Consider the following 106,126-nt stretch of genomic DNA (forward strand, 5'->3'; position numbering starts at 1 on the left):
TCCATACATTGTATGGCCTGGAGCATCCAGAAGGGAAGCTTTCCTCTGCCTGTGGCAGCCCCGTGCGTCAGCAAGGCACAAGACCAACCAATTCCCCCATGAGAAGAAGAGCGCCTAACAGCTTTGGCCTGCGCAATAAACTTCACTCCATAAGCCCTGGCAACATGGATAGTGCTGCGTAGGCGGTGGGAATCAGCTTTTAGTGGAAGAGCCACTAAAAGACTCCTCTCCTTTCCGCACTGTGAGTTCACAGAAGCACTTCCTGGCATCTCATCACTGGAGCTTAGGCTGAGACAAACCCTCATTCAGCTGTGAGCAAATGCAGTATTTGAAGGATGATTTCTGCAGGAAGTAAATGAAACAGTGACATTATTTCATAAAAATAAAATTCTTCTGACAACTGAATCTGATTCTTCAGAAAAGCCATCAAGCATATTAAAGGGATGTACCAAACCGACAAATACAGTGAGCAGGGCTCCTTTGAGATGTGGAGATGTTTATGGTATAAACACTGAGAGCTGAACCTGCAAGGTGCAAAGTAAGCTGGAAGTGACGATACATCATCACCATGGTGAAACGTCATCAGATGTTCCCGTGTGTGACTTCTAGGTGCCTGTTCCCCAGGCCTTAACTAGAGACCTGCTCATATTTGTGCAATTCTAGAGGCAGAATCAGGCAAAAAGGATCCTTGCCAGCAAACTGTGTTCTTCAAGATGTAAAATTCATACTACCTTCAACATGAGTGTGGCTGTTTGTTAAAGCACTTCAGAGGGTGACTTTTAGCAGTGTCAAAGATGAGTTTCGGCCATCGGGTGAGATATCGGTGAAAGCCCCAACCTGCAATTCACGTGGGTTGTGCCACGTTTATGCTGAACTCAGAGCTGCCGATGTAGGTTGGTGTTGTTTGAGGTGCCTCCTCCTCAGGCAGGGCAGAGGGCAGCTGGGGGCCCACAAATGGGCCCTGACGTGGAAGCTGTTTTCCGAGCCCGGCCTGAGCTCCCGAGGACGAGGTGGGATTTTACACTCACACAGCCTGCAAGCAGGCAGATGGCGATGCTGGGCCAAAAAGGTCGTAATAGCTATAAATGGCCACATGACAAAGCCACAGCATTTATCATTGCATTTCATGCTCTTAAAAGGGAGCACTAGCACATTAATAACATATAGCAACAATACTCTTTCGATTAGAAGAATTCTGGGTGATTTTTTTTTATGTACATACTGAGATCCAGCACATTTCCACCTTGAAATATATTATCTTTATGCTCTAAAACTACAAATCAATTATGCCTGTTCTGAAATATGTACAATGCCAGTAAATTATTGGTTTTCATCTACGCTACATCCAGGCAATTTCCCTCCTGCCATTACATTGCCCCATACTGTTCTAATGAGTCCAGACACTAATGAATAGGTAATAAGCATTTCTAACTTCCACTGATTTTAGTGGGAGCTCCCCTTGATTATGCCTGGACTACATCAATCCTGACAAAATAACAACTTGGTATATGCTTAGCACATTGTGAATCAGTTAAATACCAAATATATGTCAGGTGAGCTATTTTGCCAATTATTCTTGCTTTCTAACCAGTCTATTATAAACTCGTCATTTACTCCTGTGCTTTGAACACCGCTACGCACAGTTCACCTGGAGGGCTGGCAGGAAGCTGGTGCTGGACCAACAAAGTTTGTCTTCAGGAGACTGAATGATCGAAGGGAAAAGCAAACTGTGAAGAAACAGCAGCCCTGGGATCCTCTGCGACTTACTATACGTGTCACCTGCACGCCTAGCAATACCGCGTGTGGCAGCGCTCCCAGTTTCAGACACGTTCCCAGTCAGTCAGCTCTGCAGAATCTGAGGAATTCAGTTAATTCGTATCGCTGTCTTCATGGGGGAAGGGTGGCCAAGGCTCTGACAGAGAGGGGAGAAGAGAGGAAGCAAGAGCTAGGGGCAGGCGTGCACATGCATCAAGTTCCTCCATCAGGTGAAAGGCCCTGGTGCATCTTTTGCAGCCCTATGAGCAGCTGAGGTATTTCACCACTCCTCTGTCAGTTTACTAAAAGATAATGAGTGGTTTAAAGTATGTATGAGAGAGGAAGCTGAAATGCAATCATCAGGAGCCAGATTCCTGCCTAAGATCTCCCAGCCAGACACATGTCTTTATGAAATTCAGAGAGCCCCAGAAGGAGTTTGCATCTCTGTCAGAGCACGTGGGTACAACAACAACATTTCAAACCAAGTAAAGTGATCCTCACCCTGCAGGGTTCTGAGGCAATTTGGAGAGGAATGGAACTGTCCCATTTGAAAGGAGAGCCAAGGTGATTGAAGTTAAAAAACACTTGTAGATTTTTTAAATTTTGTAAGTTGTGGAGAGTCCAACCAGACATCACCTGCCTCAGATGGCTGCACGGAGGACCACTGTGCCATCACTGGCCAAAGGCAAGAGTCTCATGTACTGAACTGTGAAGGTTGCAGCAATTCTCAAAAACATCTAAAACACTGCAGGCACTGTCCCTAGCATGCAAAAACCTCACCTTTCCACAGGACGTAAGGAGTGCAGATTCCAAACTTCCCTGCATGTTGGGAGGGTAAGGGCCAGGCCAAGCGCAGGGCGCGCGCAGGCCCGGCTCCGCACGACGCCCTCCGCGTGTGGCTGCTCCTCCCCATGGCCCTGCTGTCGCTTCCAGGGCTTGTGACCGCAGGGAAAATCTGAGATGAATTAAGCATAATCTAGGTTTTCAGAAAACAAGGCAGATGACAGCTTTTAAAACATGTTTATATAGCTTCTGGTTAGATATAAAGCTACTCCATGATTCTGGGAAGTTCTATTTGTGTTTTTGAATACCTAAGGTTGCTAATATGGCCTGTAATCATTGTAGCTGTTCTCTGCATACATATAATATGGAAGGAAGGAGGAAAGGGAGGGAAGGGGTTTTGGCATCTGACATGGAGTAAAGGATAAAATAACCCAGTTCTGCTAACACGAGATTCACTGGAGTAGTTAACAATTCACCACCTAACTGTTTATCTCGGGATTTCAGAGTTACATCCTGTGAGCAGAGGGTTCAACCTTCTTGAGATGTGATGTCAAGCTGTTTGCCAGTTTGGTAAACTGTAATGTTTGCTTTTTGAAGTCTTTCTTGCTAAGTTATGTATTTTTAACAAGTGAAACCAGCAAATGGATCAAAGGTGGAGTATTTTTCGTGTTTCCAACTAAAGCACACTGACAACATGAGGGAACAGGAGTGAAAAGGATGGCAAGAAGAACAGATGAAACTGAGGAGAGGTGCAGAGATAAATGGGAGGATTAAAGGAGCTGGTGAGCACTCTGCTTGTGGGCCGCAGACACTGAGGAAGAGAAGGGACACAGAAGGCAAGTCAAAGGGAGAGGAAAGACTCGCCTTTGTCATTTTACTCTTTAAGGGAATCAAAGGTGTGTTGGAAGACTTGTATGTGTACATAGTGGGGATAAAATGCCTGAGAATATGTTTTTTCTTTTGCATATGCAGGCTGACTTGTAACTTCACTACCAGGTAACTCATTTAACATTAATGATAACAGACGCTGTAGCACCACAATCCCTCTTCATATTCAATCACTGTGCCTGAGAGAGGCTATCCCCCAAATGCACTAGATGGAATGTCTGCTTCTGTAACTCTCACGTTAACCCCTCCAAATATGTTCAAGAATTGCATCCACTGTCATGAATCATCTTCAAAAAAAAAAAAAAAAGAAAGAAAGAAAACATCAAAACATTAATCACAGGTGTAAATCTTCTATGCTATATTTAGCTTGGAGAGTTCCAAGCTTATAACAATGGCAAATGATCTCAGGCAAATATCAGCAAGCACTTAGACTACTCATCACTTACAACTGCTGGTGCAGGGTTGACAAGATGGGCTATGATTATTTTAGGATTAAGCATTACAGAGAATAATCTAATTCCAGCTGAGTGCTCCTAAATACTCTCAGCAAACCCATTCCTCCCTTTAACTGAGTGTGATCCCATCTCTGCAGAAAGAAATAACACCATAAAATTGGGTCAAGCAAACAGTTTATTCTTTCCTACAGTAACCGTGTGCAAGACTGCACTCTGCAAAGTACAATTTCACATTGATCAGCTCCAGGGAAAGATATTCTGTGAAAAAGGAGCAGCAGATTTTGTTTTAAAAAAGACTACAGAGACTGTCCCTTTTGAAAAACTTAGTATATACTTATTCCATTGCTCTCCATTTCTTTATAAGCATATTTATTTCCAATTTGTTCCTGTGAGGATGTTAAGAAATATAATACTTGGACCGTATCATTTTCTTTATCCTGTGAACCAGTCATTTTAATTGACTTTCACAGTACAGAATTACAATGCATGCCTACAAATCCTATTTGAGGCTTTTTGTTTTAAAAGCATTAAAGTGCTACAAACAAAATACACATTTTAACTATTAAGGTTGTCAAAGGGAGAATGGAAAGGACTCGTTGCAAACCAGCACAATTTCTCCATGAGGTAGAACTGGGGAAATGACACCTACATGCTAAGAAAGCTAGAAAGAAAACAAAAGTCCGGAATAATGATGAAGGTTCAGTGCAGTTACAAACCTCCTTCCTTTGGTGATACTCCTGCCTGCAATCAGACTGAAGCAATAACCAGTGTGAGGAAAGGGACCAAATGAAACCCAAGCAGCAAACACATTGAAAAGAGCAGATCTTAATGGGCATCTTCTAGCGAATAAAACTTGTTAGTAGAGAAAACTGAACACTTTCAAGTCACAAGTTTTCTTTTTTTCCCCAAAAATGCCCTTCAGTAATTAAATTTTTGTCCTGTAGCCCAAAAACACATATATGTTCATGTGAATACTAGCAACTGCCCTATGTTCCTGCCCATTATCCATGGAATGTGATCCAAAACACAATTTTATGAAAAAATGGAGCGATCTGTATTTACAAGCAACCTAAGATGCTGATACAAAGAGAAATAACTATTCTCATGTTCACATGGTTTGCTGTTACAGCTGGAAGACTGGTTATTATCATCATTTCTAGCCCCAGAACCATGCACTCCTTGTGGCTGCTGTGCACAAAGCTGCTGTTGGGGATATCTCACCTTGGTGCTTGCAGCAGCCGCAGCCGCCCCAGTGCTCTGAAGGGGCGCTGAGCTCCCAAGCACTGGCTGCTGAACCAGCAGATTCCTGAAAAAAAAAAATGTCTAGAGCAGACGTAGCCTCCTGCTGTTACAAAGATGTCACAGTGACAAAGCCGAGTGCCAGCTCCTCATATTCTCACCAGTTTTTCCTGCAGTCTATCAGGCCCCATGCATATTTCAAGCCTGACAAGATAACGTTATGTATCTGCTAGCACGCACACACACACACACTCAACAGTTAAATACAATTATGATGACTACAAGCAGTTCTGGTATGATTATTTTAGCTCTATTCTGGATAATGCTATGAGAAGTAATTATTTTATTCCTTCTGGTAATCATAGAAGAATGAAATTCACAGCTAACTGGGTGGCTATGTTAACATTGTGTGTTCATTCTAGTCTGAATAAAAAAGGAGGTGAAATGCTTTAGACATTGATACTGTAGAAAATTCAGTATGTCCCTGGGTAGGAAATTTATCCAGCTGTGTCAAAAAGCAAAACAAACTGCTCTGATGTGAATGCTCAGACACTTTCTCAACCCTGTCGCCAAGATCTGGTAGATATTTAGTTAGGCAGTCAGTGGACTTGACTTGCTGGACTCACTCGACCTTCAGAGAGGCATCCTCCTTGCAAAACTGAGATCAGGCTACAGGATTGTAATTGTTCTAAATGATTTCTAATTCTGACAAAGGAGTGCACAATAATCTTGTTTTCGCTGTGTTCTGAGCATGATATCGGCAACACTGAGCTCCAAGAGGTTAAAGTTGTAATGGAACTGAACGAGACCAAAGCAAGTACCAGAATTATTGAAAGGCTCTAGATCTAAATATAGCTTGTCCTGAAGATACTTCCGACCATTTAACCTGTCCAAGCAGATCTATAAAGCTGGACAGAATCAAAGCCAGGTGCTTTTATCAGAATAACTAGAAGAGAAATGTTTATCACTGTGACCCTGAGAGCTGTCTCACCTTACCAGTGAGCAAAGCATTTAGCACTTTGTAAAGTCTTTATCTTAGAAAAATTAGGATCTTCCATGTGATTTCCACACATTTCCAGAGATGGGCTGTTCCATCCTGACCTGAAAGAAGTGACATTCACATCAGAATAAACAGCAATTAGAAATGACGTAGATGACATGACATTTCACAGGCAGCAGCAAACACTTTTGGTGGCCACGCAGACTAATCCCATGCACTTGCTTCCTACGGATGCTCCACGAGCTGCCTCGCTGCTTTAGTCACTAGGAATAAATATCTTTTAGGAACTCTGGTTATTTGGAAGGACAGTTCTGGGAACTGATGCTACAGCATGCACTGGAGGAATAATGCAGCATTAAAAAAGAGAACTTGCAAATGCAAAAGGACAAAATCCTTCAGACAACAGATACTGCAGGAGCATAACCAACAAAGACCTAAAATGAGGCTACTGCTTCCTTTAAGCAGGAAAAGAAACCTATGGATAGGCAACTGCTGCATATTTAAATCATACTTAAATACTCAAATAACATAGCAAACAACTCTAAAGCAGGACCATAAATTATATTTGTCATTTGCAGTCTTCTGAAGATGATACCAGTTCCTCCTAACTCCCAGTGTAGCAAGCTAATTGTTATGTTTGATTTAATCAAAAAATAAACTTTTTAAATGAGTGCTTAAATGCAGCCTAAGTGCACCACCTCTATGATATCCTAAACCAAAAGCCTCATCGTAGTATGGCTTCATATTTGTAAAACAGGTTTCAGTTTGATGCAGACATATATATATCCATATTTCATTGTCTAGGAGCACTAAGTTGAGACACTTACGACTGTGGAAACATTAGGTATGGGCAAAGCAAAAAATAATTATATACATGTATAGCCTAGATTCGGACTTTACGGTTGAAAACTCATGCTGAAATCACAAGAGAAATAAAATCCTCTGCTGTAATCCCCTTTTTTCCCCTTAGATGTAGAGATCTCTGGTTCTGGACCGTCCTCTGCGTCTCGGCATCGTGTGGGCTCCAGGCACGTGCGATTTGCTGTGGGGAGAGCGGGACCGGAGAACGGCTGCCGGGAGGGCGGCCCGCGGGACCGGAGGGGCCGCGCAGAGGCCCGAGGGCTGCGGACGCTGCCCGGCTCCAGCGGACACGGACACGGACACGGGAGGAGAGGGGAAAGCGCATCCTGCGGGGGACCCGCGGGACCGTCCGTCCGTGCAGCCCTGCAGGGCCGGGGCAGATGGCAGGGATTTGCAGCCGTTTTTAAAAATAAGAGGTGGAAGAGGAGCGACGTGATTTCAGCTGCACACACATTCCTAAGCCTGCTCGCACAAGGAGAAAGAAAGGAAAAAAGTAATTCAAATGTAGAAACCAAAATTGGAATATTTTTTTCCTCGTCATATAAACTTTCAGAAGCTTCCTATCACAAATAGCAGCACTAAGTTTCTTCTCCAGTCTTTTGTTTTCTGTTTAAGTGCCTGTGAAATAAAACTGACAACAGAAAAATAACCTACGCTGAGACAGTAAAAAAGCAATGCCAAAATTACTGTTAGTACCGCTGTGTAGCACACACATTTTTAATGTAAACCTTACAATATAAAAGCACAATCACATTCCAATGCCAAGTAAACTCCGTAAATAACGTTATCCTTTTGGATTTTCTAACTTTCAAAGGCTTTTTCTGCTTTTTATTCAGATGTTACTTAGCAGATGACTAGAATAAGCAGTATAACAGTATCACAGCATTAAATAGGGGGTCTACTCTAGATTTCACAGCCAGGGGAAGGCACGGAAAGGCCCAGACTTGCCCCAAGGGGATATGAAGCACTTACTATGTAAATATAGTAAAACCTGAAAATTTTTGAAATAAGCAATAACTATTTTTTTTTTGAAAAAAATTCATAAAGAAACCTCTCCCTCATTTAAGAGACTATTCTTACACCCATCCCTTACACAACCATTTAGCTGATGTTAGCTAAATACGCTATAGATGAGCAGCTTTTCCAGCAAGGGCACGTGGAGAACCCCGTGAAGGTGTTTCTTGGCTAGTTTGGCTACCTTAGCTTTCAGTATTAACCCTTTCCCCCTTAACCTCCTTGCAGATGTACACGAACAGAAGTACTGCCCGCACCAAAAGCAGCACCTTTTGGCCACATCTCCTGCGCTTCCCGGAGTAACCCTTTCCACGTTTCATCTGCTCGCTTTCGCCAGAGCACCAAAGGCAACTCTTCCGGCTGGGCTTCCTTTTCACCGCTTTCTTAACAACCATCTCATTTTCCGAAGACACGAGCCGAGACGCAGAGCAGGAAGAACGTTACCCAGCAGCTGCCCCCGAGCTCTTGGTCACTGCCGTCTCCCAAGGAGCTGGCGCGGCTCTGGCCCAGCGGGGTTGGGAACGAAGGGGCGGCAGCGCCGCGCGCGTCTCCTCACGCGCTGCCCTCCCGCGCCGCTGCGCTGCGCCCGCTCCAATAACAGCGAGCGGGGAAGTGCGGGAGCTGCCTGGCACACACAGAAACTCAACATCTGAAGACGTTTAAATTAATTTTATTTATATTAGGTTTTCAAAACCAGAAATATTTTAAAAGAAATTCAGTACTTGAAGACAGGTGCTACACTGATGATTCATCCATCATTAGTGCCATGTGTTCGCTCTACAGTCATTAACTCTTCACCACAAACTCAAGGGATCTTTCAGAATTACAAGAAAAAATGTAGACATGCAAATTTGGTTTCTGCAGGAATTGGTGTAAGGGAGTATAGCTCATGACCAAAGCGTGGCAACTCCATCCCTGTGTTATTCCCTCGCTCGTGCAGAGCGAGTTTTACAGCAGGGAAAGACTCTTCCACTTAAAGAAACCGAATCTTTGGGTTTTAACCGAACCTACTCAAAATCTGTTTAATGATCCAACTAAGAATGACTCTTTACGCTGCTATCCTTGTATTAAGCTTTGCATTTCCAAAATTGCCACAAGCCTAAACCTCCCTAACTCCCCCTAATCTTGGGCTAAGATCCCTTTTCAGAGAAATCCTGCCCGAATGGCTGCGCCTCTTTCAGAATTCACTGAATCAAGGAAACTGCTGGCTTCGCAATATCTGTAGAAGAAAAATGCCATTTCTGCACAAGCTACTCTCGTGAAAAAATTTATTTAACATTTCTTTTCAATAAAGTTAACTGAAGCCAAAATACCCAAATGTCACATCTACACGAAGATACACAGAAGATACTCAACTTGAGAGGATTTTCCTCCACTTGTAGATCACAATGAGGCCCTCACCACTTTGCATAATGACAGAAAACAACAGCTGACAAACCATTTTGGAACAGATGCCGGCTGTCTCGCATTTCTTTTATAATTCAAACAGTAACAGTTCTGTAGCACTTTATTTTCTTTTTTTAAAAGCAACCCATGTGAATTGGACCTCACATCAGTCATTTCAAGAACAAACTAAAGGCAGGATGTTCCTTTTTGATCCAAAATTTGTTTTAGTAGACACTCAGACTCTTACATAAATATAATTTGTGCTTTGATTTCAGAACTACTCGGACTGAGTGAATATACATCTAAGCTAGCCTAAAAGAGAAAAGTAACCTTCTAATACTCAACTTAGAAGTCACAGATATTTTCCCAGACTGCTTGCAGCAGAGACAAACATTAAGTTTAAACACAGTTAAGCAGCTAAATACTGCTTAAAAAAAGTTGACTGTCTAAAATGAGATTTAAACTGTTTATTAGAATTTAACACTTTCAGTTTTGGCTTTTTCTAAGGAAACCATGTATATCTTGTGAAAATTAGTTAAAAGATTAACATTATACTGTATTGAACTCAAGTCAAACATTAAGCACATAGGAGGTCTTTACATTAAACTGGGCTTCGCACACAATGTGAATAGTCAGAAATAAAAGAGACTATTTTGAGGAAGAACTATCGTTATTATTATTATAGACAACATGCATACCATCAGTTACTTCTCAACCTTAATGAAAGATACCTGAAAGGAGAGTTTTGTAGAACAAAACCAAGACTCATTAACACATTTAGTAAGTCAGTGGTCGTCATGCCTTTTTAGTTAAATTCTAGCAAAGTTTAGTCTACAGAGAACAGCTAACATAATAAGGTGTGTAAGTCCTACGGATAGCCAGAAGCCTGAAAAAGTCTTAAAGTTCTACAGGACAAGAGAGCCTAAACACAGCATTACTAGGTTAATGAAGGAGAAAGCAAGGAAAAAAAAATTCTGATGCTTTTCTCCTTCCTTGTTGGAATTTAAAAAAAAAAAAAGGGTTATGGGCTGAAAATGAAGGGTCAATATTTAAAAGCTCCGCAGTTTGACTCTCCCAGCTCTTTAAAATAAGGCAATGATGAAAGGCGCTGCTGGCGGCTGCGCTGGCCGCCGCGCAGGGCTCCGCGGCGCATACCAGCAGAATCATGTCCAGTTTTGCCATTTGTGGATAACGATGACAAGATACAAAAGCATGTGTTTGCCATAAATAGCTCTGGCTAACGGAGGATTGCTCACACAGAGCAGATCAAATTCTCTATAAGGAGAGCATTGCTTGGCTCCCGGCCAAAACATGTCCCCAATGCAAGCCTCAGTAGTGGCAAACGCTTTCCAGTTCTATTTACACAGAAGTTAACAAGTAGAACAATTCGTTTAGGACAGTTCTTGCACCGAGTCGCTCTTAACTGTAACATTTAAGAAACAAAAAGCATTTGCTGATTCGTACTCTGCCCATCATGTGACTTACCAAAAGACAGACAGCTGTAAGATTGCATTAAGGGTTTGACTCTGGCATGTAGAACTTTAAGAACATTCAGGTACGAAACACACTGCACGGTTCATTACTCGGTATTTTTAAGCTTCTGACACAAGTGTTTCATGGTTCATGGAACTAATGGTCTCTAGGAGTGGTAGCTTCTTTAGTCAAATGGTAAACTAGGAATAGGTCCTTCATCCAGTGATCAGAATAGAGCCACACAGAGTATTGTAAAGCAGTACCTAAACCATGACGAGGAATGAAAAACTTGCATTATTTAAGATGAGATTAATGACTGTTTATCTTTACAATACTTTCCACAGAAGTTAACTTATTTGAAATATGCTTAAATTAAACATACTTAAAAACTATTATTTTCCAATGAAAACAAGGCAACGTTCTGTAATAAGCCACAAGTTTTATTGCAACGTGGCCAGTTTTTGATCTCAAAAAACAACGTTCCATTTAAGGCTCTTTTTAATACAGAAATTGCCATAATGACTGATGTTTTACAGAACTTTAGTGTTTCAAGACTCACATGGTAAACAGATAACCTTTACTCCTGTTCAGTAGTGTACATTCAATGGAAAACAAAAGGCATCGTAACAGCTACTTCATTTATAAAGATATGCATGTAACAGGAATGAGGTACTACAATAATTTGATGACACAGTTACAGCAACTTAATTGGCATTCCTCTGGGGGGCGGGGAGGGGAGTCAAACATATTACAAAAAAAGTGCTTTAAATGCATAGTGTTGTGTGCTGCCATGTCACAAAAATAGGCTTGTCAAGGCAGGTGAGGTGTATGAATGCACAAGAGCCTCATGGAACTGCAATCAAGTGCAACTGTAAGTAATACTGTAGAGAGTCTACCATCCGACCAGTGGCCAACACTTCCAAGGCATTCGCTTAGCTTACCCTCTGCTGTCTGCTAGACTATTCACATTAACTATCACATTCATTGTACATGTTGCAAGGAATGCATGCAACGTCAGTTTTGGCTAAGAGTATGACGTGAAAGCATTCCTTGGATCCTACATAAAACTACCAGGATTAAACAGTCTAATGGCAATCACTGGTAGGCTGCTTAACAATGACATCTCCTTCAGGGGTGCAGGGAAAGGACTTATTTGTTCAAGGAGGGAAGGGGAAAGGGAGGCTAATACTATTCCAATTGAACGAGCTGCAGAAATGGAAGCTCCTTAGATCCAGATGGCACTTGTCTGTCTTTTTATAAGGGTTTTCCTTCAAGTGAAACTACCACGTTGCCTCCCAATTTTTCTCCAAGTGTTGAACGGTCCTTAATATCATCCAACCCATTTACTTGCCACTCGTGTTTAATACCTGAAAGACAGATGGACAAGGACACATCTGTGAGAACCTCCCCGTCTGGAGGGCATGACATCTAACGAGGAAAACTTCTTATGCCCATACCTGTAAATTTCTTTTTAATGGCATCTTTAGAGCTTGCGTAGATCATCTTGCTTTTTAAAGGTGCACTTTCAGGAGCCCTTTAAAGTACGAAAGAAAAAAGAAAAGTTATTCAATCATTCAATGTTAAGGGAAGAGTCAAGAAATTTCATCTTTAACGGCAAGCTTTGATTTTACACACCAGAATATAAATACCAGGTCTTCTTTCTTAGACTCCTTTGTCTCATACGTGGCATCGTACAAAGCGTATCGGCAATCATTCAGAGGTAATAACTTCACGAAGGCTGTATAGGGGTCCTCCACCGTATCTCCAATGTCACCAACCAATATCTGCTTCGCCTCCTCTACAATTATTTGTTTTTTGTCATCGCTTAAGCAGAAGAGAACTGCTTTCTTTCTTTTTTTAATCTCTTCTGGGGTTGAGGATTTCCTTACTTTCATGTCATTAAAAACCTTTATGACTTCATCATGCACTGTTACTCCAGAAGCCTGTAAAATGAGATCAAAGGAGTAATTTGAGCAGCAAAAATTAACGCTCGCTAGACAAGAAGGCAGCCCGCCGTGCTGGATGGAGCAGCCTCCTGCCCCAGCAGGAACACCACCACGGTGCTCAACGTGGGCGCACAGTGAATTGCGCGGGGCTGCGCAAAGTTCATCCCTCCCTCCCTCGTTTCAGGCCTCGGCACCGTGGCTGCGATTCCGGATGGCGGTTGGTACCCCCGGGCACGCGACGGCACCGCTCGAGCGCCTCTCCGTTACCCGGCCGCGGACGGGGCTTATCCGGGGAGAGCCCCGGAGCGAGGGCTGGGCGCCGCGGGGGCGGCGCGGCTCGCGGCTGCGGTCGCGGCGGCACAAGCGGCTCTCGGGGCTCCGCTTCTGCCGGGCGGTGCTGGCCGCGGCGGCGGAGATGCCCTCCGCGCTGTGTCAGCCCCGCCGCCGCCCGCCCGGCCCGCGCCGCCGCCACCCGGCTGCACCGCCGCCGCCACCCGGGGGGACGCGGGGACAAAACGCGGCGCGGGCAGGCGCCAGAGCAGCGGCAGCAGAAAGCGAGCGGAGCCCCGCGCTGCGGGCGGCGCCGCCCTGCTCGGGGGCAGGTGCGCGGGGAGCGGCCGCTTTGTCCCGCCGCGGCCGCTCGCCCGGCCCGGCCGCTCGCCCGGCCCGGCCCGGCCCGGCCCGGCCCCGCGCTTTGTTCGCGGCGAGGGTCGGCCCGGCCCCGCCGCACGGGGGCTCGATGCGGCGCCGCCGCGGCCTCGCCGCCGCCCGGCCCCGGGGCGCTGCGCAGGGAGCGCGGCGCCCGCCCTGCCCGGCACCGCCCGGCCCGGCGCCCCGGGCCGCGCCCGCCCGGGGCCGCTCCCCGCCGCCCCTTCCCCCGGAGCCGGCTAAAATTAGACTAAAATGGCCGCCGGAGGCCGCGGGGCCTGAGCGCACCGGGCCGCGCCGCGCCGGGCCCGCTCCGCGCTCCCCGCCCGCGCCGCGCCTCGCCGCCCCCCGCGCCGCGCCGCCCTTACCATGGTGCCGGTCCGGGTGCGGCGGCGGCGGCCGGCGGTGCGGGCGGCTGCGCGCGGGAGAGCGGAGCGCTGCGCTGCGCTGCGCTGGGCGAGGCGGGCGGGGACTCGGCCGGGCGGGGGCTGCGCCGCGGCGCCGGGGGAGGGACGGTCACATGCGCGCGCCGCCACCGCGTGCGCCGCGCAGCCACCGGCACCGGCACCGCCACCGGCACCGCCACCGGCACCGCCACCGGCACCGCACGGGCAGCGCCGCGGCGGGACCGCCCTCGGCGGGGCAGGGCCGCGGGAGCCGGCGGTGGCCGCGCCGCTCCGCGAGGCGCCGGCGCGGCCGGGCCGGGCCCGAGCCCCCCGCCACGCTGGCCTCGGCAGCGGGGCGGCCCCAGCGGCGCGGCCCGGTACCGAGCCCGGTTCAGCCGCCCGGCCGGAGCTCGCGGCCGTGGTCGCGCTGGGTCTGCCCGTGGGCGCTCCCGGGCCAGCGCTGCGGTGTCATCTCCCTGCCCTGAGCCGCTGCCAGGGCTCCTGGTCCTCTGCAAACCAGAGCAGCATGTCCTGCTCCGCTGCCTGCCCTTGTGCCTGCGAGTAGAGGCCTGGAGAGCGGCAGCGGCGGTGGCTCCCCCTGCCCCGCGGGTGTTTCTGAGAACAGCGATGCTCTGGGGCGCACAGCACAGCCTGAGGAGCGGCCTTGAGGCGTGCCCTCCAACAGGGAGGAAGAGCAGCCCTCTCGAGGGGGCTTCACACGTCTGTATGAATCCAATTTGGCTCATCAGCCTTGACAGAGCCAACTTGTTACGCCCGTGTCCTGTATTGCTACCTCAGCACCTTCCCACATCCACACACTCAGGAATGGGCACTGCCACTTTGCTCAAAATGGCTAAGTCTGTATGAACTGGCCTTTTCCAGCTGCGGATCACTGCTTGCTCCCGTTTCCTGTGCCATGCAGACAATGCCAGGGCCAAGCAAGAGTGCATGTAGTGCTTAGTCATATTTTAAAAGAGTCATCTGTTATGTAATTCAATTTTCAAGTGCAACGCGTGCTGTTTATTGATAAGTAGTCATTGGTAAAAATTCATTATAGTCTGTTCATCAGCACAAATTCTTTTCTTTGCTCAGTGAGAAAATGTACTAAAACAGTGCAGGTGAAAATAGATATTGCACTAACAGACAAATTCAGGATAGGAAATGTCACAAGTACCAGCTGTCAAAGCTAACTCTCCAGGCAGTTTCATGATTGGCTTAAGCCAATGTAGGTGCCCCGGGAATGTCTTGACAGCACATCATGGACATATTTCTCTTCTGCCACTTGGCACACTTAAGTAAATTTAAGTTATTTTAGACCCTTCTTTTCGCTAGGTTTGAATGTATTTCAAAATGGCATTCGTGACACTGCCAGCTTTGGGCATGCTTATGGAAAACAGGAGAAACAAGTTATGGAAACTTTTGTGATAGAGTTATTATATTATGTGGGAGACGTGCCTCCTCCTGGTGTCCCAGGTGGAGGCCCATGTCCTTGCAAGTGCCCACAACGTGAGGAGGCACTCATGGCAGGCAGGAGCAGTGTGGATCTGGGTCTTGGGTTTTTACCTTTGTAAACAGGGTTGGCCATGCATGGGGGCAGTGCAGCCCCTGTTCTGGCCTCCACAGGCTCCTGGCACTCACGCAATCCGTGGAAATGCCATGTGGCCGGCCCTGATCTCCTGTCCTTGCAGTGTCCTCACAGGCACCTGTGCAGCTCCTCCACCCTGTAGTTCCAGGGCACGTAACACGAGAAGTGGAAAAGGAGGTAGCATCTCCAGAGGTGTACGGCTGGGTAGGTACTCCGGGGATGGCAACTCAAAATTGTGCATGATTCACCTGATTTTACTGCCATGGAAACTCAGTAATGAATCATAAGGGTTTTTATTCTATTCACCTCACAAGGTGTATTCCAGAGGCAGCCTGACACTCAGGGATGCTCATGCAAATCACTGCCCAGGGTCTGGCAGCCATCACAGTACAGAAGGAATGATGGTTAAAGATTTTTTATCATTATTTTCTAGACCTCTTTGAGAAGAATGTGAGCGTTTATGAGAAGTGGAAACCATTCCTAAGAGATGAAAACCATAAGGTTGGAGGTAAAACAGGGTGGACTTCGCATGGCTGCAGCTGCCAGGGAAGGAACTTGTGATAGACCCTTGTGGTGACCTTGGAGGCCACAGAAATGGCCAATATCTAGCTCAGAACAATAATGATGAGGCAAAGGCGATTGCTGTAGCACGCAGACAAAGCTGGTTCTCCATCTCAGCATCTCGCTGCATTCAGGAAGCATCGAGTTTCACTGCCCTAGTGCCACAAGCCCTGCATCCCACCAGGCGCCCTGAAATAGCCCTATGATTCAGAGAGCCCAGCAGCCGCACGAAAAAGCTTTGTGAATGATATCCTGTGCTGAGCACATGTCTTGAAGGAATCCCTCCAAGTCCCCCCTCGCCCTCCGGGGATGGAAGCAATGACTCACTGGAAAGCAAAAGGCTCTTGGATTCAACCCCTGGGTGCTCGTTAGCGTGAAGGCAATTGCCTCACGCACACAACAAGCTCTCCTAAGTCACAGCCCTTGGCTTTCTCCTCCCGTGCATCCCCTTTGCTTCTCCGGCCACTAGGCTAACCTCGGCATTACTGTTCGGCCTAAATGCCTGTGGAAGCAAGGCCTGTGCTTGGCATCCTGTGTCTTACTTGGGCAAGTCCTTGTCCCAGTAACTGTTTAGCTTGCTACCTTGTTTCAGTCATATCTGGCAGAAGGATAGAGGTCTCAGAAGTAATTAAGATAGCTAATTAAGTAATTAAGTTTCATAAAATAGTTCATTCGAGACACAAGAAAGTGGGGGGTTGCATCCACAAGTACCTTCTGATCTTTTTGAGTTCTGCTATGAGATAGCAGCCCCTTATGGAGTAGCCAAACTCTTCAGGAAGAGGACTATAAAGGGAGAGCAGAGGAACATGCATAAATGTGTGCTGAAGTAACTACAAGTCCTGACACCATTCAGCTACGAAGTCAATCAGTCAAGAGGGAGAAATCCGTAGGAAACTGCGTTTCACTGGTTTGCTCATGGCTTTTCGCATTTTCCCTTTGCTGTGTCGAGTACCCTTGGAAAATGTCCAGTTTCCCTCCAACAACTCTGTTTTTGCAGTGGGAGTATAAGGAATGCAGAAAAAAATCTGAATTCATGTTATATGAAAGAGTATTGTAGAAAATCCCAGTAAAAGGCAAACACTAGAGATTTTTTATATCTTTCCTTACATTGCAGATACATTTGTCCTTAAAAGCTGTGTTGTCCCGTAAATCTCTGGCTCCCGTGGGCCGGCGCGAGGCTGCGGGATGTGCAGAGCCCGCTGTGTGCGCCGGTCCTTGTGTGCTGCAGCGGGGGGCAGGTCCGTGGGCCGATCCGTCCTGCCAGGCTGAGGAGCCGGGGAGGAGAGTGAATTTCCCTCTAAGGGAAGCTCGGGCTCCGCATTCCTTGGCAGGGCTCTTGCGCTGGGCTAAGCCGCCTCTTCCACCTCCCGCGGCCGCTTGCTCTGCCTGCGCCGTGCCAGCACGCGCCTTCGCGGGAACCCGCTCGGCAACCATCCCGCTGGAGGAGCGGACAAAACCCCCCAAATCACTCCGCTTTGGGGCGGAGGATCCAGGCTATTCCCACACCCCGATGAGCTCCCAGACGCAGCTCCACACGCGCCTGGGCTTGGCCTTGGGAGGAGAGCAGGGACAGGGGCTGCCGAAGGAATCGGCGTGGCCAGGACCCCGACAGCCTGAGAGAGCAGCGCGCTCCCGGCAGGCGTGCGCCGGGGCCCGGGCGGCCGCGGCGGAGCCAGGCGCTGCCTCGCGGCGGGCAGAGCGTGAGGCGAGCGCGGCCCTCGCGCCGCCCGCCTGGGCCGCGCACCTGGGCTGTGCCACGACGCAGCCGCCATCCTCAGTGCGACGGCTGCCACTGAGGCAGGGACGGCCTGAGGGATGCGGCCACGAGAGAGAGGAGGGACAAGATGCCCATGTGAGTCATGCCAAAGGCTCTCCTTGTGTCCCACAGGGCTTTACTCCAGCTGGGGTTTCGGTTTGACGGCCGTGGCATGCGGCTGAGAGTGTTCCTCACCCGGCTCAGCTCCCTGCTCAAGTTCATCTCACAGCCCCGCAAGCAGCCGTGCCAGGAGAGCACAGGGAAGTGTTGGGAAGACGCAGGAGAGGCAGCGTAAGCCGGCACTGCAGCGGGAACAACGCTGCCAGCACCAATGGCTCCCTAGTCAGCGCTGCCTGGAATTCCCCGCTTCCCTCTCTGCGACTGCTGCGAATAAACAGTGCGAGCCAATGAATCATAACGCTGCTCACCCACGTGCCTGTCCCCGGTCAGTGGAAAACGAAAGATGCATTGAATTGGAGAGGTATGGTTTTCTAAGGGCATCATTTTAGAGACAGCTTTTAAATATAATAAAAATCCTTAGCTTAGAAATGATTGTCGGAAAAATAGGCAAAAAAAAAAAATCCCTCAAAAGTCTAAAATACAAGGGAACTTTGGCCAGCTGTGTCAATGAAAACAAGTTCTAAAAAAAATGACTTTTAAGTAATTAGCACGAATTCTGTATTCACAAAGCTCTGCATATTTGCTGCACTAGAGAAAGCAACTGTCTACCCTCATAGCCTTCATAAGTTTCTGTATCCCCTGCAAAATATTTTTTCCCCCAGGAGCAATTTCTTTCCAAGGCTCTCTTTTTTTTCTTGCTGCCTCTTGTTGTCAGCTGAGATAAATTTGCAGTATAACCTCAGCTGAGGAAACAAAGATTTACAAGATCAGACACTGTCTGTACCAGTTATTCAATCCGGTCTCTACCAGCTTTTCTCTTCTTACAACCTTCATTTACCTGGTAAATTTTAAAAAAACTTCTATTTTTTTTCAGTTCTATTTGTATCATGTTCCAAGGTCTCACAGCTCTTTATTAAAATTGCATAATCGAGTATCCCTGCATCCCTGTCCGGTGGGTGTTACCTGTCCTGCTCAACGACTTGCGCGAGGCCACGCAGGAAGCCTTGGCTCAGGGCAGAGAAGGCCTCAAGTCTCTCCCACGCCTTAGGCCCCACACCATCCTTCCTCCAAAGAACGGAAATACAGGCTGTTTTGAATGACTGTTTTCTGGAAACCTCACTTTCAGGCAAATGATGTAGCCAAACGCTCTTCAGTGAGTGTCCTCTAAGGGCACCAGGTCAGAGGAGCTCGATGCTGGCTCTTACTCCCAACGATGGATGTGTTGGGGCGATACACACATCTCCATATACAGTGAAGCAGAACTCTAGCAATGTAGCAGGCCTGGATGCAATGTGCTAAATCCTGGCTAAAGAAAGGAAATGTAAAAAGCAGGACGGTTTCTGGGAGGTAGAGGAGCTGCTGTGCTTCATGGAATAATGCTTATTGCAGTGCAGTGGCAAGGAGGGAGCCAAAGCGACCTTTAGAAAACCGGCATATAGATCTGACCCGTCTGCCTCATAAGTGAATCTGGGAAAAAGTTGCCAGACGGCTTCGGAAGAATAGGCTGTAATGCTAAACAAAATATTGTTTTTTATTATAATAAAAGTCCAGATTTTTTTTCAACTAGTCAAAAAGCAACAGTATAATTTGTTAAATGTGTTGGTCACTTGGAAAACTTCTTCTGGATAATCCATTCATTTTGTGTTCTTGCTTCATACACGTATTTTTTTCCTATAAAGTGAGCTAATGGCATAGTCACCTAAAAAGTGCAAACCTCTCAGACTGAAAGCCTGAGAGCCACATGCCAACTGTGAAAAACAGTAGGAGGAAAAACTGAAACGGCTTCTGTTACTGCCAGTGTGTTTTAGCTAGAGGACACTGCTTTTAGTTTGAAATACTTTATGTCTCCACCAAAGATGTTGCTGCACAAAGAAATATGAAGGATGGGACGTTATGCCTGGGATCCCTTATTTGATCTCATCCCCTCAGCCCGCAGAGCCCACTTACAGTTGTAGAGGAATCCAGCAGCCTCATGCGCCTTCCTGTCACTACTCAAGGACACACATACGAATAACACAGAGGAGATGCCATTAATACTTTTGCTGGTTTCTATCAGGAATTTCTAGTGCAGCAATAAAACTGTGATGCTAAAGTTAACAGGGACGTTAATCAATGTGATGTTCTCAGGAGGTCGTTCTTCGATAGCAATTTCACCCTTCACTAACCTGAAAGTTTATGGCAAAAACCGCTCACCTTTGCCGCTGGAAGGAGGGTGTCTCTTCCACGGTGAGTGTTCCGCAGACCTGCCATGCGCCGTGCTCCCGCCGTGCTGCTCTGATGTCCTTTTGCCAGGCACATTCCTCATGGGCATTCAGAAGGTTTTTTTGCCTTTTCTTCTATCTTACACAAACACAGTGATTTGGGCTGGCAGTCTCAAAGCACTGTTTCTCTCTCCAAGTTTAGAAGGTCAAATTCAGTAGATTTGCCACAGCATAGGAGCAGGTTTTTTTCTACTTCTTTTAAATAAAAAGGTTGAATATAAAAAGAGACATGTGCTTTATTTTCTTACTGTCCTCATTGTTATGGCTCAACAGTTGGTTCTTTGCTCACCTGTATTATATGAAATTAAGTTTAAGGGAACTTAGACAAAAGAAAGGACAAGGACAAATGCCACCAAAATAAAAAACATTTCTATTGCTTTCCTAGCCATAATTTCATCTTTTCAGATGAACTTTTGGAGTGGAAACAGTAACTCTCGAGGGAGGAGTACGGTACTTGGAAGTGGTCATTTCCTGAACTCTGGTTCCTCCATCCTTCTGGGGTTATGTCATCCAGCTGGAATAAGAGCCTTGAAAAATGGACTGTTTCTAGTCATGAGCAATAGCATTTCTATCAATCACCTGTATGAGACATCTTTGCAAATACAAAAAATAATCACCAAGAAAAGACCAAATCCTGTGCAGGAGATAAGGAAACCATCACAAAAGTGTCAAGAAAGGGGAAATTAGTTGTTTGAATTGGAAGTCTCAAATATCAGAAAAATAAAAAAAAGAAAAAAGAGGATAGATACTTTTGGTTCTGAAGTTTAAATACTGTTAGAATTGTTCCCAAAAGACGTTGTGTGAAGTATTGCATCTAAACGTGAGGTAATTCTGCTGTTTGATGAAGGTCGAACGCAAGACCTAGGTCCATTGCGATGCTCTGCTCGGCCGTCTCAGCCACCGAGACACGGAGCTACCAAACGACATACGGGGGTCCCTGCTCCAACTCTTGCTACGCAGGGCAAAAGTGCCAGGGCACTGCACTGCTCAGCCGTCCCCCTCACCAAGCAGCTGCGTGCCAGCATCCCAGATATGCAGGGAAGGGGCGAAGACGCAGATCACCTTTGCTGGATGGACATTTGAGGGGGTTTTGAGAACAGTTCTACAAAGTGTTTAAATTGGAGAGACTAGGGAGCGCCACTGAGGCATCACCTTCCTTGCCAAGGGGTTATAGGGCTTAAGGTATCTATGGGAAACAGTTCCAAAGGATCTGGATCAGGCAATGCCAAGATCTTGTACTTGAAAGACGTAATTGAAATGTCCTTGTCAGGCCACCCTGCGGTGCCTCCGCTACTTCCCCTCATGCCACAGAAAGAAGGGACACCCAGACCAAACCTATCCATACGTCTGACCCAAGCGTTGCCAATGCCTTCCTTACACTGCAGCTCTGTGCAGGGGAGGAAAGGCCCTCATGAGGCCTGTAGCTTAAAAATCCTTGGTCTTGTATTTTAAAGCCACTAAGCTTTTATTTTGCAGATAGCGATCTAAAAATGAAACATTAACTAAGCTTAACATGCTAAATACACAAGTTGAGATCATTTGCAGGTCTGTGAGAATGGGCTTTAGGATGTTTCGGACACAGGAACATTTCTAACCATTGCTGCCTCGCTAGGCCCATGGGCCACTGCGAATGTGTCTCTGGTGACAGAGGTCCTCTCGAGAGGTGCCAGCATGTGGCTCTGAGCGGGGCTCTGCACAGGGAATGCTCCCCAAAGGCAGCTGGGACCTCCTGGTCCACAGGCACATTCACAGGCTGCCAAGAATCCAAATCACCGCTTTGATCCAAAGCTCACGTGTTTCAGGGTCCTGCATCACATGCTGACACTCCAAATGCGGGCACCGAGCCACAGAACTGCTGGCCTCTCTGAAGCCCTGTCCTGTCCAAACCAAGTTGGTTTTTAAGATACCTGGAGGGGGGGAAAAAAAAAAAAGAATGAAAGAAAAAAGTTCATGGATTACTACATATATTCTTACAGAACTGTTAATCTAGGGAATAGCTATATAAAGCATAAATAAAAAAGTAAATCAAGACTAGCAAATCAACAAAACTCCTCTTCGACTGCATGTGGCCCTACCAGAGCACAAATCTATTCTACAGAGATAACTTTGCCACATGGGAAATTCTACAGCAAACATGATTTTCAGTTCCTCCATATGGTATCACTAAAACCAGCGCACCAAAATTACATGCTGTGACCACCATGCAACCAACACGAGGCGAGAGCAGAGCCACCGAGATGCCAGAATAAAGGCTCTGTCTTTCATGGACCTTTGAAGGAAGTCTAAGAAAGGAAACTGGAATCGCTCTGGAGGCGACCAAAGGAGAGCGGCGCCTTTGCGGTTACGGGGACGCGGCCCGATGCAGCACTTCCCTCCTCAGCAGCGGGTGACCCGCGCGGCCGGGAACGTCCCGCGCCGCAGCGAGGCGGGAAGCAGCGGCTCCCGCCGATACCCTCCTGCGCCTGCAGCCTCGGGAAAGGCTTTTGCCTTCCTGCTTTCGTACCTAAGCATTTTAAAGAAGAACTTGCAGCTAAGAAAAAAAAGAGAGAATTAGCTGCAGGGATCATAAAGATGGCAATTTTCCACAAAAGTAGCACTGTAAACCCAGGAAAATCATACAATAACGAATGGAAGTAAATGTAAAGTTGGCCTCTGCATTTTTTTGAAAAAAAGCATGGACTGTGGGTTTCCACCACTGAAAACCTTTCAGGGGTGGGTGCTTCATATTGATGTTTAGTATTTGAACACGCTCCAAATTAGAAAGCAGTGGCCAGCAGGAGTATCTCGCCAGCAGAATACAGCTCCGAGAACCAGTCAGGAGGTGCCTGGCTAAGCCTGAAGTGTTTCACAAATAGCAGAAGAGCTTTGTCCGATTACTTAAAAAAATGAAAAAAAATTCAAACACAATCCCATACATTGCCACTGACGGTCAGAACACTGGAAGCAGCTGAGAGTAGGGGGAAGGCAGGAGGAAGCTGGGTTTTGTTCACAGCACAACTTGACTAAATCAGTTTTTCCATAGTTTTCCAGGTACTGGAGATGTAACTTTCAAAGGCCTAAAAGCAGGATGCTTATTTTAAAAACAGTCAAAAATACAAAATTCTTCATCTATGCAATCTAAAAATAAGTATTGCCTCCAGATTCTGCAGCCATGTTTTTAAGCTGATGCTACTTCAGCACCCACATTTTGGAACAGATGTGACACATCTATGATGGCTTAACTCATCTGAATAATTTCTCCCTAATTTGCAGCACAAGCCATTTCATCTCTGCCTTTGACTTAGCCCAAACATATTCAAACCTGCCTGCCCCAAAATGGGAAAATCCCTTATCAGAAACCGGAGCTTGTGCAGGGGCAGCTGCTGCACACATGCACCCCCACTGGCTCCATACGATCGAGCACTTAAAAGCAAAGACTTTTGGCTTTAATAGAGGGCTGCTTAAGGAAGCACCAAATTAAAAGAAGATGGTTAGCTCAGTGACCACCTCAGTAACTCGCATCCCATAAAACAAGCACAGGCTCCTAGCTGACTGCTCCAGCAGCAGTGTCACTGGAGCTGAGGGTCTGGCGGCTTGTGGTGTCCCAAAGGATCTCCTCACTACCCACGTCCATAGAAGAATCCCCCCTTTGGGGCTATTGTAGCTCCATCGGTCTGTGGTTGCTGGCACACTGCAGTTGGTCACTACATCAAGCTGGGCTTTGCAAGGTCTGGAGAGCTCTTCCTGCCCGTAGCTTGTGCACCAGACTGGTTTCTGGTGCCTGGTTATAAAAGACTTATTACATGCAAAAAGAGTCGAAAGAAAATCCTTAAACGGTTCTTACCCGGTCCTTCCTAGCTGTCACGAAGGAAAGAGGCAGAAAGCGAAAGAGGCCGAATCTGCACAGCAGGAAAAGCAGCTGGCTCAACAGTCTCTGGGCAACTGCTGGGGCTCAGGGAGCCCAAGACACAGTGCAGATACTTGCAAGAAAAACAGACTTTCACAATTTCATCTTAGCTTCCTACTTGAAAAACAGATGCTGCACTTTGAACTCGAGGAGGACTGGATGCTAAAGCAGCCACATGGCACCTGCTTAGCGCAGACCCAGGTCTGCAACTGCACCATTTAACCCATCCACTGCTGCACCCCCTCCCAAAACTCAGGCTCGGGGCTCCCACAGACACAGCCCTTCTCCTCGCCCTCGTGGTGACACGTTTTGGAGGAGGCCCAGGAGAGCACGTGCTCACAGCAAGGCAGACGCAGGCTCGTCCCAGCGCAACTGCTGACGAGCAGCACGAGTACGGCAGGCCCTAGGAGGAGGAGGGAGATACGGTGCAATTCCTCCTTCGGCAGAGGTGGGCGTGGGGGAAACAGGAGACTTCTGGAAATAACTCAAAACCAGTAGAGCTGAAGTTTGGAAAAGCAGCAAGAAAAGCACCCAGTCTCCCCATTCAGTGGGAGGGAGGGTTTGGGCCATGCCCTGTGCCCAAGCGCACAGCAAGAGGCACTCGGGCAGCCAGAGCTGAACGTGCCTTGCACTGAACATGTCAGTATTTCAGCACGGTTGCTCGAAGGCAGAGCACACACGCTTCTCCCTGTTTCACCCCAGCACACTGAACCTCAGATTTGCACATTTCATGGCAAATCGACGGCATAAGCCACGTAAACAGAGCCACAAGGAGATATTTAGGCTCAGTTGTTCCCACCTGCTCTATCTGAATTATAGCTGTGTTACTGAGAGGAAGTAACCGAAGGAAATAAACTTGCAGAAAAAGCGCCAGGAATGACAGCTGGGAGCAGGCTGGGGACAGCAACCGCTTACCCTGCACCTGCCGCAGAGGGGCTTGCTCCGCTCACTGCGGCCCCCGGTAAACGCTCAGGGAAGCCAACGGCAGCTGTTCATGCGGGTAGGAACTCGCACAACTGCTCACGCAACCTGCTGCTCACGGTGCTCACACCCTCTAGGGACTGGACAGATGCAGGCAGGGGTATCGAGCACAACCTGCACCCTGGCAAAGACATCTTGTGCCCTTTGCTTTGCATTTTAGAGTGTTTTAACATTCTCTGTGGTGGAAAGGCCAAACACCTCTATGTCCTTCATCCAGGCATAAGACAGATGTGAACTATGAACAAGGTAAAACGCAGAGACACTGAAGTGTCAACAGACCCTTCTAGACAACAGCCCCCTCGTCACTCCGCTCATTTTCAAGCGTGGAGCTGACCCGTCCCCCCGTCCTGGGCTCGCCAGGGCCTCCACTCTCACCCTTCCTCAGACTGCGCCGCAGCAGCAGAAGAAACTCGCAGGGAAAGAGCAAACAGCCACCCAGGTCTGCAGCGCTCAGAGGCCTCCGCTGCAGCAGAACCTGGCACAGAACAGGAAATATCTGCAGCAAAACCCTCGCCTTGCAGGTTCTTCCTACCCTCCAAACAAAGCTATAAGGTATTGCAATGTTAGAATATCCTAACTAAAATAAAAGGCATAAAACTCACAGAGACATGGATGAACTTACGCATCAGTTAGTTGCTCATGGCTGCAACTGCTGAAAATGCTGGTTGAACCCAAACCTCGTACGGTTTTTAGCAGCTTCTCCACTAGGATAACAGGAGAGGTAGCAGAATGGCAGTTTGTAAGTAAATTTCAGAAGCTCAACATACTTTGAAAAATGTGTCATTTTATTTGTACACTTAGAAAGTTGTACATAGAAACTTATAATACAGTCCTGTAAATTACTCATTGCTAGAAGAACTGCCAGGGAGAGGGGAAGGTATTTATTGATTGATCATCAAGAAGTTAGAGAGGAATAAACAAAAACACAGGAAAAAATTAAAAAAGTTATGGAACTCTCTTTTTTTTTTGTTTTTGTTTTTAATCCCCAAGTACAAATTTTATAAATACAAAACAAATTCACAAATTACTTTGAATGCTAAATAAATATCTACTTAATAAACTCAGACTGAATGCTTCCAGCCAGCACTGGTACAGTACTTAAAGGATATGCAATTGTACTCATTCATGTGTAGTGTTGTAAAGACAGGCTGCAAAGAGTTTTAAACACACACACAGTTTCTTCAACTGTGCTACAGCAGAAGATTTTATCTGAGTTGATAAAGCCCTCAATACCACAGCTCCTAGAAAATCTAGAGAACGAAACAAGGTCATTTGGTGCAGGAAACAGCATATCACCGGAAGATATCTGGACACATGAATGTATTAAAAATGTACAAAACCTCTGTAAACCAGTACTGTATCCAGTACATCTATCAAAATAATTAGACACTGAATAAAACTGTAGCAAAGGTAATCTTTCCTACATTCTCCTGAGTGCTTAATATTACATTGAGAATATAGTGCAGGCCACACTTCAAGGTGGTTAAACAGCTGTTATTGCTTTATACAGGTATGATGACTGCATGATTTAACATTTCATTTTAATGAACATACAAGATTCCCTCAGAAAATCCTTTGGAAGGCAGAGGTCAGATCCGCGACTTCTTGGCAGGGGGAGCGCCGTGGTCCACGGTGCCGGACGCGACGGGCAGGCCCAGCTTCTGAGCCTGGATGTGGAAGAAAGCCTGGAGCCGGGTTCCAGCTTTGGCTTCGCTCGTGTTACGAGGGTTGTACTCAAAGCAGTTGGAAAACATCAGCTCAACGTCTTCGATGAATTCCGCTAGCAAGGGAAAAACAAATAGGTGAGTGCGTGGAAATAACAGATCACACAAATGCAACTGATCCCGTCTCAAATATTTGGTCAAGGCGATCCACTGACAGAAAAGGCTGCAGGAATTACCTGCAGTTTCTCAGCTGCTTGTTTCTTCTCTGTACATCACTTGTTTTGGTAGTACAAGAATTATATTCAACAAAACCTACTTAAGAAAAACCTAAGCATTCTTTCAAAAACACAATTACAGCCTCCTAATCCTCTGACACAACTCTATTTCCAGATAAGAAAATATTTTAAAGTGATAAGACAACAGTGTTCATTACCTTCTTCAGTAATTAATACTTACATGCTAGTTTGTATTCACATTTATTCACTTTTTCACGGATGATATTTAAGGCAATAGGTTTTTTGATGATATCATAGTAGTCTGGTACCTTTAAAAAGTTCAAAGACAAACAAATGGAAGATTAAATTTCAACTTACATAAAGTAAATCAGACGTTAGCAAAAAGTATTTTGTTTTTTAAATAAATAGAAAGATCCCAAGCAGCTGCCTCCATAGACTGAATAGACTACTAGCTTCCAGGTATGGCTTTCCACTTTTTAAAAACACTGAAGCAGCCGACCACAAGTATTACTCAGTGATTCAGTTAAGTACATCTAATTCTAAACATCCTTTGGACAACTGTAGAAGGGAAAACCGCACAAACAGGCAAACATTATGGAATTCCAGCTGTCCACATCTGTCAAGAGCACAACTGGTTTCCAAGATTTTAAACCTCCTTTTTCTGTGGCATATGACAATACGAGAGGCTCCTTCACCATGAATAACAGTCTCTCTTACTCTGTGACTCTTCACCCCGTCACGCTCCTGTTTCTTGGGCTTCCATTTAGTCCTGCTGAAGAGAATGTCCTGAGAGCACAAGTACCAGAGACAAGAGCCACTCAGATGGGACAGGGTTTGTGTGACAGAAGTGCAGAGAGGAACAGGGTTACTTAACCCTTACAGGCACTCATCATCTGCATGACAAATCTGGAATTCCAGGTAGGCAATTTCAAGCTTAAGGTACCTTCCTTTCACTCACAGAACAGGAGGGAAAAAAAAGTATCTTTTTCAAAGCACAAACTGATCCACATGTGGTCTTCCTGCAAAAACGAAGTATTCACCCGCACCATCATTGATATTTTAAAACCCCAAATCTTGGTTATGGCCTGTGACTTAACTATATCAAGAGCAACTTGCCAGTGAACCTAGAGGAAGAATTAGTAGAGATCTGGAATTAGGTCAAATATTTTTTTCACCCCTTTCACTTTTGGAGTACCATTTACACAAACACCAGAAAGAAAAGTGCTTTCTCTTTCTAGCTTGCTAGACACTCTCACCACGTAGTGCATTCTTTATGTGGGCTTAAAGGCGGGGAGAAGTTTAAATCAAAACTTCTAGACCGATGAAGAAAGTTTGGGGCAATCAGATACCCATTTTTCTTTTTCAACCAAGTAGAAGTTATCCTTTAGGGCTTAATTCAAACAAATGTGAATGCACTGAAATATCTCTAGTTTATTTTCCAGATGAAAAGGAAATTTTGCCTCTCCATCCTGCAGAAGTTGCCTCATAATTCAACCATATTCTTACACTTCTTAAAGTAAATCTAGTATTCTAGTAACTGCACATTATTCTCAATTTCATTCAAAATTCTCCTTCTCTTCTGTGCTTATATCTTTCATTCACAATCATGTATCATTCTTTTTGCCCAGATACACTGATACTTCCAATCCACTCATATCTGTGGCTCAAGAGTTTCAGGTCTTCATTTACCATCTATTACTGTTAATTTTAATAGAGCACTTCAAAATAAAGGCCAGTGCTGCCAGACTATGTCTGCTGCCTGTGCACAGAGTTGATGTCAGGCAGCATTATAATTTTCACAATAACCTGTCAGGAAGGTTAAAAAAAAAAAAAAAAAAACCACACCACCACCAACAAAAAACCTCTTTGTAGCACCACCAAGTGTTTGAGCAGAGAACCAAGAGCTTACCTGAATCCCACTGCCTAGGCAATACTATAAGTTAAAAGTTTTACTGGCAGCAAATGTTATCGTTCCCCATGCAGTAATGTATCTGTTACCTGGATTTTGGAAACCAGTTTCATGAAAGGCCAGCTGTCATCGTGTCGTACCAGCTCTACCACCAGCTGCTCAAAAGCCGAGAGCTCATGAACTCCACCCTGACGTCCTGAACTTCTCCTGTTCAACGAGGTTTGAGGAGATGACTCTGAAATAAACAGGTAAAAACAAAGGAACAAACAAGGCACACTGAGTAAAATCAGAAGAAAGTGAAACACTATTATTCTGCACTCAAAGAACAATCCAAGTTGTTCTTGGGAAAAGTGAGAAACTGTATCATCAATTTGATATCTCAGTTCCTGATCTGGAAATGGCTCCTTTCCTTTACCACGTCACCTGGTATGGTGGTAAGACACCCGGCTCTTATTCTTGTGTTTGGCTGCCTCATCCTGCTCACAGCAATCAGAGATAGATTCCAAAAATGGCTACGTTACAGTAAGAGAAATTTTAGCCTTAACATTATGAAAAAGAAAGTTAAAAGATGAAATAGGTTTTTTAATCTTTGGACCTCTGTGTAGCAGGACACCATGTGCTATTTTTCATTCTCTATTACTACTTTACTGCATCCGTTAAAGTGACTTACAGGGCAGTTGGTTAGTCTAATGTTCATAATAAATTTAACAGCTCCCACTTAAGGAAAACTTGGATACTGAAATCATTAATACCAGAGTATCTCCAAAAACAAAAAAAGAATGGGGAGAAAACAGCTCTGCCTTGTTTGTCTTGCTGAAAATGGTAAAAATTCCTTCCAGCAGCATTTCTCACTAATTCTGGTCTTTTCTCCTCTACCATGAGACTATTTTAGCAAGGAACTGAGCTCTCTTCATTCTAGACAAACATGTCTCTAACCTGTGGATTGTCGTTTCCTGCCTCTTCTCTTGGGTTCGCTAACAGGAAGAGAAAGTTTTGAAGCAGAAACTGGGTACTTTCTAAGCCGTTCGTTCAAGTCTGGAGCATCAACAACTCTAAACCCAAGAGAACTGGAGGGGCTGCTCTCGGACGCGTTATCAGCGTTCTTCCTTCCCCGCCGCCGCCTTCGAGGACTGAGCAATTCCACAAACACATCTGCTTGCAGCGAGCCCTGGCTCTGGCGCGTGGTCCGGCTGTGCAGTCTTAACGTGGGCTTGGTCACCGACGGAGGGGCCGACTTCACTTTCCTCAGGCCCCTCCTGGTGCCCCTGGCCGCGGAGCCCGGCTGCTTGGGCGTGTTTGGCTGGCTCCGCGCCGCGTATCTCGCCGGGCGCTGGCAGTTCCGGCTGGAGAAAGGATTGTTGAGTTTGGCTGCTCTCATCTTCAATGGAAACTTGACTTGGGGTCTTCCTTGCTTTGACGGGCTACAAAAAAAGGATAATTATGATGGTATTTATCCCAAAATTATACTCCCCGCTTATCTTTCAATTTTCTGATTCAGCATGTAAAAATAAAGCAACTATTCAAGGTTGGATCAGTCAGGCTTTAACTATGATCCAGCTATCCCTTCTTGAATACTGCGCTCAAGTTTCTTAATTAATTATTATGAGCAGCAGATTCATTAAAGAGAAATTCTCAGGATTCTAACTCAGGCAATGCAAGTTCATTACCTGGGGTATCATCTATCAATTCCTTTACATTGCCTCATTATTTTTCGCAGCAACTGTCATTACTAGGATTTGTGAAGAATATTACCAGTTACATAAGTAAACTCAAGTTTTAAAAACTTAGACATAAAAGTTAGGCTTTAGCCTGGTTTTGTAACTGGCACTTAGGATTTTCATGCCATTACAATAGATAAGAAAGATCCCAGATACAAATTTTACTTCCCAAGGAGTTGCAAAGCTCTCTCCAGCTACTGAATCCCAACTATCGGAGCAGATGATCTTGTTTCAGTCAATTCAAATGACTGCACAGAAAACAAGAAAAGGTCTCATAGATCAGAATAGTTTCCTTCAACATTTATGAATCTTACATTTATGTCAAATTCATTACTTCACTGAAATTGTCAAATGGGATTCTTTAGTTTGTTTTTAAAGCAGCTACTGTGCTGTACAGCAATGCGATGTAGTCCTGTGCGGATTGTCTTTTCCCCTTTCTGCTACTCAGAATCTTATGCATCTAGTGACCCAAAGTTCAACATAAGACAAAAGAAAAAAAAATCTCTAGATTTTCTTCAGAAAATCTTCTCTGTGAGACTCCTTCCACTTTCCACTCCGGAATTTAAATTCAGAACAGTAGCTGCACAGAACCCAAACCCGATGGCTGTCTCTCACCCACACACCCAACGCTGCAACTCTCACCTTGGAAAATGAATCCACATCCAGTGGTCCTTGCTCTGACCAGAACTAAACGCAGCAGAAGAGCCAATTTCATAACAAGCCCCTCTGCTTGCATCTCTTTCAAACTGAATTTTCTGAGACATATGTTGATGTGAAATTTTCCTAACACGTACTAGCCAAAGTATTCCTACACAAAACTATTTTAATGGATCTCTATTTACCTTATTTCCTCTTCCTCTTGAGATTCATCCTCCTCATCTTGTTCATCTTCATAATCCTCCTCCTCACTTTGTCCCATTTCATCATAGTTTGCACCGTCTTCCCCTTCTTCTATTCGCTCAGCAGCCTCTTCATCACTTTCCAGGGAAGGTCTCTGTCTGGAGGAGAGGCGCCTGGAGCGCTGCTTCGGTCGGCACTCTGGACAGAACCAGTCTCCTTCAGGAATAACCTAGTAACAGGAGGAAAAAGAAAGCATTAGGAAGATGCCATTAGCTGTGAACACTACTCCCATTTTTTGTATGAAAAGGAAACATCTTTCTTCCCTCAGATACCTTGAGTTTGGGCCTGATGCAGTAGGTGTGATAGCCTCGGTCGCAGCCGTCACACAGCACCATGCTCTCCGCGTCGCCCTTCTTCCGGCACACTTTGCAGCGCGCATTGAGAATGGACTTGGACCAGATGACGCTTCGATCCAGCGTGGAGAGGTGAAGGAAGACTTGGGACAAACTGGTAGAAGAAAGAAGCGACTCTCTCCAGCGATCCAGAACTGTTTTATAGGATCGTCCACCATCACTGGCATCTTCCGTTAGAGAAAGAAAAAGCAGGATCAAACTTGTTGTTCAAACACCCAGATTATTCTAGACTATGAGGTAATGCTTTGTGTTTCAAATAGATATGCAGCAGTAAATTGGGATAATATTATAACCTTTATCTTAAGTTTTCAATATTTAGTTCCTCCACCATTTCCAGACCTGTAAGCTGTTGCTTTCCGATACCAATTCGGCTTAGCACTTGCACACATACAGGACATGCGAGTAAGAAACAAGTCTCCCTCAGACATCAACCTGCATGGAAATCTAACAGCTTGATTCAGTTAAGAATGTATAAAAAAAGAACAAGCCCGTTCTCCTGATTTACTTTGCCTTGTCTATAGACATCAAATCCCCCAAAAAATTATAGTTAAAGAAACTACTGGGCATTAAATAGAGTTTGTTGGCAACAAAGAGCTTACAGGGCTGTCTCCACCTCCACTTACTCCTATCAGATAGCACATCTGATGCCGTGGTACACACCTGGTGGCAAAACAAGTAAGATATCAGATCCAGTTTAGTTTAGAAATATTCTAAAGTGGCCAGGAGGAAAAACTGTCTTATTTTTCAAACAGGTCTGGTTTTCTATATAGGCCACTGAAGTGGTCATTCAAATACATGTATAGAACAGTGAAAGGGGCAGTAAGAACAGGAAGGAGCAGCTGGGACCTACAGAGGTAAATGGGCCATCTGAGCATGTATAGAAATGGGAAGGTATAAACTACATCCTGTGTCACTGCTGCTAAGCAGAAAGCAAACTCCTGTGTAAATGGTGAAACTGACTTCTTGCATTTTAAGGCAAGAAAGTTTAAGCAGAGGGAAAAACACACAGCGGTATTTTTGGTTACAGAAACATTCACAGATTTGCCTTTCAGAACCAACATCCTGGTTGTTGGTGCTGATTAACCACACGCTCAAGTGCCCAGCGCCTCCCTGCCCGCCCTCCTTGTCACAGCGGGCACAGGAAAGACCCACAACGCAGCTGTCTGTTTTTTCCCCAGAAATAGGAAAATGTCTAATAACAAATAAAATGAAAGAACAAAAATGAGAATAATTGCTCTCCTAGCAAGGCTTTTCTGCCTTCTCATCTCCTCTCTGCCAGGATTTGCCTAATCTTGCATACATTTGCATTAGCAGCAAGCAGCACAGGAGCAATGATGAGGGAAGAGAGGATAAATAGGCAGCACAGCTTGGCAAATAAAACATAGCTGCAGATACAAACCTGGATTTCCACTACTTTATGCCTAGATTTCCTGTCTCAAATTCAGTTTTTTCAAGGATAATGAACAAGTTCCTTTGTACATCTCTACAGTATAGCTTTCAATGTAATATTTAAAATTCAGTAAGAAGTTAAAGTAGCTGCTTACCCCACTATCACTGTACTAGTAGTTTAGTACATAACTGCTGCACTAGCTACAACTGGAGAAACAGATCAGCTCTCAGATTTTCCACAGATTTCTATAACCCAGTTTATCTTAAGCGCATATATTAGATAGTGCTTCTTTTGCTGAAAATGGCAGCTTGAGTGTTACCAACTAATTTTTTCAGCAGTTATTTTTAACCTGGATCAGTTCACCAATATAGATCCTCACACAACATGACAAGTATTTGCAGGGGCACAATTGCAGTTGCTATAAAGATGCAGAGATTACTGACCAGGGCCTGCTCCAGCATATCCTGCTGCTGGGAGGAACACTTGCCAAACAACACGCAGTCTCAGTTCCCAATTTGTAAAACCAAAATAACACTTCTTTTCTTCCATTCATCATCTTTTCCATTTATACTGTTAACTCTGAGGGAGAAATGGCCTCTTCCTTTGTGCCTGAGCAGCTCTACATTGCTCAGTGGGATGCCCCTCTCTCAGCTCAGCCCTCCGCAGCCTTGCTAAATGCAAATTAAGACTTTCTGACACATCTACACACTCATTTATCAAAAGCTACTTGAGTTCAGGGAATGGTTTTTTGCTTTAGTATTTCTAGAAAATAATATGCAGCTGCTAAATGCTGAGAAGTTTCAAAAACCAAGGGCATTAAAAAATAGTTTATGAATATGCAGATTTCTGCTCCCCCCCCAATAAAATAAATAAATAATAAAACTACACACAGAGAAAACAGAAAAAAAACATCTCCTCATATCAGGTTGAAAAAAGCTTTTTCTTTTACCTTTAAGCTCTATTTTTTATTATTTCAAATAAAGTTTAAACTGTTGGTTTCAGAGCTACAATTCTTTCAATGTAAGCAAGAGAATTACTCGCTAGAAAATTACTAAGGTGAAGAAAAATAATAAAAGAAAAGAGATACGAAATATTCAATGCTTTCTAAGTCTTATCAATATAAGCAAACATTTAAAAATTACCATCTCTCTGACTAGTCTGGTCTTCCTCTCTCTTCCTCTTTTTATCCCCCCTTTGCTTCCTTTTATTATCTTCTGCATTACCTGACATTAAATTAACAAAGTTATTTCAAAAACCTTTTTGAAACATGGTGGATTTTTACGTTAAAATGCCAGTTTGAATAACCCCTACTTGTTTAGCCTACAAACACGGCCAGAGCGGTGGTTCCCAGCCAGGGAAGGGCAGAGCAGCGCTGCAGAGCAGAGTAACCGTGTGGCTCCGGATTCGCCCCGGCTCCCTCCGGGGCTCCCTCCCTCCCCTTCCCGTGCGGCTCCAGAAGCAGCTTCCTGGCAGCAGACCCACTCCCGGCAGGCAGCTTCCCTGCTCACTAACGTCACGGCTCTCCCAACACCTCGGGGTGCAGCGTCCTCAAGAGCGCAGTCCACGGGGACCAAGAAAACTGGCTTGTCTGTCCTTACTGAGATGCTTTTGTGCAGGGACGTTCTGGATGAAATTATCCTTCCAAGAGCCACGCTGAACCTTAGATGCTCCACATACAAGGCACCGAGGCACTTTTTAAACAAGGTATTAGGGTACCGTTCCCTGGTCCCTGCCCTTCTCTGCACAGCAAACACGCACAGGGAAGGTTCATCAGGAGACACCCCCGTTCCCCCCCGCCTCTGCAGCCTCACGCAGCCGTCGGGGATGATGAGGAAGGGGAGCACAGCGATGGCACGCGCGCTACCCGTGTCTAACGCACGGCTGCAAGGGGCCTCATGGCATTTTTAGGAGGACAAGCATAAACTGGACCACCACCAACCTTGGAAGTAGAAAAACACAAACAATAAAAATGTAGAAAGAGAAGAACAGAACAAAGACAAACAAGTAGTGGGAAACCTGTATTTTTCTTCTCCTGCAAGGAGTGCATGGCACAAGTTAAAAGGGAAGTCAATGTTCCAAATTATCAGTCACAAAGGTGTCTCTGAGTGGGAATCCAGCCTTTTGTATGGAAGTACATGCAGAGTAAATACGATTACATATGATTAAACTTAAAGAGGTGCTTATGCACAGGTGCAAAAAGAGATTTTTTTTGTCTGCCTCATAGGACACCTACGTGAGCAAGGTACTACTTCATCTTACACCTCAATTTCCACATTTATGTAACAGGAACGATGGGACATACCCTTTCACTGTAAAAGCTTCTCTGCTTACATTTGGAATGTAAGAAAAAACAATGTTAAGAGAAGCAAAATACACAACTAAAGCTGCCTGTGTTTTCCCCTTCAAACATACTTGTATTTAAGAAGCAAAAACACTTCAGAGCTTCCACAGCTACTTTAATAAACAAAACAACACAACCCCACAAGCCTTGACAGTCAATGTGTAATGAAAGGATTTCGAATCGGTAATTCATAATTAAGAAATGCTCCCAATCCAAGCCACGTGCTGTTCAATTCAAGGCACCCAACACCAGCAGACCAGCAGGCACCCACCGCCGCTGCGGGCAGGCAGCGCCGCACCGCGCCGCGCCGCTCCGGGGGCATCTCCCTCTCCTCCTGCGTCGCCCCTTCCCGGGCTTTCCCGGCGCTCCGCACGGAGGCCCAGGAGGCTCAGGCGGCCCCGGGCCTCGAGCAGGAGCGAGCAGAGCAGCAGCCGGGCGCTTTACTCCCGCACGGTCCCTCGGTCTGCTCCGCACCCTGGAGGCCACGGGGCGGAATTTGCCAGTGACTGCAGTGACTCTCTCTGTGCTGTTCCTTAGGACTTGGGGTGCAAATAGAGTGAACACTGCCAAGTGCTTCCCCTGCGGCTCCGCTATGGGATGGGAAGAGAGCATAGAGTGAAAGCACAAAAAAGAGAAAGAAAAGAACAACACAAAACAACAGAAAAACCATAGCAAAGGCAATGACAGATATAACGAGGAAAAGGAAAGATTTAGTTTGGTTTAAAGCTTAAAAAAAAAAAAAAAAAAACCCACAAGGGACTAATCTACTAATCTTACGAAAAATAACCTCCTGTACTACAGCCAAAGCAGGACTCACAGCACTTTTTGATAGTCAATGCTTTTACTTCAGGGATAATTAAATCAGCTTTAAAAGTTGGGTTTGGAAGGTTTAATTAGTATTAAAGATAGGCATTTTGTCTAGTGGAAAGTTCTCCTAAGCAGTGAAGACAGATATAAAGAGAAATACCTGTTATGTACTTCTTTTTTTCAATATATTAAATGAAATAAAGAAAAAAAACAAACAAACAAACAAACAAAAAGAAAACAAAGCCAAACACCAAAACAAAACACCCCATCCCAAAGTACCACCAAAGGATTGCACATTACACACTAAAAGCCAGTTTCTACCCTCACAGCATTTTTGGTCACTTCCTAGATATATTGATAAAAGAAGGTATCTCTGAACAAGTAGCCCCTCATAATGCCCCCCTTTGAAGATGTTAAGTAATAGTATTAACACCTTTCTAAGTGAAGTGGGAACATCTTTGGCTATCATACACATGCAAGTTGCAAACAAGCAAGCAGGGCTTGCTTTAGCAACACACAAAGACAGTGTTTCCCTGGCGCTTAAGGTTGAGGCTCAAAATTTACAAATTCTGTACTGTTTTTTGAACACATTTGAAAGAGCAAAGGGTGATATCCAGAAAGGGCTGCATCCGAAACTGCTGCTTGACCTCTAAAGTGCCTGAATTCGCTGGGTGCCTCTCTAATACCCAGGTTTCCTGGACACCTTGTAGTTAGGTCTTTTGGTCATGGCCAGAAGTCCTCAAGTGAGAACACCTCACTTGAGCGCTTTTGCATTTAACTCAGGATAGACTATCCACAGCCAAGAGTCTACTCACAGCCAGTGGTTTTTCTTCTTCTTCCTCCCCTTCAGGAGGGACGGTGGCAGCCTGGTGGCCACGAGCAAGACGCTGTTGGTGCTGCTGCCAGGGACGTGCAGAACGCACTGGCAGGCGGCACATGCAGGGCAGGCAGAGAAGCACTAGGTGCCCTGCCCGTTTGCTGTCCTGTGCACGTGCTGTACATTCAGTCACGTGCAGGAAAGCAGGCTACCGAGGTAAGCTGTAACACGCCTGGCTTGGAAAGGGAGGACACTCTCGAGCTGACCTAACATTTAACCAAAATTCTCAAGCAGCTGCCATTTAAATTAGCTCTTTGCTCTCCCCTTCCATGTCAGGGATTTGCTACTTACTCCCCTGCTAGACATACCCACGTTGATGGAAGAAGCTTGGGCAAGGGAACCCACGTCCATGCGTGCCAGATTTTCCAGTAGAGACACATGTGAAGCTCACCATCATGGACAACTAACAGTAGGACACCAGAATGCACGCAGGAGATGCACAAACATGGTCCTATGTCAGCTGTGCCACAGCGCAGCAGTCTCTTGTGAAAACGCACAGATGAGCAGTATTAACATCAGCAGCACTGAAACCTGCCAAAGGTGGAGGATTTTGTAGACAGCCCCTGCCCCGGGGAGGGCTGGTTTAGCAGCAGGCAGTGCTGGATGTTGGCCGGCGTGTGCAGCATCCGAACGGCACCCGCTGCTCACGGAGGGGGTGACAGGGGCACAGAGAGAGCTCATCCCAAGCAGCACACCCGGAGGGCAAGGCCGGACAGGGGCGCCTGCCTTCGCAGGGATGCATCACCCGGGCACCGAACTCCAACACGAAACCCAAGGAACCCGTCATATGACAAACCCAAACACGAATCCCAAAAGGATGCAGACCTGAGGGACCACCACAAACCAGCTCTGGCAGATTCTGTAACACTTGCTACAGTCAAACTGTGATTGCGCTTTTTATCCCCCTGCAATCCTTCATTTCCATCTTTTACTGTGTAATACCTGAGAATCTTAAAATATGCGATATAAACCTTTACTGACTTCCACTATAAACAATCTGTTATTGCTGAACAATATAATCCAGACAAGCCAGGCCTGTACTAGTTTCACAGAAACAATGTAAAAAGAAGTTTACATTTTTACAACCTAAAGACATGTAAAAGGATTTCATGGGGTGGTTGCCCGTTGTATTTGTAATCTAACATTTTTTATCTTTCACAATTTCATACAGAAATAGGTTTTTCTTTTTCCCCAAATGCAACACTCTAAAACATCCAGTCTTCAAGAAAGAAGCAAAAAGAAAAAAAAAAAGTCAAAAAGAAATCTTAAAGAAAACTAGAAACACTGTTTCAATCCTGTAAGCTTACCAAGAGGTGCTTTGAGAAACCTGCGCTCGATTCCTTGCTCTATCTGAAGCAGTGCAGACGCCAAGTAGTGGACCACATTATTAACTGCCTGAGGAGTACTTGTACTTGTTGATGCAGCACTGGGAGCTTCAGTTTTTATTCCAACAAGTCTAAAATAAAAAAGTAGTAAATATGATTTTTGATATTATGAATTCAACATAAAGGTATTGACATAGATCCACACATGTATACAGGGGGTTTATACAAGTAGGAATACAAAAGACTCTGCTCAAGTGGGATGATTTATTCAACTACAGAATTGGCATGACTAACCTAGTTCACCCAAATTAGTCATTAAATCATTCTTAGGTAACAGAGTTAAAGAGATCTTAAGAAATGCAGCTGATAAAGCTCACTATAACCTATTAAGAATTCCAGATTGTGACATGACATCCACCAGCCACTTCATGAGAAACTTCAAAGGGTAGAGTTTCATTATTTAAGTAAAAGCTCTGCCAGAGGTAAGGTGAAGCATTTTAGACTATCTCCATCTACAGAAGTTTGACCATGTATATTCTTTAAACCATCAAGATTCAGAACTTATGATACATTGGAGGAGGGTACAATGACACATTGAAAGAGTTAAGTTATGGTCATCCCCACAGAGAGTTTCTCTAAAATACTTAATGAAACAAAAACAAGGAAAAAATCTATAGCAATAAAAAAGAGATTTCAAAAGATTTAATGAGTACAGAAACAGCCTGTTAAAACTATTTCTAATTGTTTCATTACACAAAATCTCCTTTTAAAACTATCGGATGAAAAAAGGAGCAAGCTATACAATTTTGGATGACACAGATGAAATCAGAAAATAAGTCAGGATTTCATTTCAAGTATATGGTTTCTCCTAAGAATTAAACCTAAGGTACATCAGCCCCAGCACGTACATTACTGAAGTTCCTGGCTTCAACAACTGAACACAGCAAAACACACTGCCTTGGGAGGGATGTGCTATGGGATTTTTTTTTTAATCCTCGAACAACAATAAAATGTAGTTTTCCAATAAGGCAGCCTTCTTTGACCAAGGTCTAAGCAATCATTTCAAAGGGTAGTTAATCTTCCTTAACCACACACATTAGTAGAATTTACAAGAGCAACTCTCACTAATGAAAAATATTCAATTTCTGCTTGGGGTTTATCAGAAACATAGCTAATTATGACTGTCTGAATTCTGCTTTATTCTAGTGAATGAGCAATGCTGTTAGTTGCTCCTGTTCTTTTTCCACACTTAAAAGCTGTTCATTATATTTTATAGCCACCCACACTTAAGAGAGCCTGAAATCCAACACAAAAAAGCTGTACACTTTATTTACATCACACTAGTCAGACTCCAAGGTCTTAATGAGATGTCACTTGCTCTGAGGTGGATAAAAAGCTCAGCATCAAAAGGAACCCATCATATGACTGCAGAATCCCACAGTCTCTATTCTAATAGGCCTGACTTTAATACTAGAGCTGCAACAATTCAGAAACTTTGATGAAGTCAGTGTCACGGAGACAAAGATGAAGCAACCAGCTTGTGCAGCGGGACTGGCTGCCTGAGGTAACAGACAAATTTCAGTTTCTTAGTACATGAAAACAACAGAACATTTCTATGCTCGGGCTTTCAGGACACAAATTTCCATAAATACTGCCACTGATATTAAAAGAAATGTACCTATCCATTTTGCATACAACTGGAGAACTCATATCTGAAAGAAAGTCCCACATGAAAAGTACTAATTCAGCCAACTGAAATAGAAATGGAAAAACCCTGAAGTTTAAATTCCCACAAAATCCAAGATTCAAGAGTCTGTCAAAAAAGGCTCTCGCTTTCTTAGGATAAAAATTCAACTCGCTTACCCGTAAGATAAAAACAGGACTAGCAGGAAACCTCACAGAACACACAAACACACACAATACCTGAGTACAATGATCCTTCTAAATTGATTTTTTTCTACAGCGTTTCATAATTTACATCATTCAAGATTTTTTTTTTAAACAACATATTAATACTTTTACTTCTGAAAAGCACGCAGAAGCATGCTTCTGAAAAGCATACTGAGAATGAAATATTTAGAAAATTTCCTAGTAAATACATAACGTCTACCTTTGGAATAAATGCCGATTTAGTGCAAGCCCTGGATCTCTCTCAAAAGTTAGGTTAAAAACAAACACACTCACGCCCCACTTAGATAGCACTGTCCTCCTATAAGGGTAAAGGGTCTAGTCCAGGCCACAGTCTTGCACTGATGGTTCTTATCAGGATTCATGTAATAGCACACTGTTCAGTTCACCACATAATTCAGAGACTTTACTTAAATCATAGATAGTTCTTACCTGTCTTTCACAATAAACTTATCTTGATCATCAGTTTCCATTTCATCCGATTCTTCATTCACAGTTTTAATTACACCATTTTCCTTGTTTTCATCATTTAGAAACTCATACCGCCCATGTTCTAAGGCTGCTCTCCAAGACTGTCTGTCTGTAACCTGAAGCAAACACACAAATTGGAAGTTTCTAAAGAATGAAAGACCACAACCTTTTTTAGTGCCAGTTACTGTACATACTTAATTCAAATTAAGTCTTTTGGCAAAACCCATAGCAGGAAAGAGTTCTTATTTAGGCTGCAGACATGGAGGCACCACTTTGTTCCCAGGTACTCTACAGTTCACAGATACCTTAATAGCCCCCAATGTTCCTTGGTAGATCCTGTCTTCAATGTCCAAAAGAAAGTCTCTAAGTCTCAATTCAAGCTGCTTTTCTGCAGATTTCTGAGATGCATCAAGGGCGTTTGGCATTCTTCCCCGTCCTGAAGGAGGTCTAATGTCACTTTGAGGTTTGTCTGCAACAATTCCAAATAACTTTTTGTTACTGGATTTTGCTCCTTAAAGCAGCTGGAGTGCAGGGAGGGAAAGTGATAGAGGGCAGGACAAACCAGCCTGTTTTAACATTTGGAAATCTCTTTCAGTAATGAGAGCACTCAATACCAGCATCTCCACGTCAACTAAGGCTCCTAAGCCAAGCAAGCAGGCTATACTTTTAACAGAAGACCTACAAATTAGCATTTGTGCCTCCCAAAACGCAAGATGAGAGATTCTTGCTAATTTAAAAGTAATTATGTTTCTATAATTTCTAAAGTAGATAGACAACAACTTCTCTCTGCTATAAATACAGGTGATAAGAGAAAAAAAAAAAAGACAATGTCACATTTCTAGTAGGCTGCATATTTGATGGGACTGCTCTTACTCTATAGAGGAAACAACTCAGTTTTCTCTTGTATCACGGCAACGTTTAAAACACACATGTGCAGATGTAAAGTCAGAAAAACTAACTGAACAATTTAAGGACAAATAAAATCCCTTTAAAATATCCAGCTGGGGAGAGAAAAAAAAAAAAAAAAAGAAGATGGCACAGGTATGAATTAGACTGTGTACCTGCCAATTAAAAAAAAAATATATGAAAAAGAAGGGGGATGGAGGAGTTGATGATGAGGTATCACACAAAAGGCCTCTTCACAAGGCAACTGAAAATACATGCAAGAGCTCAGAAGCCACAGGGAAGAGCTGGAAGCAGGCACAGACACTAAATTATGCTTGGTAAAACCCGCATATGTCTTTGTTCACAGGATTAAGGTAATGACATACAGTGGTGGCTGGAAGTATGCAAAAACTTGGAGATATCAAAAAAAAAATCTTAAAGCTGCTGTCAAAGCAGCACAGGGTGAATTTATATCACACTCTTAGCTGCAGAAACAATTCCCTGTGACTGACAGTAATTATGTAAATATTCTCAAAATGGGTATTAGCAAGCAATGATGTCTGGGTCAGGGAAATGCCCTTTCTAGTTTAAAAGCAGCTGCGGAAATGAAATGGCAGCAATTGGCTTACAAACAAATGACACTGAAAAGAATTTAAAAAAATACTAGAGTAAATATTTAAAATTACGTAATAGCGCATTTTTGCTTTATTTCCATTTTCTTGCGAGTGAGAAGAGGAAGAAGAATGGCAGTCTGCAGCGCAGGGAAAAAAAAAAAAAATCACAGATTAGTTCCCAACTGTCCTGCCTGTCATCTGAATAAAGGAGACGAGGCGGTCCCGTTCTGCTAGAGCAAAGCCCTCTCCTAAGCAGAACTGCACAAGGGCACGCTTCATTACTGATCATGCAGGGGAGGCACTGGCATTAAACAGCTGCATTTTAATTTTCTTGCTATTAAAATGAAATATCTCAAGTCCAAAAATAACCCTGTGTCAACATTATTTTATAATTTTAGCACAGAAAAGCAAATGTGTGTAGGAACATGATGGCTTCAGGGAGGAAAGCAACACACAAAATATAGAGCAGCTAGCAAAACAAGGGAACACCACCGCTATGCCACAAGGTAAGGAGTAGAAAAGGACATAGAAATTCTCACCAGAAGACAAGAACATACCCACAAGACCCCCAGTTAAAGCTCAACTACTGGCCCCTGTGCTAGGTTAGTCTCCATCAAGAGAAAAGGGACCTAGAGATCTAAAATGGAATCATCAAAGGGGAACTAAATATCTAAACCTAGAAGGATTTAAAATATATTTTACATTTTGAATCCACGAAAACATTCTGCATATGCCTTGTCCTCCTGTAATGAGCATCTGCCCAAAGTCACAAAATTCACTGCCCTGATACTATGCCATGTAAACACCACCACAACCACACATTTTTTCCTTTTTCCTCCCAAAGATTTTAGTGTAACTTTGCCACATGCCACCTATCCCTTGTTCAAAATACGCAGGTCTGCATATGAACGTAACAGCCACTGCTTCTCTTCATAATGTTTATGTCTCCAAAGGCATAATACTTTTCAGTATGGTGAGGGAAATGAGGTGTGAAATGATCAATACTAAGATTCATCTTTAGCACATTTACCTTTAATCTTTATTCCCAAATTGCGTGTAATTAATCTTTGGCCAAATCTTAAATTATTTCCTACTTTTTTTTTTTTAAGCAAATTTGATTTTACTAAGCAGTGAGAAAAGACAGTAGCTATTGCACTTTTTAATGTAACACCAAAAAATTCAGATACAACAGCAAAAAATATTCCCCAAACTCTCAAAACATATCTCAGAGCAAAATACATATAATTCTTATCTCTTAATTATTGAAATTAAATGAGAATTACAGGTTACTAGCATCTTGTATTAAAGTTACAACTGCAGAAGCAAAGAGAAATCAGGAACTTTTCCTTTACCTGGAATATGGAATTTTTCCACAGGAAAACTGCTTAGTTGTTCATATATTCTACTTTTCTCTTGTAAAAGAGTTTCTTTTAAGGCACTCTCCCTATGTCCTCGGGAATTGAGAGCCTCAAGGAGTTGGTCCAGTTGTTCCCGAGAACTGTAAAAGCACCAACGGTTTGGTTTATATACTGGCCTTGGCACCTCTACAACAACACTGCTGTGTGAATCTTGGTCAAGAGTGGAGGTAGATTCAGAGGATTTCAAAGACTCTCCAGTTTTACTGAATACCTGAGGTTCACTTGTGCAAGACTGTACACTACTCTGAAAGGAAGAGGTTCGAGGCAACAACATGTCTTCTGTGAGACCGGAAAAATCCTCTTCTATAAACAATCCAGGAACAGAGGGGAAAATCCAGTAGCGTCGGTACATGCGGTCGCGACCTAAAGGGGTGATATTTGTGCAGGCTGTCGCGTTCTGAATCTTTTCTAGCAGATCCTTCTCTTTCTTCTGTTGCTCCTGTTTTAAAGCTTCTTCCTCTTCAGCAGTAAGAGGTTCACTCTTTTCAGAAATGGTCTCTTCTTGCCTTGTAAATTCTTTATATCCATTTTGCCCTCTCCTTCCTAAAAGTAAAAGGAAGGAGAGTGATAGCAACATGCCTGTATTTTTTTTTATTTAATTAAAATAAGACAAGTAAAGGGCAACTTTTTGTTTCTCTCCCCTGCTAAACTTATAGTGTCAAGGAACATGAACCCACTCAAGGAATAAATACTAGCTATACTAGAGAAACATTCAGAAGGTATTACCCTCTTCCCTTAATAAAAAAGAAGCCATCTTTATCGTACTTTAGTATACCAGACTAAGCCTCACTTACTGACATCATTTTAACATTGTAAAAAGAAGAATATTTTAAGAACTTAAAAGTATGTTATAAAATAATCTTCTATCATGACAGTAAAATTCTAACAATTTCATTATTAAATATAAAATACCTTTTGGACCTAGTTTTCCATACATGAAACACTCAAATCTCACAAGACTTCAAGTAAAATCAGAATCCATATATAAAACTTATATTGCAAACTTGGCTACATTAGCCAATTTCTTTTTTCATATACTATTATTTCCTTTTCACCCCACTAAAGACACTCCAGTTCACATTTGAGTTTGTCAGTCTGGTTCCAACAGTTACACAGAAAAAGAGGTCTTTAATTGAAAAGTGAAACTGCGAAAGATGCTGACAGCATCCACAGCTTTCAGTTTTCTAGCACGACTCTCGGTTTCTCTGTTTGCAGCCAAGAGGGAGAAACACTTGTCTACCCTAGAGGCATAATGTCTCAGACTTTCTTGAGAATCTGAGAAACTTGAAATTATTTCCAAGCTTTCTTTAGGTCTTCATCATAAAACTGTAACGAAATCCAAACTGTGTAACTAAAAAGTCTAAACTGTGCAACTAAAAGATTCAGAGTTTCTATTGCAGGTACAACTGCAGTATAAAAGTCAAAAACCATCCACAGGCTTTCATTTGGCACAGACACTACCCCAAAGCTGTCAAGAGAGAAAGGAACAGATAAGCTAGCAATGTAAGCAATCGGCTATTCATCCCTCAGTAGCACACAGTAGGTATGGGAGACCAGAGGAACAAAAGTGTGAAAGCACGTACAGCTGGCAGCTCCAACGAGATCAGGCCAGCTCTATGTCCTTAATAACTCATCATGATCCTTGCTTCCTTGTTAATTTACAAGGAAGACTAATATTTCATAAAAGCTTGCTACAGAAGGCAGCAGTTTCCCAGGTATATGCATATAAATAAACCAGTGCACTACAGCATTACATTAAAGGATTACCTCTTCTCCCTTTTTTGTTTGGTCCCAACTCCTCTTCATCCTCTGTTACTGTGTCCATGTCTTGCTCTTTACGTTCAACTTCTTTGCTCTCTGTGCTGGTATCAAGCTCTTCCCGTTCCTCCTCCCTGGTAGGACAAAATAAACTGAGGTGATCAGTCACATTTTAAAAACTGAATGTCATGGGGAAAAAAAATATACAATACAATATGGGATATTTAATTTAATTAGTCTTTTCCTCTTCAAAGTGCTTAAAAGATCTGTAATGCTTCATAGCTTTTTTTTTCTTTTTAAAATTAACCTTAAATAATTGAAAATATTTTGTAAGCAACAAGGCAAAGATACTGAAATATAGCTGAAAAGCTCCATGCTAAGCACTCAACCTATCACTTTGGTCTTCACTATATTTATTCACATATTTAAAGAACATTCTTATTATAAGACCCCTACAACAGGTATTTTAGGGTTATTCTATTAAGTTGAATTATTTTTCATTACTAAAACCAAAAATGTTTCCTTATGAAAACACACACTATTTTACAAAAGATTACAATACATTTATTGATCAACTAAGTATAATTAACAGCCTTAAGAAGTACATGTGCCCCTTATAGGAAAATATTTTACTTTTTTTTTTTTTTTCTCTCAATTACACTTTCAGAAACATAGCAAAAATCTGTCTCTGGCCCGTGCTCACCTCTTGCAAGCAGATTTATTTAACTAACTCCCTTCCTCAAGCTGGTAAAGATATAGTGTTGTATATACACTTTGATTTTTTTTTTCTGGAATCATGTACAGCTGCATGTGCATGAATCTTACAACCTGAAACCATACAGTTTTATTAATAGAACAAAAAAGAAATCTTGGGTTTACGGAAATCACCTGGGCTAGCACAGCATATTTTAAGAAATGCTGTGTTACTAATTCGACTCATAATACGGACCTCACATAATAGTTTATCTAGCTCAGACCAGTTTTTCAAATTAGAAAAACTGGAATGGACTACTATGAAGATATTCATAGATATGAAATCAATACAAACAAAAAGTAATGCAAAAATACAAATTAAATTTTGGAAACTTCTCTGGCCACTAAGTAAAGCTGTCATGTTAGCATTAGCATTACACTAAAACTGATTTAAAAAATAAAATTGCTTTCACAAAACGATTCTAGAAACAAGAAGAATAATCAACATTAAGAGCTATATATTTGACTATATAACAAAGTATATTTGTATTTAAGTTAATGAAACTAAATAGGGAAGCTCTGACACATACACTAAAAGTGCCAATTAAAAAGCAGGCCCACAATCATATGTATGGCAGTAATACAATTCATCATACCCAACAGGTACTTCTGCAGCAAGATTTCTTTGCTCCTCTTCCTTCAGCTTTTCTTGTTTCTCTTTCATTTTTAGCTCTTGTTCTTTTAACCTTTCTTCTTTCCTCTTACGTATCCTAATGGTAGGAAGGAAACAGAAAATCAGTTGCAAATCACCTAGTATCTACTCTAACTGCATTTTTTCCACTTGGACTCTACAGCAGCATCTAAAAGTAACAGTAATTTGGGAAAGTATAATGCTTAGCACAAAGTTCTGCTCCTTTTTCCTCAAGGAACCAACAGAGGATGCAAAAAAGGTCACCTTGCTGCCGCCGCTTCTCGCTCTTTGCGATGCTGTTCTGCCTTCAGTTCTCTGAACTCTTGCTTCGCCTGCCGTAACACGTCAACAGAGTCCTCGATGAAATCTCGAGTGGAGACGAGAGTCAGAAGTTTCCCACAGAGGGCATGCAGGATCTTCATCTTTTCTCCTAATAAAATTCACACTCATGTTTATATTCCATTATAGAATTGATAAATGATCCTTGCTGTTACACACTGCAGACTGAAGGCTTCTCATTAAACAAAGAGAAGTCAAATACATGTACAGTATTAGCTTGCATGTGCAAAAAGACATTTCTTGAAATGGTTGAAATATCTGCTTTGCTTAGAGACATGTGCCTTTATTTTTATTTTCTAAACTCTTAGCACTCCAGGATGAAATTGGTCAGTGCAAACAAGAGGCATTTAAGAACTCAAAGGCAATACTGCCTTCAAATCTGCGATACAAGAACAGTGGATATCCATCTTTTCTCCACTTTCAAATAATTTAAGCAAACCAAATTTAAGCATAGAACAAAAACCATGGTCTGAGTCAAACATTCAAAATACGGCTCCCACATAGAGCCACTCTGCAAGTCAGACTTTGCCCTTGATTTTAAAAAGCTATGCAGAGGTAGCGAGAGTCCATCTCTCTGTAGTCTCCGGTTTGGTTGGACCTGCTGAGGATTGACCTTCAGTGGTCCCTTCCAAACTAACTTATTCTGTGATATAACACTGATCACTAATCAGAAGCGATTCATTAATCTGAAACAACTGCAAAACCGATCACTTGAAGAGCAGTCTCATCATCACTAACAATTATTTTATTACCTGGCAACAAATCATACACTGAGGTACTTGAAAGCTTCTTCAAGAGGCCAGGATTACTTAATCTCAGCTCCATGCAAGCATCGTCAGTAGCATCGAACCCGCCGCGTTTCTGGTAACGGTATTTGGCGTTAGCTGATGTTACATCAGCGCCTGATGCTAGAATGTGAAGTCTGAGAATCTCAGAAAGAGTGCAGCTATCAAGATCCAAGTTTTTCAAATTGCAGCCTACAGTTAAGAAGGATGAACAGTTATTTCACAGACATCAAAAATATTTATATAAATGTGCTTTAAAACACAGAGCAAAATAAGAACGGTAACAAAACAAGAAGTGAAACCCACACATACCCTGATGTAACTGGGGCCATGCAGCTGCCAAAGTTGCAACTGCAGACAGTGCAGATTTTGTGGGGTCTGCATCTTCATCCAAAGCCTCTGTTAAATCTTTAAGGAAATAAACACTTTATTCTAGTGCAAGTTAAAACTTGTACTGTGGAAGGGAGGAAAGCAAGCCAGTTTATAAAAATGGCAGAGAAAGCAAAAAAGGGCCCAACAGTCACAAAAGCATCAATGTATTTAAAACTCAATTCAATACCCAAATTAAAGTTTATGCATCCTTAAATCCAACTAAATACCCAGCTAAAAACTAAGGGCATGCAACACATGCTACAAGCTCTTCTCCCTACATACAGCTGCTAAAGCAACCAACAAGGCACAAAACATGCACAAAGGCAACAGAAAAGACAGTGGAAACAAATCAGGAAGCACTTGAAAGCAGAAGCAAAAAACAGTGCAAAAACATCTATACTTTGTACCCCTACATGTTTTGTTATTGCCTATTATCTTTCTGGGTTTAGGAAAGATTATTCAAATTGATCAGACATTTTGACAATGGTTATCATCACTCACTGTATGTTTTTATTATCTAACTGGGATATAAACTTGCTCATCCTGCACACACACGATTAGTACATCATTAAACAGAAACAAAATTTCAACAAAACGAGCTGGACGACAGAAGCATCAGCACTCAGTAAGGAGCAACACACTTTAGCAGACTGACCAGTGAAGCAGTGGGAATGAAAGGGAGAAACAGCAGAACTGTTTCTTGGACAGAAGGTTTCCTTAGCACTGGGCAGGTATTTCTCCAGAGGGTTGGCAGAATGTCATCACTCTTACAAACCGTTTCAACAATGTTACTTTACTCCAGTCCAAATCATAAAGCAGTTACACAGCCACAAATCCAAACTAAGACTAAATAAAAGCAAAATTCACAGGTTCTCGCGTTGTAACTGATGTTGTTCCAAAATTTTTACTCAGACCTGGCAAATTAACCCCCCCCGCCCTTCCTCTCTCCATATCTATATAACACAGCATGAGAAAGCAGGACACACCAAACCCCTATATGATATTTTCTGCCTGAAAAAGAAACCGAAAAATGGCCTGCACATAATTTAAGTGTCCAAGCATTCATGCTGTCTACTACTGGTTTGGTTAGATAGTATTACAAAGCCAAGGACATTAATTCTTTCAAGGGAAAAAAAAATGTCTGAACAAGACTAACAAAAAATAAAAGTTCAAAGGCTTTAAATGAAAGCAGAAGGAAACAGACAAACTGCCTTGCCCCCAACTCTGCAAAATTAAGAGGTGAGAGAGTACGTTTCTGCATTTGCCAACCCCAGACATTCAAATTAAAATGAGAGTTACATGGCATTTTTTCTGGTCAGTGCTATGAACAATAAAGAATCTAATTAGAATCTATTCTCTGATAATTAAAATCAGTATTAATTAGAACTCTACATTGGTTAACACTTTATCAAGTCTATAATACTATTCACTTACCACAAGCAGCACCTATTGCTAAAGCCAGTACCATGCTTTACATACAGACACGTCACAGATTGGATGCAAATCTTAAGCATGAAAGCACACAGGATGCAAGGGAGAAATTAAAGGAATGTGAAGAAAAACTGCTTTCCTGCGAGGGTGACAGAGCAGAGGAACAGGCTGCCCAGAGAGGCTGGGGAGTCTCCTTTTCTGGAGATCTTAAACCCGCCTGGATGCCACCCTGTGCCACTTGCTCTACGTGCCCCCGCTGAAGAGAGGTTGGACTAGATGATCTCTAGAGGTCCCTTGCAACCTCAACCATTCTGCGATTCTGTGTGTGTGTGAATCTTCCTGTTTCTCCTGCATCTGCCTCGCAGGGAACCACAGGGTTCCCTGGAGCTCAAACAGAAAATATTCTTATATTCTTGCCTACCTCTGATGAAGTAAGAGTAGCAGGACAGGGGGACAAATTTTCTCCTCCAACCAGTGGGGGATTTGGCAGTCCTCAAGCACAGGACATGCTGCACACAAGCAGGGCAAGCAGTGGCCTCCCCCTTCACCAAGCGCTGCCCCAGGCAAGGGCTCTGCAGAGCTCTTGAGCCACAGATCCAACCCGCAGAAGGCTGATGCAACGGTAACATCTCAAAGCATTCTCCAGGCTCCCTGTCTGATGCCTCCGTTGCATGCGGAGTGTTAGAGTGACCAGCCCTAATGCAGGATGTTCATAACAGGCCAAACGAGTCTCCTGGTTCACAGCAGGGTTTCAGGTGCAGCTGAGCTGAGCCGGAATGAGGGAGCAGCACCTTCTGAGGGCTGGATACCCAGAAGCATGCAAAGGGCGACACAGAATACTTGGACTTGGCAGAACCAGTAAACATTTCGCATCATGAAACCATTGCCTCAGTCAAAAATTAGACCTCTGAAGCATTTTCTGTAGAATCAGTAAGATATTACAGGTGCAGTGCTGCAGAAAGAGGCATAGAGCATTCACGGACTAAAAACTTGAATCATTGAGCTGGCTCAACGCGAAGAGAAACAGCCTATTAAGAATGGAGACACACATATAATGTTGCTGACCACAAAAACTTAGAATAAAGCATTAGCTTCTTTCTGAGAGATTCATGTATAGTGAGTGCCCCTGAAACATGTGCAGCTTCAGTCTTAAGAGCAGAGTCCAGAGGCAGCGAGTGCAAGATGTTTACTGGGAAGCACAGCAGCACAACAGTACCTGGAGCCCACATGCACATTGATGTGTCTTGAAGGACAATGAACATGGAATTTTCCATTATAGCTATACTCAAGCATTTGGTCTTTTAACTAGTATCAGGTTTAGGCCCTGTTTTTTATTTTTATTTTTTAATTTTTTAATAGTTGTGGATAAAAACCTGTAAGAAGATTTAGTAAAATGCCTCTTTTCCTGGCCCTCAGGAGAAACATCTAACAGTGCTGAAGGAGGAAGAAGGAGGTGAAGATGCTTTCCTGCACCTCCAGAACATAAGCAGCGCTGTTAAGTGCTTATTATGCTTTGCTGGATGCAACCATAGCAGCAACAAGCTTGCTTTTTCTGTTCCCTCCCCAGCCCTCCATACCCAGTTTAAAACTTTTACTCCAGAGGAAATAGAAAAAATAAGTCCATTTATATGCATTATCCATGCACAGTAAGACAAGGTTAAACATAGAAATGCCATAACACATGCACTTTAAAGTTAATTCCAGTGGAATTCCAGTTTTTAAGTAGCAAAATTAAGATCTGACCTTTGGTCTCAGCGTCAGCTATTTGATCTTTGGCCACTTCCTCTTCCTCTTCGGCCATTGCCTGAAAGATGGCAGTCAGGAAGAAAAACAGCAATTCACATAGTGGGCCTTCAGTGTCATTTCCTACAAGAGCTTCCTCTAAAACTTCTGTGAATAGAGTTTAAGAAGGGTCACTTTTGCCATAATGTTGCAAAGTAATTATGTACTGAAGAATGAAAACATGTTCCCGTCCCGACCCCCCCCGCCCTTCAGATAATCAGATAAAATCCCTTCAGGTGATAACCAAGTTATTTTTCCATAATTTACTGTGAATATTCTTAAAGTGATGCTGTCAGAAAGAAAACCATGAAAAAACAATGCCCTTCCTTAATATTTAACTGCAAGAGAAATATACAAGTAGACTAAGTAAATTAACAGTTTCTACATTGAAATTAATCTTAATTGTACCAATACTGCAGAGGTTGACAAGAGAAAAATTGATTGATATGTTTATGTAAGCACTGCCACACTAAGACTGCACAGAAACTTGATAAATGCATACATATTTAAGATGTTTGGGAGCAGAAGAGACACCACAAATTAGGGCATTTTGCCCTGTAAATGACAACCCACCTAAAGTTACTCCTTCAGGAAACTCATCTTGAAGATCAAAGAGTTCCCCAAAAGCATACAGAAACTCCAAAACCATCAGAGCATCACCAAAGATCTCAGGAGGAAGCCTGGTCTTCACTGGCATGGGCACTGGAAGCTCCTGCAATTCAAAGAGAACAACTTAACACAATGTATGGCTTCAGTGAGTACACAGGGCACTAACAACAGAAACAGTTTATCATTCTAAGAAATATATCCACTGGGCTTCATTATATTTTACTGAAAATATTTCTAAAGACACGCAATCAATTAGTATGGTAATATTTATGGCCATATTAACTGAAGACACTGAATAGCATGCAACTCATAAAATCTTTGGAGATACAGAAATATTCAACTTTATAAACACAAATAAGCTTCAATCTTTGCCTTCAGGAACTCAAAACTGCTAACAGTTTAACAACATAAGCTGTGAAGTGTTTTAAACCTGTGTTAGTCCAAAAGAGTTTTAAAATTTGCTGGAATTGTCCAGACAAGTGATAAACATTCTTTAAAAGATTATGCAGCATTTCTGGCAGAAAGCAAACAAACAAAAATCCCCAGCACATATAAAATGTGTCTAATACTACCATGTGCAAGGTCATGTCTGATATATATGTAGCTGACTGGCATGTGTGTTTTTTCATTGGTAGGCCAGCTACGACAGCCAACTTAAATGCTCAAAACCATGTAAAAAAGATATAAACGAGAATCCACAGCTGACAATACAGAACACAAAATTTGTTTTCTGCACTAATATCTTCATGAAAGTCAAAGATTTGCTTTCACCTAATATTTCTGAACAGTCGGTCAAACTATCCTGTCAGAAAAGGATGTGTCTTCTCCACAGAGAAATGCAGTTTATAAACATGAATGAAAAGATTGTTCAATACTTTGCTTTCAGAAAAACGTAATTGATATTTCATGTATTTCCTGAGATTTTCTTTGAAAAATTGCGGTCTACAGATTTTTTTTCTGCCTTCTTTACCTGCATCGCCAATCACGTTTATTCATACGTGTGTCAATTCTCACTGTAATTATGCTATTTCTCCACACTTTGCCTTTTTTCCATTCAAAGGACGTAGCAGTACTGTTTCCCACAGCTTCCTCCCATTCTCACCATCTATTCCCTTCCTCAGTTTTTTCTCCTTTCCTTTACACAGCTAGAAGTTTTCACCCTTTCTGTCAAAGCTTATACAGCTCTCCCTGCAGGGAGGTTCAGTTTTCGTATGTTCCTCTCACCAGTGTTAACAGTTCAACCAACACTCTTAAATTTTCATCTGTCTTCTTGCTTCTGTCATGTTTCCCTGCATACCTCTCACAAGCTCCTATCCACATATTCCTGACTATTTCTCATTCTTTTGCATTCACTAACAAAATTAATCCTAACAAAGTGTGTGCAAGTGTAACTAATCGTACTTTGCAGTGGACAGATTCTGTGGAATCACACTATGTTATCATTTAGAGCATGAGCCTCTTTGGGAGGTACATTCTTGTTATTTTCTACAGAGATCATCCAGAAAGGGATCGTTAAGCAAGGATATTGCTGGAGTTTAAATCAAAGGAGCATCATAGGGAATTAAACAAACAAACAAACATACTCAGCCCCTTTCTACCTTTTCCATCTAAAATTGATTTCTTCATTAATTAAATCTGCTAAGTAACTCAGGTTTACGCTAGGTAAATTCTTACTGTATTTGAGAAGTCAGGTCTATTCAATACCCTCTGCCCAGCAAGTTCAACAGTTTGGAGCTGGGAGGGGAGAAGGAGAGAGAGAAAAGACTGTTCCATATTGAGACTGAGAAACTGAGAAAACAGTCAAGATTTTGGGAGAATGAAAATGCAGATGTTGTCTACCCTAACAGCATCATCCCCGGGACTACTCTGCATACCACTGCATGATTGCTGCTCACACACAACCCCTGCCCTCCAGATCCCATGAAATCTGCCTCTGCACGAGGGGAACTGCCTTGAGGATGTTGTAAGCAGAAGTCAAGCCCGCACTACTCCACACAAATATTCAGTCATACCTTAAGATCATCACACTCCATGTCTTCCCTAGGTTTACTCCACTGCTTTAGGTATTCCACGTATCTTCTTTTTTCTTCTCGCAGTTTCTCTCTTTCCTGGTGGAATAGGGAAGGAAGAAGGGATAGAGAAGTCAGAACTGTAAAAAAAAATGTACGATCAGTTCTTCCTATTACAATTTCTAGAACCATGCCTCTACCTCTACCACTTCAGTAACGCAGAAAAATAAAACATTTTATTAGAACAAAATAATCATTTTTGTATAAAATATAGACAAAGATTCAAGTTAAAAAATAACTGCAGTGTTTCTTTCTTGTGTTAGTGATTAACTTTTAGTCTAGATTTTTTTCTCAACCTGCCTCTTTCATTAAAGTTGTCACAAAAAATCCCAATCAAAATAGACAGTGGATGTGGTTGTGGTTAAAGAAATAGTGGGATAAATAATTTATTCATATTATGCCTAAATAACAAGATTTTGAACAATTCTCATCCCAAGGGAAATCACAAGAAACTCCACAGTAATTTAACATACTGTGGTGGTTGGCCTCTACAGCATCTCTAATCCTGAAGCAGAAGACAACTCTCACATCAAATACTATTGTGCATGATTAGCAAAAAAAAAAAAGGTTTTAGTACTTCAGAACCAAATTCAAAGTGAGTCTATAAAGCAGTAAGTGTTATCTATGAATATAAACACACAACCACGTTTTATAAATACATAGTTTTTTAAAAGTACAAGTCTTACTAACTTGGAAACAGTTGATGGAAAATAACTTGGGGTAGATAATAACTAAGAAACAAATGAACTAGAAAAACATTATGATATTCCCATATGAAGCACATAATACAAACACATTACTTTTTCCTTTTCTATTTTGAGCCTCTCTTTCTCCTCTTTCTTCTTCATCCTTTCTTCTTCCACAATCTTCTTTAATTGTTCTCTCTTTTTTTCCTTATCTTCTTTCTCCTTTCTCCTGGCTTCTATAGCATTTGCCTTCTCTCGTTTTAATTTAGCTTTTTCAAAAGCTACACAGAAATACAAACAAACCTAAGTTATTTCTCTTTTATAAAATGCTAATTCTATGTAAACATGCTAAATAGGTAGACTGATCACTTTATAATTACCATATGAAAAAGATATTGTTATGAAGACTGAATTGTTTCTATGCCAACCCAAAGTTCAATTCTGCTCTACCCATTAAGCACACAGAAGTTCTTTAGACAACCAGAATTTCAGTGCTAACACATTATATGTGCTTTACAAGGCTGTCATCACTGTAATAAAGTTAAATATTTTTGGTTTTATGGGTACACACACAGAAGTTTGTTTATTGTTTATTATAATTCTCTGACTGAAGAATTAAAGATGACAACTGATAACACACACTTACAGCAGAGCACTTAGTAATGACTGCTTAATAACAGCATGTTGCAGTAAGCGTCCTACAGCCATGAGATTCATGTTAATAAATCCTTTAAATGAGCATCTTTTTAAAGTAATTATTAGTGAATTAATGAAAATGAGGCTAGTTTGTCGAGCTTTACTTCTTTTACACAGTTTAAGCTGAACTTTAATAGGTAATAATGTTACTGCCTGAGGAGATCTAGAGTTACTTGCAGAACCATCTCCGCTGCCCCCAGCTAACAAATAAACAGAGGTCAGTGGACTTACCATTTTAATTAAATAAAGAAGGCTAAAATCACAAGTGAAAGTTAAGAAAAAAAATGAGGAGGAGAACCTTAATTCTAATAAAAAATGAATGACACTGGAAAAACAAATAAAGATTGTATTAGATCATTTAAGTTTCCCTATAAAATTCTGAAAGTGGCCAAGAAAGTTTCTACGCCACCCATATAAACACCACCACTGGCTCTCACCTGGAAAACAAAAGCAGTGAAGCTGATCCTCCACAGTCCTCCAAGAAAGGTACTTTGCTGCCATTGCACACCATTAGTAAACTACTATAGCAGCTCTTTTGTAGAGATTTTATGAGTGTCAGTAATCACCATTCCAATTATTATTTACAGGTAAAAATGTTTAATTGCATATTCAATGATATTCACAGAGTTTCAAGTTTATTTTATGGATGGAATCACACTCTGTTTTCACAACATCATGAGAAGATGTCATTTTTAAAGTAGTACTTTGGTTCGGGGGCCAACATTGAGCCAAAAATGAACACACAGAACAAGTGTGACAACGCAACATTTTTTAATGTCACACATTCATCATTATTTTGCATCTCCCATCAAGAAACATAAAGCTATTACCAAGTCTGAATATTAACATACTATGGCAGTTTTCTAGCCAGGTGGCAAAAAGAATCTAAAAAATATGTTTGGATGTCAATATCACGCAACTAAAGTGAGACTGATCGCTCTTTTGATGTTTGAAATGAGATGTTTTAACAGCATTGCCTTATGGGATGCAACAGGATAACACAAAGAAAACACGTCTTAACTAAACTCCTAAAAGCTGCAGATAGCAGCACACATGATCTTTGATACTGTTGCATCTGAGCACTGTCTGATAGTGATGAATCACTGGTACTGCTCCATTGCTAACTTATCCTGACTTGTCATTTCCAGGCTTTTTTCATACAAGTAGTAGATGCTCTCTGTACAAAGTAGTTTAGTGAAGCTAGTTATACCCTAATGTCCCTACCTCCCATGAAGACAAGGTCCTGAGCAGTCACAGCCAAATTTAGTTATTCCTGCTATATGTATGGGGTTGGCATAAGGACCCTTACATCCTAAAAACAACCTATGCTTATATGTTAATAGAAATAAAAAGGTAGAAATTGAAAATTCAGAGTATTTTCATAAATACAAGCAATGATGTTCTTCCTCAGGAAAGGCTTTCAATTAAGCAAAACATCTTGTCTGAGGAAGGAGGAGTTTCACTGTTTTGTCTCCACAAGAAGAAACATCAATTTATTTAGTTAAATCCATACAGAAGGTACATGAGTCCTTTTATCTTACGTGAAACTAAGTTTAAATAGACCAGAAATTGAACAGAGCTAAGACAAAATAATTCAGTCTGAAATTAAAACCTCCAAAGTGACTTGTACTCTTTTACCTACAAAACTCTGCAAACATACTGGAAGTAATTTTGCAGAACACACATGCACACCACCAGCATGTCTACACAAAGACATCTTCAGAATGACTCAAGTGGACGTAAGGATTTTCTTATGGGTTATTATAGGTTTCGGAAAGCACTGCAGTTCTTTTTAATTTTAAGGTAGCTTTTCTATTTATAGCTTTTCCTCATACCACAGATTGTTTCTGTGTTAAAAACACATGCTATACAGACAGCCAGGAAATATTATGCATGATCTTGAAGCCCAAAATTCTCCAAAAATTTTTGGTTTGCTCATATTTATTTGCGATATACACGCACTCATTACTTACCTGAGATAGAGACCAAACATAGTTTGACTGAAAGCTTCCTACATTTCCACAGGAGAGTAAAAGAAGTCGGGAAGCAACAATTCTAGCCACTGAAAGGAGCACTTAGCCACAGTGCTGTGGCAGTGCCCTCTTATTATGCTTTTCCCTTTGAAAGACATGACCCCGACATACACTAATTATGGTCACCTCTCCTACCTGCAGAAACTGGTTCTGCCAGGCATAGGACTGAACCTCAACTTACCCATGGCCTGCATTTCTTCTTTCTGCCTCTGGAATCTTGTCTTTTCCTTTGCTCCCTTACTTCTGCTTCCTGGGATATTTTGTTTAGCAGTAACCTTGTCCTCCTAATAGGCAGTTTGGTGGAAAGGGTGGGGAGAGCAAAGAGAAAAAGCACAGTATGTACAGTGATATGACCGGCAACAGATACTCCCCATCTTTCAACAGTTCTCTAAAAGGAGAAAGAGAGGCTAAAACCTTTTCTCACAAACATGCTAACTATGCAAAGATTCTAATAGCTATATATATTTTTTTCCACAGCTGCCTTTGTGAATAAGGCCATTTAGAGCATTATGCTGTTCAAAAAAAGCCAAGTTAACTAACTGTATCTGAAAGTATGAATTAAAGATTTTTAGATAATTTATGAACCATCCTGGAAGGGACAAATACTATATACACTTTCAAAACACACTGAAAAGCTCATTTATTGGTGGGATCCCAGCAATCAGAAGCTAAATACTAAGTTTGATTTCTTTTCACCTTAAATATAAGCCAATATATTATATGCACTATATCCTGATTCACACTCTAGATAGGGAGGAAGGAAAAGCTCAGTTTCAGCTTTGCATTCCAGTTCTTCTGAAAGTCATATAGCAGATAGAATAGTGCAGAAGACTCTACTGCTGTGTCTTCATCAGAAATTAAAACTTTGTTCATTACTTACCTGACTAAGAGAGGCCCTCTTTGGAGGCCTCCCTCGCCTTCTGCTTGCAGGACTGAAGATAAATGTGGGTGGGTCATCGGGAAAGAAGTACGAGAAATTTTGTTCTGCTAGACTGTATTTTGCAATTGATGTAGCCTTAATAAGAAAGATGAAAACAGGTATTGATTGTGAAATGATTACCTCTTCATAGGTACCAACTTTTACGTATCAGGAATTCAGACAGACAATGCAATTGGTTGGCTGAGAGAAAAGAGAAAAGATTCCAAAATGGTATAAAAGTAGAGTTAATCCAGCAAGAGGATAATAATGTAAGCAGCACATGTTTGAACAAAGATTTTGGCCTCATTTAGTAAAAATCATGTTTATTTAGATACCTTTGAACAAACACAGCTGGATGCAGACTTTTCAGCAAATTACTGGAATGTGATAGGGGTGACTTTTGACAGAGAAAGCAGGGAAAGCAATTTACTGAAGAAACTCACAATTAAACCATTTTGAAGAAGAGGAAAAAGTATCATTTTTTTCTCTGAGTTGTCAGGGTTTCGCTTCAAGCTAGCTTCCTCAAACTGTGACTTTGGGAAGCCTGCCCTTATCATGATATTGATAAGGACACAAATGACACTCCAATAAGGACATGTTCATGTATTTGCTGAAACATGAGGTAACTGACAACAGAACAAACAGATGCTCCGAAAAGTCCTCAAACACACACGAGAAACACAAACATATACAAAATATCACAATTCTCATCTGGCAGCAGAAAGTGACAAAAAATTGACAGGTCAGACCCAGCATACTATGTCCAGATTTTCTGCATCAAGAATATCCTCTTCTGAAAGCAGCCCAAGCAAGGGACAGCCTAAACTTGCCATCCAACTCCCTTTAAACTGTTTTCTTCTATTTCTCTAAAAGAGACGGACTCTAAAGCTACAAATACATCTGAAGAGTTTGTTGCATTTGACATTTTCAACATATTTCAGCGGCAAGACTCTCCCTGATGCTCTCATCTCTTAGTGCTTTCCTGTACAGAATGAAGCTATGCAAGAGTTTGAGCATTCCTCTTAACACACACAGAAAATGCCAAATGTAGTAAACCTGCTTTTTAAAAACAAGAATCTACGAAGAATTTCAGGGTCAAGGCTGCAGCATGCAGTAGAGAGGCTGCAGGATCTCCTGCGGCACAGACAGTTTGGCAGAGGAAACTGCTTTTTATTTTGGAAGCATGAGGAGAGCTGCACCCTTCCTTGAACTGCACAAGGCAAGAGAAATTACCAGAGTTGCCCTCACGGACTAGGGTGTGAGCTCTAATCTGAATCTTGTAGAATGTATCACACTAACCTCACACAAGGCGCACAGAAAGGTGCGCCCTAACAGCTTTGCTACCTAAAGCCTCACCCAAAACTCACTCCAGGTACCCTGGCTCCTCTATGTTTCTGTCCCACTTGAAGAATTGGAGACCTTAATCTACAATAACATGTATTTCCAACTAAAAACTATTACAACAGAATAATATTAGTCTAGTACAGCAAGGCTGAAACAGTTAATTTTATTAACCTAGAAATACTAGGTGTATAGCTTGGAGAAAGGAGTCAGCTTATATACTAGACTCCTTAAAAATATATTATACTTTAATAAACAATTATTTTTGTACATGAGGACTCCCATTTTCAATTCAGGAACTTTTCTTAATGTGTAGCTAACGGAAGACTTACAGACTTCAGTTTTGCTTAAATTCTAGAGTGCAGAAAAAGGACCATCTTGTTCAAAACAAAACAAAAACTCATTTTGCAGAAAAAAATGCAATATTCACTTCTATTTTGTAAAGGTCAAATACTAATTCCTATAAGATACTTAAAAAAGATGATGTACTTCAGAAAGATAAGTTAAGTAACTACTTAAAGTACAAGAAAGACAAGTAATATCAATATGCTATTCAGCATACTATCCCATCTTATTTACCTTCATTTTAATGACTCCATCATGTGCTTCACAGTGCTGTTTCAGAAAAAGTTTAAGTCTATCACGAGAAAAGAGATGCTTCCTCCTGCTGCATGAGGAAAGAAAAGGAAGATTATCAACTAAGTTACTTTTATGGTTGTTTAAATACAGCAGACAATATGTGCAAGAACACATATAACAGATCGTATGATTTCAAGCTTTTTGCTATTTTATTAATTCTAAATTACACCCTTACTACTCTAACTAATAGCTGTTCTCAGCAAACCCAATTAAATATCCTTTTCATACCCAATTAAATATAAAATATAAATATATTAAATGTTTGTTGTGAACATCATGGTATGGACAGTCTTTTATGCACATACACATGTGCACACTATACACACACACCCCTCCACAGCCTATTCAGTCTTTCTAGATATTCAAAATAGTTGTTTCTAATCCAGTAACATAAAGAGAAAATAAAAATAGATAATAGATTTAAAAAAAAAAAAAAGTGTTGGGAAATAGCATCTGCATTTCACAGATGGGGAAGTGAGGCACACAGGGCTCAAGCTGACAAGCTAAGAGGCACTCCACATTTTCTGGCCAGACTGTAGAATCCCTTGCCACAGGACACTGGGCATCTAAACATCTCCTGGCATTCCAGGGAATCCTGCCCTACTTCATATGAAAAAACAAAACCAAAAACAAACGAACAAAAAACCACCTCAGAATAACTGTTTACAGAAACCACATACGCCTTGAAGTGTTTGAGTACCTTAAAGTTAAACATGAACTTAAATGCACTGGAAAATTGGGATGATTTATTGCATGAGGACCAAATACATCAAGTGACTTGCTGATGACAAGAAAGTAATTTATAAAAAAACTAACTCTATCTCAAACACTCGCACTGGAACTGAAGTGATTTGAAATCAGAGAAGATTTTTGAAAATATCCAAATTACAGAAGTTTGATGAACCATCTACTCTTTAAAAAAAAAAAAAAAAAAGTGTGTCCTCTTTTATGTACGTATACATGCACACAAACACACAGCCCTCCACAATTTAGTTTTCCACTAAATTCATCAGGATAAATTGGGCTATTTAAGACAGAAGAATCTTCACAGCTATTTTAAAGGAATAAAACGCTGTGATTGCCAGTGTCTGCTCCAGCATTTCAAGCCAGATTCACTGTTGCACAGAAAGAGAGCTCACAATGCTAAGACTCCTGAAACTTTATAGGGTTCTCATTTTTTTTCCATTCTTCTCCATCAGTCACAGCAGTAGTGACAACAGCTGGTCCCATACGCGTTTGGCAGTGAAAGCACACAGATTTTAAAGGAGCTGCTATATGCACTACTATTTGCAAAGCTTAGAATCTCTGCTACAGAAAGCTTGGGAAACGCAAAGGCTATATCTTGTTCCAGTGTTTCTAATTAATAGTTCTAAAATACTACTTAAAAATTCCATTTTATATCAAAAATGTCTTTACAACTTATATCTCTCACATAGTTGTCCATAAGATAAAATTTTAACTTTCATATACTGTTTTTACCTTAGCTGAGATGCTTTAACAATAACAGATTCATAAAGTTCTTTTTTAATAGGTTGGACTTTATATTTGAACAAAGAGGGATCAATTATGGCTTTCTTCTTCCTAAAATGAAAACAAAAAGAAGTTAATTACACAGTCGCAGAATATCAACTTTAATGTAAACATTTGAGAAGTAGTAAATATACTATACAAGATATATGTATTTTATGTAGAACATACACACACACACAGAGTAGACCTCTTGAAAATACTCAATCATCTTTAACATAATATGTAACTTCCGCCAGTACAAAACCGGATTTATTAATTTCTTACAGCTCACTAACTTTAAATCTGCATCAAAGGCAACAGCATCTGCAAAGCACAGGAAAAGGGATGTGGGAATAGTTTTTTGTTTGGTTTTGCTTAGGGTGGAGGGAGGAGAAGTAGGGCCAAATGGGAGAGCAATTCCTCAAAATTAAAAATCAAAAAAAAATCAAAACTTTAAAAAAGTGTCAATGAGGAAATGATTAACATAAACAAAGAAAACAGACTTGGAAACAGTCAAACATTTATCAGACCTAAGAATATAAATAACCTGCTTGACTTGTGTCTTATTGTCAGAGTTAAAGTTTTGAGTCACTCAGATCAACTTAAGAAAAATAAATAAAAAGCTAATCACAATAGCAAAACAACCCAGAAACAGCCTGTAAAGAATAAGTAATTCAGTACATCAAAATTAGCAAAATTTGAATGTTTCTGCCGTTGTACTAGCCTTAAACTTAAAATCTGTTAATATTATCTGGCCACTATTTCATTACTTACATGTTTGCTATATTAAATTAATTAACTAAAAAAATATGAAGACTTAACCAAAAGTCTTACTAAAAATATCATAAGTTGAAAACCTTTGTATTTTAGTCTTGCAGCAACACGGTCTTCCATGATCTTCTACGGTCTCAAAAAGGAAAGATAAAGAACACTGTTGCAAGAGGATTTCCTAAACAGTGGCAAACCCATACTTGTTTCCTTATCATATACTCCTGTATTTCCAGGCCTTCAGTTTAATAGTCTAAAGGACTGAACATTGAAGTTCTTCTCTCATCTTTTGCAGGTTATCTGTAACAGCCCAACCTAGTTCCCAAATACACTATCTTTTCCTGCTTAGTTTCTAAGGTTTTTATGACTATCTTTAGTAGTGAGCACATTCCTCAACCTTCCTCTGTGAATCTTTAAGGTCTAAATCTTGTTTAAATCACAAGAGTAAGAAAAATGTATTTGATACACAAATTTTTAACTTTTTACATATAGATAATTTAAATGCTTTGGCATGCAAGTCAGAGTGGAAACATCTGCATCTGTATTTATAAAGCATGATACAAGACACGCAAGAGTCAGAGGTGTTATTAGACTCATTTCACAGCAGAGAATCACTACAAAAAATCTTCACAGAACAGCTCAGAGCACAGAAAAAGCAAGTTAGATAGAGACAAAATTAGGTGAATGACAATAGTGGCCATTTTTCCAGCCTAAAGCCTGGCAGACTCTGTTGCAGTTTTGTGGACTACATAAAGGTCTGCTGGGAGGCTGAGTTTTGTTCCTCAGACTTTCAAACTCATGTCCATACTTCTCAGTAAGGTCACCTGCAATATTAATGGAATGAGACAAATTGCACAGAAAACAAAAACAAAACAAAACCCTAAAGTTTACAGGAACAGAAATGTATCTAAAAGGAATTCTGTCCTCCCCTCGAAAAGGCACAGCAGCTTTTCCATTTCCCTTTGACAAGAGCTGTGCTGGGAACGGGAAGGCACCTGAAAATTGTTAGCTGAATAATACAATCATTTAAGTTCTACATATGCTCCTCAACAAGCTTTATGCAGAGCTAATTTGTCAATACATTGATCTGACAGAGAAACTGGCCCCTAGACAGCTTTGAAGGTTGCTGTTGACAAGCCAAGTCATGCCAATCTATGCTGAATAATTGCAACTGCCTTTTTGGAGCTTTTGATGTTGCAAGTCTAGTCAGGTTATATAAAAAAAATTTACAGGTTATGTAAAAAAAAATCCAGCAACTTGAAGCATCAGTAACAACTTATTAGTTATACTGCTCTAGAGACAAGACAACAGCAACTCTCAATGAAATCCTGACTTTGGACCTTATGAGGAAGATTTAAGCAGCTCTAGATTCAGGGCACTGACCCTTTCTTATAATACAAAGTAAACTAAGATTATAACCATTATTATTCGATTCAGAGGATGAGGGATGCAGAGAGAAAAAGGAATTCAAGACAAAAAATAAAGTGCTGCTGGAGATCCTGTCCTGCTCTAAAGACTAGTTATGACTACCTCTTTTGACACGCCTTTACTAAAAAGATTCCTATATAAGGGCAGAAAACTAGGATGAAGATGGTAAAAACTCTGGATAGTAAGAATCTGCTGGTTTTTTTGTTTGTTTTTTCCAAAATCCTTCTTGACTGAAAACCTAAGCCGAGGTTTCTTTTCCAGTATTTCTGATGTGGTTGTGGTTCACATCACTCGAGCTCTGGGCAGCAGGAACGCCACGAAGTGACGGCAGCAAACGCTGTATACATGTGGCAGCACAAGCTTCACAGAGCCCCCGTCTGCTGCCGAGTGGCAAAGCAAGTGCCAAGTGCGACCCCACCAGCCACGCGCTGCTGGTGAGGAGACTGGAGCCCTTTAACGCTCGAGCAGCGCGGAGGCCTGCGCTGAGCACCGCTCGTGGCGAGGGCTTCTGCTCTGAGGATCAGAGCACCTCACCAGAGGGTCACAGAGCACAATATCAACCACTGCAGACCCTAGACTACTTTTTGCCTTGTAATTTAGGGCGCTCTCTTTTTCTGAGAGTGCTGGAGAGTGCGAGTGTTGCTGCCCCTTTCTCCACGTGTAACTAAAGGTTTTATTGCAGAGCACCATGCGAAAGGTCAGTACTTTCACAGAATACTTGGCTACTTCTGCCCCGAGCAAACAAGAGCAGGGTCACAGAAAGGTTGGGATCTCTAATGACATCTATTTTCAGTTAAGATTCTCTGGCCTCACAGATTCTTTAGGAAAAATATTTGCAGATGGCTCATCAATCTGTGCTAGGAGCTCCCCGCCCCCACGGAGCATCTGCTGCCCCATTGTGCAAAGGCACCTCCTCGACGCTGCCGGTCTGCGCGCGCCGAGGTAGAACTCATCCTCCGAGCGCAGCAACTCGGCTCCCAGGCCCACGAGCTCTCCGCTCGCTACATCCCAGATTCTCGAAATACAGCAAAATTCAGACCCTAAGGATTAGGATTGCAAAATCCTATCATTCAGTCGAGTGGAGTTGCTCATTCCCTGAGTAGGGGTATTAAGGGTGTTCGATGTCTGTATGCAAAAACTGACTGCAACGCTCCATGTTCAGATACACTTTATGGCTACACCTTTAAATCTGAACATACCCCAAAATTACTGCACTCTTGCATTTCTTAGAGAAATACTAGCTCAGGACTTTTACTTGACATATTAAAATTGTCCAAGGTTTGCAACTTATTTTTAACATCATAGATGTTTATTAGATACGCCTCAGAAAAGTGCTTCAAAAATGTACTCATACATTTTCACTAGCCGCCTTTAAGAAAACTAGTTTTCCACTGCCAGAATAAGCAATCATCTGGGAGAACTACAGACTGACTGATATCAGCCCCAGTCTAACTACCAGCTGTGCAAATGTGGAAGCCATGGCTATATAGAGAGATCAGTGCTGCTGTGAGCTCTGTGCACGCTTGCATTCAGTCCAAGAACAACATCCTTCAGAAGCCAGGCCTTGCAGAACACAGAAAATGCATCTATTTTCTCAAAGGTGTAGCATTGCTTCATGAACAACTTGGGCACTACCTTAAAATGACATAATGCAGGATAAAAGTTTCAAAATTATTTCTTTAGCCATATAAGGAGCTCCTCCTTATTTATTCAAGGCATGTCAGGACATGGAAGTCCTCATGCAGCAATCAATGACAGACTGACTGCCATGGTCACGTGACAATTCAAAGTCAATGACAGTTCATATAAAGCCTGTTGTCAGCATCTATGTTGCCAGCTACAAGACGGGGGCCCATTTCAAGCATTTTCTTTTATAGACACTGCCTATGAAGCACAGGGATCTGTCTTCACATTATGCTCCTGGAACAAGCTGCTTATTCAAACTCAATTACTGGCCAGCAAAGGGATCTTCCAAATTAAACACCAGAATTATAGTCAAGCTCTCTTATTCAGTATCATTAAGCTACAGCATACATACAGGCAAGACACAAACAGTGCACCTAAAAACATAATCAAATCCACAAGCTACTGTACAAACACACAATAATGACACCTTTGTATATTTTTCTATATTGGAAAAACACACTAAGTCCCTGAAGAGACTATTCTCTTAAACAGAACATTAAAAAAAAAAAAAAAAACAGAAAAAAAAACACCACTCAACTCCCTCCAGTGTGTCCAGTAAGGCCATGTTCTGTTATTACACAGCCATCTCAATTCTGACGTTGACAGTGGAAGTGCATATAGGAGAGGTAGTGCATATGCATATAGGGGAAGCAGTGCATCATGCTAAGTAGTAGCAGAGTGTGGAAATGCAGAAAGTAACTGTGTTTTCCAAGATACAGTAGCATTAGGTTCTGCAGCACAGAGAGGCCTAGTGACAGGCACACAGGGCCTTCCCACCCTCCTTCACCAGAGACACTGTCGCTCCAAAGAGATTAATCACCATTATGTTGCAGGTACTCCATCTTTCACAGTTCTTTGGTTCATACACACAGCACTGACAACCACAAGAGCATAAGACACCTGTGAATGTTCAGTTTGTCACTCTGGGTTGGATGAGCGCTCAATGGCTACAGCCCCTAAAAGCCAGGTCACTGGTCTCAGTTGGACCCTGGTGCATCTGCAGTAGTCTCATTTTCCCCTAACTGTAAAAGTATAATTTACCCATTTTGTGCAGAACTATTGTGAGTTTCTGAATCATCACTATCACTGATGACAATCGTGTCTCCATCAGCACTGCTGAGGTGGCCGTTAGCCATTCCGTTGTGATGCACTGGAGCAATGACTTCCAAAACCTTACACGGCAACCTGAAATCAAACACAGACATTTATCATCACTAAAGTCTTTCACTAGTGCAAAAAAAGTCTAATGTTGTAGCAGATGTTATTTTAAGAATACATGAATAACTAAACATTGGCTAGTGAATAAAAGAGATTTTCACTGAAACACTAGGAAAAATATTCATTTCATGAGTTCATTATCCTGTATCTAAGAAATTATTAATCTGCTTAAACACAACACAATCAGCTTCAGTGGTCCAGATCACAAATTTGAAGCCACCATTAGAATAATTTTGGGTGTCAAGTTTACTTAGAACTGAAAAATATTTCAAAAGTTAACTTTATTAAAAAGTTAACTTCAAAACTAGAAGCCAAGCAAATCCTTTACACTTACTTTGCAAGCAAACTAGGAAGAACAAAAGATCTTCTGATTCCTGCATATTTTTTACTTATAAGAGATCATCATCTACTGTTGTTGATGACCTAAATAAAGAAGGCCAAAATGATCATTATGCATCTAATCTTAATAATGGCCCATTTATCTCCTGACACATATTAAGGCTCCATCTGGCATGCACACAACTGACAAAACAAGTCTACCCCTCTGCCATGCTGAATGATGGTTGTAAGAACCAAAATTAAACACACATTACAAAGTATAATTAATCGACACTTCAATGTTAGATAACTTATCAGAGCTGGTTCTTAACCACTACCTTTCACCCTTTCCTGGAACGCAATGGTGCACAGTTTTTAGCTTAAGCTCCTAAAACCTTATTTACTTCATAAAAACTAATTATTGAAGACACAGGATATCAAGCACTACTACTATAACCTCAAAGGGTGCAGGACGGGAGTGAAATGAGGGAAAAAAAAAAAACAAAAGCAAAACCCACAGACAGTAATTCGCCTCTGGGCACCAAGTACTATCATTTAAAATGAACAAGGCAGAAAAGATGAACTAGAGGGTTTGAATTAGCCTGGCATCATGCCTAAACCTAAGACAGTCAATTTTAAGTGTTTTTCTATTTAAACTGAACTAAACACTGGCAAAGGAATACGAGATGTTGAAATACTTCTTATAACAAACACTTCTTTATGAAAGCAAGCATCACTATCCAAAAATTTGAGCATAAGGCAAAAGGAGAGGAAAGGCAGAAGAAGGGAAAAAAAAAAAGTTGAAAACATTAAAATGTCCCAGGTCATATTCACTGAACGCAGTGAATTTAGCTGAGACTAAAGAAAGCAGTGAAGCAGTTAGTGCCCGTAGCTGCCCACCCCAAGGGTCTTTCAAGGATGCTAAACAGGGTCTGTTATTAGAAATAAATCGGAGCCTCTCTATACACCCTGAGCAAAGCTGACCATGTGAGCAATGCCCAGTCGCCCGCGGGGAGCCGGCGGCACGCGGAGGCAGAGCCGGCAGGAGCGGCCGCTCTCCCCGCCGCCCACACGCGGCCCGGCCAGCCCCCCACGCAGGGCTGGCGGCTCCGACCCCTCCGGAGGGCAGCCCACCTCTAAATACACCCGGAAAAACACCACCACCCCCCACGGGAACAACTAAGCACCGAGCACCTAACGGAGACTGCGCACGAAGCCAGCCCAAGGTGAAAGGGGCCTATTAAAGACGGGGTGGGCTCAGATTGACTGCGAGAGCATCCGGCAGGGCAGATGCACTGTCAATACTGGCTTCCTATTTCCACGATGCCATGGGCTCCCCTTCGTTACAAATACAAGAGATCTAACTGTAAGGTAGAAGCTATATTATCAGGCTTTAAAAAAAGCCAAGGAAAGATTACCTATTATTTTTTTTTCCTTAGTAGAACTAGGTTTTACAGATTGAAAGACATCTTTCTAGACTTCAATTCAAACAAAGTATCTTTAAATGAATTCTTACGGAAAAGAACTAAAAGCAGCAATGTTTAGAGCAATTAATACTTGTGCATTTTCTCAATTGTTTAAAGGACACTAGAGGGAGCACATGCACACTAAATCTGCCATGGAGTAAAACGGCCACATGAAAGCTAAATCACACAACTTGACCCTGCTCAATACCATCAAATGGACAAAGAGACTTAAACACACAGATCTTCTTCAATAACACTTGAATACTTAGTCATTGAGTATTCCAGCAATTTACCTGTATTTAATTTACCTGTTTATCCATTTGACTGAGCTGTAATTTACAGGGCTATCACATGTCCTTCTTTAAGGGTTGAAATCTTATATTTAATATATACTTCACTCAGTAAGTAGCAAAATACCCCAGTGTTTTTTTTATTATTATTATTAAACAGAGAAAATCATGAATGGAATAAATTCTAAAGGAAAGCAAGTGATTCTATATTTTTCATGCCCTTATTCAAATCATTACCAGAAATCTTTGGGGAAGAAATCTTTATGTGAAATATACAATGCCTGGCTCAATAAGAGAATAACACAAAGAAATTTAAAGGCTACTGATAGAGTATAGATTAAGGAAAGTGATGCAATCATTCCTTATGGCTTTAAAGAAAAAAAACAATCTATGAATGAAGACCTAGGGCTCAGAGCAACAGATCCCCTAGGTCAAGAGAAGGCAGAAATACCCTGCTTCTAGTGAGAATGAAAGTCTATTTCTTCTCAGCATCTTAAACATTCCTTGAGCTCAACTATTGTAACTCTTATTTTATATCATAAGGCAATTAAGATAGCTGAAAAGCAAAGAAAGTCCACTACCTAAAAAGACTGATAGCCTAGAGACCTTTACAGAGGTTGTATCAAAAGTCAAACAAATAATATTGCATGTATTTTACATAACTTTGGTATTTAAAAAAAAAAATCTCACATTATAGTAGTTTTCTTACATTCCCTAGCCCAGTCTCCACACATTACATCACAATTACTTCTAAATCCAGCTACACAGAACCATATCAGGCTAGACTCAAATCCTGCTCCCTGCTATCACAGACAAGGACTTCATATATAATCTGCTTCACAACTCAGTGAAGCTCCATTTTAAGAGCTGATTATATGCTCCTGAGGTAAAATTTTCCCAGGACTTCACATCCTTAATAGTAAAACCCTTTTCTAACTGCCAGCCTACCTTTTATATCACAATTTTAAATTCGCTTGTTGTTTCTCAGCACCCTTTAGGTCCTGTAAATGTACCTGAAGAGAGTCTGAAGTGTTATGGGAAAAATAACTTGGGAAGGCTCACCCAGTATTCCCTTGAAAATCAGAACTGGAAACACCTTAATGTAAAAAGACTGTTACCTTAAAAACAAATACACATATATTTGTGCATATATATATATATATATATACACACATACACACATATACACACACACATATATATACACACACACACAAGCATATATCTCAGTTAGGGAGTGCTTTCTTCATATAAAGTAAACATTGAAAAAATATCCTGCCTCATTATTCAAATCTAAAGTGCATTCAAAACATGATCAGATAAATTGAGAACAGATCCAGCACGAAATTTCACAGAAGAGCACCAGCTACCTCTGCCTCAGGAGCTGCTGGCTAAACCACAAGGACAAACGTGGGAAGGGAGGACCCTGCACTCACCCAGCCTCGCACACCTCTTCCTGAGCCAGTTGGCAAGCACACGTCCTCCAGCCCCTGCCAGTGACAGCCTCTGGGCCCACAGCCTTATTTTTTTGACAAGGTCAGAAACCAAGGTGCCTGAGGTCTCTTTAGATGGCTAAACACCATGGTGGAAAGGCTACAAGAGATGCTTGGTGTACATGATGAAAATCTTTTAAAGAAAGAAAAAGAAAACTACATAGGAACCCTGAAAGAGTAAACACAAAACCAATTCATGTAAACATTTATTTTTATTTAAATACCAGCACACATCTCTCCATATCTCAGTAAAAAATAATTAATTAGTTAATAAAATAAAAACCACTTAAATCCTCTGTTGATTTTCATGAATTTGTGATAGAGCTGGTCAGTTGCTCAGGTCAAACAGCACAACCAACTCTGGCAATCTAGAAGTTTTAGATGCCTCTGAGAATAGTGTTCAGCATTCCCACGCTGTTAAAAGTGGGTATAAGTAAAATGTATTTAAAAAAAAAATCTTTTATTGCAAAACAATATAGGTCTAACAATACACTGAAAAGTATGTATATGCAGGGTTACACAGCTTCCTAGGAATACAACACAAACTCCTCTGAAGCGTTTTGCTTCAGGTTTCTCTGCCTCCAAGAAGCTCTTCAGTGCCAGGGGACACAACTACCCCCAAGCTCAGCTCCACCAGCTCTCTCCAAAGGAACAAAACCAGCCTGCAGTCAGGCAGCAGACTGACACATCTATCAAAGCCTCACAGCAGGACTCGTCATTCCCAAAGGAGACAGCCAGGAATGGGCTGGCTGAAGGCAGCCAGAAACTAATGGCGCCTGCAACCTCAGGATGTTGTTCCACAACACCTCTTAATAGCCCAACACTGCTCAAAAGAGGAAACCTTCCTTGGCAATTCCTCCTTCCAGCCACCAGCCAAGCAGCCCCAGTGCTTACACCTTGGAGCTCTGACATTCAGTATCCTTTAATGATGGCCATTAAATTAAATCAACTGACCTGACACCACCACCACCACCACACATTAATGCAGCAAAAATGGTTCTTTGTATCAACTACTTAAAGCAGTTCACAGAGGGCTCTGATGAGACCTACGCTCCTGCTCCGTGCAAGAGGCCTATGCTGCCCACTGCCAGAAGCAGCAGAAGAACAAGGAGCTCCAAGACCTCCTTCTTTTAGGGACCCTGAGACACTGAAACTCCCTGGGTAGCTCAGTGATTTCAGCGGTCTCTCCTTCCGCTGCAAATCGAAAGGAGGGCACATTAGCACTGGGATACTAGGAGGACCCATACGTCTCACCCCTGACAAGATAGCTGGGCAAAACCTGACCAACGCTTCAAACTCACCAGTAGTTCGAGATGAGTATGATACAGGGGAACCCAAAGCAAAGGGTCTCCAGGCATAAATTCTTTCTCAAACTTTTTTCACTTAGCAAAGCAACTCAAGGGTATATGCAGAATCTTCGCTAGTTGAAATCAAGTTCGCCTTTCCAAAATAGAGTAGAAAACTTCCCTTGGATGTAGGAACTTATCTTTAAACCTTATGACCACATAAAGCCCCACCAACTTTCTGATTTTGTAGGTGTTAGCTCCAGAGCCTCTGTTTCCAGTTTTGTCTTTGCAAAACAAATTAAAGTCACTCTAAATTGTTACAGTGTAAGCAAGGAGACACTTTACCTTCTTCTATCTGGTGGTCTATGTTGCCTTTTCCTAGTTCTTAAAAGACAACTGCATATACAGACATGCAAACACCTTGCTGCTACTCTGAGTGAAAAACTTGGAAAACTAGCTACTCTTCTATGTTATGATGGTTGTTTTCTTCCCTCCCTAGTCTCTATTAGCCAGGCATCATATCTGCAAGCAAAATGCTGCCTATGCCCCAGCTAAGACTTACAGAGATGAAAACAGTATGCAAATCTTTTAATTGGCCTAACGTAGAGTTTAATCCACTATCAACTGTCTTAAAGCACTGGGACGCAAGCCAAACAAGTGATGAATTTTTTTTAAAAAAAAAGCTTACTTAGAGGGAAGATAGTTCCATAACTATCTACATTTTCTACAGCGTGGCAATGGTGGATACCAGGTTGCTCAGAACAGAGATCCTAAAAACACTACATCCTCGTAAAGCATCCTCATATGGCTTGCTTACTGACATCAGGCCAGTATTCTTCTGTGGCAGAATCTAGTGGACAAATTAAATGCAAAATATAGTCCCTTTTTGATATTTGCCATTTTCTATATGATCTTTTTCTTCTTATACATTACTTGTACATAACCTATAGCTGTTTTAATTTGCAGGTGGTTGATTTTTTAATCTAGTTCCTTATTCATTACTGCATAGCATAATACAAACTTCAGTGGGGAAGCAAAGGCCTCATATAACCCTTTTTTAACATGGAGGAAGGGGGTTCTGAAGAGCTAATGAAGTTGTTGTCCAACCTACGTCTTCGCTGCTAAAATTCGACTGCAATCTTGCAAAGTGATTGATGATGGTACGACAGCCGTTTGCACCAACGAGGAAAGCCACCATTTCTTGTAAGAGCATCCTTTCTCTGAACACTAGTGCTACATCACAAGCAGTCATTTATACATGAATTAAACATTTTTCTTCTGAAAAAAATTTTTAAAACCCACTTTTTTGACTGCTGACTTCCAAGCAGAAGAGAACATACTACAGCTGTATGAATTATGTAATGGTAGGTTTAAATAGTTGCTGTTTAGTCTGAGGCATCCACTGCTTTTTCAGTGAGGTCTTCCACTCTATACCCTTCCAAGTTTCAAATAACTGACTTCAGATTCTAGTATCTTGCAAAGCACTTTAACGAGTTACAATCCTGCCGGTACTGCACAGCACTAAGGCAGCACCAAATGGACAGATTGCAAGAGATGTCCTTCAGGGGGAGGGGATGGCAAACACTGACTAGTGTGCTACTGGCTCTTAAATTTCCAGTTCTGACACACAAATACAGTAAGAAATTCCAGTCAGTGTGGTCTACACTTCTTTCCTCCCATTTCAGTAAAACATGAACTAGAACATTAGCTGCTGAGTTGGTCATGGTTGAAATGAAATGTTATGCTAACGTTTTTCAACAAAAACTAGAATAATTCTGTTTAAATAAATAGTTTTCCAAGAAAAAGAGCGAGAGGAAGAAAGAAAGAGCGAGAGGAAGAAAGAAAGAGCGAGAGGAAGAAAGAAAGAGCGAGAGGAAGAAAGAAAGAGCGAGAGGAAGAAAGGCACATAACTGCCAGTTTGGAGGAAAGTCAGCCCAAGCTTGGCCAGAAAAATCAAATATTTATACACCAATAAAAGCTGGCCACTTTTGATCAGTGCATCATCTGACGGCTTAAAAGCAAACAGAACTGGCTCCTTCTTTCTCCTACTAGACTACCAAATTCCCAGCATCATTTTCAGAGACTGCCTGGACAAGTCACAACATGGGACTATGCGGGGTTCTCTGCAATTTCTTTCCTGGGTGATAAGGACTGCAAAGGCACCAGATGTGACTTAGCAGGAGGGACAAAATACCTTCCACACTCTCAAAGTTCCTCCTACCAACCCTCAGCAACAAGGCAGAGGCAGCCAAATACAAAGCTGAGGGGGACAACGAAAGGCTAGAAATCAGAGGAACCCATAAGGGACATAAACCCAGAAAAAGGAATGAGGCAACAACCAAAACATCCAAACTGGTTACGAGAATCACCGTTCTCAGACTTCTGCCTGTGCCTAACCTCTACACAAAGCAGTTGTGTTCTTACCCCTCTCCAGATGCACTGTTCATTATACGTGGTACTGCAGGCTGCTTCATAAACACATACACATTATTAACCCAAAATCCTAATCCTTCTAAAGTCTAGGTTTCTTTCCATTTACTCTATTCAAAGTCTACAAGGCTGTATTAAAACCATTCCTCTTACAAAAGTACTACCTTTGAAAAGCTCAGAGTAATAAAAAGTCAATACTTGATTTGCTTCAACAACCTCAATTCACCCCTTGTTACACAGGCATTTCTTGTAGGCTTCACATTAAGTGAAGCCTAGAGCTCAGAGCGCCAACAATCCTGCAAACATTATATGCACAAAAAGCTTTACATGCAAATGCAGTAGAACTGTTTACACCTAGACAAATGGCTTTTCAGGAGATGCCAAGTTCTGTGGGGTCTCATAAGATGCTACTTCATTTTAGATGGACTATGACCACTTAAGTTTGAAAAGATGAAGACAATGTAGCTAATCACAGCCAAACAGAACAACTACACTTCTATATTGTCTGCAGAAACCATATACTGAGTAAGAGTTCAGCCTAAGAGACAAGCTACCCAAAGCACACAGACACATATCACTTTACTAGTAGCACAAGCTGTATGTTATATCCTCAACGCAGGCCTGCGAAATAGAAGTCAAAGTCAACTGTGAATTGGGCAAAAGAGTAACTGTCTCATCTCTTCTCACTTTATACTCTTTAATTGTGTATCTCTAAGCATAAAGATAAACATTATTTGTACTGTTTCCTGGACTTAATATTAAAGGACTAAAATAGCTCTCTGCTATACACTTATCTAGAATATCAGCGTAGCACAACCAGCTACAAAAAACTATGCTTCATTCTACAAGACACAGTTTATATTTATGTAGTTTAAAACATACAATCCATAGCAGCTTAATTTTTGAAGGAAATAGATTTTATCTGAATTTGCAGCATTTTGAATTATATCTAGCTCACCCCAAAGGCTTAAGAAGTTTTGATCTGACTAATGTACTGCTCTAAAACTAGAACATGAACACAAAATTGTTAAGATATGTATCTCTATACAATTTTAAATAACTGAGAAGATTGAATTAAGGGCTAATAAAAATAAATACAAATAAGTTAGAGCTATCTTCGTTAGACAGAATAATATCACAACTTTATCAGAACGAAATTTAGCTTGGGCAGGTTTAAGAAAATGACTTGTAACAGTCAAAAAATATGAAAAAGATTCTGCATTTCATCAGATTAAGAAGCAAGAAAAAGTGTTTATTTACTGCATATATGCTTACTTTTCATTTAAACTTTGAAAAGCTAAGATGTACAAGCATAAATATTTTAGCTGGTAATTTAAAATAAAGTAGGAGAAAGATAGAGAGGCTGTTTTTGAAAAAAAAAAAAAGTATGTTCTTCTAAAGCATGCTTTGTGTTTATAGTTTGGGTAGTGACAGTCTCTTCAAAGATTGAAGACAAATGAAAGGTGTTTCATTCAGCAGTGAAAATCTACAACTGCACTTCATGACATGCAGGCTTCTGATAAAAAGAGACCTTATTACCTAAACAAAACTATTTTAGCATTAATGATAACATGGGTCTACTTACTTTATTAAGCATAAAGATGAAAAAGAGTCAGACTTTGGATATCGGTATAGCTGTAAAGGCAGCAGCAGCTCTACAGAAGTTCTCCTGTCCCAGATTTGCAATCTGGGACTTCAGTTTTTGGAAGGAATAAGCCTGGGGATATATGGAAAGCTACTCTCTTCAGCCCCAACCTTGCTTACCCATCTATACAGGTTCCTTTACAAATTATGTCCTACATCAGCACATCCTTCTAGGATTTTTCTCATTACATAGTACAAAATTGTCTTTTAAAAGATCTGGATTAGCCACTGAACCAAGTGCACAGAATGACATCATGTACTAAGACACGAGGTTGAATGTTGAAGGTTCAGCTGCATGAATGCATGAAGGTTCAGCTGGAGCTGAGCCCCTGATGACCCTTTTGGGCCACCCACTCCCATCACCCAGGACACACAAGGTCACAGCCAGGGACCCGAGGCTGCCCTCAAGCCGACAGCCTGAGCCCCATCTGCTCAGCAGGGCAAGCTGGCACTTTGCCCCAGAACACAAGCAGCCGACTCCACGAAAGCTCTAACACTCATTCTGTAGGTATTCCCCAACTGAGCAGGCTGACTCTCTCCTCAAACCTCAGTTACACGAGTCAACAAACTCTACAAAGACCTGCTGAAGTCCTCTCGCTGAAGCTGCTTGAAGGCCCATACTAGATACATGCTGCAAAGCAGAACGTATTTACCAGTGACATGAGAAAGCCTCCAAAGTTCAACATTTTTCCAAATCATCACTGAGAAATCTTATTGTTCAACCCTCTAACTGAATGCTTTTATTGGTTTAAGGAAAAAACAATATAAATGGTTATAGTATATAAAATAAGTTGATGTAAGAGAAAGCACAAACCCAGAAGAGGGGAAAAAAGGGTAAAAATACTAAACCCCAGCTAGTCATCTATTGCAAACATTTTATAAACCCTCAATTCTCTGAGAACTTATGTCTGTATGAAAAAATATATACATTCTTCATCATATTACTTACTACCTGAAAGACAAAAAAAAAATCCTAACCTTATTCTAGCTGACCTCATCAAAACTTTTAAAATATTTTAAAATCCTAACTTCCCCTAGTTTCTAATTAAATCTCATTCCTGATCTTCACACTGAAATGTCCAGTATACCTCTCTTCCCGTCCACACTATATTTAGTTACCTCTTGGTCACACAACACCTCATTTGACCTTAAAGAATGTCTAACCACTGAAAGTGCAATATGTTCTTTACATTGTGATGAGGTTAAAAAATAAATAAATAAATAAAATCACCACAACACACACTTTCCTCACATGAACACACCAGGGACCTGACTTTCTTCTGCAAGTCCATCCCTCAGACAGAAAAGCTACTGTGTCAAGAGCTGAGAGAACTGCTGTCTCCACTACTGCTTTTAACCAAAGTAAAGATAGACGAAGCCCAGCAATGGAAACCTACTCTTAACTAAAGCAGCAAGGAGCAGGAACAGCACTACTAGCCAAAACATGACACGTGATTTCTGGTGCATCTGATCGAGTTTATTTTCCTGATTTTTGGTTCAAAAAAAAAATGCACAAGAAGTATCCATATGAAACAAAACAAACAAACAAAACCCACTGTTTTTTAAATATCCTTACCTTGCACCATTACTCCTAATGACTTCCACTGTTTCACCAACAAAATATCGATCCTTGACATAAGCAAAGATTTCATCACAGATCTCATGAAGTCGTGGGCGATGGGTAAGGGTGGCCAAGTAGAGAACTGGAATGATGAGTGCCTCTGGAAAACTCTGGAGATTATGCCTGGCTTTCTTTTCCGATTCCAGTGCTTCCTGATATGTGAGTCCTGGTTTACCTGTGACAGCACAACTCCATACAAGGCTGTTGCACAGAATGGTGCGTTCAAAAAAATCACTGAAAAGAAAGGAGGGGAAAAAAAAAAAAAAAAAGAAGGAGTAAGTTCTGGTTGACGTGTACATTTGGTCACAATACAGCAGCAAATACCTTCCACAAGCCTGCAGATCAAGGACAGCTCTACCATGCAGGTTGTAGAGCACATGGAGTTAAACACTATCACTGACGTATGTTTAAGACATATCTGTCATGGCAAAACAACCCAGGGTTGTTTACCATTGCTATTAGGCATGGCTTGGTAAATCTGTTATTGTACAACCAACATTTCTTTTCACTATAGACTACTGCAGCAGTCCTATTCACTTTAATCATCAAGAACAAACTGCAAACAAATATGCCTCGGAAAAATCACACTGGGTTTAATGTGTCATTATCTTCCCCATATGCCCCATATTTCCACACATATTTGCAAGAGGAGAGTCTAAAATTGTTCAAATATGAAATGCCTTAAGATCACAAAAACATGTCGAGACTTGATTTCAGATTTGGAGTGCCTTACTTTGCTCACAGAACGAAAAGATGGGAGAGCTAAAAAATTAGTGTCAAGCACTTCTCTAAATAGTTTTTATTCTTTTACTGTTTGTACTGCTCTTACAGAAAGCATTAAACTATTTTTTTCCTACAGATTCTTCTCCTCCCTTGTTTTCCATTAGCAAATATTGGTTCCTTTCCTTTCCAGCATTTTCAATTAATGCTAAAATTACCACGTTGTTATTGCTTACTTATAGTTATTACTTCGGGCTCAAGAAGGAAGACTGCTCATTAGTCAACTACTGTCATTTTTTGACAGGTATCAGAAAAAAAACAGGGGTTTGTTAAAATAGTTTCTAGATGAAGCAGATAATGTAGCTATTCACCAAACTATGTTAAAACCTACCATACACTGTGGATCAGTGACCGGACAGCACAGTACTTTTGGAGTATGCCCCTGTTCAGACTAATTGTATTTGCCTTCCTTTAGGACTCTTAACTCCTCAGAGCTCTTACTATTTACATGCATGTACTATGCTACATGACAAACATTCTGCCCTGTATCAGTCTAACATAGCTATTTCAAGGTGAATACACAATACTAGCAGAACAGTGCATGCTATTTTTATTTTGTAGATATATATGCACACATATATATATACACCCGTGTGTATGTTCCCAGAACTGTACAGCATAGGTATCTTAAAATCATTTCTAGCAATAGGGCTACTGACCCAGACCATTCACATTATTCTTGCCAGCTCCCTGTAAATCCAAGCTGACAAATGTGCCTCAGTTACACTGATGTAAAGGCCAATGCTCATCACAGACAGATAGATGCAACCATAGCATTTTGTAAATGAAAATGGAAATTCTGGATTAAGGACAATCGAGGGTCCTGGCTCAGATAATCCTTTCTATGTCAGCACAGCATTCCTCAGAATGAGGAGAAAATGAGTTAGCAAGAATATTAGCAAGAGAAGAAAGGGAAAAGGGCAGAAGAAGAAAAGACATCTAATATCTATAGTACCTACCAACTATAAAGTAACAGAATTTTTTTTAATCACTTTCGTCTACACTAGGTCACACCTGCAAGTAGTGATGAATAATATGGTCTTGCTTAAATACAGAAAGAGAGGCACAAAGACAGAGAGAAAAGGAGAGAAATTATTCTTTAAACTTAAAAACTGATACAAAAAAGATGGTCGTCAGTCATTCTTTGTGTCTACTAGGGATAGGGCCGAGCATCTTCTTTTGCTGTCAATCATGTTGAATCAGATTAGGTATCAGAAAAAAAAAATAAACTGGGCATCTTTAAAGGTGTAGAATAGTTAGCCACATGTTTAAAAAAAAAAAAAAGTTTTTTTTTGTTTTTTTTTGTTTTTTTTAAGGTGAAGACAATGTAACCCCTTCAGGTCCCTTTCTGCCCTACATTTCATTATTTCTATTTCTGTGTCTCACCAAAGAGGATCTAGATAGTTATCCTTAGTCAGGAAACAGAAAACAGCATAAGGATTTTTTCAAAAATCTATCAGGACACACTTTTCAAAAAAAAAAAAAAAGCCACACACACAAAGTAAAAGAGAAAAAAATAGAGATTATGGAAGGAACAGAAGGAGGAGATTAAAATTGACAAGTCGACAGTGTCCCTTTAAGAGCTGCTGTTATTCTTTGTGAGGGGACACTAGGCAGTCATGCTATTTAAAGAACAGCAATGAACTTAAAAAAAAAAAAAAAAAAAAGGAAAAAGGAAACAACATAAAAACAAACATCAAAAAAACTTCTCTAAGTTTTTCTTACCCATGATCATTGCAAACGCAAAATTCCAAGATTACTGTAACTGAAACATATTTCAGGAAAACATTTTGTCATTTGCATATGACAATCCTTTGTGTATCTAGTTTCACTGTAGCTCATTTCCTCTTTTGTTTTCTGTGTATTTTTCCCCTCAAATTTAACAAGAAGAAAAAAAAAAAGTTTTTATATGTATTTTTTTCAGTTTTGACAGCATTATTTGTTTTTACCTACTCATTACATATAGCATGTCAAAACCATCTATGGCTAGGTCTATTAAAAGTATTACAAGTATTTCCTTTTGACTTGGTTTAAGGCAAACACAACAGAACAAAAACACAACAGTGCAGCAGCAGATCGTATTTCTCTTGTTCCTGTCTCTCTGTGGCATATTCAAATTCTCATAAAACAATTTGCAAGAAGCATATATAATAGCTACCAAAACAAGAGAACAGCAGCAGGTATAATGCAATTAATCTTTCCACAAACAGAAAGAGGAGACTTGATCATAATCCACATTCAATTTACATGCACAGAAGCAAGTGCCTCTGCTGTTCACATCATGTTTACAGCTTTACCTTCATTTCTGTCTAGGTTTTCATTGTCTTTTGGGCCTTCTTGCTGTTTCGAGACCTGGGTAAGCCTTGCCAAGATGAAGGAGGAAGTTCACACAGAGCACGACACGAAGCTCTCTATGCCAGGCCTGCCTGGCTACAAGAGGCCACACGGGACTGCAGTGCTCTGCCCAGGTGAAGGGGTCCACATCAGCTCAACTATTTAAAAACACTAGGAATTAAAATCCAAGCTACACTGTTGAAGGTATTAATGGTGACACCTCAGCTGGATGTCTCTTAGCATGTGCGTTATACAGTTAGCTCTCCAGACAGAGGTAAGCTAAACAGCAAAATCCACGGCAAATCACTGAAAAGGAGTTTAATCCTGCTAGTTAATACATCTGATATGAGGCAAACCAAAAACAGAATTTGGAAGCAAATGACTTTTTTCTGTGTTGACTGCACTTGCAGATCGATATAAAAACTCAACCTAGAAATGAGATGGCTTTTGTTTGATCTTAGCAAGCATTCACATTGAACCTAAAATGTTTTTAGTGTTTTTAGTTTGTTTCAAGAACATTTGCTTCAAATCGTGGAGTTTCATTCTTTTTTTAAAAAACGTACTAAAAAAAAATGAGGTGAGGTTCTTTTAGCAGAAGAATTATGCACTAGAAAATGCAAAATATGAGGAAAGGATGTTAAGCAAGAGTTCAGGGACAGGATAAAAAGCAGAAAATAAAAAAAAAATCAGTGGAATGGCTAATTTACAGTCACTGCTATAGCCCTTATGAGTCTCCAATATATGATCTATATAGGTTATGGTTATCAGGATATTTACAAAAGACCAACTTTTCCATTCTGGAACGCAACAGTGTTCTTGCACTCTGCCTGTATTCTGAAGCGGGCAACAAGACATATTGCAAAACAATGCATATAACACTTTTAAACCCCCTTTTTTATTTAACATATAGAGGATAGTTATATATGAAAGAATACCAAACTTTCGGGTCTTTCGGCAACAAGATAGATCCATACAATTCATATCATTTAACTAAGGATACTTTAAATAACCTTTTAAACACACAGACTTCTTTTCGACTCTGACAAAGAATTCCCCAGACTGATCTACAGAACCTTTCTTGGGTTCGTTTTGAAGTTGCCAGCTTTCTCTTTTCCTCCCCCCCCTTTTTTTTTTAAATAACAAGAATCAGCTCTCCCACTATATGCTGTTATTTTCGTAGCTTTATCAAGAGCCCTCTTTAGATCAGTTGTCTCCTTACAATACCATCTGATCTTCCACGCTGTCTTCATGAGCAAGATTTTCCATACTTTAACAGCAATTTTGCCTGCATATCTATGTCAGCTATTAAGTGCCACAGGAAAGGTGGCAAGGGCTGAAAACAATGTCCCACTGCTTTAATGTGTTTCTCATGCAGCCCCAACAACTTGCTTTTTTTCAAACTCCCTGAGAGGATATTCTGTTGATCTGTTCACAGATCCCCCGCTGTTACTACTAAGGATTGAGACCATCCCTCAAGTTCCCTCAGTTTCTGTTATTCTTCCTAACTACAATTAAATATCGTCATCTCACTGTACTCCTTTTTAAAGATTAGAAAAAAATATGAGAAGGTATTTCAGCTCAGAAAGGAAATGCATCCTTAAAGAGAAAGTTACACTACAAAATACTGGCCTACCAAATTATCCCTGCTTTAGCTCTCTTATGTGTAGAGAAATAGAAATTTATGACTCTACTCATCTCTACTAAGGCTACTAATGGCATTAAAGAAGCTTTTCTACTTTGTTAATTTGTACTTAATAAAAACTACGAAAACAACATTCAAGTCTTAAGAGCTTACAGGAACCAAAAGTGTTAAAGCACTTGGGGCAGGGGGTGACTTCAGTTTACTGTATGAATTTATACAGTCTAGTCAGATCCAGTCAGATTTGGTAGTACTTAAATTCTCATTGAAAAAAATCATGTTATTGCGAAATTAGATTTTTATTAAAAAAAACACACACAAACTGATGCACCATTGTCAGACTGATCTAGACATAGGTTTTCTGTCACAAAGCAGCAAAAGCAACTTTTTAAAGTGCTTCTCTATCCCTATTTGCTCTTATTTCAGCAAAGAAAAATCTTTTTATTTTCAAAAAAAATAGCTATTTGCAGCATCACTTTGCACCTAGCAGAGACAAGGATCAGCATTTTAAAACTTGCTGGAAGATAACGCTATGCTCTGCAGTAGATTAATGCCACAAACACTGGCAACAGTATTTTCCCCTTAATACAAAGTCTAAGGAGATTTAATAAACTTTATCCGCTGAACAAACACAACACATTAGTCCCCATTTCTGTGATGATCACCCACTGGCATTTCTAGGGTAGCCTGTTGCAAACACGATTTTACATTTACCCCCAAATTCACTCACTCTGGTTAAATATGGAATTTGCTCTTTCGTGCGCTTTCTCTTAACAACAACATCCTGGCTGTATGTACATAAGCCTGCCGGAGCACTCAAAACCTTCAAACCTTTTCAGGACACACCGCTGTTCTATGAAGACACTTCTTATGGTAAAGCTTCAGCAAAACCACACGAACGCAGGCACATAAAACACAAAATGCCATTCAGAAGCGTCCGCAACGCTTGAGAGCCATCTTACTGTGCCATAAACAACAACTGCGGCCCGAGCGGCGGCTTTCGAAGCAGCGCAAGCAGGAGGAGGGGACTCTGCTCGTGCATACACACGAGGCTGTCAGTTCCTGCTCCCAGCGCTCCAGCATGCCCTGCATGATAATGCTCCTTGCTAAACTTTCCCAAAAACGCTTAACCCTCTGCTCGCAAACTAGACCCTCCCATGAGCTGGAAGGCAGCACCCTTCAAGGTTACCCAATCCAGCTCCTTCACAGTTTTATTAGGTGAAGTGTATTTGAGTTAAGGAAAGCAAGTCGAAACACGAAAGGGACTTAGGTGTGAGGTAATTTCATATGCTGTGAACGAAAAGTATTCCAGATTTAATCTCGTTAATCTTCACTTAAAAAAAAAAAAAAGAAAGAAAAAAGAAAAGAAAAAGAGAGAGGCGTTTGGTTTTGGAGGACCTTTCTGCGGTAGGGTCAGGCGGCAGAAGCGGAGGGCGACCTTTCCGAACAGGCCCCTCGCCACCCTTTCTACCCCTGGTCTCACACGCAGGGCCAGCCGGGGCCCTGGTGCTCGCCTCCAGCGCGAGCCCTCGGCAGCTCGCCCCGGTTTCGCAATTTCCCCGGGCCTTTCCGCACCCGGAGAAGAACGAGACGGTCTGCGCGGGCGCCAGCAAAGCCAGCAGCGCTCCCGCGGGGACAGGTGCAGCCCCCGCGCCGCGCGGGGCCGCCGAGCCCTCTGCGGCCGGGCCGGGCCGGGCCGGGCCGGCGGAGGGCGGAGCGCGGCGGCCGTGGGCGGCGCTGACAGCCGCGCCGGGCACAAGGGGTTAACGCGGCCGCCGGGGAGCGGAGGGGCGCGGAGCGGGCCCCGCGGGCGGCGCCCCCGCCGGCCGCCCCGACAACAATAGCGCGCCCGGCGCGGCACATGCCCGCCCCGCGCCGCCGTTTGAACCGGCCCGCGCCGCCCCGCGGCCGTTAGCCGCCCCGTTGCGCGGCTGCCGGCGCGGGGCAAGGCGGGGGGGGAGGGAGCGCGGCCTAGCGCCGTCCGCCGCCGACACGCGGCTGCCGCCCCGCGGGGCAGGCACGGGCCGGGCCGCGCCGCCGCCTCCGCGCGCCCGACTTTCACTTCCCCGGCGGCTGCGGGTCGGGGGGAAGCGGCCGCCCTCGGGGCACAGGGATTCCCCCTGCCCGGGGCCGGAGATCCGCCCTCAGCCCCCACCTCCCCGCGGGCGCGGCGCCAGCGCCCCCGGCTCCCCGCGGCGCCGCCGGGGAAGCCCGTCCCCTCGCTGCCGCCCTGTCAGCCGTTGCGGGGGTCGCGCCCCGCGCCGCCCCTTACTCGTAGTCCCTGAAGATCTCGTTGGTGACCCTGCAGTAGAAGACGCGCTCGTCCGGCCGCAGGTCCGCGGGGGGCTTCTCCCTCACGAAGGGCTTTCGGTGCAGCAGCGGCATCGCCCCGCTTCCCCTGCTCGCCTTCCTTTCCTGCCCCGGGACCCGCTTCCAAGTGGAGAGAAGAGGAAGAAAAAAATAAGATTTTTAAAAAAAAATAAATAAAAAAATAAATATAAACCCGTGGAGGGCAGGAGGGAGCGAGCTGCGCGCGAGCCGCGGCGCCCCCGGCCCGGGGAGGAGGGAGCGGGGCCCGGCGTGTCCCCCCCCCCGGGGGAGCGGAGCGGAGCGGCGGCCTTTTGTGTGCCCGAGCCGCCGCTGCGCGCCTGGGAGTGCGCGAGGAGCGAGCGGCGGCGCCTTCCTCCCCCGCCTCCCCGCTCTGCCTCACAATGGGGCCATGACGCGGAGCGGCGGGCGGAGGCGGCTCCCGCCCGCGCCACACAACGTGCTCCGCTCGGCTCGGGGATACCCCGGCCCCGCCGCTTTGTCTGCGCCGCGCCGGGGTCACCGCCGCTCTGCCCCGCGCCGGGCACCAACTTCCACCCGCCGCCGCCGCCTGCCGCCCGCCCGCGGCGCGGCCGCTCATCGCCCTCCCGCGCTTCCTGCCCGCCGCCCGGCCGCCCTGGCCGCGGTGCCCGCTGCCCACCTGGTGCGTGGGGAGGCGCCCCTCGGTGCGCGGCCGCGGCGCCGCTTCTCCTGCCTTTGCTCCCTTCTGCGCTGCCCTCCTTCCCCCCCGCCCCCCCAGCTCCTGGGAAGTTTTTGATCTACTTCTGCGAGCCCTCGATCAGGAAGAGCGGCGGGGAGGAGCCTTCCCCTGCGCTCCCCTACATCTTTATTGGCCGCGCGGTGCCTTCCAGCGTGTGTCACACAGGAAGACGGAGAGCTACATTATTAATTAATGGCTGAGAGGGCGCATCCTCCATTTTTGAATTATCAGCCTCGCGATCTAGAGCGGGGCGGCGGGAAGAGGCTCCTGGCGCGGCGCGGAGCCGCCGCTGCCTCGGTGCCCGCTACCTGCGCCCAGCTCGCTCTGTCTGTCCGTCTCCCCGTCTGTCTGCCCGCCCTGCTTTTGCGCCGCGGAGCGCGGGGCTTTCCCCAGCAGGAGCCTTTTCCCCTTTGGCTGCTCCAGGGCACTCGGGGCTGAGGGAGCGCGGCCGCCCTAGGGGCGCAGCTGCCCCACGGCGGGACGAGCCACGCGCGGGCCCCGGCCACGCCGCGCGTCCCGGCTACCTGGGGGCCTCGGCCACGCTCGTTATCGCCCTCCCATTACCACCTTCGAGCCTCTGCTGTGCAGTAAAATTCACTTAGGTTTCACTTGTCTTGAGTGCTGGCCATCAGAGACGTAGAAGCACAGAAATCCCCATCTGCTGCAGCCCGTCACGTGAATAAAGCCCAGATCTGCCAGCACAAAAAAGAATAATTGTAGGCATTCTGGGCAGCTAATCCCCTGTAAAACACTTGGAGGCTGATAGCTAAGTAGCAGCTTCCAAGCTAAAGCCCTGGCCGTGCCAGCGGAGGTGTCGTGCTGTCCCCCGCACCTGTGCGGCGGGTGTTGTCACTGCCCGAGCCAGCCAGGCAGCGGCCCGGCCCGCGGCGGCCGGCGGGACGGCACCTGCGCCCGCAGCCCCAGCGCCTCGCCTCGAAAGCGACCGGAACCAAAGCACTTGGCGCTGCCCCTGCGCGTTCATCCTCCTGGCGTTTACAAGATACTAAGCCTGAGATAGAAAACAGGCAAGTCACTCTAATCTCTACCAGTTTGTTTTCATTTGTGAGTTGCCTTCACTTTCAGTTTTAGGTCAATTTCTTGCAAACAGAGTATGTGCAAATTTAGTTAACTCTCTCTAATGTATCTCACACTTACTGTATTTTTGGATAGTCTTGCATTGAAGCCATACAGTATGCTATGGCTGTGACATTTAGTGTTGCCAACTCTACAATTACAGAGCAAGTTTTGCAACATTTAGCTTTTTTTTTTTTAAAGTTCTTCCTCTTTGCAGATGTGATTAAATGTTTTCATAAAAAACAATTACATTTCTTTAGCTCAAGTTTGAGAGAAAAGTTGAATATGTGAACCTGCAAGACTCATAATTCAGAAGGGAAATAAAAGCCCTTAGTTCATATTTTTAAGTCATTATTTTTACGCTCATATCATGAAATTTGGAAATTTGGCTTTTTTTTTTTAGCGCTGGGACTGCCATCGCAGCATTATTTTATGACTAGTTGGTTATCATGAAAAATGCATGAGCTGACAGAGCTGTGACATCAAAAGCAAATTCCCTTTTCCTTTTTGCTCTTGCCCTCTTTCTCTTTTCTTCTCACCTTTTCCTCCTCCTCTTGTTCATCCCCCCTCATTACTTTCTCAGTGGTTTTCCAGTGAACAGATCCTGGCTGAGTAATAGGGCTGCGTTATGTTTTCATGTTCTGAGGATACGGAGGAGCAGTTCGTTTAGTTTTCATCCCTGAATCCAGCTCTCTCCCTTAAAATACACTAGTTCAGGTCCTGATTCTGCCCCCAAAGAGTCCAGCAGGAACAATTTTAATTCACACTGGCTAATGTTGACTACGTAACATAGAGATTTCAGCAGAAATTAATTCTGAGAGATCTGAAAATAAAAGCATTTTCCTTCCAAGGAAATAGTTATTGTATTCATTATACTATATCTAACTGCTATAATAATTTGTTCTTTTGAACACATCACTGAAATAATTGTTTTGACACAAGAATTATTACTGATGTAACAAAGCAGCAAAAAAATGCTTTTGTTTTTTAAATGATAACTCCATTTAGTGCAGCTATCTAGCCAGTGGAGTTGCAGTTCTCATTCACAGAACTTTTAACACAGCTGTAATATGAACATAAAATCTTATTAAATACTTGGGCTCTTTGCTTTACAATGGTAGCACAATTTCCTAGGAACACCATCGGCCCAGGCTCTGGGCAGCCCCCAGACCAGTCCTTCAGAGCTCTGTGAAGTTCTGCTCATTTTTTATTTGTTTTCACTTTTTCTTTGCTTCATGAAAGATTTGCTTCCTTGTCCTATCCTTATCTCCCTGTCTTTAGCCCAGCAAGAGCTGATTTACAAAGAGATGCTACCAAAATATTTATTCAGACAAAGTATTACCAAACAATTCCATATGTGACTACTCTTTTTCTGGAAAAAGTGGAACACATGGAATTATTTTAGTATAGCTTTGCCACTTTAAATTCACACTTAACTTTATATTGGAATAACTAATATTTAGCCAAATCCTACACTTGGAACCATGCAAAAGCAAAGGTTTCTCTCAACCTGTTTTTTTTTCTGCATTATCAGGCAGTTAAGAGGGCTTCTTTTTTATTCTGTAGAGACTAATGAGCATGCACTTGCTTGTCTGCTTTTTTTTGCCACCTTCCCCCCAAAAAAGAGAAAGTTGCCACTTTGTTCTCTCAGGTTCTCTCTGACATCAGAGAAATTTTTTCCAAGAACTTCCCTGGGCTTTGAATGAGACTTCAGATTTGCAATGCTAATTTTTGTAAAAAACACTTGTTTGAAAAGACAAACTTGAAAAATGAACTAATTTGTGTAAATAATACCCCACTAGTGAGTTGTTCAGCCAAATTACAAGAATGCATAATTTAATACCAATAATCTCAATCCTTTTCTCTGACTGAAGAATGTTCAAAAGGAGAGGAAAGTATAGCAAATACGTGTGAGTATCGACTCATTTTAATGCAGTGAGTGGATTATTTTGGGGATAGTGTCACCACTTCTCTTTCTGAATGCTGTTGTGGATATACTTAACTTCCGTAACGCAAAAAAAAACATAGATTTTTTTTTGAAGAGCAAGGCATGCAGCAAGAACACCTTATTTATCTCATTTACTATGCATTTTACAACTTACTGATACAGCTTTTATCCACCTTTCGCCCTTTCTCCGCCACCTGGCTGAGCATTTACTCTTTTGATCATATATCTTTATTTAGACTTTAAACTATGTGAGCAAAGACAATGTGCTGGTTTTATCAATACGCTCCAGCTGTGCGTAGCAGTAACATTTGGTCTATTGTCTTTTACGTCTGTAAAGCACCGTGCTCAGTTTTTAATAACATAGTCACTTATAAATAACATACTTCAGTCAGAAAAGGAAGAGATACGCAGATAATTTTTCACAACATGTTTGAATTTTCTTTCATTTTAGCTCAGTTGTATTTCAACATGTTTTTAAAGCAGTTCTGTAATCACAACGTTAGCAGGTTCCTTATTCTGCAGCTGCTGGATGCATTCAGCACTTGTTGCTTTCACACCAGTCACAAACAAAGGAACAAATAAAGAATCAATCCCTGTGCTGAATGAATTGTTGGTATTTTCAAACTTCGTCTGGTCTCTTAGCCTTATCCCAGCTCCACCACAGTTACAAATGCAGACCCAAACTTTAGTTCTTTTACTGTAATACATGAGAGGACAACGAGCCACAGCCAGAGGCTACTCTATGGCCGAGGTTAAAAACCACCTCATACAACAGGGCTCATCCCTCAACAAAGTCCTCTGGGACTACTGTGATGTTTCTTACGCCATCAGAGTTACTCTGCGGGAATAGTCCCTGTCTTTCTTTCCACAGTTTAATATGATTTAGGCATACAGTCCTCACTGCATTTAATGGATATTGTATGCTTAATTCCCATGCAACTCCAGAAATGAAGAGATAAACTCCTTTTAAGTTTTACTTTAATCATATCCTACTTTTTTTCCCCTCTCAGAGAGGGCTATTAAGGCTATTTAAACTGATAACCTTATACTGGTGAGGAGGAACTCTGACCTCATCTACTCGGCAGCCATGACCATGTATGATTGCCTCTGACCTGATTACAGAATGATAAAATGATGTTGTGAAACTGCTATTCATTTCCTAATAGTGTCTCTGAAACCAGCTTAAGCTGAGAGGATTGGTACAACATTTTCTTATTTTCAGTTGTAATGCAGGATACCGCACATTGACACTGCTGTCGTAGTCTGACACTAAAATATGCTGAATCTCTCATTACTAACCAATATTTACAATGAATGAGGAATCAATTTGAATGAATGATAGGTAAAATTGCTATAAATGCAAATTTTCACTACTACATTGATATTTGATATTTTAGAATAGATTTAAATACATTGTCTCAGCCTGCTTGAGAACTGGATCCAAGTAAGATATTCTTTATGCACTTAAATTTAAGAATACAAACTCTAAAGCTGCATCATACTAATGCAGCATTTACTAAGATGTTGCATCGACCTTATTTGAATTAATTATATTGAACAGATCTCTATCCAGCTGTTGGGTAGAATCAATGACTTCAAGAATGTTGCCTTACTCTGTGTGGGCTTTTTTTTTTATATATATATACACATACGGTTAAACAGTAAAAATACAGAGATGAGACATACTGAAAGTGATCCCATGTGGTGCAGTTCCTATTTTGGAGCACATGAACAGAAGTGGACCCAATAACTGATTCTGGTTATTCAGTCAAATACTGCAGTGATGATCCAAACCAAAACCCTTCATTCTGGTCAAGTATATGCCATGTTGTACGTTCACTGAATCACCCACTTGACAAATGTAATGACTCACTGCTATGACTAGTAGCCTGATTTATCTCATCCATTTAACATGAGACTCCTTTGGCCCCCACCTTATTTTCCTCTGCCTTCGTCATTTCTCAAACAGGCCTTTAGGAAGGATGAGGCAGAGAGACAACCATCTAGGCACCGGTGCAGGCCAATTAAGTGCAGTGTGGAGGAAGCCAGTAGCTGCCTGACCCGGCTTGCCTGGACTGGGACTCTGGAAGTCTCCGCATGGGACACAGCTCCCTAGTAGTGGCAGATGCCAGCTGAACAGCGCACACCCTGACAAGACCCCTACACACATGCATAGGAACCAGACACCCCTTCAGCCCAGGCGGACAACGACAGCAACAAATGGCATCTCACCCAGCGGGGACAAAACAGCCAGCGCTTTGGGTGGGCTGCTGGCGCAGGAGAGGCCTGCCGGAGCCCCTCTCCTCTCAGTAGTGCTCACAGCGCACGGTGCTCTGAGGCCGCCGCAGCGGGGCCCACGGCCCTCCGCACGTGCCAGCCGCCGCGCGTAGCACGGCAGGGCTGCGCGAGTCAGGGCCCACGCGCTACACACACATCACAGTCACACGAGGCCCCTGGTGCGGCCTCACGCATGGCAGAAACTGAGGTACCGGGAGCACTTCTGCGTTTCTTAAAAGCCAGGCACATGTAAACGTGTCTGTTCGTATAGAGAGCGTGTGTGTAGAGCAGAACTGAAGGAGAAACAAGAGTGGAGAAGCCCTGTGCATGTTTCCGTCTTGCCTGCTTTGGAAGACTTAGGACAGCTAGAAAGTTAGTAGGATTATTATAGTGTAGTTGCTAAGGTTACAAACATTCATAGAAAGGAAAAATACACCTTTAGTCGATTTAAACCTTTGGGGGTTTAGTACCAATTCAGAACAACATTTGATAGAAAGAATTGCTAAAGATTTAGTTACTTGTGAATGAAGAACAAAAAGTATTTCATTAGTAATTTTCAGTCATCCAAGAGGTTCAGAAGCAAAAAGGAAAGGCAAGATTTACAATTCTAAAATCACATTCAGATATGGATGTTACGATATTTGAGACCTCATTCAGTGCAACCACACAGTATGGACATAGATGTAATTTTATATAAATGCTTCCATCCGTATAGTTTATTTCCATATAGGAACACCTCTACTGATTTTCTTGTTATCATCTCTGAATGTTCACATTTAGGGTTGAATGGGTATAAATATATATATACATGTACCCTAGTTATCATAATTACAAACTGTCATCAAAAATTGTATGTAAATCTAGGTTATAGACGAAGGCTGTAATTGTTAAAACACACTTAACTATCACCCTTGCCCCCCAAAAACAGAAAGTTACCTTAACTATATCCCTCATTTAGGCTTTTAGGGCAAAACAAAAATTCACCCATATTGCTGCCTAATCCCTACTGGGTATGTGCCCTGCTTAGAAACAGCTTTGGTTACACTGAGTAGGTACTCTGACGCCCAGTGACAGAAATGCAAATAATAACGAGAAAAAAGATGAAGAGCCGCAGAACAGCTTTTATACCTCACCTGGGAAAACAACCTCTGCTAAAGTCAGAAGAGTCTTAACGTGGAGAAAGGAAAGCTGTTATTCCACCATTAATTTTGCCTGATAAAGCACTATAATATGTGGGTAGCAATTCAGATACCAGACCAGTAAAACTGAAATATCAAAATATACCAAACAATCACACCTAACTATCAGATCCATTATGAAAATGCGCATGCCTTCTCATCTTTGTCCTTAACTACCTTGATTTTTTGTATGCCTGTGAGTGGGTGTGTTACGCATTTGAGACAAAGTTTAGTGAATTTCCTGCCTTATATATAGGTTTTTAACCATGCAAGGCGTATGCATGACCTCAATTCTCTTTTTTTTTTTTCCAATTAGTTTTTTCCTTTTTTTTCCTGCTAGGGCAACTGAGAATTTAGCAGCCAAGAGTTACAACCTCAGCATTTATCTTGTGCATGATGCATGTACCCAAGCTTGCCTAAAAATGTTTAACGGCTGACATAAGTTGAAATAAAACACTTTTTTCCCCCCCACAAATAATACTTCATTCACACCGTATTAAAGAATCTTCTGGCAGGAGGACAATTTGTTGTAAAAATCAGGAAGAGGACTGGAAAAGGTATGCCAGGAAACAAAGCTCAGTTTTGTGTAAATGGTCAAATTCTCAATGAGTTCCACAACAGTCTTTCATTATATCCCATTTCCGAAGCCAACAAATCCGAAGCCTTTTTAATGTTCATATAAAATGCTAGTGTTGCAGTTTTTTTTAACTACTTTGCAAAAGCAAATAGAAATTACATCCTTCCAGCTAGCAAAATGTAAGTCAAACTACATTAATGGGTAAATCATTGCATGGGACTTCTCCTCGGTGCAGCCCTTCTCTGTTTGCGCTTCAGGCGCAGCGCCGTTCCCAAGCACACGCTGGCACGGAAGGCCGCCGTTAGCGGTGCTAGCTGGGGGAACGGGAAGGCAAAGGCTTTTCCAGGACTACACGTTTGGTCTCAGCGATTACGACGAGTATTCGAAAAGCTTGGAATCGCCTATAAAGCAGCCGGGTTTTTTCCTAGGGGAGGCACCGCGGCACGGCCACGACGTGTCGCTCCCGAGGGCCGCGGCTTCCCTGCCCTCCCGCCTGCCGCCCTGGACGAGGCTTCGAGGGACGAGGCCGCGCTGCCAACTTGGGCTGCGGGCAGCGAGGAACCGAGCGGCTCCTCCGCGCGCCCCCGCGGCCATGTCGCCCCGGGCGGGCAGCGCCGCCGCCGCCGCCCGCTGCCGCTCTCGGCCCCGACGCCGTCGCTGCCGCCGGCCCGGCCGCTCGCCCCCTGGCGGCAGCGCCCGCGGAGCGCGGCCGGGCGAGCGGGGCCGCGGCCTTCGTGGCCGCGGGGAAGGGCCCCGAGCCGGCCCCGCGAGCGCCCCTGGAGCGGCGCCGCGCGGCGGCCCCGCGGCTCGCGCGCCCTCTGCTTAGATAAGGCAGCGGGTTAAAGCTTAACCCAGGCCAGCCCGGGAGGCGAAGGCTGGTAGGAGGGGACGCTGTTTGAAGAAGTTCCCCATCTGCCCCGACCTGGCACCCACGCAAGGGGCCGCGGTGGCGGCAAGGGCACCTGTGCTCATCCGGGCACCCCAAGTCCTGTGCACGGCTCCGGAAGGCAGAGGAGCCCAGCGTGGCTCCAGGCACAGCCGTCATCCACCAGGAAACACTCCAAGTGTCCTCCTCCTCCTGCCTCCCCACTGAAGCGCTAGGAAGCAGCTCCTGGCTCCTAGCCCACAAGAGCCTCCAAGTGCGCCCTTCCCGGGCAGCACCAACCCCTCAGCAGCTCACAGAATCACAGGATGGTTGAGGTTGGAAGGGACCTCTAGAGATCATCTAGTCCAACCCCGCTGCGAAGGGGAACCTGATGCAGCTCCATAAGCTGCTCTGCTTCTCAAACCATAGCCAAGCAGCGTCCAACTCTCGTTATTAATGCACAGGGTGCATAAAACCTGCAGAAATTAAGAGGTCCTCAGGCTGAGAGTCGTAAAACGTAATTAGTTCCAATGGGAGTTGAACAACAAAACGCTGTTGAGCATTTTGTCCTTATTTCTTAAGTTAAACCAGAATTAACGTATGTAACTAGTCTTCAACATTTCTGTAGTGACCTTGTGCTTCACTGTAAAGTTTGTTCTGTCCTTTTTTTCTTTTAATGAACTCTGCATCCATAAATATTTAGGGTAGAATAAAAGCCCCTGTAAACTATTATGGTTTCACAGTGTCAGAGAATATAGGAAGGAGCTTTTCTGAGTCCTCTCATTCTTTACACAGACTAAATTTTGCTCTTCAATATATCGTTAGCCTTGCATGTAGACAAGGCCATAAACTAGTTTAATTAGCATTGTTTGGGGATCAGTTTAGTTTCAGAGGTGTGAACCTTTATGTGGAAAGGCCTAGAAACAAGGTGTAAAAGTTATATTAACACATTAACACGGGGTTTTAAGGGTATTTAGTTAATTGGGTGTAAAAAGTGATCGTATACGAGGCAGTGCAAGCCTTGTATATGGACTAGTCTTAGCATTAATTGGAATTAAGCTCCTTTTGTCCTTTTCATCGGCTGCCCCACGTGGCTGGTCCCACGAAAAGGAGATTTTTGCCTTGAAGCATCTGAAATGCGTGGCAGAATATGCTTTCCTCCTAAAGTGCCTAAAGTGGTAATAAAGCTAAAAATCGAGCTCTATCAGCTAGCTTACTGTTTTCTTTATACATAAGTATAATATTACTGATTCCTCTTATGTAGTGAAAGTCAACAGCAATGCATTTCAAAACCTAAGTATTTTCTCCTATACAACACATTCCAAAGCCATTACAAGAAGTCTGTGAGAAGAAAAGCTTTTCAGTGTGCTTACACTGCTAAAGAAAACAAAAGTATAGTGAGCAGTAAGATGAAAAAGTATTGAGAAGGAGGAAATTTTCCCCCATAAGCTTGATCATTTAAAAATTACTCTTTGGGTTATTATGAAATCCAATGATTTTTCCTAACAAAACTCCCTGTGGGCTACGATCACTGGTTTTACATCAGAGAGAGAGTCTGATCTGCTGTTTTTTCCCTAAAGGAGTAAGTTGGCAGGACTGTTAGAGATTCAGTGGTGTTTGGTACGCCAAAACACTAAGCAGCTATACGATGAGAACCCAAAGGGCCATGGGCCTGGATGCAGCATCTAGGGAGGGCAAGTAAGGTAAAGAGAGAAATGCCTACATGGCTCCTATTACAATTGCTATTTAAATAATCCTATCTGAACTTAACCATTGTACCAAAAAATAATCAAGTCTTGCAGGTTACTTATGCAACTCGAAAACAAAATCTATCAGTTCAGCCAGATATTTGGCACTCCTTCCATAGTTCAAAACAGCTCTAGAGCCAGCTTAATTGCCCCAGCTATGAAGGTTTTCACTTCTGCTGGCACAGCTCTGCGGGGCAAAGACCCACAGAGACAACCTTCATTGCTCCCAGAATATATGCAAAGAAACAAATGGCAGGGGCTGCTCATACCTGTGCTGCTCTGACACTGTCCCAGGAACATTCCCTCCAGGCCTGGAGGAGCCAATGACTTCTTTAAACAACAAAACAAACCTCAAGCCACATAAACGAAATGTTCACTTACCCTTTCCTATTTTTCTTTGTAAATCTTCATCTTGGAGATACAATCAGCAATGAAAGCCTATTGTTTTTTATGTCAACTGATACATTTCAACTGTGTTTGCTTTCTCTTGGCCTCTAGTGAACCAATCCAGGTACCAGCTTAGGGTTCCTGTGGCTTGTTTTATACAAACATGCTCTCAAGCTTCTGTCTAGTGAGAAAGTAAAGAGAATTTTTAGAATAATTTAAAAAAGTCAACACTTTACAGTGCTGAAAACTGTTAATAATCAACATCAAAAGGCTTTAATCTGTTGACAGTCATATGCTTGATTTATACAGCTAGCTGCTCTACTCGCTCCTTTCCGTCAGGGTAACTGGAGGGTACGCCAGGATGTGTTTTGTGCAGTGATAGCTCCAGAAACACCGAGGTATATCCAAAGCAATGGGTTGAATATGAGCACACAAGGAATAACTCGTGTGAGCCACAAGTGTGATTTTCCCAGGTCGATGTGAATGAATTGAGAGCTGCTGAACTGAGAGCGCTGCCTCCAGGAGAAAAAAAAACCCCTCTGTTTAGCAGTTGCCTAGAGCAAGGGGACGGAAATTTTGTTGTTGTGTTCCTGTTGCCTAGAGTCATGTAAAACCTTTGCCCTTTAACAACTCTCTACAAATCCTGGGGCTGACTGGGTCTTACACTCTGTGAGGAGAAACAAGAAAGAAAAAAAGAGAGAAAGAGTCCCTTAGGGCACTGAATGGTCCTTAGGGCCAAGCACAGGATTTGGGAAGAAGAAATTACTGTTTATTTACAGGGACTTTAGAGGAAGGGATAGAGTTGGCCCTTTGTCCTCCTAATAGAAGCACCAGTTCAAAGACTCACATACTAACCTCCAATGCTAGGAAGAAAACAGCATTTTCCCCTTTTATGATAATTGGATCTCTGATGGGAGGAACACTCAATGTGCATCTATGAGATAACTAATGCCAGTTATGGGGGAAAAAGAAGGTATTAACACCCTCACACTAAGTTAAGTTGGTTACCAGTAGAGTAAGTGGCCCCAAAAAGTTCAGGGGGAGCCTCATAGTATTTTAAAAGTGCAGTACACACACACACACACACACACACACACACACACACACACACACACACACACACACACACACACACACAACTTACCTAGGGACACGATAAGTTTACCACATTTGCTTAGTAAAACAAAGTGATAGCACAGGTTCTCCAAAGAGGACTCAGCTTCTTGCCAGGTTTAACAGGGAAGTGACTAGAACAAGGACACCTGAAAGAGATGCTGACTTCAGCTAATTTAAAGCTGCTTCATTGGCACAAGTGATACCACCTTCTGCCCTCTCTGTTTCTGCAGGTGCATGAAAGCCTGCACCAAATAAAGGCTTTCATCATAAGCCATAAAGGACAGGCTGTGACAATGCTGAGAATGTGAAAATGCTAAAAGGCAACATAGATATCTGCTTGAAAGTACTCCTTTCTTATCATTTAAGCACTCACCCTCTCCCAATTTGCTCTGTCTCCTTATCACTTGGAGTGAACTTTGGCTCATAAAAAGGTAAGCAAAAAGATTATGCACCAAGTGATTCAACTGACTCCCTGTTTTGACAGTCAGCAAGGAAAGTAAGTGGTTCATAAGTGTTGTCTCTACAGAGAGGTGAATTTTACTCTGTTTTTCGCAGTCCAATTTCAAAACTCATTTCTGTATTTTAGGTTTCTACAAGATACTCCCTACTAGAGTTACAAGATTTTTGTTAACATTGCCCTTTTCAGCTTGCACGTGGCAGCTTCCAAGAATTCCTAGTTCCAGAATAATTTAGATGATGAGAGAAAATGAATTGCTAGTTTTACTTCAAGTGCCTTCTTATCTACCAGAAACATGACTCAGAGTTAGACTGTCATATCCAGTTTTCCAGTAGTAGGGTACATCAGAAAGTTAGCTTGCTCTGGTGTTATAAAAAAGTTTTCAGGGAAGAAGTCACCATTCCTTGGGATATTTATAGTATTTAAGAATGCTTTTAAGTAACTTGTGAAGGCAGATGCCATCGAGTACTCTGTCATAAGTGGTTTTCTTATTCATAACAAGTGATGCATATTGTGGTAAGTTCAACGCAGGTCCACGTTAAGCATGGGGCAAAAAAATAAAGGACATGTTGCTCTCACTGCACGAATTCCATTTGGATGGAGTCAATGCCACATTGTATTTTGATTTTTGTTTTCAATGTAGCCTTCAAATGTTTTCTTTTAGCCATCGGTTTGATCTTATAACCCATGATGGACTTTAGTGGATTACGGCTAGGAAGCCCCAAGGCAGCTCTCTAAGATGCACTGGATGGTGTCACCCTTTGGTGGAAAACAGATTCCTTGCAATTGGAGCAGCTTCTGGCTTGGCTTCTTTGAGCTACAGCTTCCTGCTCGGCTGGCAATGAGGTTGGCTCCTCACACTACGGGTGCAAGGCTCCTACTGCAGGAAGTTTTCACTTTCTTTCAAACTACCGATTTCTATGTGGCCCGGTCACATTTACTAGCTCTGCTCTTGCCTTTATTTCCAACTGCTCAACTCTGATCCCTCCCAACTGCTTCATTTCAAATCATCCGCTTGTAAACATCCCTTTGAACAGCTATTCTCAGCTGCCAGCATGCTGTGCTTATTCTAGAGAGGCTGTGGTCAGAGAGTATTCAAAGTTACACTGTAATTGGCAAGTGCAAGTGATTTCGCAGCTGTGTACAACCTTCCACCATAATAAAGTTGGAACTTCACACCCATGTAGATGAAAATATTTACAGTTGTTAAATAGGTTAAAAAGTAGGCCTTTCTTTCTTCTCTTTCCTTCTCTTTCTCTCTTTCTTCCGCCATTTAACATAATACGTAAGCATTTAAATAGCTGCCTTAATCAGCATTTCTCTCCCTTTTCATAAAAACCTAAGGAACTGACCTGGGAGCTTCTCACATGCTCTCCGTTTAGGCCAAATCCCAATGTATGCACCATTAGTGTGCTTCTCACTGGGAAGATTTCCCCCACTCTGCTTTTCCCATGTTTTTCACTTGAATGCTTTTACATGGAACCCTCTTTTCTTGCTGGAAAAACAAACAAACCAAAAAGGCCCCTAAACTTTCCATAGGAAGAGGCCAACCATGTTTAAAAGTGCCATTAATAAGTGGAAGGTAAGTCACAGTGGTGCCCCTCGACAAGCGACCGGAGCTGTTGAAGGACTTTGTTGAAGGACTGAAATAACCCCCATCCTGGTGACTGCTCCATTCTTAGCTGCCAGCTCCTGATTAGCCTGGTTGCTCCACAGCCTCATAACTCAACAGCCTGTCCCTTTTCCTGCCAACACAGCATTTCCTTAAAGAAGTCTGCTGGCCCAATAAATACCTGTAGGGAGGATGAGACTGGTATTCCATGTGTATCTGCTTAAAAAAACAAAAAATCAATAATCTGCCAAGGTGATGAGAATTTGGGGAATTTTGTATTATAAATACACAGATATTTATAGTACATATATGGCTTGCTGGTAGACCAAAGCATCACTTAAGAGACAGGAGGCTACAGAGAGAAGTACGAACAGGAAACGTTCAGTTCTGTCCTAGTGCACTATGTGGAATCGTGGGATCATTTCTGAAAGGCTCAGTGTCCAAATCCTCCTGCATTTGTAGGTGCCCTGAGTGAAGTATGGCCTTGAAGAAGAAATGGCGTATACTGATGACGGAGAAAATATTTATATTACTGCTAGCCTATAGTTTTCAGTTACTATCTTTAATTACTTATTCCTGAAGTGTATCATATTAGGCATGCCTTACTCAGGTGGTTCTCAAGGACAGTAAGTGTTTTGTTTGAGCAAAGTGTATATAAGGGTTACCGAAAAGTGATTCCCAGCAAGTAATTCAGTACAGAAATGTAGATTTAATTCAGAGGATATAATTTTTAAGATGTGTCATCACACATAGACTTTGGTTGGTATTAGCTAGTTATTAATGGCTTTCTGATGTTAGGGATGGTGTAGGTCTGAATGTGATTAAGTTAGAGAAAATTTTGCCACTATTCAGTGACAACGGCATTGAGTCTTGAATTACAAAATATTTAACATTAACCACTCAGCAAGATCAATTAAAAACTCCTACTAAAATCTAAATATTGTGCCAAGAATGGGAAAATTGACTTCTCACCCCTGCCATGTTCAGTTCATCACTGTCAGCCTTTTGAGTCCCTTATTGCTAGATGATGCCAAGATTAACATCTAACGAGGAAGGCAGCTCTAGTTCCTTACAATCCCACTTTAAATGTTTGTAATGCTAAGTGCTAAAGCAGAATCCCTAAATCTAGTTTGCAGCATATTAACACAGGAATAATTTGTTTCTCAACCGTTGCTTTGAAACATATTGATTTTTCAGCCTACACATGTTTTCACTCGTTTGTGATCCTATCTCACTCAAAGAAGAATGGTTCAGAACCTCACAGTTCCCCAGCAAGGTGCAGAATGCCAAGCTGTCTGCCCAATTTGGCTTCAGACAAACAAATGCAACCCCACACAGACAAAGGGAGTGGAATCTGCCTGTGTTCTTAGTATTTCACTACTCTGTGGAAGAAAGCAAGTTGGGCAACAAGCTGTTTCGACTTCACATCCAGTACCCTTTCAGGTTTCTCTAGTCTCAAAAGCCAAGAGTGTCGTCTGAAGATGCCACAAGGCCTCATCAGGATTAAAGCAAGGCTTTAAAAGCACAGTGGGTTTTTGTATGCCTTTGTTACCCCACTTTGGAAGAAAGGAAAAGTTTTGATATGGATTAGAAAAGCTCTGATGAGACTGCCGTCCCTGTTGCATGTACGATTTATGCTTTGAGGGTTGGATAGGAGCTGGTTAGATTTGCCATTTCTGCTGACACAAACTGCGACTTGCTGGGCTTTGTCCAACGCAGATGCCACATCACCCACAAGCAGCTTGCTGGGACCCAGCGCCCGCATCGTCCACCTCGGCACGGGCTGACAGGACCTCCTCGAGGAGCAGTTTGCAACTGGTGCAGGAGAAGCCCAGGCCCTCGCGGCCCCGCGCGCAGCAGCAGCGCGGCCCCGCGCCAGGCCCCTGCGCTGGCCAGCCAGGCCGCAACCGCCTGGGACTCCTGTCTCCGAGCGCGGCCGCCGCTGGCGAAAACCTTGCCTGTCACCCTCAGCACCCGGGAGGACAGGACGGAGCGTTTCAAAGCGCTCGCATCGGCCCCCGCAAGATTTGATATTTCCTGCCCCTGTTATGCAAGGCCGTCCTACCCCAAGTGTCGCACGACAATTTGGCAAGAGCTGCTGTCACCTTTCTTTGCAGCGCCCCGCTCTCTATCTTGATGGACTGGAAAGCATTGACCGATTTGTGTGTGTTTTCTTTTAATTCCATCTATGCAGATCTGGAGTGCGCCTGCCTACAAATACCTACTTAGAGAGTGCTTGGGGAACCACTGTTTTCTCCAGGGACTACATCATGTTTTCAAGGCATATCTTGCCATGGAAACAGTTGACTAATAAAGGTTCTGAATTGGATTTCTCTGCATCATCATCTCGGTCATTCATTCAACCAGGTGGCAAATCCTCCTTACAAAATCTAAGATGAAGGTCACCATAATAGCAGGACCCTAAAACAAAGGGTTTAATACCAGCTAGGAATCTGTGACATCTTTGCCGAATCAATATGAATAGTGCAGTGGTACCTTCCAAACACAATAAGGAAATTTTCAAGTTTTATTATGAACAGTTTTATAGTCACATCTGAATGCATTTCAGACTTGCCCATGAATTAAAATTGTATATTAAAACACAGACCCGACCGTGTGACTAGAATCTAAATCGGTAATAGCAACTGAACTCCAGACACCACAGCGTAATTTTCAAAATGTTACTCAAAACAATCAAGTATGCATTTTAAGCCACATTGCGCAGAAAATCATCTGGGCATGTGTACTACTGCAATTTTCATTACACCTTAATAATGATATAAACGATACGTTACATTTGTTGTTTTTTAAATTGCTCTCAAATGGCATCTTACTTGAATATCATAAACCCGCTATAATATTTCAAAAAGGAAACTGGAAATTTAAGACTATGATCCAACAAACAAACACTCACATGAACATCACCATTAACTTTAATAGAATACCATCACACTATTAGATGCTGCTACACCAAAAATTAATAGAAGTTTTCTAATATTAAGAGTCCTTGATGAACCAATACAAAACTGTTTCAGCATTAACTATAAAGAGTAACTCCATTTTTCAGGATATTAATGAAATTATTAAGAATTCCAGAATAGACACCACTCAATTAAAAAAAAAAAAACAGAGTTTGGGTGGAAATAAACCCCAGACATTTCTTTGATAATGTACCGCACTGAAATGCACAGACCCAAGGGATGGATGCAGAAAGAACATCCCTTTATACTTGTGATCAGAACATAAGACAGAGCGTTCCCCAAAACTCCACCATGTGTTTGACAGCCCTTAGCAAAGACTGAAGAAAGACTTTAGAAATCTGAGTTTGTTCACGCAAACACAGTTACTGTCAGCTTCAGTAAACCTGGTAGTAGCAAGACTCACTGTATTAAATGTGAATTAAAATATTAATTCATAATAGCAGTTTACTATACAGTGATTCCTCGGTAGAAAAATTAGTAATCTCTTGGTACTGTTAGCTGGCAAGCGTCAGGTAGACAGGCGGATGTCAGTAAAGAAATAGTTTTCTTATCAATTTCCTTTGCTTTTGTTATCTCTCTTCTCTCTTTTGTGTGAAAGGGTAGGGAGACAATTTCATGCCTTATCCGCATTGCTCTGTGGACTTACTATTTTGTGTCTGATTCCCATTCAGCACAATTTGTACCTCTGTCAGGGTGCCGGCCCAATAAAACAGTGTGCAAGGAGCATCGTTCCAGAAGGTGAGGAAAAAAAGTATCAAAGAGCTATCCGGGCAAAAATGTTTAAAAGACAAAGAGAGGGCACATGTTTGACTTCACCAAAAAAAACGCCGGTTTCTGTTGCAATGTTGGTTACACAATCACATACGGTTTTATTTTTAAAAGCAAGTAAAAACTTACAGTGCATCAGCTCCTCAACTGGTGTAAATCAACGTAGCTTTATTGACTTTGATGGAGCTATGTCGATTTATACCAGATGAGGATTTGGCCCACTGTACGGAGATATTTTTATTTCTCTTCTCACTCTATCAGTTAAGGAAAGGGTAATAATCAGCAAGCTGGAAGCAATTATGTGTGTGTGAGGAGGGGGTAGTTTCATAATAGCTAACTTGATATTATTTCCTGTAAAATGCATCAGGAGAATAGGGCCTGGAGCCTGCTGACCAGTTTGTTTTGTAAAGAAATATTTGTTCAAATCTGTTTATAATATTTTGTCAAAGGATGGCAGGCTCAGCTCGACTTCATCGGACACTTGACTTTATCAGACCCTGGGGCGGCAGCTCTGGTGAGTGGTGGCTCATTAGCAAAGACCCAAGCAAAATTTGGCCTTCTTCTATATCCGTGTGAATCTGGAGCAATTCTGCCCAAATCAGTAGAAATATTCCTTATTTACAACAGTGTGCTTAAAAGCAAAATTTGGCTTAGTTTTCAACCAGGCATTTATAAGCTGTTTCTGGCAGCAAATAAGAAAGGGGGAGGGGAAGATTATTCATTGCAGATGCTATGTAAGATTAATAGAGGCTTTCTGGTGACAATAAAGCCTACTAACATAGTCACTTTTGGAAAATTCTTTTTAAAATGTGATTTCAGGGAGTTTTCTGTCATGTTTTAATTCTTAATGCATTTTGTAGTGGTAAAAAGTGCTAATCAAGACCTCAAGTGAAGCAGCCTAAGCTTTTCTCTTTACCCTGGCTAGGCAGACCAGCCTTGACCTGTGATACTGAGTGGGCTAAAGCAATTTACGGAAACCAAGAATTCTAATAAATCACTTTAGATAAATGTATTTGCTAAAGTTTAGTTCTAATTATTATAAACAGCCACACACTGGCAAGGGAGCCAAAGAAGCAGCTGACAACTTAAATACAACCATAGTAAATTGAAAGGTTTAACAGATTCCTTTTAAGTTATAATGCAGATTATTTTAAAGTACAAATATGAACACAGTTATCACTGTGTCTTGCGGCAAACATTGTGATAAAGCTTCTTCCTCCGCAATCTTATATCTTAGGGATGCTTTAAACATACTTTTGCAATGTTTTAAATTTACAGATATCACTAAAAGTTCAGCACTGCCTGCAGAGCGGGCACAAGGGTACTGCTCTGAAGGCAGGTCTGCTGCATAACTTGTTTCCATATGGCCTCTGCGTTCTCAGCTGATGTACAGTCAAATTGATCCAAAAAGAAGTATGTAGGTGAACCCTTAAACACTAGCAGATAAAAGGCTGGAGAACACTTGGTCAAGGCATTGCTCTGGACAGATTCATAAACGCAGATCTTGTCCCAGCTGCAGCCAGCTCCACGAAGCAACCCTCTCAAGTTCACACTGCCATCCTCCCCTGGGAAGGTCAGGTAGCCTATTAATCACAGCGGTGTATTTGGCTTGAGGTATGTGTATGTATGTGCATATGTATATATGTATATATATATATATATGTATGTCTACTGCTTCGTGGAGCCTTTCGAAACATGGAACAGTAAGCAGCTTTCCAAGGAAAGAGTGTTTTTTCTTGTTTTAGGTTTCTTCTTTTTCAGTAGCTCGAATACAATCTCTTTAAAACCAACGTAACGTGGTACATGGTATTTCAGCTAGAATAACTGTCAGTGTTCTGACGTTATATTTAAATCCATTGTCTCAGTGAATGAATGCAGTATAAGCTGCTAGTGTGGTATTTTGTACCTTTTGCATCTTTTACAAATGCCTTTAATCACTTTTCCAGCTATTTATGGAAATTCATGGATTGCTTTTATCCAGTTTGTTTCACACTTATATGCTCTTCAGTACTGGAAAAAGCATCTGCATGTTCATTAACAACCTTTCCAGTGACAACATAGAATTGAAAAGCAAATGTGGCACTGTAACCAATACTACCTCCTGACTGATTTAATTTCTACTACTGTACTGAAAAAATATTAAATATTTTTATAAATACATGCACCCAGATCCTTTTTACTACTCAATATATTGCATGAAACAACTGCTTACAAACAGTATTCCTGGAATCAATACCACAAAATCAATTCAGCCTAAGAATAATTTTAAAAGGATGAGAAAACTTTGAGCATGACACGTCTGTGAAATTAAGGTAGGCTCTTTTCATTACTTTTCTGCTTACATTTTAAATCTTTACAGGAAAAAAAAAGATAAAAAGATCATTTTCAAATCTACTGCATACCATGAAGATGATGTCCCAGCTAACTGTGATGTGAACAGAGATTATGACTGAAGTCAGGAATATACAGAAGATTAAATCCTAAACCATAACCCCGTTTTCACAGAAACGTATTAAGGAAACAAAATAGAATGACATACCTAAGCCAAGGCATTTCTAAATAAGGCATCTGTCAGATTTTTCCATGAGGTGTAGGCAGTTCAAGATTTGCTTTGACAGAATTTGATATTGTTGCATTTTTGTTTTTCTCAACCTTCAGGGTAAAGGTAGCTCAAAATCTGAAGATGAATTTCAGGGACAATCTGGGAAATAGCTAGAAAAAAAAAGAATATTATGGTAATTCCCACTTCACTAGTGTCAGCTTATCTTTAACTTGAGGAAGCATGGGATGAGATGGTCATTAACCCAAGCGAAGCTCAGACTGGAGTTTGGTGCCAGAGCCCGTTGGGGCTGAGCTGTTGATGCCGCACCTCATCCCACATGTGTTGCCACGGACCGGGCTCATCCCACCCCGTGCACAAGTGGGCCCTGCCGGGCGCTCTCCCCATGGAGGCCCAGGGCTGCCGGGTGCTGATCACGCTCCGTTCCCATCGCCGGCTCCCACCGCGCTGTGGGGGCCCGACCAGGCCCCACTTCGCCCCAGTTGCTCCCGTTGGCAGAGGAGTCCTGGCCAAGTTCCTTCCAGCTCATCGAGGCCGAGCGGAGAGGAAGTATTAATCATGCCTGCGCTGTCGAAAGCGAAGCGCTGCTTTGCTGAGGTACATATTTAAGGCCCTGGAAGCTTGCCTCCTAAGGTTACTATTTTTTTCTTTACTACACATGCAGTTAATCAGTTTACCATTTGGAAATAAATCTTTGGAAGCAGGAGGCACCCACCTCTTTTTGATTATCACTTTCCCATTGTTTTTATGAATACTGAGGGGGGAAGAGGCCTGGAAGGGATCTCCGAAGGTCATCTAATCGACCTCCTATGCTAAGGCAGGCCTAAACAGCAAAGATCAGATTGCTGGAATATCTGCACTCACGCTATCTATTTCTAGCGTGCAGCCTGTACCTGGCTGTGGTGAGGTTGCACAAAAAGAATTAGCGTGGTACTTAGAGCTCCTCGGGCAAGAAACACAAACACAAATGGAAGCAACAGGATGACGTTTAAAATGC

At 42.4% G+C, this 106,126-nt stretch overlaps 2 protein-coding genes across 3 annotated transcripts; both read right to left on the minus strand.

Annotated features, from left to right (window-relative positions):
• Positions 1 to 10,986: 10,986 nt before the first annotated feature.
• CFL2 (cofilin 2) lies at positions 10,987 to 13,898 on the minus strand. The gene is made up of 4 exons (XM_088529205.1): positions 13,817 to 13,898; positions 12,490 to 12,797; positions 12,312 to 12,388; positions 10,987 to 12,221 (listed from the first exon to the last, which is right to left on the minus strand). The coding sequence occupies exons 1-4, from the start codon at positions 13,817 to 13,819 to the stop codon at positions 12,109 to 12,111; spliced, it is 501 nt and encodes a 166-aa protein (XP_088385331.1). The 5' UTR covers positions 13,820 to 13,898; the 3' UTR covers positions 10,987 to 12,108.
• Positions 13,899 to 25,748: 11,850 nt separating this feature from the next.
• On the minus strand, positions 25,749 to 84,988 carry BAZ1A (bromodomain adjacent to zinc finger domain 1A). Of its 2 annotated transcripts, XM_088529233.1 has the most exons (26): positions 84,826 to 84,988; positions 77,756 to 78,034; positions 67,076 to 67,219; positions 62,123 to 62,224; positions 60,584 to 60,671; positions 58,625 to 58,759; positions 57,926 to 58,028; positions 55,130 to 55,296; positions 54,273 to 54,368; positions 52,225 to 52,363; positions 51,613 to 51,759; positions 48,379 to 48,474; positions 48,034 to 48,258; positions 47,207 to 47,372; positions 46,908 to 47,021; positions 45,568 to 45,692; positions 43,735 to 44,343; positions 41,189 to 41,352; positions 40,845 to 40,999; positions 38,487 to 38,635; positions 31,684 to 31,931; positions 31,354 to 31,580; positions 29,730 to 30,214; positions 28,883 to 29,028; positions 27,105 to 27,192; positions 25,749 to 26,764 (listed from the first exon to the last, which is right to left on the minus strand). In XM_088529233.1, the coding sequence occupies exons 1-26, from the start codon at positions 84,936 to 84,938 to the stop codon at positions 26,574 to 26,576; spliced, it is 4,701 nt and encodes a 1,566-aa protein (XP_088385359.1). In that variant the 5' UTR covers positions 84,939 to 84,988; the 3' UTR covers positions 25,749 to 26,573. The 2 variants fall into 2 exon arrangements, with proteins under 2 accessions (XP_088385359.1, XP_088385360.1); XM_088529234.1 differs by lacking the exon at positions 48,379 to 48,474 and having other exon boundaries at positions 84,826 to 84,983.
• Between the last annotated feature and the right edge of the window lie 21,138 nt (positions 84,989 to 106,126).

The sequence above is a fragment of the Tinamus guttatus genome, unplaced genomic scaffold (assembly GCF_059628265.1).
Source record: "Tinamus guttatus ecotype Peru unplaced genomic scaffold, ASM5962826v1 Tinamus_guttatus_pri_ptg000327l, whole genome shotgun sequence".
NCBI lineage: Eukaryota > Metazoa > Chordata > Aves > Tinamiformes > Tinamidae > Tinamus > Tinamus guttatus.

Bases quoted from the DNA above. Each gene is read 5' to 3' on its own strand.
- CFL2 (XM_088529205.1), bottom strand. The intron at 12,389-12,489 runs GTGTGTAAAATC...CGTACTTTAAAG, and splicing joins GACCTGGTATTTATATTCTG to GGCTCCTGAAAGTGCACCTT. The intron at 12,222-12,311 runs GTATGGGCATAA...TCTGTCTTTCAG, and splicing joins CATTAAAAAGAAATTTACAG to GTATTAAACACGAGTGGCAA.
- BAZ1A (XM_088529233.1), bottom strand. From the start codon at position 84,938: ATGCCGCTGCTGCACCGAAAGCCCTTCGTGAGGGAGAAGCCCCCCGCG. The intron at 60,672-62,122 runs GTAAAAACAGTA...TTCCTCATGCAG, and splicing joins GTTAAAGCATCTCAGCTAAG to CAGGAGGAAGCATCTCTTTT. The intron at 45,693-46,907 runs GTATGATGAATT...TTGTCCTACCAG, and splicing joins GCTGCAGAAGTACCTGTTGG to GGAGGAGGAACGGGAAGAGC.